The 100,995-nt window shown below is 36.7% G+C and overlaps 7 protein-coding genes across 8 annotated transcripts; 5 read left to right on the top strand and 2 right to left on the bottom strand.

Moving 5' to 3' along the window:
* Positions 1-685: 685 nt before the first annotated feature.
* LOC140138651 (uncharacterized) lies at positions 686-29,306 on the top strand. The gene is made up of 20 exons (XM_072160391.1): positions 686-992; positions 2,508-2,538; positions 7,288-7,458; positions 7,716-7,886; positions 8,424-8,585; positions 9,763-9,930; positions 10,425-10,595; positions 11,888-12,051; positions 13,542-13,598; positions 14,921-15,034; positions 16,699-17,148; positions 17,830-19,191; positions 20,470-20,623; positions 21,208-21,318; positions 21,855-22,018; positions 22,638-22,745; positions 25,432-25,543; positions 27,135-27,231; positions 27,472-27,571; positions 28,151-29,306. The coding sequence occupies exons 1-20, from the start codon at positions 954-956 to the stop codon at positions 28,202-28,204; spliced, it is 3,960 nt and encodes a 1,319-aa protein (XP_072016492.1). The 5' UTR covers positions 686-953; the 3' UTR covers positions 28,205-29,306.
* A 2,139-nt stretch (positions 29,307-31,445) lies between these two features.
* Positions 31,446-46,823, top strand: LOC140138652 (lysyl oxidase homolog 2-like). Its single transcript, XM_072160392.1, has 6 exons — positions 31,446-31,785; positions 33,250-33,486; positions 42,077-42,157; positions 44,349-44,609; positions 46,237-46,449; positions 46,720-46,823. Exons 1-5 carry the CDS (start codon positions 31,713-31,715, stop codon positions 46,260-46,262), a joined length of 678 nt encoding a protein of 225 aa, XP_072016493.1. The 5' UTR covers positions 31,446-31,712; the 3' UTR covers positions 46,263-46,449; positions 46,720-46,823.
* Positions 46,824-47,932: 1,109 nt separating this feature from the next.
* On the top strand, positions 47,933-50,458 carry LOC140139457 (uncharacterized). The gene is made up of 2 exons (XM_072161205.1): positions 47,933-48,018; positions 48,396-50,458. Exons 1-2 carry the CDS (start codon positions 47,999-48,001, stop codon positions 49,438-49,440), a joined length of 1,065 nt encoding a protein of 354 aa, XP_072017306.1. The 5' UTR covers positions 47,933-47,998; the 3' UTR covers positions 49,441-50,458.
* A 12,715-nt stretch (positions 50,459-63,173) lies between these two features.
* On the top strand, positions 63,174-68,212 carry LOC140138645 (uncharacterized). 2 transcript variants are annotated; one of them, XM_072160387.1, is made up of 4 exons: positions 63,174-63,414; positions 63,915-64,134; positions 64,750-64,974; positions 65,967-68,212. In XM_072160387.1, exons 1-4 carry the CDS (start codon positions 63,358-63,360, stop codon positions 66,341-66,343), a joined length of 879 nt encoding a protein of 292 aa, XP_072016488.1. In that variant the 5' UTR covers positions 63,174-63,357; the 3' UTR covers positions 66,344-68,212. The 2 variants fall into 2 exon arrangements, with proteins under 2 accessions (XP_072016488.1, XP_072016487.1); XM_072160386.1 differs by having other exon boundaries at positions 63,871-64,134.
* A 2,341-nt stretch (positions 68,213-70,553) lies between these two features.
* Positions 70,554-80,172, top strand: LOC140138644 (uncharacterized). Its single transcript, XM_072160385.1, has 8 exons — positions 70,554-70,815; positions 70,990-71,211; positions 71,741-71,821; positions 72,497-72,775; positions 73,648-73,842; positions 76,503-76,580; positions 78,866-78,944; positions 79,721-80,172. Exons 1-8 carry the CDS (start codon positions 70,710-70,712, stop codon positions 80,067-80,069), a joined length of 1,389 nt encoding a protein of 462 aa, XP_072016486.1. The 5' UTR covers positions 70,554-70,709; the 3' UTR covers positions 80,070-80,172.
* Positions 80,173-82,072: 1,900 nt separating this feature from the next.
* Positions 82,073-82,414, bottom strand: LOC140139123 (uncharacterized). The gene has a single exon (XM_072160905.1). It carries the CDS (start codon positions 82,412-82,414, stop codon positions 82,073-82,075), a length of 342 nt encoding a protein of 113 aa, XP_072017006.1.
* Positions 82,415-84,005: 1,591 nt separating this feature from the next.
* On the bottom strand, positions 84,006-85,810 carry LOC140139122 (craniofacial development protein 2-like). The gene is made up of 2 exons (XM_072160903.1): positions 85,654-85,810; positions 84,006-84,424 (listed from the first exon to the last, which is right to left on the bottom strand). Exons 1-2 carry the CDS (start codon positions 85,808-85,810, stop codon positions 84,006-84,008), a joined length of 576 nt encoding a protein of 191 aa, XP_072017004.1.
* Between the last annotated feature and the right edge of the window lie 15,185 nt (positions 85,811-100,995).

Below are 100,995 nucleotides of genomic sequence, written 5' to 3'. Positions count from 1 at the left end.
TGTTTGCTGGGCAGTAGATTATCAACAAATGTTTTTCAATTTTATGAAAACGTTTTATACCCTTAATATAGCCTTTATATAACCCGACATTTAAACGTTTTCTGACAACATTTTATAACCTTTTGCGAATGTCGAAAACGTTTTGTGTTTGTTGGCGTTGCACACTTCAACTTGAAGACATTTCATAATTACCCTGACATTAAAACGTTTTCTGATCTTCACTTGTTTTTCTCGAAGAAGTCTGAGAGTGAAGTAAATATATATTTAAAATTGTTATACATGTAGTTGGCACAGAACTTCCCATCTGAAGATCCTGGAGTCATGCAGACAATAGAGGTAGGGGTAAACATAAAATATCGATATTCGAATACACCCTACCCCAAAATGGAAACTATTGATCACAAAATATAGAATTGCAATATTTTTAATTTGCATAATTTATTGAATATTTCATCTCCCTGTCTACAGCGGCAAAGTTCAATACCCAGTCAATTAATCGATTCCGTTGTACAGGTTTGGTTACCAATAGTTGAACCCAGATATCAAAGTTCGATATCCCCATTATACGGTATTGATACTATATAGTTGAACTGTGACTGAGGAGGTGAAAGTATTCTTATTATGTTGTTATGACGCAAGATGAGACAAGTATTGTCTTGAAGTCTTCAGAAGCGAATTGGTTCGTAACCGCCTCGCCTGCCATGTTCTGCCACAACCACAGACTTTTTAGCGACTTTATGGATAATTGTCCATGTTTTAAAATGTGAAACGTCATTATTTTAAGTTAAGGAATGACAGTGAGATGTAAAATCAGGTAACCATGAGTGTTATGGTTAATGTGCTGTGACTCCAACACTTTAAGGGATGTAAGAGTGCCAACCTGAAGATTGAAACATCATTATATATTTTTACTCATAATAATATAAGGAACAACTCATATAATCAGCACCATAATGGCGAACTCTGTTGTACTGAAAGTTTTCATCGTATTGGTAAGTACTAATAGTCGTAAAATGCAATATCAAGAGTTCGACTTTTAAGTAAACGAAATGTCAAAGATGCTAAAACTTAAAATATCTTAGAACACTTACTAGCTCTTCAAGTAATGTATTCGTTGCAGATCCACTTACACTACTTTTGATGCTTCACCGTGCATTCTTATTTTTCACAAAATTTGATTGCTTACCGGGTATTAATACTGTTGTTTTTTATTATTATTTCATGTCTAAAATATCGATACATGTGCATTCAGTCACATGTTGCCACTTTTCCCCGCCTCCATTTTTTTTTTTTTTTTTTTTTTTTTACGACATGGCATAACTGGGCATTAACAGCAGAGACAAATAAATCATTTAGAAGCTACTGACGAGGATGCACCCAGAAAGCGATTAACCTCCCTGCTAAAGCTGGCCCTCGATCTAATGGCTGGAATTTGGGCAGGTAGAGAATTCCATAATTGGGCTGTAGATGGTAGAAATGATCTTTCATGGCTGACAAATTTCAAATTTCATTTGAAATAAGTTTGGAATCTTTTGGGCGTGGTCCTTAAAGATACATTATATATTTTACAAAATACCGCCAACGCGTCCATAATTTTGCATTTTGTGTTTTAAGAAATATTCTAAAATATATAGGCCTACTAGTAGTTCTTTCTTGTTTTAACCGTATTCCATATCACCAAAACCAGAAAAAAAACGCAAACAAAAAAAATAAATAAAAAACTTTCACTATTCCAAAATTTAAATAAAAATCCAATACCACCATTTGAATTTTTCAATAACTATATAACAATATCGGACACCTCTTTATTCGTGTAATTATGTGTCAGAGGTATTAACAGTTGCCTTCTTGAACACAATTTTAAAATTTGAACACCTGGGACAATAAAAACTGATAAAAAGACTACAGTGTTCAGGTGTTTGGAGACTGGCAAGGTGTTTATAACTGTTCAAAAACTTCTAAACTAAAACATTCCTGTCAAATTGTTGTTATAATGTTTTCAACTGGAGAATGATGCCCCGTGTTCCTTATTTCACTATTTTGGGGATAAAGCGAAATATGTAGATCAAATTATTAACCTATAAATATTGAGATATACCATTTTCTTTTCAATGAACGTGGCCGTGTTTAAAACATTATTGTTACACTGATGAACACATGTGATGAAATTGTCAAGTTTAATGGACCTCTGAAACAAAACGCTGAAGGTGCAGTTATTATCTTATTAACGATTTTTGGTAATTTATTGCAAAATGTGTTGTTGAAAATGTTATTATAAAAGGGATTATAAACATATTTTTTTGCTTTGACTGAACCATTTCATGTTAATAAACCGATATGCTTATTTGGTCAAATATTACTCGAAACCAATCAAAGGATTTGCCAGGTTTATTAAGCTAGAAGTAATTTAGTTCCAAATAAAATATTATTTTAGATTTAAATGAATATTCTTTATTTCCATAAAGGGTGATATTTAAACTATATGTTTTTTTCATTTTTTTTTCAAGGGAACATGTGTTATATCTAGTCTGGCGCAAGGTAAGAAACATGTTATCAACTTTAAAATATCGTATAGTTTACAAATATTCAACTTTCATTGAGGGAAATACTAAACACGTCGAGATACTAAAACACGGGAAATCATAAATAAAAATTGTAGACACGTACCAGACACCAGAAAGAACGGACTGACCAAATGCTTTAAATCGATTTGAATTTAAGCTCTGAGCTATTTTTTGTGTTTTTATTAATGTTGATGTTGAATAAGCAACGTAGCATCTAGAATAATAATAATAACAAAAAAAAATTAACAAATTTAAAAAACAAAATGGTTCCAGGCTCGGCCGCGAATCTTATTTGAGACGTATTTTTCTTTTTTTAATAAAACCATTGTTGCTAAAAATAATTTCAGTTTATTATAGTTAAGGCCGGTTCAAAGTGTATATTCGAAGGCGAATATTCGGCTTCGAATACTTTTTGGTCGTCAAGATATATGCGGCTTCGAATATAAAACTATGAACCGGAGAAAGATATATTTCTACAGTTCACAGCGTTGCCCGACTGTTAACAAGTATTGCCCGTTGACCAAGGTAAGCAAAATTTAGAAAATTTCTTTAACGAAGTTAATAAAATCATAATACTAAAACTCAATTGAACTATTGTCATGATTTAATGTCTGTAATGGGTCTAAATAGGAGTCAAAAAGATTTGCTTTTCGGGGCATTTACGACGACCTGCCTGTAACCGGCGCGGAGGTTGACCCATACCTTCTTGCAGGTTTCAACTACAAAGCAAATCAAGAAATGAATGCGTCAATAGATAAATAAGTAAATAAAAAATAAATAAATAAGTCAATAAATGAGTCAATAAATAAGTCAATAAATACATAAATAATTAATTAAATAAATAAATAAATAAATAAATAAATAAATAAATGAATAAATAAATAACATAAGACATGATTGAAGCGACGACAAATATGACAGCCCTCACAAGTGTTATATATGAGACCACCCACGGTGACCCACCAAATATATATTTATCGAGTTCAACAAAATTGAACTGAAGCAAATATATTTCTGGCGAATACTTTTTTCATTGGCTGATACCCACTTGAGATCGGTATCATCAAAGTAGTATTGCTCTCATTTCATGATTCATTGAGCAATCAATCTTGGCATTCGACCGGAATACGCGTCAAAAGATAAAAAGTCTCGTTCCGAACTTGTGTAGGCCTACATTGCTATAGGGCCTAAGTGTGTTTTAATGCCTGATTCACAAATTAGGCCTATAGAAATAAACAATAATTTTTTTTAAAAAGAACACACAATAGGGTACCAACGTTCGTGGTTTTGGTTGTTCTGCATAATTTATGAAGAGATTTATTACAAAGCGCTATATTTCCATTCCTAGGCCTACATGTTACTTATATTTGCATCCTTAATTATTAATCATAATTATGAATTTGACTGATAACAACGCATTTCATCTTTATTCTGGCCAAAATAACATCATTTATAGGTGCCAAAACGTCAAGAATTCCGCTATTGCGGAAAAGATGACAAAATGGGTGAACCTCCGTGGCAAACGCTTTTTTATATCAATAACCAATAATTTACCCCCCCGACCCTCCCACATCCTCTGCCAGGGGCAGATGCATGGGGATCTGGATCTGGGGCCAAACATTCTTTATGTCCGACAAACCGGGGTGGAGGCATAAATCTGAATTTTGAGTTCTGCATCAGTCGATTTACATAGAGCTACGTTAATATGGAAACATTCACTTGTACATTTTGTAGGTTATGTTTGTAAGCCTAAATATCATATTATTTGCATTACTTACCATCACTACAGCATTGGAATGCTATTGCCTGCCAGACATTTTCCTTTTTCTGGACGTCTTTATATAGTGCCTTACTTTTATGTCACGCTTGTACCGCACTAATAACATTTTATCAGCCATTTTGGAACTATCCAGGCGTATTTTGACAACTGTGTAGGTTAATTTTCATTGGGGATTTTCAGTCCAAGAGAACGCCAAATATGGATCAGGAGTATTACATAATAATACCCTGCTATGACAATAGCTGCACTAGGTTAATCGTATAATCTTCTTATGTGGTTAGCATGGCTGGGCCAGGAAATCCACAAGGTCAGCCAATGTATGTACATGTATTCGGTACATGTGCCAGATCTTTTACAATGGGTGATACATTTCTGGTTTGTTTTATTTCAAAACGCAACAGTCGATATTCTAAAGCTTGGTCCAAATCCAAGAGAAGAACCAACTCTAGACTAGTAATTTATGTGGTTTCAAATTATATCGGCCGTTGCCTTTTTGATAGAAATGGTGTTTGTTGATGTGCACAGTTTCCCATTAGATCATAACATGCTGTTGTACATCCAAGGTCAAAGGTCTTGTAATCCATATTTGGCGTTGTTCTGGGACTGATTTTTGAAATCATCGTTCGTCGAACGATATTCAGGTGACCACGAGCCTTTCATATGAATCAATAGTATCTCGCTATCAGTTGCGCGATATTTAATCCGATTCAACTCGGCGTGTCATCATATTTTATTCGTTGCCGTATATATTTTGACGTCACAAAAAGTATTCGAAGCCGAATATTCGCCTTCGAATATTCACTATGAACCGACCCTTAGGCCTATTTTGTAATCAATAATTTTGAAGATCGTGATCGACGTCATGCACACACATACGTACAACCCAACATTCAATATCGATCAATTCATAAGGATGTTCTTGTTTGCAATTTATATCATTTTTTTCGATATAATTGATTAGTATTTTCTAAAATTGATTACTTTACTGCATATTTACCATTATGAACGGACATCATTGACGATGTATTCTTTGTGAACATCCAATCAGAATTTTCTTAATTTTGTTGAATATTTTCGAATGGACCAACTTCGTATTTCGCATTAAAAATAAGATAAATCATCTATTCGTACGGAATGGCAAGCTATTATTTTATAACTCATTGGAAGGTCTTCGTTGAATTTTGTCTAGAGTAATTCAATCTTTTCACAATTTAAAGTGTATGTTAAAACTTTAATGAGGATAACTGCAAAACCCCATTATATTAAGGGATCTAAAATGAGGGTTTATTGCGTTTCGACAGTATTTTTTATGGGACATGAGAGCACCTCAGACCTATCGAATTGCATTCTGAATACGAAGCAGGTCTTTCTGATATCAAATAATTTTCATTTTTTGAAAATCACAATATAATACAAATTATAAAAATTTGATATTTTTCAAATTTTTGATATATAACAGTCCTCGAAGTAAATTATATAAATCTAATGATATATTCTTAAAGTGTATGTAGCAGGGAGGAAAAGCCGACGGTCAATTGAAAATGTTGACCTTTCATATTGAAGATATGAATTTTTTTCCCCAAAAGACCTATTTTTTTTGGTGTTTTGGAAAAAATCCATATCTTCAATACGAAAGGTCAACATTTTCAATTGATCGTCGGCTTTTCATCCCACCTACATACACTTTAAGTATAAATCATCAGATTTATAAAGTTTACTTCGAGTACTGTTAAATATCAAAAATATCAATTTGTAATGATTTGCCATAAAATGTGTATTGAATTGCGAATTTCAAAAAATCAAAATTATTTGATATCAGAATGACATTCTTCGTATTCAGAATGCGATTCGATATGTCTGATGTGCTCTAATGTCCCAAAATAAATAAACGTTCATACCCCAGCCCTTAAGGCATACAAATATGTCATTTAGTGATGCAGCAGACAGTAAAATAAAACTGGTGGCATAACACACTGTTGATTTTGCTCCACAATTAGTGACCGGGACAGAATTGGAAAGTTAGAATAAATTAACCCCCTACTCTTTGTGAAACTAAATGTGAGATACAATACAATACAAGGACAAACAGTTTTTGGCTCATAGTACACGGGACCGACAATTGACATCCCATCCGATGGAAGGACCGATTAAGTACCCTTGTAGTTCATTAATACCTGATTCCCCCAGTTCTAAATGCACCATGGGGGAGAGTAGATCGGGTGGGGGGGGGGGCTATTCAAAATGGTTGATGGGGATGTGCGTTCACATTGACCCCCATTTTAAACTCCCTCTCACCCAATGACCCACTTTTTGTTTTACTGAATTCCTTCTCACTCAATGACCCCCTTTTTGTTTTCCTGTCACCAAAAGACCCCCCCCCTATTTTCTGAAATGTTTAATTAGGAAAATTTCTTGTAATCTCTCGCTGAATTCCCCGTTATATCATTATTTTTCTTCAAATGTTTCAAATATTTTGTCAAACAATTTCAAATGTTGATAACTTTTATATTTTGACCTAAAATGTATCCCAGTCTCACTGAATGACCTCATTTTGGGTAAGATGCTCCCCAGTCTCACGGAAAGACCCCCTTTTCGGCCTTCTCACTGAAAGACCCCTCTTCTCGGTGTCTAGGCTCTCACCCAAAGACCCGCGAACTGCTGTAGGCTTACGCACATCCCCGTGACTTCCAATGTCGAGTGACGTGACCCCCCCCCACCCCCTGGTATAGTAGAAGTCTGAATTTAATATGATATTGCCAATTCAACTCACTTTTTTCCCCAAGTCACTGGACCCGGAACACCTTTGCATCAAATTAGCACATAATTGCTGTGTAGGTCTAGATCATGCATGTTTGTTTCAGAATGACATGTTTCAAAATCTGTTAATAATTATTCTCATCAGTCTGATCATATTTTATTAATTTCATCGTACATTTTTCACAGTTGACGGTAACTGGGGTACATGGAATAATTGGCAGGACTGTACAGCCTCATGTGCCGGAGGTGTGCGAATCCGTCTTCGTGAATGCAACGATCCTCCTCCATCAAGCGGTGGCGATGACTGCTCAGGCTACGGGAGCCAGACGGGCGCTTGCAATACTCAGGGATGCCCGGGTAAATATTACGGTCATTATAAGATATTAAAGGTGTGTGACAAGTCTGACAGCCCATCCCCCATTTTCCTTATAAAAACAAGAAAAAATGTTTAAAGACTGCGCATATTTTTTCTCATTACCCTGATTACCCGTAATATCTAACGTCACTGAACATAGACTGGACCACAGTCTCGAGTCCCTGTCTGGAGTTATACATGGGCCTACTTCAAAACTTAAAACAACCCTTAAACATACCTAAATATATTTTCTATCCAGTCGACGGGAGTTGGACGGAGTTCAGTGATTGGAGTGATTGTACAGTGACGTGTGGAGGTGGTACCCAGACGAGAACAAGGTCTTGTTCGAATCCTACACCAGCAAATGGTGGAACCATGTGTACCGGAGAGGACACAGAAACGCTTAACTGCGGAGACGTTGTTTGTCCAAGTGAGTCATTGTAATCGTATAAGCAAAATGATGGTTTGAAATCCATACATCCTAAGACACCCCCCGGAGGGGGGGGGTGTTACTCGCATACCAAAGTGGTACGCATGCTCGTCCAAAAAAATGTCGAAAAAGGGTTGATTTTTGGCCTTGTGGCGGCGTCGACGTTTTTAGAAAAAAGAGTGCTTTTCAGGTTAAGTTTCGACGTTTAGCATGTTTAGGGTACATTTTTCAGTGGGTGGGTTTGTTTTAGAATTTATGCCATTTAGGAGTCCATTTCAGTTTCTTACGCCGAATTACGCCATTTTTTAGGGGTAAGATTTACAGAGCCTTACGCCAATAAGGGGTGAAATTGCGATTGCGATTGCGCAGTTTGATCGGGACGCACGTGACCGGTCCATAGTTCATTTCCATGAACCGGTCCATAGTTCATTTTGAGGGCATAGTTAATTCAATGCCTGTACATTTAACCAATCAGATGACAGGAATCTATATATGAGGTATATAATGGATATTATGTTATTTTTCATGTTGTTTTAGCTGACGGTAAATGGACTAGTTGGGGTTCCTGGACGAACTGTAATAATGAATGCGACTCATTCCGTTATCGGACATGTACAAATCCAGCCCCAGCCAATGGAGGACGACAATGCGGAGGCAGAAGTAGAGAAGTCTATGAATGCAGTATCGAAGATTGCCCAGGTAATGGTTTATACTTTTAGCAATCCACCTCCAATTTATTTTTTTCCCAGATAATTAATCTACGCTCGTAAGTATAGCGACATAGGTTTCCGTCCTGGAGAAAACGAACTGATTCTGACATCAACATGATTATCACGCCAGCGAAGTGGTTACATTACTCCCTCGTAAACTGGAGCACATGATGCAGTCATGTCTACAGTAGAATTCATCTCGACCTTTGCAGGACTTAACCCCATTAAAAGCTATTAAACCAAGATAACACTCATTGAAACAGCTCAACTGATTAAATCGGATCTTCTCTGGTTGTGCACAAGTGACTGTTTTCATGTGCGATATCGCAATAAATCTGGTATTCATAGCTTCAGTTGGGTAACCGATTATAAAGGAAACGAAAGGAAACAATGTTATGTGTGGCTTTGTTCACGAAATCAGACAATGTCGTGCTTTTTGTAAACCAGCATTCTTGAAAATGAGCAACATAATGATTTTTGACTTAACACGGTTTAGAAATAATTTCTTCATATTTTTGGTGTTATCTGTCGTTTACATATCCTTCCTAAAACACCAAAGTACGAGTATTTCCAAACATCTAAATTTGCTAAAAATTTAGGACATGTTACAAAACTATATTGTCTAGAATTTTAGAAGAGTACTTTTAATATTGGCCGGTTATTTTTCACACAGCGACGTTAACTAGGCAATGTACTATTACCTATAACATTAACTAAAACACCAAAGTACGAATATTTTCAAACATCTAAATTAGCTAAAAATTTAGGACATGTTAAAAAACTATATTTTCTAGAACTTTAGAAGAGTACTTTTAATATTGGCCGGTTATTTTTCACACAGCGACGTTAACTAGTCATATCCCCATACTGTTAACGTAGGGCTATTTGTAAAGGTCACGCGTCAATGGGAAAGAGCACTGTGTATTGTGTATAGGAAAACGGACAGTAACTGCAGTATGATACACTTTTTGGAATTGGTTGTAAATGCCATAGACTTTGTGTTGCGATCATTTCGATCGCGGTACAGAACTCAAAAGCGTGATCAAGTTGACATAGTGATAATCGGATTACACGTAACACTTCGCTGTTGAATATTGCTGGATCTTGATGAAACGACCCTATACAAAAGCGTAACATGTAGCCTATGTATTACCTATTATTTTCAGTGGATGGGCAGTGGGGTGCATGGACATTCCATAGCTGTGATAGGACATGCCGAGGCTTCAAGACAAGAAGATGTGACGACCCTCCTCCGATACGAGGTGGTAAAGTTTGCGTTGGGACAGACAGGGAACAGTATGGCGAATGCACTGGTCATGAATGCGTAGAGAATGGTAAGATTGGTCAAATTGGTAAATTTGAAAGGAAAGCACGTTCATCATCAGCTTAATGTTGTCCCTGATATTCAACATAATTGGTCAAGATTGCCTTATAGGTGCATCAGTGTACGTAGTTTTGTAACTAGATTAGAGTTATGTGACACTCTAGTCTTTGTATAGAACAATGGACTGACATATTATGCTGTTGACATTGTCATTGATGGAAGCAACGAACACTGGAGGAGGCAACAAGTATCCTTGCCTTACACCAAAAACAATTTGAACTTAGTATTTCTTTCCTTAAGTATGCATGCATGTAAATGAGAGTTCCAGCAGCATTGTAACCTGAAATTCTTCAAAATCTGCACCACCATGTATCAGGTAACATTTTCAGACACAACTCGCACCTATGGTTTATCATGTAACTTTATACATGTTTTATGTTGATCACATATTTTGGACTGGTGGCTTCGTGACATATTTCTCTGTGCCGGTTTTCCTTCTCGTAGGTAATTGGGGTTTATGGAGTCCCTGGAGCAAATGCAGCAAAACATGTATGCATGGAACACAGACGAGAACACGGAGATGTAATCATCCGGCACCGAGGAATGGAGGAAAAGAGTGCCCTGTGGAAGATGAATCTGAACAACATAAGCCATGTTATTTACAAACATGCCCAGGTAAGGCGTCATACCCACCGGTCCGTGCAGTGTGTGTTTTGTAATTCATGTTCATCGCAAGTAGGCAATATTTCCGTTTAAACTTTTAATTGAATTAATGGTGCACGCAGGGTAAATCCAAGTGGGAAATTTAGACATTGTTTTGTGTTGCATCTTTAAAAGTAATGAAGAGAATTGCTTAAACACAAACACAAAATGTACCAATGCAAAACAAGGACAGGTGGAATGGATAAATAAAAGGCGACCAAACGAAATGGATGAAATACAATACCGTAAAATTCCGTCTACAAGCATATATATGCCTCTAAACGAGGTTTTTTTGACACAAGAGACAAGAGGCAGACACTCTCAACAAAAACGTTATTTGGAGTTTGAACAACTATATTTCTGATAAAGGCGGCTGTACAAACATGTATATTTGTAAGACCAATCTATTGCAATGTTTTTGAGAAGGGTATTGGCCTTTCATATCTTTCGTTAAAAACAAACCTCGTTTAGAGGCATATATGCTTCTAGACAGAATTCTACGGTACTCTTGTTACACTAGGGGAGAGATTTGCTTACACATTCATTCTCCAATCCTGGATGGTATCTCATGCATACCTTCACGGTAAATGTAATGAGCCTGGTCTTGCTAGTATTGGCAGTGAGAGGGATTTCCGAGAACCAATGGTGGATAGTGTCAATATCAGCTTGAAAGCTAGTGATGTCACTTTTATTCCTGATAGTTTTGTAGCTTGGGATCGCTTTCAAATTAACGATTCTTACAGCAAGCTTTTATAGCAATATTTTCAAAAGGTTATTGGATGAAATTGAATGCAAACGACGTTTGGGATGAACTTTTATTCACATTTTTTGTTAGTAATTAAGTTTGTTATAGTAATACATTTTTATAGTAGCTACAACATCGATACACAAACTTTGCACACACCTGCAGATACATAACGGCGTTTACCTTAAACTACTCTACCCCTATTAAAAATATCGCATGCAGAGAATACGAATGCTTATAGAGGCCCTGCATGAAATTATCGATTGGCTCCAAACAAAGGATTTGAGCCGGTGTCCTTCACCGTCCATTCAATCAAATGTTGTCATCAACCTATTTGATCGTAGTGCAGGGTTATGTGTGTGAGACGAACTGTCACGGTAGTTTGTAATCATGCTTTTGTTGAATGCATTTGAGTAATCCGCCATATTTACGGGATGATACGTCACATGCAAGGCCTCTATACAGATGACATGTTAACTGAAACATCAAGACAATTATGCGAATACTTCTATTTTAACAGTGCCACCAGATTACGTGAGAAAAGTCAAGAAGAAAAAGAATGATATCAACTTCGGATTAATTCTCGGTACTATCTTCGGCAGCATGGCAGCCATCACGATACTATTAGTCCTCTTTTTATCTATTAGAAAACATCAACTAAAGAAGCAAAGAGATCAAATTGTGGTATGTATACGGACCCAAATTGGCTATTCCAGTTGAAATACATACAGCCGATGGAAGACATTGCCTTAATCTCCCACACACGGAGTGTGAATTTCAAATGGGGTTAAGTAATGGATGATATAATTTGAAATCTACACCCCCTGTGAGATTTAGGTCATGTCTTTCATATGGGTGTAGGGATTTAAGCTGGAATGGGCTATTCCAGAAACTTTCCACACACCCCCCAAAGGTGACAAAGTTCAATTTAAAACAAAATGTGGGATTTCCCATGAATGATTTTGCAAAATTATATGCGATTTCCCGAGCCACCCATGAGATAACAATGGGATTTCCCAGCCAAATATTTAGAGTGTACATTTGGGACTTGGGATTTACATGCATTTACACCAAAAAGTGATCGGAATTCCTAATTTTTCACATACCAATGTGCATCTGGACGGGAAATGGGATGTTCTTTTGACATTTCATGATAGGAATTCCCAAGCAATATTGAGGGGGAAAGCTGTGGGAAATCCCAATGTCACCTTTGGGGGGTGTGTGGAAAATTTCTGGAATAGCCCAATAACGCAATAAGGGACAAGCTGTTCTCTTCACTCAATACTATTAAAAATTAAGCCTACTCTCTCCGATTGCATATTCAATCAAAACGAATTGAATTATTAGATTTCAATCTTTTCTAGAAGAGTGATTTTCAATTTTTCAGGACTTGAACATTCTTGAAGTAAGGGACTATAAATCGTTTAGTAATTAAACATTGCTGAAGTAAGGGACACATTGGCTTTAAATCTTTTACCGACTAAAGTTAGGGACAAAACCTTTCTAAGTGAATCAAATATTGAATATGTTAACTTTAAAATTGAACACGTGTCATTTGGCTGTTTGATGTATATAGAATTGGCTTCATTATTAACTAAATGCAAACTATAGATGGCGCTATTTATCCTAAATCATATTTTTTTATTTGCTAGGGTTAGGTGATTAATACCGCCATTAAAACAGCTGGAATAGGCGAAACAAGCAACAAGGAAATTTTATAAACATATTTTATCAAACAATAAAAGGAATTGTTTGTATTAAAAGCTTGAAAGAGTAATTTCCAGTAACTAAATAGCGCCACCAATTTTGTTATTTTGATACATTTTATATCAGAAAAAACTTTAAAAAATACTATAAAAGTGAATAATTTTGTAAAAGAGGGGAAATTAAAGTTGAGAACGACTCAAAAGCATCTGTATAACATTAGCACGATATCACTTTCAGCTGTTTAAGCCTAAAATTGGGTTGTACATGATGTTTTGTTTGAAAAACTAATAAATGATCCCATCAAACAACCGTGGGCAGTAGGCTACACATGATTGGTTGGTGATATCAGTCTACAAAAAGAGTAAGAGTCAATGCAAACATATATTTCAACCAACATTCACATTTGAAAAACAATGAGATTTGTCCAAACCTGTATTTACAAACTGCTTAAATTATCACATTTACAGGAGGAGCGCGAGAACTCGAAGCTCTACAAGGACGCCGCGGAGATGAGTATCATTCCGGTACGTATTAGTAGCCATTGGTAGCATTAAGGTTTGGCACTATCTTAAAGTGTTGCGATATGGTAGTTCACAGCATCTTGCGAGTGTGTAGAAGAATTCAAATATCACAGATATACTTTTGTAGGTCCTGTGGTTCTTGAGTTATGTTGTAGGAGGGCTGAAACATCTGCAACACTTACATATACGTACATAACTCATTGACAACGATAAATCAAGCAAGGGTTGAAAGTATATGGTTTGAAGAATGAACTTTTGCAAAACATCAAAGTGTTATTTTTCAATAATATATTGATTTACATATTAAATGAAAATCGATATTTTTTGGCTGCTTCGACCAACAGAAGCATAATAAATAAATAAATAAATACCTTATCTACCCTTAAAGTAGTAGTTTTTAGTAAACAAAGTTAAAAATACAGTTCAGATTATGTTATGATGTTTACAGATCTTTTAATGGAATTTAATTTCATTTCTCATTTTGTTCTGCGTTGTTTTACTTGTTTATCACTCCATTTAAATTATGATTGGCAATCTCTGTACACGATCTCGTGATAAAAGTATTTTTTAAATTCTGACCTTAGAAGCAAAAAGGAGAAGAAAATAAAGAAGTTGAAGGAAAAAGAGAATGAAGCACACTCCCTATAATTAATATATACTACCCGGTATATACCACCTGTAATACCGTTCCAAATTGATGCCTATCTCATCTACCCCCACGTGTAAAAATTGTGTCGAACGTCCCCCTCCTTCCATCAAGAAAGCTGGTTACTCCAATACAATGGTATAGGAATCCGCCAGCGTACGTATGCCTAAGTTTTAAAATAAATGCGTAGGCCTAAACAGTGCTGATTATAAACAATATTGCACAGAATAAAGACGTTTTGATTTGAGTGTTACAAGTCGTCGGTCGCAACACATAGTGGCGTATAGCCATTTTCCAAATTTTCCGTTTCACATAGTGACGTATAGGTTTAGAGCTAGCTAATATCTATAATAGTTATTCCTTGCTAGCTATTTAAGATACAGTTTAATAGTTTGAACCTTAAACTTCAATTACAAATGGAATCGGGCCACTGAGAGATAACAGTGGAGGAGTATCGACTCCGTTACTAGTAGCATATCCTTCAAAAACGTTTTGCTCAGAGACGTATTTTGTCCTTCACATACGCCACTATGTGTTGCGACCGACGAAGTAATACAATTCATTGAACATTTCCACTTAATAATGGGTGATGGTGGACTGGTTTGTGAACCAAATTCTCTGTATTATTGTCATAACCTACATGAGTTAACGTTTCATTCTAACCGTGTTTATTTTGTAGGAAGGCAAAAGGAGTGCAGAGGCAAGACTAAGGAGAAAACAACTGAAATCCAAACTGAAGAGAAATGGCAAGCTGAACGAAGAGACGCCATTGATGCTGATGGGCGAAGAAGGGGTACGTCATCGGCGTCAACCAAGATCACCAGATACTTTCTTACAACATTATTTAGAAACTGAAGACAAAGATCTTTATATCGATGATGATGATGGTGATAATATTAGGAAAAGTTCATTTGAAAGCTCTCATGACAGTTTCAGTAGCGAGGCTGTTTCAGAGAATGAAAATGTCGTTTATATGGGCAGTTTTAGCGAAAGTATTAGTGGGACTGATTCAAATACAATTGCGGATCAATCGGACTCATCAATGTCTGATTCGACGTTTTCGTGATGCAACAAATCCATAGAGTGTACGAGGGTTGAGAACCATGAAGCCTTACCTCGCAGTGATATACTCCAACAAAATGAGCATTAAGTCGCTAGTGCACCATGACAAAGCAAGGAGCTATGTTTGATATGATTTTTAAAAGTATAAAATAAAGATTTCAAATTTGAAATAACTCAGAAAGTGTTGTTGCATCATGTCCATTTCACTCAACTTTAAAAGCGTTGTAAGTCTCGAAATCGTTCGTAACTTATGACGAGTCGTAAATTCCATTCACTAAACTTACTTACGAACGGTACCCTAAGTAATAAGGATTTACTGCAGGGACCCTTCGTTAAGTTACGTCTAGTATTGGGTATTTGTAGCTTTACGAACGGTTATTTGAGTTACGAAGGGTTGATGTTCAGTGAAATGGACCCCAGGTCATTGTGAGTTAAGGCTTTTTGGTTCTCAACGCTCGATTCGTAATAATTATAATAGAGATTTTTAATGGTTAATGAAGTGTGTTAGTGTACTGAGGTCTTGTAGCCACTTATAGTGTGTACTTCTACGCTTCTGTGTGCGTTTGACAAGTCCCGTACTTGACGATCGAAGTACATTCGTATTTTGATATATTATTTAGATATTTGATTTTTTTTGCTTAGCTTATTAGTTTAATAATTATGCTGCATCTTGTTGATTTTTTGACAACAAAAACATCAGGTACTAAAACGGCTGTGACTTTTGACTTAATGTCTCTATTGTTATATTACCATTTGATTTTTTTTTATTCTCATCGCTCGATTCGTAATAATTATAATGGAGACTAGATTCTTAAGTGTTTTTAATGGTTAATGAAGTGCGTTAGTGTACTGAGGTCTTCTAGCCACTTCACTTCTACGCTTCTATGAGTTTGACAAGTCCCGTACTTGACGATCGAAGTACATTCGTATTTTGGTATATTTAGATAGTTGATTGTTTTTTCTTAGCTTATTGTTTTAATGATTATGCTGCATTTTGTTGATTTTTTGACAACAAAAACATCAGGTACTTAAACGGCTGTAATATTCTTATTCTGTGACTTTTGACTTAATGTGTTTATTATTATGTTACCATTCGATTATGTGTTGTGTTGTTGATGTTTTTTTGTTTAGATAATTGATATTGATCAAAACCTGATTATTAAAAGAAAGAAATGCAAAAATAAAAACAGCATACTTTTGTGTGTCTATTTATACAATATATGCAAGAAACAAGAACGCTGCACTTCCATGGTCATAAGAGGTCATTGTACTTAAATTATATTTCAATATCTAAAATAATCCCAAAATAATAAAGCTGTTTTATCCAATCTTTCATGAGAAAAAAATTCAGAAATACGTTTTAACTTATATCTTACATTCCTTTCATTTCAACAGTTTGATATGGACGAATTTGATGAGGATGATCGACCATGGTCCTCGATGTCCTCAAGACCCGGAAGTGCAGTGTCCAGACCAGGAACCGCGCGTTTGCGTCCCAGTGCATACGGACGTGAAGGGAGTACACTATCGCGAGAGGACAGTGAGTTAGATCGAGAGGTGACACTTATGGATATATTCCAAGATGCTGATTACCTGAAGAGAAAAAATACAGACGATCCATTGGCGCGAGAGGAAACGTCATTTTTTGACACAGATGGGGTTGATGGAACAGATACTGGTTTATATCGATCAGACACGCAGATGTCCTTCCAGACAGGTCTGGCTCCTGATTCAAAGAAAGCTCAAAGATCGTTGTTGGAGACTCCACGACCAGAGAGCACAAGACCTGATGAAGAGTACGTGGAAAGAGTCCCAACACCAATGATGATGAAAGGATTGGAAGAGGTATGTTGCATTTTATTTCTCTGCCATTTTACATAATATGGGCTAGGGGTACGAAAATGAGCCATTTAGAGTTTGACAACATTGGAATATCACAAAAAATGTGTGTATAAAAACAATAGTGTTTATTACGCTATCCAAAAAGTATTTAAAATCTTTAGATATCAGAAAATATTATTCCTGTCTGGAAACCTATAAGAATAAAATAATTTTGAATCCAAGGCACATATAATGAACATTATGATACAATAGTACAGGGCCCTTGATGGTATAACACACATCACTTGTTGAATAGACTTTGTATCAGCAGAACTTTAATAACAACGAGACCTAATATAGGATCCATTAACATGACTAGCGTGATCAGTGATTTAAAATACATTTTTAGAATCCATCACATGAGAAACCCGCTATCAACTAAATTGATATTAGGAGCATGACTCTAACGTTGTTCCTTGTTATGCAAATGAGCAGTCTACGCTTCCGTAGCTTCTATCAGAGATTTCGGAGCTATCTTTTTCTTATTTCACGTGGCCGTTTCTATACAGCTGGATAAACATAAAAATAATCTTCCGCACGACTATACAGTGCGAAGTAAATATCGTATTTGTATACTCTTGATATGCAATTACAAGATCAGTATGATCATAAATTTTTTATACATTTTTTCATTCTAATTTTCAGCTTGACCAACAGCTGCGAAATATTGCAGGTTATGCTACAGATGGTCAAGATACATCAATACCAGGTGGAATAGGTAACCTTGCAGAACTCCTCGGTAGCAATGAAGGTGGTAAAGATAATCCAGTAGACACACTTGGTTTACCGATGAACCTACAGAACCAAGAAGCGCCCAGAGGCCCTGGAGTAGCAGTGCCTTCAAAGGGTGGTGCTGTGGGTGGTGCTGCGGTTGCTGCTGGTGGAATGTCACTCAATAATGCTATGAATAAGAAAGTTGTTATTGCACAGATAAACCATATACCTAGTGACGAGACTCCAGGTGCAGGTGGTGGTGGGTTGCCTAATCTGCAATCTGCAATGTCTAAGAAGGCTGGAGCAAAGGGTGACATATCTGCTCCTCCACCAACGCTTCCGAATCAAGATGTATTTTCCCGCCATTCGTCATTGCCAAATATTACTCCAATCCCAGCAGCACCAAGTGTTACTAAAGGTGACAGTTCGTTTGATGAAATACTTGCTGAACAACAAGAAGCAGCGAGAATTAAAAAACATCGAGCTGCTAATCCGCTTAATTTCGAAGAACTTATGGAGGAAAAGCAAAAGGCAGCTTTGAAACTTGAACAACAGCAGCAGTTACAGGCGCAGCAACAGCAACAACAGCAACCGCAAGCTACCGCAGCTAATGTAGGCATATCCTTACAACAAGCAATGTCTGGTAAAGGACTCTCGCCTCAACAAGCGATGGGTGGCAGAGAGCTGGCACCTGTAACACCACCGCCAAATCGAAGACCAGGAATGGGAATGACGTTGGATCAAGCAATGACAAAACAAGGAGTGTCTGTTACAAACAAAATAGGTAAATCAGCATCTGTTGACGAGGGTCTGAGTAGTCTAGCCACCCCCTCTGTTGGTAACGCACCACCATCACCTGGATTTTCACCACGAAGAGCCAGCATGGCAGCCGTAAGCATAAGTGTTGTGGATGAAACAGTAAAGCCTGGTGACAAAACTTCAAAAGGTATGAGCTTGCAAGAAGCAATGGCTTCCAAGACAGGGCAACACAAGGCTTCTGGAGGAATGAGTCTGGATCAAGCCATGGCATCTAAAACTGGACAAACACAAATGACTAACCCATCTGGCGGGGTAAGCCTGCAACAAGCCATGGCATCGAAGACCGGACAGCCACAAAGGAGAGGTCCAGGTGGTGCGATGAATCTAAGGGAAGCAATGGCATCAAAGACAGGGCAGAACCAAGACAGAAAGCGAGGACATGATTCTGTGGGAGATGCTATGGCGGCTAAACTTGGTCATCAACAACAAGAAGCTCCTAGGAAATTGATGAAGGCACTACCAACACTTCCACCGGTAAGAGTTATAAAAGCTTTATTCTTAAATCTAGTTTGGTTCTATGTTCTTGTATCTCTAGGCAACAGTGATATAACTATAACATTCATTTGGGCAAGCATCCTTCGGGGTCAGGTTTCTGCCTTTATTTTTTTTAAATGATCGAAGACTCAAGGATTAATTATGACAAATCCAACGTGGATGCAGTGCGGAGTGGTAGGATATACATGGCTGCCAAGCGTAGGGCATGACTGCAATATTCAGCCATATGAGCAAGTGTGTTGGACGTCAATTCAGTATGGAAAGGATCCGTATATCATATGGCTTTCGTAGTTTTACATAATAGGATGTTTGTTTTGGAAAGAAAATCAAATTAATACATATTAATAAACTATATTTTTTCCAAAGCTGTCACTCATATTTTGGTTAGTCAAAGGAAAATGTTTTAATTACTTTGGAAGCAAAGGATTTTCAGATACACCATTTGATTGCAGCTCGTCTTCGGCCGCATCACATACTGACGTATTTGCAAAATACGCATTTCGAGAAAATCAAAGTTGAAAATTTAGAGATTTTCATTTGCTTCATAATCTTGATTAAAACATTATTGTCGATTAAAACCAGGTTAGCAGTAACGCGAATATACTATATTTTCAATATAATTCACTTATTACTATCAGAGCATAACTTATTCTGCAAAAAAACAGTATTAAATAAAATACGTCACTATGTGAAAAGAACTAATGACAATTTCGCTGTTCAAATGACAAATACGTCGCGCAAATACGTCAGTATGTGAAACAGTTGCGCAAATACGTCAGTATGTGAAAAGGACAAAACAGCGATTTTATCGTGTAATGACAAAGTCGCGCAAATACGTCGCGCAAATACGTCAGTATGTGAAACGGCAAATCCTTCAAATTGCAGATACGACATACCGGGCTTGCGCAGTATAGGTGATCGGCAAATACGTCGTTATGTGATACAGACATTTCAAGGTTTTGCAAATACGTCAAAATAAATAAATTAATATCTTACTAATTAAGCCACTTTGAGGCATGGTTTTTGGTGAATATATATAGTAGAACATAACAAACAAATATACCAATTTTCTCAAAAATGTTAAAAATGTCGAATACGTCAGTATGTGATACGGCCGACGAATTGTACTGATCAACGCATTGTAAACTCTTCGCCTTTGTTGGTGTTTGCTTCTCGCGGAAATCAAAAGTAGTTGTGGATATCTATCGTCGGATTACAGATTAACATTTATTTTAACAAAATAATGTTTTATTTCAGCCGGACAAAACTAAAGACTGGGAAGTACCACGTGACAGTATCGAGTTGGTCACCAACATCGGCTATGGTACAATGGGGCCTGTGTGGAAGGCTAAGGCATGGGATATCACGGAGAGTGAGGACGCCACGTCTGTGGCGATTAAAACTCTCAATGGTATGCATAGATAAGTCTTTATACTTAAAAATAATTTTTTCTGTATAATGTTTTCGTTTTTTGTTTGTTTGTTGTTATTTTTTGTTTGTTTTTAGAGATAACGTAGAGTCTTAATTTGTTAACATTTCGTTACTTTAAAAAAAATAATTGGTTACTTATTTTCAAGAATACGAGTCGAAGGTTTTAACTAAATTGAATACATATGTGATATATCATATTAAAGTTAAATGGCATGGTTCAAAATACGATCGTTTGCATCCTTCTGGCCTAATCGTGCATACTGTGCTTTTAAATCGGGCATTTCCGCCATGATTCGGTTGTTAATGATAATGCTATATTTTGGTATGTGAATCTTTAAGGTATAATATAACGAATCTTGCATAGTTGCATCTCGACTTGTATATTACATGTACAAGTAAACATTATACTTGGTAGGCCTACATGTATATCCATGAATTATTGTCGCATAATGAATACTTGTCTTTATAAGTTAGCACGCGTTTTAATAATTGTAATGTCTTGCAAATGGTTTGCTTTTGCATGAACATTAAGATTTTACTATTTTTCCTTCTTATTTGTTCTAGATGGTAGTACAACAAAGGAGCGTGAGGAGTTCCTGAGGGAAATGCAGCTAATGAAGAAGCTTGACCCACATCCGTATGTCATCGGCCTACTTGGTTGCTGCACATATTTAGGTTTGTTTGTTTGTCTGTTTAAGCGACCACTCCGTGTGGAGAACTCATAGCTCGACCAATAAATATGGGCTCAATCGATCCAATTTTATATCACACTCGGGTCCTGTTAAACGGCCACTCAGTGTGGAGACATTATTATGTTTTGTTGAATCCAAGTGTGTAAAAATATTATAACATAATAATGATAAAATTGGATGCTTTACGCCCAATATTTATTGGTCTCGCTATGAGTTTTAAAATATTAGACAGGATGGGCTACGTCTCGTCCATTATTTTAAAACTCATAGCTCGACCAATAAATATGGGCTCAATCGATCTAATGTTATATCACACTTGGGTCCTGTTGAGACCAGGTTCAAACAAAATTCTCAAGCCATGCTAAAAAACATACATGCTTGGAAAGAAACAAGAAAGAAACAGAACAAGTAAAGTGGACAAGAAATAATAATATCTATCATGTAAGCTCAAGTTTGGTATGGTTAGTTACACCCCAAATATCTTGGTCGCCTAATATTACTTTCCCGTTACATCCATAGATCCATTGTACATGATTTTGGAATACGCACGGCATGATGCGTTATTGGATTATCTACGTCGTAATAGACCAGGCAAAGAGAATGCCCGGACGCCTACTTCACGGATCATGGTCAACTTTGCCTTACAGATTACAAGAGGCATGCAATACTTATCTAAAATACAGGTAGGTTTTGTAATACAGCTTATTTAAAGGAGTGGGGTCGTGAGATTGTGATTTGCGTTGGTGGGGCGCGTGCCCGCGCGTGTGTAGTGTAGGGGTGTGAGTTGGTGTACACATGTTGTTGGTGGGGTGGGTGAATATGTTGTATCAAGATTTGGGTATATAAACTAGAAAGATTCGAGCCAGGTATACCAACTTGGTGTGGGGAACAAGACAAATACACGATAAAGACTAATGTCTTGTTTTATGTCTTGTTCCCCACACCAAGTTGGTATACCTGGCTCGAATCTTTCTATTTTGATATATTCTAGGTATCCTCTTGTATCATCCTTTGATCCTTGGTGTGTTTTGTACCTTGTCCGTTGGAGGCACTATTACCTACTTTGTATATAAACTAGATTAATTGAGTGCGGGATATGTTGTTGGGATGAGTCTGAAGTATCCGGATGTGTAAATGAATCATGTTGGTGTATTTTAACGTATCAATTTATACTTGGCTTACGTTACCAATAGGCCTAAGCATTATCATACAATTGACGCTTGCCAGTATCAGCGACAACTTTTAAGATCCTATACGAAGTAGATGATTCTGTACCTTGACATTATCATTTTTATCCAACAGCTCCCGCATGGCGATCTTACGACAAGAAATGTGCTTTTAGGAGAGAGAATGGTCTGCAAAATTTCAAACTTTTCTCGTGAGAGAGACATTGCTGGCATTGTTGGAGAGGTGAGTTAAAGGAAGGTGACCTGATATATTTGGAAAATCAAATTCTTTAAAACTTACATATAACATAAAATGTCATCCCTTTCAAACACTCATGCAAAAAGATTTCAAATGTAAATGTTTTTTTTTTTTTGTAAATGTGACTTATTCCTAATGGAATTACCGACATTTATACAGTGTGATATTGGTAGTCTACAGTGTTTTCATTAATGATAATCATCATGATCATGTAATATATTGATTTCAAGTGAAATGTTCTATTTTTCTCATAAACATATTATTGAAATTAGAAGTTCCAACTCAGTGTATTTCCCAAGATATCATCAAAAAACTGCCTAATTAGTCTCAACTATGGTATACCATTTTGAGACTAATTCGGCAGTTTTTTGATGATAAAAATATGAGCTTTCATCTGATACCAAAATCAGCATTTTGATGACGTAAAATGGAGGATGAGATTTTCAATCAGGTTACCCACCTTTAAATCGCGACAATTGCGACAAGTTCTTAAAAGTAAAAAAAAATGAAGAACGATATTGTTTGTTTGTTTAACCTGGTGTATTTCCAGTGTTTTTATGATGTGCCCTGAGTATTTAAATTAGATCATTTAACCTTGTCTATCAAGAAAGCTATTTAATGAACGATGTGAATTCCCTCTCATGTAACCACAATAATAGAAAAAAAGTCAGTTAGACCTATTTAGGCATTGGGGTAGCTCATGATTTCACAGAATGACGATTGCAATCAATGTGGAAAAACCCTCTAGCTAAAATAAGGTGAATGTGCTAGACAGAATAATCTTTTAATAGAACGAGGGGCACTTGTTTCTATATAACCAAAATGTAAACATGATTTCGGAGCAATTTTATTTGAAGTATTGAGTTGTGCAGTAATGTGAATACTGATATGTGCCTTCAAAGAAAAGTACATGTGAGTCGGTCAGTTTGCATAGCCAATGATGTGCTATTAATCCAGAAAAATCGAACAAGACTGGAGTACGCCAAAGAGCGATCATTTCCAAAAAGGAAATATTCTTCTGTCGAAATGCTGAAGTCTGGTTTATGAAACAACGTTATCCGTCAATGTTACTGGAACAGTGTGGAACAAGGCCCGTTTCCTAATGAAAGTGAGTGAATGGTGAAAGTAGCACCAGTTTGGTAGCAGGTTTTTGTGCGAAAATTATATTATGCAAGCTAACAGCCTCACAAGTTTGTATCAGGATAATGGCACATTCTCCGATAAAGCGTTCAAAAAGCCAAATTTGTGTCGCCCATAGTTTCAAGTCGTATTCAGACTTGTTTCGTCTGAAAGAAATGACTTTTTTTAATATAACAAATACTTAGGAGTTGCTTTCTAAAATGTGTGAGGCTAGAGGTTCTAACATGCCTAGAAAGTATAAAACAATAAAGCTGATTATGCATATCCATTGTTTTCCTCCATGTCGCCAGCCAAGGTGCGTTCCGTATAATGTGTCCCTGTTCGCTATACATGCGCGCATTATAATGGATTATGGGTACTTTTCATTAGCTGGTATCATGCCCTAATTATAAAGTATAAAACATCACAACGCAGGTTATTAAATTTTTCCAACAGGTCTTTGAGACTATGTCGCCAATATTGTTCACAGATACGTTACCATATTTCTAATGGATAGCAATCTGTCAAAATAACTAGCTATATGAATGTTCTCATATGTGATGGGTCAAGCAGGCTCCATGGTTATATTATATATGTGGTACATAACACAATGGTTTCAAAGTAAAAAAAAATCAGGTCTATTAACGGCAAAAAATCCTGACGTTACGTTCATGTCGTCACAGATACGTTACCTAAATTCTACTCCCCTCGGAAAAAACGCTGTGATAAATGAAACCAAATGCCATACCAGACTTTAGTACTTTGGGTGATGACTGATCAAGTATGAGTATTAAGTCGGTAAGTTTTTACACTTGCACGATTAAGACAAAAGTGTGAAAAGGCTTCACAGATACGTTACCACTGATACGTTACCACCAATGCGTACAAGTAATATTGCTCAAAAATTAAGTATTGTTAAAAAATCACCCATGCATTGTTTTGTACTCTGAAACTATTAAAGTTTACGATTCTGAATGATTTTCATGAATTCTTCGTGGTTGGAATTTTGCAATTTGCGAGACCAAACTTGGACGCTTTATCGGAGAATGGGCCTAATACACCAGTCGTTCGGAACATTGGGTGCACCAGAACTTTATAATCAATAACAAGAAGGAGACTGCCGGATAAGTGAACATTGTAAAATGTTGTATAGTAAATTCATTGATTGCATGCATTCATGTATATACAAAAACATTCTCCAATCATTTCATACTTTTCTTTAAAGATTCAAACTTTGTTAGCTTATTACAAACAGTGTGTTTTGTTGTTCATTCTGAACATGCTGAAACGAATTTTAAAAAGGTATTTTTGACCATGGGTCATTGCGATCTATACCAGTATTCTTTCTGTATAAATAAGTTATGAGATGGTTTACGATTGATACACCATTAATTTTGTGTAGGACATGTTCGTATAACCCCAAGGCGTGCGAAAGGTTAGTATACTTTCACCTCACGATGTTACTTACAACAAGATGGCTTGAAAGTTTGGAGAACTTCAATCGGGGGTTGAGTGTATTTTTTTGACATTATGTCTTACACTTTATTTTCAGCCCCGTCATGCAATTCGTTGGATGGGTGTTGAAACCATTGCTACAAACGAGTACTCGACAATGACGGACATCTGGTCATTTGGTGTCCTGCTCTGGGAAATTGTTACTTACGGTATGTTTCCTTATAGTTATATTTTAAAATAAATGAAATGAAATATATCAAAAGTACCTGACACATGCAGACATTACGAATTAGTATAGAGGCCTTGCATGTGACGTATCATCCCGTAAATATGGCGGACTACTCAAATGCATTCAACAAAAGCATGCAATCTACCGTGACAGTTCGTGTCACACACATAACCCTGCACTTCGATCAAATAGGTTGATGACAACATTTGATTGAATGGACTGCACTCCGCCATAACTACGGTGAAGGACGCCGGTTCAAATCCTTTGTTTGGAGCCAATCGATAATTTCATGCAGGGCCTCTATATGAGCCGATACGCATACTCAGTTACCCATCAAACACAAATGTGTTTTTATAACGTTTTAAACGTGTTATAAACGTATTTTGGTTTTGGACAAATTGTTTTAGTATGATTTAAATGTCATGTTATATATTATGAAGGTCTCGGAAACATGTTTGAAACATTTTATATGAAAAAAACCCACCACAACAACATTTTTCAAATGTTTTCAAAATATTATTGTACAATATTTTTGACAAACATTTTAGAAAATATTTTGTCAATACTTGCTAACATTTATATGTTAGACTGTTTACATTAAGTTTAAAAAAAATGTTTTCTGAATATTATTTAAACGTTTTATACTCTTTATATAACCAGACATTTAAACGTTTTCTGTCAAAAGTTTTCTGTTTGCTGCGTAATTTGTATCGAAATCGGTAATTAGATAGCCTACTTTACTACTTCCCCTTTTCCCTACCTGATTTTTGCTGAACCATGAAATGCTATCAGCCTATAACAGTGTATGTTACTAGGTTACTAGGTTTCTAGGTTACTAGGTTCCTAGGTTACTAACTAACCTTTTGGTCTGAAATGGACATATCTTTAAATGCTACAAAGGTATGAACCCCCGAGTGATGTCAAATGAAAGAGGAAGGAGTAAAGAATATAATACAAATATTTCCTAACGTCAGAGGTCATCCAAGGGGTCACAGGGTAAAAAAAAAGGTAATTTTAACCGAAAATGCTCCAATTGAGCTGAAATTTAAATCAAATGATCCTTTTTTTTCTCTGACAGTCGTCGTAAAACGGCTCCACGTAATTGTACGACCATTGTTCATGTTGTTTGGGCTTATTTTAGCGAATTTATTTTAACCCACAACCTTAGCCGTTGTATGATGGACCGTCCAGCTTTGATGGTTAGGAATGGTTAGGAATATGTTAATATTATGGGGATTTATACTTTTCCTATACTTCTCAGTGTCAAGTACTTTAAAAATCCCAAGTTTCTATGATTTGGCCATTGTTAAGCAATTTTGACCGAATTTCAAAGTTTTGGTCAATTATCGTGAATATTTTGACGTCGATTTGTAAAATGTTTGTTCTTCTTTTGATATCAATGATAGCAGAACCACATAGGTCTACTATACTTATGCACAGGCACCAAATTCAGAGGGTGTTTCAACTACTTTCCCCCTCTCTTTGTTTAGACGTGTTAAACTGCCCCAGTTACACTTATCTTTACCTGCATAGTGCAATGCAAACAATGATTATATTTTGAATACTAACAGGTGCAACACCATATCCCAAGATGCATGGCAAGGAGGTCAAATCAAAGGTGCCGTCTGGATACAGAATGGAAATACCTTCACATTGTGGAAAAGAATTGTAAGTGATTGTTTGAAGATCTAACTATTCCGCTCCGAATATCTCAAATAGCAGTATTAAACTATGGCTGGGGATTTATATGCCCTTTAGGCCTATCAGTCGTTGGTATGATAAAGACTATCAAAATAATTTTGAATTTCTGTAGAAAATGAGAACATAATGTATGAATTGGTTTATTCATAATTGTTTCAACAAAAAGAACAAAAGCAACAATTGTTTGATGTCTTTTCTTTTGTTTAGATATGGTATAATGCTAGAATGTTGGAACAACGAACCAAAGAAACGTCCTAGTTTCAAGAGTATAGGTATTGTAATGCAGAAGCTGCTTGATGACAACAAGGTTCGTATTCTGAATATGCTGAAGTGTGTGCACTTGTAAACAGTGTTTACCAAGGTTTGCTGTAAAGTGTAAACATCCAAAAACCTTCTTTTCACCAGAAGGTCTTTAATATGTTGTTTACAATTATTCACCAACCCATCCCATTTCATCACAGATTGTTCCACCCTACAAACACTATTAATACATGTTTTGTTAACACGTATCATAGTAATGACCCCATTTGGTCTGACTCAACATTTCACTCCAAGACCCCCCCCCCTTTTTTTTCTAACTTTTTAATGAGCTACATATAGATCCGACATCACTTGGACCTGGTTACTAAACTATTATTTTACCAATGTTTAACCAGTCACAGAAAGACCAAAAACAGAAGGTGTTCGAGAATCTCGTACGCCAGTTTCATACTCAGGTGCCACCCTCAAGAAATAATAAGCCAAAGAGCGAAATACGCCACTTTTTATTATAAAAAAGAATACGTTTGCCGTCGCTATTCCATGCATGTGCTTAATTTTGATAAAATGTTAAGGATTGTGTATTGATGATGCAAGTTTAATCTATACTTTCTTTTTTATTTTGCAGGAATACGTGAAAGCCAAGAAGTACGAGAGAAGCAAATATGAATCCCCGTATTAATGGTGTAACATGCAACGACTTGCTAGCCTTAGGGATAGTGCTTTGCAATGCTTATTTTTTAATTGTTTTACATTTATGTTAGTACATGTGGAAATTAAAATAATTATCTAAACAAAACATACTTTTCGAATAGAAATCATAATACAGGCTGTATCAAAATAACTGGAAACCATCAGTGTCTAAGTTTGCAGCATCAATCCACCTGCAATAACCATATTTTGTATACCTTATTACACATTCTATTACCTCCACGACCCATTATTCAAAATCGCGCACTGTGATTGGTTGAAACGCGTCACGTGAAAGACCATTAATTAGCAATAAAGTGGTCAGTGCAACGAACTTTATGTTCTTCTCGCATCACAGCGCACAGCAAAGCGCGATGCAGTATATTAGCGTCGTTACGCTTTCTACGCAAAGCATTACGCTTGGTTACGCGTTCTGCAATACTCGCTATCACTTATACGCTTTGGCTACACGTAGGCGCTCCACCTTGAGGTAAATAGCTTGAAATATTTAGAAAAAAAGTGATATTTTCTCTTTAAATCGCACTATTTTGTGGTAATAGAATAGAAATAAAGGTGCAGCATTATCCTTTACACGCAAATAATGTGTCCTCGGCAGTAAAAACGTTTAAATAATGGGTTCGGCTGCGCCTCACGCATAATTTACGTTTTTACTGCCTCGGACACATTATTTGCGTGTAAAGGATAATGCATTATACCCATTATTTCTTAATTGATAGGGCGAATCATATGATGCATTTTGATGTGGCACTATAACCATTATCACTAAAAACTGACGGGAAGGATACCAATCACTTTGATACAGGCAGTAGCTGATTGTCCATAGCTTATTCAACGAATGTGTAAATACGCATGATATAAACGGAGAACAAACAGAATATAGTTACAAAACAAAACATAAGTTACAAAAAACAAACTTGAATGTACAAAACAAAATCCAATTATGTACACTATATACAAATGATATAATAATCATTTTATTTTATAAACGACCTTTCAAAATGTCTTGAAAGATAATGCAAATAAACAATGCGAAGAAAAATAAAATTTTACGTTTACAAATCTTTTGGTCTACTATTCATTTATTTGTTATTAAATATAATGCAAGATTTCTCAACAGCTGTATGTCAATTAAGACCTCTATAGGCCATATCTATTATGTCACATGACACACCCCTCTGTTTAAAGCATTGAGAACAAAACGCTCGTTTTTAACTCAATACAGTGTTCACTCGATCTCTTCATAGACTTGCGTGTAAACCCTGATGTTAACACCATGTAAACGCCTACACTTAAAGGAGATCTCCGGCATTCACAACAGTATGCCTTTATATATATAAGGGAAATAATTATCAAGCACGAATCTCGTGGCTTTATATTTAAAACAAACTCATAGTGGCCATAAAAACGAATAAAAACATTCGGTACTCAACACGCGATATTCAAAATTCCCGGGCGCCAATATTGTCGAGTGCAATGACGTCCCAGTAATGCAATGAAGGTTGACGACAATTGAGCACAAATATCACTTACGTCATTGTACTTGACAATTTCGGCGCGGGTATTTTGAATATCGCGTGTTGAGAGCCGACTTTTTTTTTATGGTCAATATGAGTTTTTTTTATTTTTTAATACAACCATGTGATTTGTGCTTGATAATTATTCTTCTAACATAAGGCATACTGTTATTGCCGGAGATACCCTTTAAAACAAGCGTCTGGTTTTCACATAAACTGCACATTGTGTTAAGTCATGCAATAGTTAACCAATACGACTTTGTCCTTTAATTTATAGAATTTGTACTTTGTATTCTAAAATATACGATTTGACTAAGCTTGAACAAAACGACAGCCTCTCAATTAGATTACAAGCAGAACATAGCAGAATAAAGTACCATGAATATCATGCCCATTTGTTATTTATTTATTTATTTATTTATTTATTTATTTATTTATTTATTTATTTATTTATTTATTTATTTATTTATTTATTTATTTATTTATTTATTTATTTATTCAAATTTTTGCCCAGTCATGATATTAGTTGTTTTGTTAATGTTAACATATCTTTGACCATGTTGACAATGCCTCTCTTACAACTCCTTCCGATTTAAAACCCGTCACCGTGGTGAAATTTCCACCATTGAAGGTTTCGAAATCTTTGTTTAAATGTCCTCTAAATCTTCAAAAGAACAGTGGCCTCAAAAATGACGTCGCCAAAGTTCTAGACTACCCCGTAGTCCACTTGCCCATTGTACATACACTGGATATTGTATCTAAGCTTAAAACTCTGATTTAATTAATGTGTGCACAATTGATAGATTTTCACATCTGTTCTTTTCAGTCACCCTACTCCCTCTGTTTGTTAGCTTCTAACCTGGAATTTCGCGATTAATAAACTGGCAGATTCTAAAATCAGAATTGTTCAGTATTGAAGTGCCAATACAGTTATGACATTATGATATGTTGCATTCAATAATATAAGCCTACGTACACTTTACTTTTACTGTCACTAATATAATTATATACACTTTTTCATAACAATTTTATACTAGTATTTTGATGTAATTAATATCAGTATAATTTCGAGTTCAACTGAATGTTTTCATCATGATTAACATCAAAAATAGACTATGGCATAGTCTACCAAAGTTCGTGAAGAATGTATGTGTACTTTTCAACAGGCTATAAACTGAAATATTTTGAGGTACATGATGTAGTGCACAATATACATACCCTAGAGATACATGTACCTTAAGATGGTAAGTATTATGTGCAGCATCAGATGCAGTTATTTTTTTTAAATGCCCAAAATAGGCAAAATTTGGCAATTTTTGAACACTGAAATTCAGTTAAAAAACAGTCAGCTTTGAAAACAAAAACCATATAAGATGGTCATTTAAAATAAAATCTGAAAGGCCTGAAATACACTATTATAAAAGATATTTACTTACAAATCAGTTCATACAACGAGCTACTTGGCGAATATCCATGAACTATCATCTTCTCGTTTTATTAAAACTAAATTAACCTGTAGTGTACATATTCGTTGATTAATGCACCAGACACAACGACAACTAATAATTGGTTTTCAAGATTTAGAGGTGTTTTTTCTAGAAACACTATGTGTAATGTTCCGTTACCATAATAATGATACACCACACAGTGTGTCAAACTTCAAGGGGATGAATTTCAAAACATAACAGTGATATTTCGATTATGTACGTCATATTAAATTGTAGTAAGTTTATAATTAAGTCAGATGGTGGTTACAACTTCCGAAATGCAATGTGACGTTTGTCTTCAATGTGACTTTATCAGCGTCATTGTCCTTGTACATCATCCGGTCTACCGATATTGTCCGGCAGATACAGTCAATGTTGTTGGTCAACTACGATATACCAAGCAGTTCTGTGTAAGATTTTGAGAGGAAAATATATTATTGTGTACATAGATCTATGAGCCTACACCCTTTATATTCAAATGTCTATGCTTGTAGTATGCCTATATGTGGGAGCAGTTCTGGTGCCAGTATCATCGTCTGCGGATTTAATAGGTGAGATTTGATTTGTCAGATTCCTAATAATTTGTATTCATTTAATTTTAGCAATGACCTTTCTAAAGCTGGTGATACTGACACGACAACAACAAATATCAACTTGTGTTTTTGTCTCCCCATCTCTGAATCTTGAGTGGCCGCCGAAATAAACTAAAAAAGAAAACAAATTATATATAATACAATATACCGTAGAATTCCATCTGCAAGCATATACTGCCTCTATTAAGGATACGATACATGATTTACCGACAAGTGACTCATTTCGGAATGCGATCAATGCGCTCGGCCAAGGTGGCAGTTGAGTGGAGGAGTGTAATGATAAATCTCATAATGCCATCTTTAGCCTTTTGTTTAATAAAAAAAGACACGTTTTGTAAAGATAGATTAGCCGTTTTATGCATAAAGAGCACGAACGGTTTCAAACAAATAATAAAGACACTGATGTGATGATGAAATTGCGTAAGTCGGGAAATATCTGCGTCGCAATGTTTTGTTTCGGTTTTTTGGAATTTGACCTTAAAATTTACGACTTCATGACATTATCATTCGAAATCAACAAAAGATATTTCAACAGTATATGGCCTCATTCTTTCCCTAGAATGTTTTGTACATGTATGTGAAATAGCTTCAACAATGGTTCGCTGCATAATGGTAAAAACAGCCTTGACCTAAAAAAAGGGCGAGAGGTACCATATTTACCGATTCAGGCTCAATTTAAAATTGATATAAAACGTTTGTTTTTGATCGATTACAAAAATTAATTTTGTCATATAAAGAAATTGTGTCTGGCGTGAATTACACTACAGTTTTTTTATTCTTAGGGCTCTTTAACTTCTTCAAATAATTTTTTTAATGATAGCGTGAGTCCCCTGGCCCTCTATTATTACGCACAAAAGATCGAGTCCCCTTAATGGGTGTTGGGGTGTGTGTGGTGGTGTGTGTTTTGACGAAAGAAAAACAGAGTACACGCCCTCCATACAAACGTTATTTGGAGATCAAATTGAACTGATAAAGGCAGCGGCCGCTGAACAAACATATGTGACCCCTCGGCACAACTGAGCCCGGATGTCGCCAGTGCCACTATTGAGATATGCTCCATCGAACCTAACAATAAACAATAGGAAACAAAGGATTTATTGACTGTTTAATTGATTTTTCACTACTTAAATGTCAAGTACTATAAACATGATATACATCATTTTAAAGCTAATTTCAAGCAAACTATTTTGGTTAAATATCTCAAAAATGATGATTGGCGACTTCAGGGCTCAGTTGTGCCGAGGGGTCACATATATTATTTTTAGACCAATCTATTGTACTAATGTTGTTTTGTGGAAGGTGTCTGCATTTTGTCTCTTTCAAAATTAAAAACAAAAGGAAATTGTAAATGGAATTCTGTGGTATATTATTAATTTGTACAGTCGAGATTTGACACAGTGTTAACATTTTCTTGATGTAAAGATGTAGGTGTACGTGTGATAGGCGGTGATAAACCCAACACAGGCCGGGTCGAGATACACGGCCCTGGAGGCTGGGGTACCATATGTAGCGACGATAGAAAATGGAATCTACTGAGTGCTGGTGTAGTATGCAGACAGTTGGGGTACACGGATGTAGTCTTGGCGCAGCAAGATCACATGGGTCTTTATGGGCATAGTATGGGAACTCCTTATGTCACCAATGTAGAATGCGACGGAGGTTAGTGTACTGCTTTTTGATTATACCCAGTAGTGCTGCAGAATGGTGAAACCATCTTTAAAGTTTTGTGAAAAGTGTGAAATTTGGCTCAGATGTAGTATTCACTCTGGTGAACAATTCTAGGGTGAGGGCCAAAAATATTTTTTCCAATATGGCCGCCATTTTTACAATGGCGGCCAAATTGCCAAAAAAATAAAAAATCACCATGAAATTGGGTAAAGTAGCCATTTCTCGTCTGATGTGTGAGATATTTATTGAAAATGTAGTATGTAACACGTTTTCAATTTAATGCACAGATTAACTAATTTAAAATGGCTGTCATTATTCAAAATGGCCGCCATATCGACTAATTTTCAACATGAAATATACATTAAAATCAGATATCAGGAATTTGCACAAGTAGCATGTTAATTTGTATGCCAACACATATGCAGCCCATGCATAAACCACATGCACATACACAACCCCTACACCCACCATACACATACCCCATATACCCCACATCACACATCCATATCAAAATTCTAATCTATTATTTATCACTTTAAAATGAATTGACTTCAGTTAATATTCTAAAATAGTCAATGAAACTTAAACAGCAACAAATAACATATCATTTAATTAAGTTCTCATATAAAATCATGTCAACAATAATTTGTATGGCCCTTATGGGTATCCATGATCATTTGAAGAACTGTTGGTGGTGCTATTTTGGGGTACAGGCTGTATTTACAACACCCTCAAGCACATGGTATTGGCAAAGGCGCCAAGGCCAAACTTTCTAAATGGCAGTGCACTGGCATGGACTATTGATAGAATGGTGAGTTACAAGAATATTAAATTCATACAATGACATGTTGTAGGTAATCATACTCAAGTTGTATTGTATTTTTAATTTTGTTAGATGTTAGGCCTAGCTTATTAGTAAGTGTAGACTTAGTACATACACTTATTATTTATGCCTGCATATCATGGACTTTACAAGACTACAGGCCTTTAAATAACATTGAAACGCTTACTAAAACGTGAAAGAAGAAACAGGATTAAGAAAGGAGACATTAAGTTGAAAATTAATAGGTACTAGGGAGACCAGCCAGGAACTTTCGGTGAAGACAAGATGGTTATCATGTTTGGAGGCCTTCACATAGAGATGGCTGCATTTAAAACCATTAGTGACTGGTTAGATGAAAGTGGATGGACAAGCGCACTAGTAGAATCTGATATAACATCACCAGGAACAACAGACTCCTTCCTCAAAGCATCGCATTTGACAAGAACAAGACATGCTCACCAGGTCACAGCTTGTAGTTTGTATATGCTAATGCAGAGATTATATGATTATAATTTGATACATGGCGTAGCAGACGTATGCAAGAAAGCCCACAATTCCATTACTGGTGGATCACATTGGAATTGGAGTTAGTTATCTTCAGCTTTGTGAGGTCACTTCGGGAAGCCAACTTCCAGCTCTACATTGAAGCTCTTGATCGGCTTATGTCTTGGTTTTTCGCCCTTGACCACCCGCACTATTAATAGCCGTTGGTTGCCCGTACACCTGCGAGATATGAAGACACTTCAGAATGTCCATCCTTCCGTTGCAGAACAATTTGAAAGTGGCAAATTTGTCATGAAAAAGACCCATCGTTATTTTTCTTCCATAGCTCTGGATCATGCTCATGAGCAAAATAACAGTATTGTAAAGGGTGACGGTGGAGCTATCGGACTCACAGAAAACACATCACAGCCAATGCGGTGGATGGTTGCAGGACCAGAACTTGCCCGTGAGTTTGAAGAGTCAGTTGAGAGTATTGTGCAGAAGAAGATCAAGGGACCTGATGTCAAACACCATGAGCAAGTGAATTCAGTGCAGGTCACATTTGCCAAACAAGTGAAGTCTCTCTGCCATACCATAGAAGAGATGGGTAACCCCTTTGAAGAGCATTCAAATGATCTGTTGGTTCTTGACAACAGGGATATTGCTGGAGAGGAAGTAGTCTCCACAGTTCGCAACATCCAAAAGCTTATAGAGGAACGGTATACCTACTTTGTAGAAGAGCGCCTTAACAAGAGAACAAAGCCTCTGTTTCACACATTGAAACGTAACAAGTTGCCACTGTTAAGCTGCCTTGCATCTGTAGTGAAGTCGAATGAGAAGCTGTAGATAGCATCCCTGAAGAAGACATGCACCCTGTTCTCCAGGTTGTACATGTCTTTTAAAGCTCGTGATGGAAACATTCAGGAGTTTTTCTGTCTTGAGAATGTTTCAAGGATACATAATGCCACTCCTCCCACAAGATGTCCCAGAGGTTGATGCTATTCTCCTTGGTTGTGCTGCTGTTATTAACATACTGAAGCCTGTTGCCGCCAAAACTTTTAGCGAGTACTCAGAGCTCATATTCTTGCCCTATATTCGGTCCCAGCTCATGAAAGCCAGTAGAGTCGATATTGTATGGGACGAATACATTCCAGATAGTCTTAAAGCAACAACAAGAAAGAAGCGTGGAAAGGGAACGTGTACAGCCAAACACCAAGATACCCGGTAACTGGCAGGCTTTCCTAAGAATCGATGAGAATATGGTGGAACTCTTTGCTTTTCTGGCACAAGAGTCTATCACATTTCACACAGAAGGGAAGGTCATCTCTACATTTGGCAAATCAGTTTTGCTGAATTCCCAAGCAGAGAATATCAGTCGCCTATCACCGTGTACACACGAGGAAGCTGATACTAGGCTGCTATTACATGCAGTGGATGCTGCTGCTTCTGGATACCAGCGAGTCATGGTTCGTACCGTAGACACAGATGTGATAGTCTTGTGCATAGCCTTATTTGCCCAAATGAACCTCACCGAAATGTGGGTATTATTTGGCACCGGTAAACATCGCAGGCTCATACCAGCTCATACCATAGCCCAGACATTGGAACCAGGGAATGCTATGTCTCTGCTGATGTTCCATGCCTTTACTGGGCGTGATCAGACATCATATTATCTAAACAGAGGAAAGGAAACAGCATGGGAAGCAAGCAAAGTCTTCACAGATGCAGTAGATGCATTTGCAGCACTTAGTAGAGTGCCTCCTACAGAGCAGAAGTTGAAGCAGTATATGGCAACAATTGAACAATTCGTTGTTGTCATGTACGACAGAACAAGCTGCTGTGATAGTGTTGACGATTGTCGTAGAGAACTTTTCACTGAGAAGGGAAGGTCAATGGAATTAATTCCACCCACCTCAACAGCACTCTTCCAGCATGCATCATATCAGGCTGGATATGTCTGGGGACAAGCGTTACTGCAAGCTCCAGAATTGGCAGAACCGGCTGATTGGGGATGGACAGAAGAATTCATCTGTGTGGCAACCTTTTAGGACAACGCTGCCCGAAGCTTGCAAATCTTGCCAAGAACTTCTCAAGTGTGGTTGCAACATGCAATAAACAGAGAGTGCCTTGGTCGCTGCAAATGTGTAAAAGCTAGACTAGCATATACAACATACTTCGCATGCCATAGGGACTGCGAGCGCCAATAAATTGATGATCAGGCAACTGTCTGGATTCTGGAACTTCTGTTCAATTGGAAGGTATTTGTGATGCCTCGTGCCAAAAGGAGGGACTTTGTTGATGATTTTAATTTTTGATTGTTATCATTTTATCTGTTATAAGCTTTAAAATGGCATCTTATTTGTTGAAATTGGTCGAGGCAATCAGGTTTTATAATAGAAAACCTGTTGGAAATTCTTATATTTGTTTTACTTTTTTTGCTGCTTATTTTCACTAGTTTCTTGAAAAGTGTTCTGTCACAAAGCCCCCCTTTCGACATGCAACATCACATGTATAACATGGACAATAAACAAAGAATCAACAATGAACAATTTAAAAGTAATGATGCATATACTTGCAGAATTAAGTGTAATTTAAGATTGTAAACGTAAAATTAAGCATTGTTTCTCTGAAATGGCGGCCATTTTGAATTTAGCGGCCATTTTGGATTCTTTTTGAGTTGAATAATTAATAACCAACCAGACATGGGCTATTTACCCATTTTCAGCTACATACATGCAGAAAAGAAAATACCACTACAGGTTGTTAACATGAACTTTATGTAGTATTTCTATGGTTGTAGCGGCCATTTTGAATTTTGGCGGCCATCTTGGATTCTAAGCCGAAATAATTTTGGCCCTCTATCAAGATATGTTTAGTATATGATCACCAACATCTGTGCCAATTTTTACACTTTTCACAAAAATTTAACAATTTTTTTGTATTGGGCACCATTCTGCAGCACTACAGCAAACACAAAACGTTTTAAAAATGTTTTAACAGGTTTTATTTTTGATTTTTGGGTTTGGTAAAAACGTTATAATAACATTCAATGTCGGGTTTTAATGTTTTCTGCCAATTAAACCTTTTCTAACCTTTTGCGAATGATGTTGAAAATGTTATGTGCTTGCTTGGTAGTTAACATTTATTAATGTCAATAGACTTTGCCATAGTCGAGTTTTGATAAATGAAAAAGTGTTATTAATCATGATGAACGCATTCAGCTGATCTCGAAATTATACGGATATTTACCACAAGTAAAGTATTCAACAATAGGTCATAAATATTTATATAATTAGTGATAGTAAAGTGAAGTATATGTATGTTATCAAATGAAACATATTTTGGCATAAATTTTATTTGGTACCAATGTATAGCTATGGGTCTCCACTGTCCAGTGATCCCAAAATAAGAATAAACATTCCCCACATGCAAACAATATAACGCTATGCCGTCATAATGTGAGGGTGCCCATGCAAATTTGAGAAGTTCTGGCTATGTACAAAAGTATAGGCAAAACTGATTCCAAGACTGGTCTGAAAGGGGTCTACATAAACCGCGCGGCTAAACATAAATTAAATATGACAATAGACAGTTTGTGTTCCTTATAATTGGAGGAACTGGTCAAGCTAGTAACTATCAGGCGGCTGACACTGACAAATTTGCATGGAAAAATGACCCGTCTCCTCCGCAGCCAATTTGGTTCCGCTCCATCGAAATCAAGCCGGTCACGGAGGAGACTACCCTCCTTTGTGTTTGTTCATTTGTGTATGGAGAGCCCTTATTGGAGTCCGGAATGACTTAGGCTACGCTCTCAGCTAGAGTCCGACGCTGCATTGCACTAGAAATACCTTTTCTGTGAAATCGCTATAGAGCCAACCGGGAGCACGTATTCGTTTTGAAAATATAGCATTAAAATTAGTATCACCCTTGTGGCCACCGTGCAGTGGAAAACCTTAATTCTTTCATTAAAAGGAAATGAAAATATAAAAAAACACGGATCTACTTGTGCACCAATAAAATTGGCACAGCAATTTGTCTCAAATATGAATGAATTTTAAGAAACATACGGGGTATGATGAACATTGACCTGACGCCATGATAGTAGGATCTATTAGTCGTTTTATATACAATGTATATACGGTATTGTCATAATACCAATATTTGTCATTATATATAATGAGTAATATCTAGCAACGTAAATGTGCAGTTCATATGCACAAACGAATACTGATCTTTATGATATTCAGGTTTTTGTACATCACATATAACATGTCACATAGGAGGTCATACGTGTTGACCTTCATCTATTGTATTTGTTCATCTGTGTATGGAGAGGATTAGCGCCATTAAACGCCATTAAAACGCCATCAGTATTAGGGCGTAGTTCAGTGAACTCACCGGATTGCTATTCCAAGTACTTTGATAATACAGATAATATGTATTAATGGGTTGAGGCGATTGCATTGAAAAACCTAATAAATTATTCATAACAGTTACGTAATCAATCGATAGTGCGGACACTTTTTATTTGCAAACCATCAAAATTCGTGATCTTTTAGCGTTGGAAAAGAAACCACGTGAATAGAGTGCCCTCTCAAGAATATCAACTCTCTGTAACTATCTTCACGGCCTTACTCCTTGACAGGTTTTGTTTTGTATGTGCTTATTTAAGCATGAAGCAAATAAAATAGACTGAATGAAATGCGATTTTTCCAAAATAGAACCAGTCTATCCAGGCTTATGAAAATGGGAATGTAATTAAGGTTGTCTTAATATTTTCATGCTGAGTGCATCATTGATAATATGTATGCCAGATGATATCATAATGAGAAAACATTACTTTGTTACCACAAATACTCATCGACAGGTGCAATATAAAAATATACAATTATTGGTGGATACACCAATGAATCCAGTCCGAATCCAAAGCATATTATACAGGGTGTATCAAAATAAAGTATACAGTTCGAAAAATTCCACTAAATTATAAAGTATGCAGTATTTTGGTCGAAATACGTTAGTGATAGCTGAATCAACATCTTATCCTCACACAGCTGTAACATTACTGGCATGTGACCATTAAAGGCCCATTCAGTGATTTGCTCATCCGGACGATCGTAAAAATCATCCAAATTCAGATTTTGGTACCTTTGTAATTGGCATAGATGTGCTAACATAGCCTGCTAGTGGTTCGGTCGAAAGCCGTGTATTTTAGACAAAATAAAGCATTTACATGAATCTGGACTTTTGATACTGACAGTACAAAAAGTCCGACTCGAGATCGAAAGAAGCTCACTCTCCACCACCGTACGCGTTGCGTATTGTTTCTACTACTTATTACATCAGTAGCTACTATTTTAAACAAAATACACAATTTTAACTGTTTTTCATATTTGAATTGACCGTTAGTTTGCCTCGGTGACCTTTAATTGCTTATTTTGTTTTCTACTACAAAAATTAAGCGTCTGTTTTAAATCAATTTAGACTCTACTTCCCCGTGTTAGAAACACTGGACTAGGAAGTTTTTCCAGTCGATTGGTGGCGCACTGTACGAAAATCTCGATTTTCTCGAGTCGATCTGAGTTGAAGTAGAAAACCTTTCTAAAACTTCTGTTTTTGACTAATTTGTCGATGTATTCAGGGAAAAGTGGTTTAATGAAATTCTGTAGACTTATTCTTTATTTCTAAGCAACTCTGACAAATTTCCATTTTTTTAATGTTCCTGTGAAATCACTGAAAGGGCCTTTAATATAACACGTATCAGAACAATATCAGTTTTTACAGTAATTGACAGAACGCATTGCCTAATTGTTTTGCAATCGTGTGATCGATTTCGAGCGCCAAGTGGAATAGTCCATAAGACATCCTGATCTTACACCTCTGGATTAAAATCTCTGAAATCAAAAGTTTTCACCTGTCCTCTTTGATAGACTACAGAGATGCATAATTGCACAAATGGACACCCACCTCTTATAATACTAGGTGAATGCCATGTTGGGGAGAGCTGGTATCTGCATACATAGGAATGGTGGCCAAGCCCTGCATGGAAGACTTTACTTTACTTACTTACTTTGGTCCTCCGCTTGTTCCTCTCATAGTCGCGGGGAACTGATGGGACGTCTGTCTTGGGCTGCATGGGTAGCATCTGTCAGGTTGGTGTTGTGCCTTGTCAGGATTTTCTTGACCCCCTCAATCCATCTTCTTATTGGTCTTCCTACAGGCGTACCGGACAGTTTGCTGTTGTACGTCCGCAGGGCTGGTTGATTTGTGGGCATGCGCATAAGATGACCAAACCATTTGATGCGATGGCTTTCAATCTGGTCTATCATAGGCTTGGTGCCAACCATGTCTCTGATGACTTCATTCCTGATTTTGTCCCGTCGTGTCTTGTTTACAGCTTTTCGTAGGCATTTCATTTAACAGGTGGTGATCTTCCGTTCAGTCATTTTGTTCATAGCCCATGTTTGTGCCTGGTAGCATGGAAGACTATCAATGTTAATTACTGTAAAGAAAGTGGTTAAATATGTCCGCACGACTGTATTTTTACGCGGCTCACAAAAAAATTAAAAAAAAACCAAACAGCCACCGAGTCCTGATTGATTATCACACGCCAAGGATTTATTCAGCTATCAACTAAAGTATTTTGGCACAATATCTCATACTTTTTAATCTAGTGGTACTTTTGAACTGTATACTTAGATTGCATTTAGAGTTCCGAATTACAAGATGAATGGTTCACCTTCTTCAAAATATTCACGCATACAAAATTACAAATGGTGTGTAGGCATATTACCCTTGTTTTGCAACTTTAGTTTTCTCTGTGAAATGTTTTGTTTATGGTCAGGGTTATAAAACATACATTTTGCTCCACGTTTTGAATATAAACGCGAAATAAAAAAATATTACCCAATGTTGAGTAAAAAGAGAACAGAACAACAGAATCAGTCAAATGGTACTCAATAGTGATTAAATTTAATCTCAATACAAGTATAACTTAATCAATATTGAGTTGAATTTATTCATTTTTGTTGCTCTGTTCACTTTTTACTCAACAATTGAGTAATATACAGTGTAGATAATATTAGAGTATATTATAGGATATTAAATATATTACGGATTTCTGCGTTATTAAATACATATAAAACATAAAGCGGTGTGGTACAAAGCACACCATTACTTTACAATTCGCTAAACATAACTAATGTTTATTACATGTTATGATGTTATTAATATTCACTCGAGAAACATTTTCATTATGTTCAATTTCTTCAATAGACGAGGAGGTTTTATTTGATTGCAACTATGACATCTACACCGGAAGAGAGTGTTCGTCTGTTGCTGCTGTTTTCTGCAAAAGTGAGTATCTGCGTGTTTCTGTAGACAAGAGGCAGTCTTCAGTGAACGGCTCTATTCAGAGCCACCAAACCTTTAAAATCAGCAGATAGGCGAGGTCTGCTTGTTCTCTGTTGACAAGGGGCAGTCTTCAGTGAGCGGCTCTTTTCAGAGTCATCAGTAGGCAAGGGGCGGTCTACATGTTTCATTCTTAGGTACTTTGTCCTGAAAAAGTCAGAGCTACTTCTGACGAAAGCGTGACAGTTCTAAACTTGTCCGACGGCGAACCCGCTAAAAACCCACTAATTGTTATGAATTCCGTCGTAAAAGCCTATCCCACAATGATTATCAGTGGTCCATTTTAAAACCATTAATGTTGAACTACTAAATCCTCCCTTTGAAAAAATGCTAATCAACATCATAATTCTGACACATAGTAACATGGTTTCATACACCTATATACAGTAAGCAAAAGAATAAGGTACCAGTTGTGTTCACCCCTGTATATCCTAAATATAAAAAAAAGGAAGGTTTTATTTCAAACTCTAATGGTGACCCGCAGGTCAAATTGCTAGAATTGAACATTAAACACACCTAAACAGACACAATGCAATTTGCAGGCAGCAGCTTAATCAGCGCCAATATTGCAACATTGAAACAAACAACTATACAAACATCCAATCCAACCCAACCACATCCCCCAGTAGGCAATGAGGATAAAGTGCCTTGCCCAAGGACACAACACGTTGGCACGAGCGGGGCTCGAACTCACAACATATGTATTATGAGTCGGGCGCCTTATCCACTCGGCCACACGTGCTCCATAAAGACAACTATGTCAAAATTAAAATAAGCAGCTAATACCGCTACTCTTTAGCTCCTTATTTCTTTTAAGTCCTTATTTGTTGAAATTGGTTGAGAATGAAAGAAACAGTGATGTAAAACCTATTGAAGAAACGAAATCAAAAGTTGCACCTTTGTGTTCTAATCAATGAAAGCACGACGCTAGTTTAACGTGCTGATCAATGGAAGCACGGCGCTAGTTTTCTTGTTCGCGAACGCTTTGTCTACAAATCAATAGGGCTTGCAATGGAGCAAACTGCAACTTTTGAATTGGCATCTTCCTCAGGTATTTGGATCGTCGTGTTTTAATTTCATGAACAATTTCCACAAAATGAGGTCTTTCAGCTAAAAGATGCAGCTATTGGCTGCTTGTTCCAATTATGACATATCCGTCTTTATACGATATACAGGTGGTGATTTGCAAAGACTAAAGACTTATAAATCAAAATACATTGGTCATAGTCAAATTAATACTTCATGGAATGGTGATATTGATGGATGACTGTATGATCGTCAGATATGGTCCTGCAAGTAATAAATGTGCGTTTCATTATCAATCATAAAGATATTGGCGTGTTTACGTAAGGCTTATGGGTGTCAAATATCAAGCAGCGTCATTTCATCCTGTATAAAATTTATATTTTGAAATATGATACCTTAGGTACAAACATATCATGGTACTGGCCAGTCACCTAATGTTAATGTTGATGTTGTTGTGAAAAATCTGTAAGCCAACACGGATTTTTCAGCCAATCACAGATTTTTCACAGAAAAATTTCTCCTAGCTAGCGCTGCTGTTGTTTTTGTTTGTTTTTAGTGGGTATCTGATCTTACAAGTATTTAGTTTAACACCTGAGGCAGCATTCATGTTCATAATGAATATACCAGGTGTAGTTAGATTATACGATGGGCGTTATTGCTTATTGCACGGCAAGCCATTCATTTATTTGCTCTCTGATTTCTTATTATGACTACTAATGACAGTATTGCAAGTCCCATATAAAACCCTCTATCATGGAGGTGACAGACAGACCAGTCAAGGCTGACTTTTTATTTAGTTTTTTTTTTTTGCTTGTTGAATACGGTTTTTTCTTTTGATTGGTCTAATATGGTATAAACATAAATACACATAAATTAATAATATTACAATATTATTCATCTATTCATGAATCGCGCGCGGCGAAAATTATGCATCGGCAGGTCCGTGATATGTGACCCTTTGCACAAATCCTGCACACATGGTCCTAGATGTTTTACTTACTTGAATATGTATGTCGCTTGTTCAATAATAAAATGTGTTAACATTTGTTATGTCCAGCGACAAAACTGAATTCAAATCTTCAATTTGCATTTGTTTTTCTGTTCCATCTAGTACCAGGTTATGTTGGCTGTTACGATGAAGACCGACTTCTCTCAAATGAGGATACCGATAACGAGCTCATGACTATTGACTTCTGCATAGGACACTGCTATTCTAAAAACTACCAGTATGCTGCACTTCACCATAGATATTGTCATTGTAGCAACAGTGGTGGTGGTATTAGTGAGGCTATGAGTACTTCTTGCAATTTTCCATGTCCAGGGAATATGCATGATATATGTGGAGGGCTTCAGTTTTATTCGGTTTATGACAGTAAGTCAGCTGCAGACAGAAAGACATATACCATAAAACCTCATCTACAAGCATAAAAAGTGCTTTTGAAAAAATCTAAATAATCCAGGCACCATCAATCGACAAAATCATAACATTTTTAGCAGATAAATTACAGATACAAGTATATACAAACAAGTAATATTGTAAGACCAATCTATTGTTTTGGAATATTACGGTTGTTTCATATTAATTTATCTTTTACCAAAACACTCTATATGCTTGTAGTATAGACGAAGTTTAAAGGTATGTCATAATTAGAACCAGCATCCAATAACTGGATCTTTTAGATCTGATTTTGCAGATCAATACTCGACCGGCGGTTGACCTCCGGTTCCGTCCGGTCCCATCCGGTTGCTATTGTTCCAAACAATGGGAACAGGATTTCATCCCTTAAATAATAATGATTGGAAAACACAGGATATTGTGTACAATGGCGTATTCAATGTGGTTAAAATCCGGCAAATTCAAAATATTTGACAGACTTCAAGCAGCGCCATCCTATTGTGTTCGCAATTAAAAGGCTAACTATCAATAAGAGCAAACAGCTCATGGTACAACAGAAAGCAATGTTCACTTCAGGTGTTTATCTTTTAAGCACAAGGTCCATTTTAACCTAAATTCAGCTTTATCCTTTGCAGAAAAGAGCACGGATTTATCCAATAGCACATAATTCATTCGTACCTGACTCAAGGTCAAAATCACCTTTTACCCGAACTCACACGAATGTACAACACAAATACACTGTTTGATTAAAGTAACAAAATCTAAGTCTTTAATTGAAAGCAAAATTATGATTGATACAATACGTATATGACAACAAATGCATATACAAAAATTATCACACAATCACAATAAATATTTTAACTACTCAGTACTTAACCAGCATTCTTCTTCTTGAAGATAACACAGTTCTTGCAATGTTCTGGACGGCTGATGTAAATATCCTCAATCACTTGTCATGCGAAAATCAGCAAAGTCCTTTGAACACTTGCACTTATAAATATCCTTGCGTATAAAATCCTCACACAAAAATGGTGCTGCTTACTCCAAACAATGATCTCCTTGCGCTGCTTTCTCCAAACATTGCTATCATAGGGGTTTTCCAGAAAAGTCTTAATACACAAACTATTGCATGATTATAATGGTTCATTCCCGTATTTCATGAAACATAATTATACAGGGTACATCACATTATTTAATCTTGTTGCATAACCTTTTCTGCACTGTTAAAATACACTTAATTTGGTATTTTCCTTTTACAGAACAAAGCAACAGATAACAGTGTAAAACGTTTTGTGTCCATGACTTAAATAATTTATAACCCAACATTCAAAATGTTATTAAAACGTTCAGACCAAACCCAAAAGGCGTTTATAACACGTTTATAGCGTTTTAAAATGAGTTTATGTGTTTCTGAGAAGTGGATTGAAAAACCCCAGGTTTCCATTCCACATTATTCCGTCACAATTTGTTTTTAAACTTTTAACGTAACCTATTTAGTACCTATTTTACCAATAATATCCGATTCAAATCATGCAAAATTACAAATGCATAAAATGCACATTTTTTGTTAACTTTTAACGCATGGTGAATATTATAATTGCAGCAAGGACTGGCTACTGCGATGACTGAGGTACACCAAGGAATGGCTTGCGAGACGCCAACACCTACAGAACAGATGACACGTATCATTTCGGTGCCTATGTATCCTATTCCTGTCGAGATAATTTGTGGTTGATAGGACCGGAAGTAATTCAATGCACTATAGGTGACCTACCTGACTACGTCACATGGAGTGACGTATTACCACAATGCAGCGGTAAGTGAACACCGGATGTTATGTAAGAATCATACAGACCACCTAGGTGATTCCTAAATGTCTTTGCCAAGTAGCCTCAGATAGTTATATATCGTCCGTTTGTACTATTCGCAGAGGGCGACATCACTGATTGTTTTGGGTTACTCGACGCGCTTGATGGTCGCGTGAGACACGGTTTATACTAAGCCAGTATCCTTCAGTATTATAATACTATTTTGGGGTATTTTCTTCAAATAAATTACATCTGAACTTGCTTTGTTTTAAATATAGATGTTCCACCACCAACTACAACTGAGATGCCGTGGTCTACGCCTGACACAGAGTTATTAACTTTATCAACAGAAGAATATTCTAGCATTCCTAATAATACGTCTGACAACCAAAATGGTACGTCACTTTGTTATCTAATATTTTGATAAATAGTCTACAATACAAAGAGACTGCGTCTCAATTGTCAGCCTTGCCCCCCCCCCCGGGTGGGGACACTCCCACTTTGGAGGTGACGCGTATGTATAGTCTCCTCCGCAGCCAGTTTGGTTACGCTCCCTCCACACAAACAGTCTGCCAATGGCCACTTATAACGCCGTTTCTGATTGGCTACACGTAAGTAGCCGTAGAGCTGTACATACGGGAACTTGATTGACCTCAGTCTATATGGCGAGATGGCGGGTCAAACTTGCTCATGAATAATAAAGTAGCCGTATAGCCGATCGACCAATTGAAAGCTTTGTTTGACGTCAAGCTGGATGACGTCGGCAGAAAACCGTTAGCGAATCAAAAGGACCAGTTCGTGACCATTGGCAGACTGTTTGTGTGGAGGGAGCGGAACCAAACTGGCTGCTGTGGAGACTAGCGTATGTAGGGCTGTTATGCATTAGACTCATCAACATCAGCGCGCGAGTGCATTATTTTGTCTAATTTCTCGAGCAACATGTAATAAGCGTTCATTAATCATTCATTTCATACAGTGTGAAAGCACTGTGCGTAGTACGCGGAGTGCACAATATACACAATCAATGCATGGTTTGGATTTTTCTAACGCTTGCTCTGTTTTGTTCTTGCTATCTAAGAGTGTATGAAAAGTAATTGTTGTCCTATTCACACACAATATATCAGATTATCATTAAAAAGACAAAATTGTATTAGGATTTTATTTAGTAGCTTCACATAAAAAGTGTAAATGGACTCAGATGGCAGCACATCTCAATTATTGTCTCCCATGATGTATCAAACGTTGGCAAGCATGTGGCACAGTGTGTGTGTGTTTTTATATTTATTTTTGTTTGTTTGAGTTTTGTTTTGTTTTTATATTATTATTATTATTACATTTATTATTATTATTATTATTATCATTATTATTATTATTATTATTATTATTATTATTATTATTATTATTATTATTATTATTATTATTATTATTATTATTATTATTATTATTTCATTAATATTATTGGGTTACTACTGTTGTATCTTCACAGAAAGCCTGCTTGGTTTGATAGCGCTTGTATTGCTACCAATAGTAGTATTACTCGTTGTTATAATTGTGGTTATGTTCAAACGACGAAACAGGTGAGTTTATACCGTATGTGATTATGGGAGTGTCCGCTAAAAATGGTCGGATTCCCCTCGTTTCTCTCTTCTTCTCTATTTAAAATGCACCGTTCCCCTCTCGTGGGGTCAAGTCGTTAAGTTAGAAATTCAGATTCACCCTCAAGAACCCCAACAAATTCAGATTCCCTACTCAACGGTCCCTTATCAACAAAGTTGTAATTCATTGTTGTTAGTGTTAGATGCATGCATGTGAAATCACACATTTTGGGACCAAAATTGATTTCGAAAGAAGCGAAGCGACCACACAACCTCTGATTCTAGTGATTTTAAAGGTGTTTTAAGGATCACTTGTAAACAAAAAACAATAATAATAATTCCTCTCTCATTTTTTTCAGACTACATCAAGATGTCAATGGTAATTCTCGATCGACTGGGAACCAAGATGCCACGGAAATGAAACCAATAGCCAAAGTGTCTCCAACAAGCAAAGTGTCAACGTTATCCTATGCTGAGATTGAAGACATGCCCCAAGCTCCGGCGGCCATATCTAAGAATGGGATAAGTCAACATGAATCAACGTATAATGCTAATGAAGTTGTAAAATCATCTCAAGGTCCGTCAGGAGTAGTCAAACACGGATTAACCCAACATGAGTTAACCTACAATAATGATCAAGTGATACCATCGTCTTCAATGGATAAAGGTGGGTCGTCGACATCTTACGCCGAGATAGACGAGTCACAAATGCTTTCTGCGGTTGATAAAGGACGCTCTAATATAAGCCATAAAGAACCAACACCATCAAATATGGTTAGCTCGTTATCTTACGCTGAGATCGGCGACTCACAAATGCCTCCATCTGGAGGCTCTAACACCAGCCATAAAAAACCAACATCATCGTCATCTTACGCTGAGATCGGTGACTCACAAATACCTCCATCAGTTAATAAAGGCCGTTATAATTTAGTTTTGCCAAATCCGAGTAATCATGACCAAGGAACGGCATCAAATATGATTAGTTCGGGATCTTATGCTGAAATCGAAGACTCTAAAAACACAAATATATTAAGCTCAGCATCCTATGCTGAAATTCAAGATCCACACACTACTAACCCTCCGAAAGATTCCGTAGCATCTTACATGAGTTTTGAGGCTGAGTCTCGGACTACTAACCCTCAGAAAGATTCCGTAGCATCTTACATAACTTTTCAAGTTGAGCCGCAAACATCTCCAAAGAGTGATACGTCAGGAGAAGGTGATGTATTTTATGAAGAATTCAATAGAGATCAAAAACGTCCAGTTTCGGAGCAATGCAGCATAAAGAGGCCTAAATCTGAGCTACCTACTATCAGAGAGTTTGAAGAAACGGCGGCAGATTCCAGGAGGACATCTTTAGTCGGCACTGTAGAAAACACCATTTACGAAAGTGCTGATTCATAATGTTCTGTCATTACATCAATATCAGTACAATACATATCGTTATGCTAAATGAAAAATATCTATGAAATAAAAATTATAAATAAATGTCCGCGCACATTTTTATGACAATTTATTGAGTTCATAACAACTTTCACGTGCTTCTCTTTGCTTTCATTGCCAAATAATGCTGCTCATATGGCGCCTTAAACACAATTTTGTTCGGTATTTGTTCGGACATGGAGAATAAAAGCATTAGAATGGGTGAGCCTGGTAGGTTGAGAGGAGCCACGAGAGGAAGATGCAAAACTACACTGCTGCATTATGTAGATGACATCATGGGCTACACAAAAATGAATGATAACATAGTCATAAGGATTGAGAAAAGTCATAGTTTGACTTTTTAGATTTTCAGAATTGGCCCTTCATTATTGAAATTGCACAAAAGTTTATGTTTGCCCAGTTTGACCCAGACAGTCTCTGTTTTGAAAATCTGTGAAACATGTTCGACGTTATGTTGGAATTTGACCCATGTTGTCGGTGTTTTTTTAACTAAGAATGTCGATACATTTATTATTGTAATGTTTACACAGCAATGCGTACAACATTTGCCCCGGTTTAGTAAGCTAATGCTAATCCTTTCTTTAGCGATAGTTTTGAATTATAATGATGGTGGTGTGAGGTTCATAATTTGAAATGCACTTTCAATAACAAATATGTTTACCAATCACTTATGCTTTTTAGGATCCAGCTCGGGCGGTCTTCAGTAATGCCATGCAGTGGCGGAATTAAGCTGTCAGCAAGTCAGCAGTTGCTGACAAGACCCCCGTACTCTTTTGTCTTCGCCCCCCCCTACTTAAAACAAATAAATAATTAACCACAAGTCAAAACCAGATATTGATATGATGCTGTTTAACAAGTTTAATGCATGTAAATGTATTTCCATACTACGCTGCACCAAGCCCAAACAAGCCCGTGACGTCATGACGCCATTTCATGATTCTTGGATAATTTAAAATTTTATGGTAAAGTACACAAAATATCCGACTAAATGTTTTCCATTAAAGTTAAAGGAGTATTTTGTGATCATAAATCCTCTTTTTATGCCATTTTCAGTAGATATCCACGAAAAAAGCTTATTCCCAAAATTTCAGTTGATTCCGATTTTGCGTTTGCGAGTTATGCATGATTATGTGTATTACACTGCTCCATAGACAATGTGTTGTAATTTCGTTCTGGTATACCAGAACGAAATTCAAATTTCACGATATCTTTGCTAAACGAATTAATCTGCAAGACATTTTTTGTACATAAACATTATGTAGCCAGAGGTTTCCAGTGATATAAAAATCTCATTTTTTGGGATAAAAGTAGGGGGGGTGAGGCCGTGGATCACGAAATGCCCTTTTAATAAACCACGCATCTAAATGTCTTGATAATATTATATTATATTATATTATATTATATTATATTATATTATATTATATTATATTATATTATATTATATTATAATTTTAATTACATTTTGTGTCCATTTGTATGTGGATTTACATTATGTTGAAATTAAACTGGTGTAAACGTGGAGCTACTAGGCGGAGCTATTTTTCACACAAAAAATTGACACCATTGTGTTTTCGGAACTCTCTTCTGTGATTGCTACAAAAATATGTGACTCTTGATATAAATCAATAAATTATCCATGGCTTTATTCGGAACAGAGCACTATATAGGGCTATATGGGCTCCTATCATTACATATCGTAGTACAGATCGTATTAATGCCTGACCGGAGACGACATTTACGAACTACATGTATGTTCTCAACATCGGTATAGGCCGATAGTACGAAGTGTCTCATCTCATAGTCCATTATCTCTGGCTGTACTTGCGTTGCGGTACTCTGCGTTCCCGATATATCGATTACGATTTGCCGCAACTCAACGCAACTCGTCGCATTTCCAAGTTAAAATGTATTGAACTTTATTGCGTTGCGATATCGCAATGCAGTGTTCTGCAGTACAACGCACAGCACCGCAAAGCATAGTATTAACGGGCCTTTAGCCGCCCTTTGGGTGTTTTTTGCGCTATCCAGGGTCATTGTCCGGCAAATACTATAGTAATCAAGCAAACAAAATCATGAAAATAGCGAACTGTTGGATAACCAAATATATATAAAAAGGCCGTTTTTAAATGGCTTGGCTTTTATTTCAAGTCAACAAAGGGATAATCGGCTTAATATGTTATTGTATATTTGATATTTAGCGTTATCTTTCACTTTATCTGTTGCTTGATATTTCAAATATTTTACGATTTCTCGGTAATGATTAAATGACTGATCGTGCCATTAAGAGAGTTGTGCTTTGGAAAACACTTTAAGTAACACCTATCTGATTGTAAATTAATCCAAGCGACAAAATCCACATATTAAAAAACAAAAAGTTGTCAAGTGATTAATTGAGTGATTTCATTAATTGATTGTACTAGTGCGTACAGGTCAATTGTCATGATATTGATAACAAGTTGCTAGCACCTGACGATATTTGTACGGATTCCCAGAACAACGAAAGCCAATGTCCAATGGCCGGTGCTTGAGAAAAGTTTTGTCATTACGATGCTTGAGAAAAGTTTTGTCATATAATTATATGTTCCTCTTCCTTCCTTTCTAATGATTAATTTTCCAAGGAACTGAAGGTTAGCAACTATTTTAAACTGTTTCAATGTTTCTTGCGAATGGAAGTGAGCTTTGGCAAAAAATGCATTGATCAAATCATAGCGAGTGTATGTGTAGAAGAATTCTAATATCACATATATACTTTTGTAGGTCATATGGTTCTTAAGTTATACAACAACACTTTTGTAAAACGTACATAACTCAATAACAACAATAAATCAAGCAAGTTTTCAAAGTATGTGATTTGAAGACTGAACTTTTGCAAGACATCAAATTGTTATTTTTCAATAATATACTGATTCAGATAATAGAACTCGATATTTTGGTTGCTTTGATCAACAATACATCGTATACCCTTCAAGCTATGGATTTTCCTCGGAAAATGCCAAAATATCACCTATAACTTTACATTACCCGCTACTTGTTTGAAGCACTGGAAAGTATTTGCTACAGGGCCCTTTCCCCTAATCCGCCTCTGAATGCCCACATAGATCAATATTAAAAATTCTCGTCACAACACCCACCCCATCAAACACTGAGGGTGGTCTGTTTTGCTTTACAGGATGGACAATATTATCTTCGAGGAAGAGGATAAGTAGGAGAGAGAAAACAAAATACGATCAACGCTTGCGCAGTGTGGCTACCCGAAATTTGTCTATTGACAAAGATAAACATTTTAATAGCAACATAAACAACTAGAGGTAAAAAATAAAGACATGAGATACAACAGGGCAAAAAGAAAATAATCCGTCTTAGAACAGCACAAGTCGGCCATCACTATTATGTGACGTATCATGTCAAAAGGAGACACGTTTGGGCAGGTTATCAATTTTGAGGTTTTTATATATCTTAAATATAGATATATTTTGCTCTACAACGCCGTTTTTGCTCTACAACGCTACTCAAATTTCACTCACCGACGCGCTTTTACCGGGTCAACCGGCGTCTTCAGCCGATGTCATCTACATCTATGGCGTCATCGGATGTGTTCCAACAACATCACTAGCAACAACAAATCTTCAGAGCAATAACATCCCTTGAAGACGCCGGTTGACCCGGTGAAAGCACTCCGGTGAGTGAAATGTAAGTAGCGTAGAAGTCTATAATTGCTCCCTATTTCCTAGATTTGAATACTTTGTCAAATTCTCATTATGCATTTTATTAATACAACATTGGGTCAACACATCAATAGTTTTGGTTTTGATCTTGCTTTTCATTTCCAGATTCTCAAATTAGATTATTGCATTTACACTATTTGTTAACAATTTTAAGAAATCATAACCGTGGAATCAATTTATAGATAATATAATTATGTACATAATTAATTTAAGAGTCACGGCATTGCAATTATTTTATTCAACTGACGATAAAAATTGTACACAGACAAGAAATACTATAGCATTAATTCAGTTACAAACTCAGTTGCTTATAATTCCGTATGTAAATTGATAGTAATTACATGTTACAACACACAATAATTTGTTTCTATCAATATGTATATAATCATTTAGAAAATATTTCAATTGATATTAATGCTCAGCGTATAATTATCCATGGATTTCAACATAGAAAAGTTCCAAGTTTTGAGATATTATTTTACTCTCAAGAGCTATCTGAAATATTTCAATTTCGAACCTTTTTTTAGAAACCTGCGGTCTGCAGTTGACATCCTCGCGGATATTAAGTTAAGTACCTGTTCAATGCCATCAACTGGGGAGATAATAATCTGTCATTTCGTATTGTACTATAATGTTATGATTTGTTGACGTGAACTCTTCTTGGAAGAAAGCCGCTGATAAACAATTCTAAACTTCTGCAGTATGATTTTAAAGAGCAGTCCGATAGCTGTACTAAAGTGGATTTTATGGCTTGGCTGTGCATATTAGTATTCTTACAACCCAATAACAATTCGAGATGTACAAAGACACTTGCCTGCCCAAAATAATTGTAGGATAATGATGGTATAGCAACTCTACATGTTGTGAGTTTGGAAATAAAGGTGATTTGATTTGAATGGTCTTGTTCTCATTCATTGTGTAATATGCCTATTAGTGAAAATAACGTCATAATAATTTGAAGGGTTAAACCACCTGTTGACCTAGTGACAAAAAGTGTTTTAGGGGGACGCGTTAGCTTTCGTTTGATATAAATTCTGATTGGATGAAGGGAACACTTGAGGTTTCGACAAAAAACAGTAATAGAGGCCCATTTTTTCAGCTAGAAGTTCCACATATCTTACATTGCTATGCACTCAACCGTGTAGTGTAATCAAAGGCTGTTTGGAGACATTCACTGTTTGCTTGAGACCTCTTGGACGAAAATGTGTGCTCAGGTGTATCGAGGTGGAAAATGTGTGCATGATGGTTTATAAGAGAATCATTTTTGTTTAGAATCCTTTCAAACAATATGTTTAGTGGTTAGTGGTTCTTTTTTGATGAAAATACAGAACTCGAGCAGCGAAAGAATGATCGACTTAACCAGACATTGTGTTGCTTTATCAGACAAGTAAAGTCGAATACTGTGCATCTGTCTAAACCAATAGACGAGCTCGTGAGCACCAGCCACGCATGTTTTTAAAAAGAATAACCCACAGTGTGAACATCGTCATGTCTTTTCGAATACCCACCTACGGAAGCGTCTAAGTGCCAGGATAAGATAATTATCTTGCCATGTCGACTTATTATCAACATTTAATATGTCAACATGACGATATAAATTATCTCGCCAAGACAACTTATCAAAATATGTAAATCAACATGTCAAGATAAATTATCATGACAAGTCGACATGTTTTTGGTAAGTTGGCTTGGCGCATTAATTCATATTGTCATGTTGACATAATGCTGATAATAAGTCGACATGGCAAGATAATTATCATGCCAAGTCGTGGCACGAAGACGCTTCCGTACCCACCATTGTGTCTATGCATAATCTTGGTCGCAGCCGGATTGTGCTTCCTCCTCACTAAATCAACTGTTCAGCCATTATAGGCAAGAATGTGATTTTTCCAAGAAACAGATTATGTGTAGTAATGAGACTTGGACTTTATCATTAGTTACAATCGGGGCCTATGTGGTCTTCCCAAGTTTGGGTTCAAAGGTCTCCAAGGAGGTATTTCCGGTACACATCAAAATAGCTTCACATTACTTCTTTTTTCTATACATAGCATGGTATAAAGGTATCTCCACATATGTTATGTTTAATGACACGCAAGGATCAAACAGGGCTGATTACTGAAAGTTCAGGTTTGCTGCATATGATGTGGTTGAACCATCAGAATAATGCCACATCAATGCTCTAGCATTAGGTTCGTAAAGAATTGTAATCAGATATGGTTTAATCATGTTTATCATGGGGAGGAGTATGTTTTGGGGTCAAATGAGGTAAAATTCGTTTAAAAAAAACTTCGGTTGATTTGATTTCAATTCTTCTCGGTCTTGCATTGTTACGTGCACGTTTGTTTCCAAGAATAGCGACGTCATAATAATGCGAAAACATGCCATGGGGTGCCCTTAACTCTTGAAGTGCCTAAATTGAATTGCGATAATGTCAATTTTGAAAACACAAAATAGAAAGCATTTGACAATACGGTTAGTACAATCGTACCAATGCTGTCATAAGCTACTGCTACTAATCGGTGGTTACTATATATCAGGATGTGAGTATCTGTCTTTCATTATTTTGTAATTGAATACAATTTTGCTCGAATTGAACTTTTTCTTTATTTTTTTAATCAACTTGTTAGAATAACAATGATGGCAACAAGTATACGCATTTGCAACGTCGGCGTATTAAAAAGTAAGTGCGCATGTTTACAGTGGTCACCGTATATATTAAAATTTTTAACTTTGCTTTTCTATGAGCGATGATGTCAGAAGTATCGGAGATTACATATATCGACTGATATAAGAGAAAACTGCCGAAACCGACGGAGTTTTATCAGAAGTCTCCGTATGTTACGTCTATGCCGAGTGTCTATGTTGCTTTTTGCTCCTGCCAGCTTAACAAAATATTCAATACCATAACGCTTTTGCTAGCATTTATGACTTATAATATCCAAAATGGACATCAATTCATCGAATTTCCCAACGACGACTGCTTCATCGTCGGATGTGATTACCAAGCTTTATGAGTATATTTTATATTACACTACGCTACGCTATCAGTACATTTCTTCATCTTCGTTTTTGGTATTTTAAGTAACTCACTTTATTGTACTGTGATAATTCGTTTTCCTCGGCTTCGCACCTCATTCAACGTTTTAGCGTTTGCTTTATCCGTGGCAGACTTTATAGGGTCTTCGGTCTCGATACCGCTAGCGAACATATTAGTGAGACACCATCACATGACGAAGACGTTCGACACACCTGTTTGTGAAATGAACATTTTCACTATGAACCTTTTCAAATGGTTTGCCATCTTCATTATGACAGAATTAGCAATTATACGCGCTAAATCTGTTTTTTCAAAGCGTGTATGGCATATGTCCATATCAAAAATAAAGCTACTCGTTGGCTTTAATATTTTAGTAGTTGTGCCGTTTTCAATCTATCGGACTTTTTTCTCGAAAAACAATGTGTGTAACCAAAATATCAGCAGCGAAGATAACCATAATACGTTGGTAAATACGGTCGTTTTTATGGGACTATTTTTCTTTATCTTCTTCGGCTATGTAGTGTTATCGGTTGTAACTAAAAAACGATCCGCAGCGTTGTCGCGCAGAGATCGTGGTAGTAAGCGGTACGAAATAGCTACGCTTCGAGCAAGTGCTATTATAGTTGGTTCTTACATCATTTGTCATTTACCATACGCCACTTACACGGTGCTGATCTACTTTGGAGTTCTTACTCGATCATACTACACGAATGGTTTTGTCACCTCGATATTCTTGTTAACTTGTGTGATCGATTCACTAATTCTTTCTGTGTCTTCGTTGGAATATCGTAAACACGTCCGGTTATTACTGAAAATTAAAATTCCCAAACCACAGGTTGTTAACATATAAGGTGGCAGCTTTTGAAAATATTTTCATCAGCAGTCAGCCGTACCCCATACTGATATACCAGAACAGAACACAGTCGGTGACACACCTGTGGAATCACATATTTTGACTATGAAATGTCCAATCATTATGACATACTTAGCAGTTGGTTCTTACACCACTTCACATTCTCCAAATGACATACACGTTGGTGACGTACTCTGGACTTCTTAATAATCAAATACACTACACGAATGATTTTGTTACCACGATATCCTATTTAACTTATGTGGTCGATTCACTTATTCTTTCTGTGTCTTCGTCGGAATATCGTACGTGTTAGTTACGTGGTCCTCTCGTCGAAATATTGGTTAAGGGCCCTTAATTTTCTTGTTGTTTAAGGCTCAAATCAATAGTTGGTTAAAACTTTTAACCAATAAATGCATATAGCACTTTAACCAGCTTCAAGTTTAAGTGCTTAACCAACTAGGTTGTTTAATGTCTTTTAATCAATATTTGCTTAATAACTCTAAACAGATAATGATTTATATGTTCTATTTTATCTAAGGATTGTTTAAGAAATACAACTGCTTAATCAATGGTTGTATTGGATTTAATTATGATTGGGACTTTCTTTCTTTCTTTCTTTCTTTTAAAAATTTTATACTGAAACATAATTCATGATAGATTTGAAGTCATCAGATCTTGGTCAACTGTGAGATTCGTTCAAAAATACAATTTCATGCATAAAGTTTTTTTTTTTTTTTTTATCAGTTCAACCCGCTATGTATCCGGGCAATGTATCCGAGTAAAAAATTAAAATCTAGTAAGCCTTTCTCTCTCGCATGCATTACGATACAATGCTAAAATACAATACATCAACGCTAATAAATTCACACACTCGATACGGTATCCAGCATACCGATACTTCAATGCATCTCGTCTACATTGTACATGTAAGCTATTGTGCGTATGCCCAAAACTGAACATCGCGGTACACACATTGGTGATATACATGTACCGTGTACGTAGAACAGTACAGTACAGTATCGCTAGAATGTCAATCCCAATGACGTTGTTAAATCTAGCAAATGAACGCATCAATATCCATCCTTTATGTCTCAACGATGTCTATGCATAACTTATCAAACGAATCTCGAGTTTGGTGCAACCTGATTGACTCAAACCTACCTATTTGAACGAAGTTTCAGAAGACCATAAGCAGCACGACGAGCATTCACTCGTGGCCGCCATTTGCTTTTGTCATTTTAAACAATAATTGGTTAAAATTCCGTGGCGCGAGATGTATCGTTAAACAGGTAAAGTACAATTCCACTAAACATTACACAGTTTAACGCCTTTTAACGTAACACAAAATAACCACCTTTATACGCTCGAGTTTAACAGTCTTTTAACATACGTTAAACTTGGCAGATTAAGCGCAAAATCACGCCTTTGAACATTAATTGTTTAAAAATCTTAAACTTTTCTTCTTATACTTGGCGACTGTTAACTGCCGGAACAAGAGTGTAAGCACGCCCGGTTTATGTTGCTGGACAGCATGCTACCATATGGTGACAAATTTGTAAAATATTTTAATCAGCATTCAGCGATACCCTTTTTGATGCACCAGAACAGAACCCAACCGGCATTTTCCCTATGAAACTTTCCAATCATGATGACAGACATAGCAATTATATGACATCATCTGTCATTCTCCAAACGCCTTTTACACGTTGCTGATCTATATACTCGGAAATTCTTACGTGATAAATCTACATGAATGCTTTTGCCATTGTGTGATCGATGCACATATGGTTCTTGCTGAAATGTTATATATAAGTCCTTATTATTGCTGAGGCATTCAATTACAATTACGTAATTGATTTGGACGCTTACCATAATGTCATTCTCCTAGACATTGTGTCATCTCGAGTAGGGCTATGGCGGTGACGGTAGTTGCGCATTGTGTTGGTCGCAGCATCAAATTGCGAGCGTTAGCCTAATTCCAAAGAGTGCACGCAGAAAGACGTTCTGTTGGCACGATTGCGAAGCAATGACGTTAAATCACTTATGTCACTGGCGAAGTCAAGGTGACACAAAATATTACATTCCTACCAACGAATGCCATCAACTAGCAAGATATTTCATTTCATATTTTAATATATTGTAATGCTGTGAATTGTTTACCTGGACCATTCTTGGAAAAAAGTAGACCCTCCCTCGGGTCCGTGGAGAACGACTGGTAATGTAGATTACATAGCATTAAAAATCAACCCAATACACGGACCCTCCCAGTCTGTAGGCAATTTGACTTCCAGCTCCCACAAACTGCTGGAAGTTCACTTTTTACGGATTTGGAGTCACGCAATCTTTCTATATACCACGTCCATGTTTTCACTACATTAACGTTTGTGTAAGCGACTAAACAACGATATTGTATCCGACCAATCAACGCAGCTTGGCAGCGCGGGGATATTTGAAAAGGCTTCCCTAGCTAAATAATGTGCAAACATTTGCAAACCGCACGCGATAATGTACGCAATATGGACAATAGGCCTAAGTCCGAGTCGAGTGGTTGCCTTTTATTATTGCGCGTACCATGGGTCTATCAGACGCGTGCCACTTGAGCTCAATACCTCTCAGTTGTTGACAAGTGTCCCATCCGATCTTGCGTCACATCCCGCGGCATAGCTTTGTGCTACCATATTTGAATTGAAACTGGGGCGGGGCTTTCGTAATTGACATCGGAATCACCGTGCTTCGTTGAACGAATATTTGGAAGTGAGATCTCTAACAGATTGGACCAGTCTCGGAATCAGCGCTCAATGGACTTTCGCGTTCACTTATAATACGAGTATATTTCTATATTGCTGCATGGTTGACTGTGGTGGGTGTAATTAGTGGCGTCGATTTGTGGATGAAGAGGAATGGGTTTTGGCATTGAAGAAAATAAGGGGGGGGGGGAGTTGGCATTTTTTTTCATAAGGCATTACGTAATTATTTATTGTTACATTATCCAGAGATGGAACCGAACCGAGACTGGGGGCCAGTCTAGGAAAAAAGCTGCTGACCAATATGCTAACAAACAAGTGTCTGAACTTTTGCTGTATAATTAGACAATAATAACTACACACCATCTATTTTGAGGTCATTGTGTGAAATTGTCGGTATTTTTCCTCGGGAGCGGTTATTATTGTCATTCATTACCGTCGTATCTAATATTTTGAAAAAATCAAAATGGCATTTTATGCTATTTAATGCCATAAAACGCTGTTAAATATAACCAGTTTTAATCATTGGTGTAACCTACCCTACAAAAAAATCAACCAGGCGAATATAACATTCGCGCCGACAACAAGAGCTACTAATCACAGAAGCGCGACGGCATCGCGTTGGCTTGTGCGTTGCCATAACGTAGCTTATACACGTACGCGCGCGCAGAAGTCATTGTTGCGCGTCCGGAGTCAGTGTGCGTTATTAATGACCGCGCAATTAGTGCGCGGTCAGGCAATCAATTTCTTTTGATTGGATTACAGGCTTCGCGTATATTAATGAGGTTATCAATATGTAAGAGTAATCTGATACTTGTATTAAAGTTGATTTGTGGCTCTACATGATTCTTACAACTCAATATTAATCCAACAATTCGAGGTGTACTAAGATACCCCCCCTCCTGAAAAACTGATGATACAGTTCTTTCAGGAACACCCTGTACATGTATGTGAGAGTATTCTGATACTTGTATTAAAGTTGGTTTGTGGCTCTACATGATTCTTACAACTCAATATTAATCCAACAATTCGAGGTGTACTAAGATACCCCCCCCTGAAAAACTGATGATACAGTTCTTTCAGGAACACCCTGTACATGTATGTGAGAGTATTCTGATACTTGTATTAAAGTTGGTTTGTGGTTCTACATGATTCTTACAACTCAATATTAATCCAACAATACAAGGTGTAGGTGTACAAAGATAATCCCCCCTGATAAACTGTAGCATAATTAATGATGATAATGATGATAATAAAAAAACCTCTCTGTGTTGTGAATTTGAAAATAAAGGTGATTTTATTTGAACGGTGTGTTCTTGTTCTTTCCCTCGTTTCAAGTCATAAGTTTTCATTTCTCTATTGCTCACAAACCAAAAATCAGCGAATTAAAAAGAGGACAGAACTTGTCTGCAATCATAACATCTAAAGCTAAATCTATACTACATAGCTGAGCGACAGCGATTGGTTTCTATCCAATGAGGTTGAACGCTTTTTGTGTTGGCAAAGGCGTCACTACCTCATTGGTCACCAACCGCTTTAGATAGAGTGACAGAGTATTAGATTGAACTGCAAAAAGCAAATCACTTTTGTAATCTTGATGGAAATATTCGATGGTCTCTATTTTAAATTAAAAGTAAATAAGCCTATAATTATTTCGAAAACGAATTCACTCTTTCAAATGTGGATTGAGTTGTTCGACTGCTCTGCTCTTGAATATTGCACTGCGAAATTTGAAAACTTCTTTTGTATACTTTGATCAAGGTAACTTCAAACCTGATTTCCTCCGGTCACACGATTATGTAAGAAACTGAAATGAAAACCGAAACTTCTTTCTACAAGTTTTAAGTTTCTAAGGAAGGGTACAGACAAAGGTATTGGTAATGATGTCAGTCAAGGGCGTAGGCATGATAATAAGAAACCATGATCAAAGCCAAAACCTATACCAAAACTTATCATTTGAAACGAGCGAATGTTTAATACACGGACCTTTAGTTACTAGGAATGCAACGTCGAAATAATTCGAAGGATTGATCACTATCATGACTGTGGGGTGCCCTTAACCTGTCAAGTGTCGTGTCAAAGTACGATAACGTCAATCTTAGCGTCACATACAATACAACGAACGGTCTGTACTTGTATTAAGCTGTGATTCCTTACTACGATAAAACTACACAGAGATAGTTTGCCGATTGCTCTGCCATCAAATGTAGCATTTCCTAACCAAAAGACAAGCATACTGTATGTTTCAAAAATAAGTGTGAAAATAATCCACTTCTTTTCGAATGGGCTATTTAAAAAAAATAGATGCACACCCCAGAGGAGTTCAGATTTCCAGAATTTTTATCCAGTTGTGATTGTTGGAAATCCAGACTTTTCAAGTGTCTAAAGCCAACAAAATAACCCAGCAGAAAAAATAGTTTAAACGCTCTATTGGACATTTCTGTGATTTTTCAATCATTTAATCAAGTAACAGTGGCTACTGGAATTCCAGTTGTTTCCAGAAAGCTAACTTGGAAATCCCGGCATTTCATTTATTGAAATGTTACTCCTCTATTGGGGTTGTGCACTTATTTCTGGAATAGTCCAATGCCCAGTGTACTTCGGATATATGAGCTTTTATAAATACACACGTGACCACCTCCGCGCTGCCATTACAGGTAGTAGACAGTAAGTCTCGAATTGACCTTCTACATAGCGGTTGGTATTTCTATACATTTGGATGCAAAGGCGGAATAACGTGACACGATTGTGCAGCAAAATTGTCTATTTTGTTCAAATTTGTGATTATATTGTTATCGTTTCCGTCGTTGAATATTTCACAATAGCCAGTGAGCGCCAGCGACCCGAGTGGTAAAGACGCTCTACAGTGAACTATAAACATTTTTTTTTATAATTCATTATTAGACCTTTTAATGTGGTAAATGATTATCGGCTTTGCTGGATGAAAACTCACATTTCCACCATTTTGCCTTAAAATAGTGGATTACATTCAAATTTACAAACACATCCGGAAATACATAGTCGCAGAAGTACCGGCGTATGGATCTTGTCTCCAAAAACGGGCATGTGAATGATCACATAATAATATACCTTAAACTGAAGTACGTTTTAATTGACTCTTCTATTGGAAATCCATACACCCTCTGTTGAAGACCTGAATCTCACAGGGTGACAATGGAGTCACCTTTTTAGGTAATCCCTTTTGAAATTCACACTCCCTTTGTGGGAGATTAAGGTCAAATCCTCCATAGGGTGTGTGTGGAATAAATTGAATGGCCCTAATTTGTTACCAAATGATAACCAAGACTAGATAATCTGATCAATTCCGGAACCAGGACACATCCTGAACAAGCTACTCATCAATACCCTCTTAGAATTATTCACCACGTATCCGGAGTGTTCTACCATTATAATACTACTGTGAGAATCTAGAGCATCTGTTTAAAGTGTGTTGCTTAAAGAAGAAGAATATTGGTAAACAAACTCGAGGAGCAGAATGTTGTCAACTTTGAAAAAATGTTATGGCTTATATCGTCAGCTGTTGGGTTGCGAGTACTTGGGGCCAAACCGGAGGTATGTATTATAGACGGCACCCAGTATTGTGCCTGTTTTTCATATAACTATAATACATTATCGAGGTGCATAATTAATTGAAATCTCGCTTAATTGGTCTTTTGCGATAAACATTTTCTTAAGGAGGTATATGACGACGAGAAAATATGAAATACAGAAAATATGACGATAATACTGCTTCCTTTCTTTCTTCCTGTCTTTCTTCCTTTCTCTGTTTCTTTCTTTCTTTCTTTCTTTCTTTCTTTCTTTCTTTCTTTCTTTCTTTCTTTCTTTCTTTCTTTCTTTCTTTCTTTCTTTCTTTCTTTCTTTCTTTCTTTCTTTCTTTCTTTCTTTCTTTCTTTCTTTCTTTCTTTCTTTCTTTCTTTCTTTCTTTCTTTCTTTCTTTCTTTCTTTCTTTCCTTCTTTAGTTCTTTTTTTAACTAGCATATAAACTGTTTTAAAATGTCAATTTTACAGAATACCTCGGCTGTTACAGTGCAGTATCATTATCATTCATACAGTTCTCCACCACTCTCACCCCTTCGTCCTGCATATCGTCCTGTTGGTCCAGCAACTATTCCTATGCTGGTGTTTCATACAGGTACTATCTTCCAGCATGCACCTGCACAAACTCATTGGAATTGGCTTCACTAATCTCTGATGAATACTGCAGAGTATCGTGTCCGCAGGAAAAGCATCTGGCGTGTGGTGGTTATGGGGTCAATCGGATATTCAGTATTGGTAAGCTTCATTATGACTCTTATTATGAGAAATGCCTTGATCTTGAACTACATGACCGGGTTGTTTTACTCCCAATATTCGTGTTTACTTTTTTACTAATTCCTAAAAATATCAATTCAGTTAATTTTTATAGTACCAATTTGGTCTGAATGATAAACGCACGTCGCTTTAATTATAGTCACAGTCAAATTTCATTTAAGTCATTTTCAAACAAATACTATACTTTATTAAGTTTAAAATGCCATATGATTCGATATAGTGATATTAGTCGTTGATGGGCGGGAAAAATCTGAAATATAATTCCTAATGTCAAATACAAGACCGACACTATAAAAAAAGGTGGTCCCTATTGACATAAACCTCATTATGTGCAATTACTGTCAAATTAGTGTCTGTGTTAATCGTCTATAAACTCATTTAAGGTCACTGCGTTGTTTAAGAAATATAATCTACCTCGAAATCAATGTATTGAATTTACATATTGTAAAGAACACCAACCTACAAAGTCTAAAAAATAACCACACTTGACAGAAACCACAGAATCTTGGACTCAAAATGTCAAAATAAAGATCCCTTTAAAAAACAGATCGCTGTTCTCGTTTTTTATTCGTATAGTACCACCAACGACCGTTGAACCCACAAGAACAACTCCTACCAAAGTATTTCAGGATTCTTCGACAGCTGAAATGACAACACTTGTTCCGGAAATAACTACCATGGTAACGACTCAAATTATCGTGACGGAACAGGACGTGACTTTTACGGAAGATACTTCGTCCGAGGGTAGAGATCTATCGACGTTGTTTGTTGACGGAACTGAATTCCCTAAAAGGCAAACAGGTAATGAATTTGAATTAATATAAATCAATGGAGTGGTTACCACAGTTTATACTTTATACCCATCCAATAATGACCAGGAAACATACCCAGAACAGGTGGATAAAGTGGGTGAAATGAGAATAGGGATTCTATCATGTTTCACCGTTGTTCATCACCGTTTAACAATGATGCGTCCGCATCATCTGCGTGGTTTACCTTGCGAGGGCAGATGAATGAACCCGTTTTTATAAAATATGATTGAATCCTGGGCCTCAAGGAAGAACAGATGATTAATTGGATTTTCAACTGATTGAGTGTCCCAGGTTAAAGAAGAAATAAAACAAACAAACAAACAGACAAACAACGAAAACAAGCTAAAGATCGTCCAATTCACATGAATATTTCATGATGAATGCCCGGTTTACAATAAGATTGATGAAGTCTCTGTTAATCATGGTTACATCAACAATAGAAACTACATATTCAAACGAACATGTTTGCTGCTTCCTCCAAAATCATGAATTCAACGTGTATGTTTTGGGCGAATTTTACGCGATTACACGTAATTCGTATGCGCGCTTCCGTTAACTTGCGTCTGCGTATACGCTACTGTAAAACTGTGTATTCATCAAGGCTTAACAACGGTTCGGTACTGTTCAAAGGTTGTTAAATCATGAAAGACGGATTTTAGGTTTTTCATACATTACGCTTCAGACACCTTACACAGTTTATCATGTGTCACCAAAGAATATTAAGCCAAGAAGAGTGTAATGACTCACTTATGGCTCACTCTGGAACAATGCTTCCAGGATGACACAAGTTTACCACCTATATCAAGATTTTGACAACTAACAACCTGAGATGAAACTGGACAAAACAAGATCGTCTGAGGTAGCTGATTCATTATCTGGGTCATAAAAATATTATGATAATATAAATGGCGTGCGTCCTAATTACAGATTAAAGAGGTATTTCAATCAATTGTTTGATCACTTATCATCTTTTAATTACAGATCTGGAATTATGGTATATTTGCGGAGCAATTTCGCTCGTATTTATCGTCAGCCTTGTTATCGTTGCCTTTAATATCAGAAACAATGGACGCAAGTGGTCTCACCCTAAATCTTTTGATCCAGAAATTGCGCGACCACGTGCCAGTGATAACATCTATGATGAAGGAGATATGCCGAAGTCACCAATTTATCAAGAGGTTGATACTGACGATGAGCGTGCCGCTTACACAGAGGTACCGGAAACAGCCGGTCCAGAACCAAATGCGTTTTACCATACGGTACATCGGCCACAAAGTACAACTGCAGATGACGAAGTGAAGTATGGGAATACAGGCGTAATGCTCGCTGGGGGCGCTATATATGAAGACGCCACATAGCAGTTCTGTTGGTTCGGTGGAAAACGCATTGTATTCAAAGTCAACAAAGGTGTCTCAGAGCTCGGTTGGATCTGTTGAAAACGTTATTTATGATAACAGTAAGTACGATTACTCCAAAAAAGTTTCAAAAGACAGACAATCAACGTCTTACAAACAATCATGCAGTTCGATTGGATCGGTGGCCAATGTCATATACCAAAGCGGGAGCACTTATCGTCGCGAGAGTAGGAATAGTGATGTATTTTCTCCATCGCCTTCTGTGACGTCATTTGAGGGTAATGCTGCTAATGTACTTTATGAAGCTGCTCGGTAGGATAGACATCTATCGTAATCAAATGTTACGTTCACCCCTGTATATCCTTAACAAAGACACATGTATTATGTCAATACCTGTATTCGTTAGTTCTGATTAAGACCTTATTTTGTTGATATTGGTTGAGAATTAAAGAAACGGTCGATGGCTTAGAGCCAGAACTGGCTATGTCCATTTGTTTTCTCAATTACATGTTACTCATTTCGGCAACAAATGTACGGTTATTTATGCCCTCCATAATAAATGCAAGTAACTTTGGGGTATATGCATGGTCACTTTAACAGTTAGTTTGACGCAAATGACCATGCATATACCCCCAAAGTCTTATGGAGGGCAGAATTAACCGTCCATTTGTTACTGAAATGAGTAACATGTAATTGAGAAAACAAATGGACATAGGTGGTTTTGGCTTTATGCCCTCGTGGTGATCCAAAAACCTATTAAAGTAAGAAACGAAATCAAAAGTTGCACTTTTGTGATGTAATCAATGAAAACACGACGCTAGTTTTAAATTTAATTTTGAATTGGTATTTGCTTTAGTTTTTGGATAGTCGTGTTTCTATTTCAATAAATGAGATCTAAAGTTTAAGTTAAAAGATGCAGCTGGTATTGGCTGCTGGTATTTATATTTACTTATCTTTGAATCTATTTCAAATGGAAAAAGAGAATTATTATACCTGTATCATGATAAAAAACAGTAAACACTCAGAACGCTAGTCAATCGATGGCTATTGTGGTACCAGACCCACTCAGTCACTTAATTAGGCACGATCGAAACGATGGAATTCGGTGTTGAAATTAGCTAAAATTTTAGTTACATCTTGTCACTTCATAATTAATTTCTTGGTCAAAGGAAAATTTACAATTTTGATTTCTTCGGTAAATTGTCAGAAAAAAAAACCTATAATGCTTGGTACTTTGGTTTTTTTTAAAACCCTGGCGTTAAACTTACGTGAAAAAAATAGGCTTCTAGTGTAAGATTTTCGATTTTTACAAGCTTCAACTGTTGAAGATTGAAGACACAATTGAAGACACAATTTCGTGCCTAATTTTAACACCAGGATTTTTTTAAGTATATCCAAGCACCATACTATTTTAATCCGACATTACTGAAAAAATAAAATTATTGTTTTTTATTCGGCCATTTTGGACGCCATCTTGGGACCACTTTCCGGTAGCCTGATTTTTTATAACTTTTTTTTGTGTCATTTTAGGTCCCATAGTACCAAAATTAGTTAAAAAACCTTTTGTTGAAATTTACTGTATATCACCTCATCAGTATCGGATTGACGCCCTTTCCCAAACGGATCAGAAGAATCCTTATTACAGGCGTGCACCCACTGCAGTTGCTTAGCAGTGTAATTTTAGGTTCTAATTTCTCAGACGCATTGTGTATCATGAATGTTAGCTTCATAAAACCATGTAAAAAGTGAAATTACATAATAATAATCATAAATGCATAATAAAATATAATATAGCTGAATTACAAAGATAATAACTGCATTATGTTGTTTTGTTAAGAAATAAAGCAATCTTTATCCGATACCAATATTGTACCATGTGCGGTTTTCTCTTGACATTATTTTTGAGTCAATATTCGATTTTCCATGTTTTTGTTGTCTGCAGTTTGACCAAAAGGCACCCCCGGGGGGTCACTAAAAAGGGTGACGTGGTTGTGCGGCCACATTGACCCCCATTTTCAACTTCCAATGACCCCCTTTTTTGTTTTACTGAACCCCGTCTCACCCAATGACCCCTTTTTTATTTTACTGAACCCCATCTCACCCTATGATCCTTTTTTGTTTTACTGAACTCCATCTCACCCAATGACCCCCTTTTTTGTTTTACTGAACCCCACCTCACCCAATGACACTTTTTTTGTTTTAATAAACCCCATCTCACCCAATGACCTCCTTTTTGTTTTACTGAACCCCATCTCACCCAATGACCCCCTTTTTGTTTTCCTGTCACCTAAACACACAATTTTTTTTCCAAATTTTTGTGCAAAACCCCATTTGATCATTATTTTTCTTCACTTTTTTTCAAAAAGTTTTACACATTGAAAATCATCGACTTCACTGTAGAAACCAATGGTGGGCCTCATCACCCTTTCCTCTAGGGTCATCTTTGATGGCCCGTCCTACCCTCGGGTAAGGTGCTGGGGTTAAAATGTTAGCACTAAAATGATCGCAAATATTGGATCTACGATTAGCTTAAGTCGTTTGGGCGTAAACGCGTGCGTTTTTTTAATGACCGATAAAAAATCTTAAGGGGTGGTAACTAAGCCCTTCGTAGTTTTAGGGTGAAGTTTATTTTCACAATAATAATCCTTTGATCTCAGCAGAACATACGTGACATTATCTAATCCTCTCTGACCAAAGTCGAAAGTTTTGAAATTTAGTTATTACAACTCATGAACTACCAACTTGCTCTGTACCTATAAGATGTACCTAAAGCTGCTAGCTATAAGCTGTACCTCTGTACCTAAAATCCGATTTCCCTGGTGAAGTTTTATATTCATTTTCTGGTAACTTTAGGCTTAATGTGTATTTGAACCTTATTTTTGCCTATATTTCAATTTCATTATTGCCTACTTAAGTTTGATTGGATCATGTCATATTATGGTCATAAGTGTTTGCAATAGAGGAAGTAATTTAAAATCATATAGAAATACTGTCCTGTTGTCCTCCAACAAACACAGAGTTGTGTCCGTATTATCTTTAAACGGGCGCACAAAGTTTGCCAGAAAATGTTGAGTTAGGCTATTATTAATCTTTTTTTTTCAAGAGTTTTTAAAACATTTTGCCAATTACGTTTGCAACTATTACTTTTTAAATTAAAACTTGCAAACGGAAGTGGCATAATTTGTTTAAAACATTTACAAAATCTTTTCTTTCATTTTTTTTGCAAGTTTACAGTTTCATTTGGTGAACATGGTGAACATTATAAAATACCTTTTGGTAGTATTAATTTAAAACTTTTTATAATCATGATCTTTAACCCAAAATAAAAAAAAAATGCTTTCAAAACGCTCTTGAAACATTTATGTGTTTTCTGGGCTAACAAAGCTCCAAAGATAATATTCGTATTTTGTTTCAAAATCAGAATACCGAGACTTTTTCAGTTATACTTCGACAAAAATGAATGTCTAGTCAATATAAATTTGACTATAGAAAACATATTATTCGAACTATAATCTGAGATTCTACACATACTTTTATTTTATGAAACTAAAACGCCCGAAAGTCAGTAGGGCTGATGAAGGATCCAAGTGTGGTTAAAAAAATGTATCACCCATAAAACAGTAAAAGTAAGTCCAGTTGAATATATATAACTATAATTATATTAATATTGACCAGAGGATGTTTAAAGACATTCCCACAACCCAATGGGGTTTCTGACCTTGTATGTCTGGCTTTTGTACATATGTGGTACAGTTGATCATGCCTTGCATTGGAATTGTGTGCAAATATCTGGTGTTTTCATCCTATTATTTAACATTCATAACATCGAGACTTAGGAATAAAATTAATGCAGTGGGACAATATGAATGTTTCCTGTAAGAAAATCAAATATCAGTCCTAAGTCTCAACTATTAGCTTGTTGGCTGCAGTTTTAAAATTACCATTTTGTGTGTGTGGCAATTGGGGACTTTGCCTTTAAAATTAGGTTATATTGATCAAATTTCCCAATCATAGTGCATTGTAGGAATGCCTTTAAGCCTCCTCTGAATATTGACCATAGAAACTAATTTAATCTCGTGACACAAGGAGGTGACAGGGTTGTGCATTTGTTTTTCTACTATAAAATTTAAAGTTTTGGTATCTACTTCCTGTGCAGAGCTGGTGGTTGACAAACAAAAGGAACAGGATCTTCCGGTGTTTAGGCTTGAGCCTTGTTTAATACTGCCTACGCGTAGTCTGTGTGTTAAAGCTGAATCATTTTATTCGGGTATCTTCATAGAAAACGATGTTTTATATTATACATGTCACACTCTGTCTGTAATTTGTATATGCTAAAAAGATTGGATTTACCAATTGGAATTATACCAAAATGGCGTTATTAGATTTTAGTGTTTTTACGTCGGTGGAGAGATTTTGCGGTTTTCTTTTCATAAGTGTTTTAATAGGGACGGAATACACGGCTGCGAAGTATAGAGGTATGTTATTAAACATTTGCAAAATGTATATAGGTTTAGCCGGATGTTTATTGCTTTCGTGTAATACAAAATGACGACGGTGATACAGCTCCCACCGAAATTCGGTCGGAATCTTTTATCAGCATATAATTAATTTTGCATAAGTATAAGTATTAAAATATTTTACTCCAACAGATATACGTCTTATCGGTGACGAAAGTCTTCACAAAGGGGCTTTGAACATATTAAATGATATTAACTGGGGAACAATATGCGGGAACAAATGGAGTAAAACCAACAGCGATGTTGCTTGCCACCATCTTGGATTCCCTAATGCGTCATCAATAACCGTAGAGGGCGGTAGATTTCGAACTATAGGTGACGATATGTGGCTTGGTGATGTCCAATGCAATGGAGGTAAGGAGCCTTTTTAACAACATGTTCGATAAGAATTATTATAACGGCTATAATAATGAGAACAAAAAAAACTCAAAAAACCCAAAAAAAAAACACCGAAAACTGATACCGTTCTTAAATTTATAAACAGTGGATGACTGGATGGTCACCAGATTCATCCTTCCTTTAATAACAACGGTATGGATACCTTATCTTTATAACACTTTCATTGGTTTCATACTAAAAAAAAAACACCTTCCGACAAAATCTGTATTTAACCCTATATTTTTATACTGTGTTCTACCTTTACATGTGTCACCAAAACAATCTGATAACAAATTGTGAGTGCCCTACTTGAGTGCATCCACTTTTTGACAATACAGGTCAAATGTCACCCCATCCCCCGTCCCCACATACATTTCAAGCGGGATTACCGCTAATGCCCAGTGGTTTAGACATTACAATCAAACATAATGTATATGGAGGGAAGCAATCGCATTTTGTTATACATTTATTTATGTTTGTTAATTGTAACCATGTTTGTTTTCAGATGAAACCCATATCTGGGATTGCTCACATACGGAGAATCCTAAATGCGAGAACACCCAAGAGATTGGACTAATATGTAACGGTAAGACTAGTGAATACAAATTAAATACACATTGTTCAGTAAGGCATCAAGTCTAGTTTTTGCAAGAGATGCTTGGAAGCTATTAAAAGACATGTAATTAATTCGCTGAATCAAAAAAGTCGGGGTTATCTTAACTTTTATCTTAACAGTTATTAGAGTTTATTTTTGATTAAATTACTCATTTATGAAAAATAGTTGTCAAACAGAATTTAGAACATAAAATGCATTTTAAAATACGATAAAAGCATGTAGAAATATGTAGCTCCTTTTTGGCCGAATTTCATAAATGGTTATTATATTTCTCTCAATGAAGGGGATAAAGGTGGCAACAAAACCTACTTACTTGATGCATAACTAAATCAGTCTATATGTTCCAAACTTTAAAACAAGATAATTGATCGAATAGTTTTAGGGATTATACCCAAATTTCTTAGGGGACTTGCATATTTGGATACATGTATGTATGCAGTGGAATGGAATCAGCCATGGTGACCATTACCAACTTGCCACTGTCAGGACTGTGACGGTATGACCCCAAAGAATAGTACACAACGTTCGCGGCTAGTAACCACCAGACAAGCATGTGTTTGCTCAAACCACGTGAACTCTAATTTCATGGTTTATATAAATTAAAACTTTGGACACAAGCTAAACAATCAAATTTTTTTTTTTCAGTTCCTGGATACCTTGGTTGTTATGGCAACAATGCAACAGATTGGGTTCTCAACGCCGGCCATATTCGCTCCAAGGCATTGACGATTCAAACGTGTCTTGAGTTCTGTAAAAAGCAAAATTTTGAAATAGCTGGTTTACAAAAAAGTGACTGCTACTGTGGGTATGACCATGATATCTACTACAGGCTTGGGCAATACGATGATAGTGAGTGCAATATTGTGTGTACCGGAAGCAGAGACGACGCATGTGGAGGGGACAACAAACTTTCTATTTATAACGGTAAGTTGTTATTTAGATGACAACCGTTTTTGTTTTGTTGTTGTTGATGTTATTGATAAATGCTTACTATAATACTATTTTTATCTATTTATCTATTTCCATTTTATTAAAACTATCGGGAAGAAATGATGTATATAAGATAGTCTTACCGTATTATCAGTTATGATCAGAAGTGAGGTTCTTGATCGAATAATAATCACAAACGACAATTTGGCCAAGCCACGTGGGGAAATCTCATCAATGTAAGCACTATTTTTCAGGGGTGCCCAGGGGGTCAAAACAAAATACATCAAAGTCTTTTTAAAACACGTACATTACAATAATAATATGAGAAATACCGATATTAACATATAATTACACATACAATATACTTTATAAAAAAACAATATGTAAAAATTCATTTAAATACCCATGCCAGCAGGGATTACATTAGATGCACATATATTATGTAGGAGCATTTTCAATATCAAAATTGCACGAGGAAAAGTAATGAACTAAAAATGGTGTTATGAACATAAAATTTGCTTGAGTGCTCTGAGACTTCCTGGAAGGGATTTTTTTCTTATTAAAGGTAATTCATTTAAAGACACCCCCCCCCCTTAATATATAGTAGCGGTAGTCAGAATTATTTTTGCATGATGGTAAAGTGCCAGTTCAACTATTTCATGTAGTAAAATGATTTAAAAAAAGATATTTATAATAGTAAACTAATGATTCGTTTCCCCGACATTGAAGCCCTAAATACCAGTTGATTTAAACAAATCAAATTTAAATTATTACTAATGACCATTTACCACCTAAGAATTGAGTACTTTGATTATATAAATACTATGTCTTGATTGCCTACCAATGAACTGTCTGATTCTTTATAGTTTCCGCAAGTTTCTGTAACGACCTTGACGCTCCAGTTGGCGGTTGGTATAAAGGCGAGTCCACGTTTTTTGGAGAGTCATTGACATTTGGATGTAATAATGGGGTTGAACTGATCGGAAATGACGACATACGATGTATCATTGGTAGTGAACAACATGAGGTCAGATGGAGTGCTCCATTACCTTACTGCTTTGGTAAGTAGTATCTATGAAATTGTAGGCCTACTTGGTTAATAAACGCGTATCACTTGTTGGGAGTGAAATTTTACAAAATAATGCACTTGTACTGAGATGTTGATGCGTCTAATGCACGAGCCCCGACGTTGATCCACAACCTAGACGTTGATCCACAACCCTTTAGCACACTTTACAGGTTGTTGCTGACCGGGTTGTTGCTTACCACTAAGGCCCTACATCATTCCATGAACCATTTTTACAACAATTCAGGGACTTTGCAGCTTCAAGAGCGCACAACCTAGACATTCCACAAATAATCTTCACAACCGGGATCAGCTCCCCGAGTTTCATACGGGTTACAACGAGACAATTAGCAGTAAGTTCCTTGTCCAGGGGAATTTCAAGCTAATTTCCACGAGAGCGTACTAGGCGCCGCCAGGGTTCGAAACCGCAACCTCTCGCCAGCTAGAGGTGTTTGTGCTCAAAAATTGATAAACAATAAAGCCAACACACATAGGGAACGGTATGGTTTCAATACCTGGTATCCCAAGGCTCATAGGGTTTACGTTTTCCACCATGTGTACTATTTTCATACCTGTTACTTACTATTTCTCACAACTCACTAACTGCACTTCATATTGAAATGTAAATGCGACTTCCTTAACTCAGTTCCAATAAGATCAACGTATTACTCTGCAGAAACTGTATTATTTAAGCAAACTGATCAAAACTGAAGGAATATGACAATGAGGCCCCGACTCGCCTTAAATGGTGTGAATCGCAATCTTTTTCTGAAAATACATAATTAAATATATAGGCTGTATGTTTTTGTTTGATTCCATAAGGGATGTCTAAAAGGCATTGCGAAATAATTCGAAAGCTTCACACTTACTACGGTACGGTACTTAATGTAACAGTTTGAAACATAAACATCTCAAAAAAAGTAATTACCCCCCCCTCCTCTCCTTAAATAATGACTGTTATTCAAAAACGGGCTGTTGTATTACAAATCTGTAAAATGCGTTGGAAGCAAAATTTATTTCTGCGCATTTGGACACCTTATTTGACATGATAGCTCAAAACACCGGTCAATTTAATGTAGTGAGATCCAGATTTGAATGGTCCTCTTCCAAAACTACAAAAACACTCAGATAACATTACACAGATTTCCTTTGACTATACTGAATACAAATCAATAGAATTTACTGCAACTTTCATATCTTGGGTTCCATTGATTTAAATGTACGTTGCGACGTCAATATGCCCGGAATTGAATTCCTGGTATACGTGTTCAAATGCCTCCATTCACAATCTCCATCATATCTTCAAGAACTGATTTCGGTTAAAACATCATCTGTATATGACACACGTTCGTCAAAGGACAAAACACTGCTATCTCAACCAAAAACCAAAACACATACTGGTGATCATTCATTTCAATCATGTCCACTCCGGATATGCATACTGCAGTTACTGTCCGTTTTTCTATACACAATACACAGTGCTCTTACAAATAGCCTACGTTAAAAGTATGGGGATATGCCTAGTTAACGTCGCTGTGTGAAAAATAACCGGCCAATATCAAAAGTACTCTTCTAAAGTTCTAGAAAATATAGTTTTGTAACATGTTCTAAATTTTGAGCTAATTTAGATGTTTGGAAATATGCGTACTTTGGTGTTTTAGTTAATGTTATAGGTAATAGTACATTGCCTAGTTAACGTCGCTGTGTGAAAAATGACCGGCCAATATTAAAAGTACTCTTCTAAAATTCTAGACAATATAGCTTTGTAACATGTCCTAAATTTTTAGCTAATTTAGATGTTTGTAAATATGCGTACTTTGGTGTTTTAGGAAGGATATGTAAACGACAGATAACACCAACAAATATGAAGAAATTATTTCCAAACCGTGTTAAGTCTGCAAACCACCATGTTTCTCATTTTCAAGAACGCTGGTTAACAATAAGCACGTATTGTCTCATTTCGTAAACAAAGACCACACACAATAATTATTGTTCTCTAGCGCTCGCTTTATAATCGTTTACTCAACTGAAAGTATAATACCAGCTGATTGCTCCATTGTACGTGTAAAGCAGACACATATGTTGTGTGTATTTAACCAGAGAAGATATGATTTAATCAGTTGAGCTGTTTTCAATGAGTGTTATCTTGGTTTAATAGCTTTTAATGGGGTTTAAGTCCTGCAAAGGTCGAGTTGAATTCTACTGTAGACATGACTGCATCATGGGAAGTCTCTACCTCGTGACATCAGGGAAGCTGGTAACTCCAGCTCTTCAAAACAAACCTGAAAACATACCTGTTCAGGTTTTTTTTTTCATGCTCTTATCCAACTGTCATGACATATACTATACTTTGTATTGTGTGTATTAGTTTATGTCTCTGGTTCATGTACCTGTATATATTTTCTTGTAAAGCGCTCCGTTCTTTGTGGGCGCTTAATAAATGTATATTATGTTATGTTATGTTATTTGTAATACAATAACTAGCCCGTTTTTGAATAATGACCATTATTTAAGGGACAGGTGGGAAATTACTTTTTTGAGATGTTATAGACGTTAGTTGAGAGGAGGATAATTATAGGCTGGTAACTATAGAAACACTAAGTACCGAAAACTTTTACGGCGTTATCATTCCTATGATTTCTTCATGTTTTTCAGGCGTTACAGCAGCACCGACACCCGCGAAAAACAGGAACCATATTAAGTCTCCGGATAATCCCTTGCTACAAGAAAATGGTAAGCAAGATATACTCATTACGTTTTGTTACCTGAGAGATTTGATCATGTCTCACCTCCTTTTTCAACCAAATCGACGGTAATAACTCTTTTAGTGAGGGATCGACATTTAACCACAAATTGCCTCAGGCAAAACTCACGTCCTGGGAACCAAATACCACACAAGGTCATTTTATGTAACTCATTGACCCATTTGTGTTATATACTACCTCTAGCTATAATGGCATCCTTGTGATCTGGTCATCTCATTGACCTCAGGAGGGAATTCAATTTTTGATAAATTCTCTCCAGGTAGTAAAATGTAATGTCAAGGTAAAGGTTAAGTCATGGAATAGTAAATTCTCACAGGCCTTAGTGTTCATGGCGTTTAGGCTACAGTCCCTTAAATCTAGTTGTTGTAGCGGTTCGGCGCACCTCCCGCACAGCTATTCTGTTTATACCTTCGAAGCTAAATTGCATGCCGGTACTTATTTTATACACCACTGCAGTGTAGATAGAGAAAATGAAGACCTGAGCGCAAGAAGACCGTAAGTCCACTTGGCCACTCAACATGTATACACTAAAGTTACGTATAGTTTCTTAGGGTTTTATAATGTTTTATACATGTCCCAGGGTGAAACATCATGAAAGGTTGTGAAAGATTTGTTTTGGCCCCTGAACATGTATAAAACATTATCCAACTATATGAAACTATACGCAATTTTAGTGTATACATGTTGAGGGCCAATGGTCTTCTTGCGCCCAGGTCTTCAAAATATAGGTTATGGGTCTTTCTAAAGCTAGGGCATTAACCCGACAGAACCCCTGCTGGGGTTCAAACTCACAACATTGTGATAATAAAACTGAGCCCGTACAGCTAGGCTACCGTACCCTCTTCCAAACTCCAAGGCAAGTTGCTCTGATCTTAAAGTTGTATCCATATCACACATCAAGCAAAGTAATCAAACCGTTAAACTGAAGTTTGGAATTAAATTAAAATACTGTACTTACTATTTTTAGCAAAGCTACGTTGCGTGTGATACCTTCACACTTCATCAGGCAACTGACCCGCTGGATTGGTCATGTGACAGACGTTAAACTGTAACAAACACATTTCCCAGGGGTTAAGGGCTGTGGTATGAACGTTTGGACAGTACTTATTGTGGGACATTAGAGCACATCAGACATATCGAATTGCATTCTGAATACGAAGAATCTCATTCTGATATCAAATAATGTTGATTCTTTGAAATTCGCAATTCAATACACATTTTATGGCAAATCATTAAAATTGATATTTTTGATATTTAACAGTACTTGAAGTAAACTTTATAAATCTGATGATTTATACTTAAAGTGTATGTAGGTGGGATGAAAAGCCGACGATCAATTGAAAATTTTGACCTTTCGTATTGAAGATATGGATTTTTTTCCCCAAAACACAAAAAAAAATTAGGTCTTTTTTGGGAAAAAAATCCATATCTTCAATATGAAAGGTCAAAATTTTCAATTGATCGTCGGCTTTTCCTCCCTGCTACATACACTTTAAGAATATGTCATTAGATTTATATAATTTACTTCGAGGACTGTTATATATCAAAATTTGAAAAATATCAAATTTTTATAATTTGTCATAAAATTTGTATTATATTGTGATTTTCAAAAATGAAAATTATTTGATTTCAGAAAGACATGCTTCGTATTCAGAATGCAATTCGATAGGTATGAGGTGCTCTCATGTCCACAAAAATACTGTCGAAACGCAATAAACGCTCATTTTAGATCCCTTAACATGGTTAAAATGTTCATTTCAAGTATTGATAACTACTTCTTCGTTGGATCATCCAATAAGCATTGATTTTCAGTATGCATTAGTATTGAATCACCATACACCCTTAAGGGGTACTACACCCCTGACCAATTTTATGCCTATTTTTGCATTTTTCTCAAAATTTATAGCGCATTGGTGACAAGTAAGATATGTATATTATAAGGGTAAGGACTACAACTACTGCACTAAAAAATCAGCAACTTAAGGCAAGTAGTTATTGATTTATTGATCAAAAATTGGGTTTCCCTCATTTTTGACTGTAACTCCACCACTGTTGTCTGTGTTGAAATACAATTTCCAGTGCAGTAGTTGTAGTCCTTGCCCCTATAATATATATACATATCTTACTTGTCCCCAATGCGCTATACTTTTTGAGAATAATGCAAAGAAAGGAACAAAAACCTTAACATCAGCCAAACAGTTATTTAACTAAACAGCGGAACTTTATTTCTTATGCTACTGTTTTTATTTCTAGGTGTGCTCGTATGGAGTATAGCCGGTGTGGCAGGATTTTTACTCATTGTTACTCTTCTGACGGTTATCTTCAGTGTCAGGTAATGTATTCGTATAATCATCTGTATAATATAGAAAGTGGCTATCAAATGATGACATGTGGGAAAGAAGGCTAGCCACATACCTTAAAAAAGCGCAGTGATTTATAGTGTGCTACGCACAGGCACAACGCCTAGACGTTGATCCACAAGCCTCAGCACACTTTACAGGTTGTCGCTGACCACTACGGCCCCACATCATTCAATAAACCATTTAACAACAAATCAGGGACTTTGCTGCTTCAAGAGCGCGCACCCTAGACATTCCACAAATAACCATCGCAACCAGGATCAGCTCCCCGAGTTTCGTACGGGTTACAACGAGACAATTAGCAGTAAGTTCCTTGTCCAGGGAATTTCAAGCTAACTCAATTTTCCACGAGAGCATACTATAGGCACCGCCAGGGTTCGAACCCGCAACCTCTCGCACCATAGTCGAACGCCTTAACGATTGAGCTAACTTGACTTGACTGCTAAAATCACTGCGCTTTTTTAAAAGTTGGTTTCATTTGCTGCGGTGGGTAACACCTTGTACCTACTGTGGCACGGGAGAAAGTGTTATTTGGAATGCTGATTAGCAAACATTAATATTTATAGTTTTATAGTTTTTCTTAGATGAGGGCAATATGTGGTCTTGAAATGGGGCCCAGTGACCAATCATATCAAGCAAACAAGCATTTTCCCTTTGTTTACTTTTTAAATAATGTGGCAATGACTAAGCGGACACCCTTATTAAATAAAAACCAAATATGTTCTTATTTCTTTGATTCCAATACTAGGTCGAAGAATAGGCGAAATTCAGGTGAAGCGGAAGAACATTCTGTTGATTTTGACCTCGAACCTGCAGGTCCTACCGGAACTTATCGACACTCTATGAATAGTCTCCATCTTCTTGATACTATACAAGACAATAAAGAAAACGTGACACAGGAGAAACAAGCGAAGACTGTTATGTATTTGAGAGAAGAAATGAAAGAGGGCGTCGGCATGCAAACTAATGCATTAGCAGTAATCCCATTAAGAGATGAGGAAGATATGGAATGGGACGAAGATATTGAACTTGATTCCGATCTTGAAATTGATCCAAGGACTTCGTCTATCGAGCATGTTGGACGAACTGCACTGTAGAATTGATACATTATGTACCTAATATGGATAGTTGTTTATTTTGCCACACATTATTGTTGTACACTCTAAGAAATAAAGTTTCTAAATAGAACCTTTTTGTCCTCTCAAAAAGGTTCTTTAAATTTGGAGAGCCCTCTAAAGAAGCGAAAACAGTTCTGTATTACATTTTGGGGGCCATTTCGACGGTTTTGGAACCATTTATGGTTCGTTAGAGAAGCTCTATGAGAGGACAACTTTAGAATCTTTATTTCTTAGAGTGTATAAAGAAACTATTATCGTCACCCTCATAACAAAACTGCCTAAGTCATTCTTACATGTTTCTCATTTGCAATTTTGATTTTCTAAGTAATATACCCAAATGAATCAAATTTCTGGCCGCATTCTTCATTAACTGGAAAACATCTCTGTGATGATTTAGGCAGTTTGTTATGAGGGTGACGTTATGATAAACCCCAGGTAGCACATATAGAGGAGGCGTTGACGAACAAGATGATGACAATAATAATGTCATTTTTCAAGTTCAATGTACGATGTAAAATCTCAAAAGAATTGTGTAAAATTTTCCTAACCTATTTCGATGTTCGTATAAAATCTCATAACATTTGCGTAAAATTTTACCTAACCTGTGTTTTGTAAAAAAAGGAACCCTAGCCTGAAATATTACTCAGTAATTTTTTTTTACACAATTGCAATGGTTTTTTTTCGAATTGTTAGTTAATGTCTTACATAATTGCTCTGTAATGTTTTACGTGATTCGTCTGTACTTTTCTAATTTGGGCCAAGAAAGAAAATAACCAGACTTAAGGGGTGGGATATGAACGTTTGGACAGTATTTATTGTGGGACATTAGAGCACATCAGACATATCGAATTGCATTCTGAATACGAAGAATGTTCTTCTGATATCAAATAATTTTGATTTTTTGAAATTCGCAATGTAATACACATGTTATGGCAAATGATTAAAAATTGATATTTTTTGATATTTAACAGTACTCGAAGTAAATTTTATAAATCTGATGATTTATACTTAAAGTGTATGTAGGTGGGATGAAAAGCCGATGATCAATTGAAAATTTTGACCTTTCGTATTGAAGATATGGATTTTTTCCACAAAACACCAAAACAAATTAAGAATGTATGAAGTTTGTGCAACCAGCACAGGTATGGGGGTCAGGGCTGCAAATAATGTAAGTTTCTTACTAGTCCGGGAGACTGTGGTCAGCCGTGGGATTCCTTATATAGGTCCCAAAGAGCAAGAAAATCTTTGGTGGACAAATCTGAGTTGTGGCAGAGGGTGGCCATCTTGATTTTCAAAATGGCCGCCGTTTTGATATTTATTTTTACTATAACCTGAGTTGCAACGATCCTATCAGGCTAATTTTGGTGGCAATACCCACATTTCTAATACCAACGAATCCAAACAACATGATCCCAGATTGCTAGGGGGTCGATAAGACTGGCAGCCATCTTGATTTTCAAAATGGCCGCCGTTTAAACATTTTTTACCATAACTTGAGTTGTGAATATTTTATGAGTGTAATTTTAGTAGCAATACCCACATTGTCAACACCAACAAACAAAAAACAAAAACATGGTGCCAGATTTCTAGGGTAACAATGAGAGAATTAGCCATCTGGAATTTCAAAATGGCGGCCATTTATGGTCTATATTCAACAATGTCTGGCTTTGAATGTCTTATAAAGCTCTTCACCTTTCATGAGAAATGCTCAGATGCTTGCAAATTATTTTCTACTTCACTTCACCGAGAAACCCATTATTACTGACATAACTTCTCCTATTACAATAAAATGTTTTCACCCATTGAATGAAATCTGAGCCAGAATTAAAGGCCTCCAAGACCTGAAACAAATAATCATGCTCAACCGAGTCGAATGTTGTTCAATATCTAGCAACACTATAGAGCCAGAAATGTCATTAGAATCACAATAATCAATCAAATCAATAATAGTTCTAACCTTGACCTACCTTGACCTATGCCGTTCACTCCAACTGGGGGTTGAGTGGCGGCATCCGCATCACAATGTCCCGCCAAACTGTTCTGTCAACTGTTGTACGGCTGGCATTTACTATGGAGTTTAGGTTAGTTCTTTTGCAGTCAGCTAGCAGGCAGTCTCTCCACCTCTTTGGTGGTCTTCCTCTAGGTCTGACTCCCTGGATGTGACATTCAAAGGCCATCTTTGGAAGGCGTGAGGGAGGCATTCTCTGGACATGGCCAAAATAATGCAGTCTCTTCCGGGTTATTCTGTCCAAGATGGAAAATTCAACACCCAGGGTTTTGCGGATGATGGTGTTTCGGATCCTGTCTCTCCGTGTTACTCCCATTATCTTCCTAAGGCACATCATCTCAAAAGTGAGCAGTCGATTCTCATCCTCTCTTTTCAATGTCCAGGTTTCTGCTCCGTATAGCAATATTGACAAAACAAGGACCTTGTAAAGCTCAATCTTGGTGTTGGTTTGGATGTCCTTAGCACTCCAGATACTCTGTAGTCTCTGCACAGCTCATAGGGCTTTGCCTATTCGAAGTTTAATATCTTCTGATCAGGATCCTTTTTGGGTGATCTTTCCTCCCAGGTATGTGAACTCCTCCACCTGCAGAAGCTGGGTATTGTCAATTGTGATGTTCAGATGGGTGTCCTCTTTGCATATGGCCTGGACTTCTGTTTTAGCGATATTTATTTTGAGTCCAAAAGCTGAGCTGCTTTGATGAATGAGGCTAACTAGTGTCTGGAGGTCTTCTTCACTGTTAGCAATTAGTGCAATGTCATCTGCAAATCGTAAGTTGTTCACCACTTTCCTTGGATGTTTACTCCCATGTTGGTATCGTGCAGGGCATACAACATAGTCATCTCCAGTAGGATGTTAAAAAGTTGAGGTGAGTTTACACATCCTTGGCGAACTCCAACCAGGGTTGTAAACCAGTCTGTTAGTTTCCTCATTTACTCTGACAGTACTTGCAGATTTATTGTAGAGAGCTTTCAGGAGACAGGTGATTTTGTTTGGGAAACCAAAGAAGCCAAGTGCCTTCCAAAGTCCTTCCTGCCACACTGAGTCGAAGGCTTTTTCGAAGTCGATGTAGCAACAGAAAAGGGCCTTCCTCATTTCAAGATGCTTCTCAACTATTTGCCTGAGGGTGAAGAGTTGGCCTATGGTTTAACGTCCTGGTCTAAATCCTGCTTGGGACTCTCATAGAATTTCTTCAGTTCTTGTCATGATTCGGCGTTGTAGAATAAGTGTAATTACTTTGCATGCATGGCTAAGCAAGCTGATCCCTCGGTAGTTGCCGCAATCAATCTTGTCTTTCTTCTTGTAAATTGGTGTGATGATATCCCTCCCCCAGTCATCTGGGAAAATGTCGCTGTCCCATATTTTGGTGCATAGTATATGTAGGATTTCGATCCATGCGCTCCCAGCTGCTTTAAGTTCCTCTCTTCAGCTGTGATGTTGTCATATCCCGGGGCTTTGCCATCTGACATCATTTTAACGGCACTTTCAATTTCCTCTCGTAGGATGGCTGGTTCTTTCTTGCAGCTGGGCATCTGGGGAACACTTTGCGTTAGCTCCTCATCTGTTGGGTTCTTTTTATTGTATAGTTCTTGAAAGCTTTCTTTCCACCTATCCTTTACTTCCTCTGATTCAGTAAGAATCTGTCCATCTTTACTTTTGACTGTTTGCATTCTGATAGAGGCTTTTCTTGTAATTTTCTTTATGGTTGAGTGCACTTCTTTTGACTTTGCAGCCTGATGTGCATTGTCAACTTTTTTGCACAGGTCTTTGAGCCACTGATCTCGGCATTCCTTGACTTTTTTTTTTTATTTCACGACTTAAGAAGTTGTACCTACTTCTCTTGGTTGGGTCCTTTATTTTTTCTTGCTTTGCTCTACTTCGTTCATTTGCCAGTTGGATGACTTCCTCGCTAATCCATGGCTTTTCTTTGTGACCTTTTTTTGTATCCAAGGACTTTCTTGGATGTTTCGTTGAATGCTGTCTTGATTCCTTCCCACATAGTTTCAGTATCTGTGTCTGGTTGCTCCAGCAGTTGGGCAACTCTACCCCCTATTTCCACCTCATAGTTTTTCCTGTGTTCTGGGCTTTTTAGCCTGAAGATATCATATTGTTTCGGGTAGTTTGGTTTCTTTTTGGCATGGAATTTCAAGCGTATATTTGTTATCACGAGTTGATGATCTGATCCTACATCTGCGCTAGGGAAGCTTCTCGCATTGCTTACAGAGGTTTTCCATCGGTTACTGATAATAATGTAGTCTACTTTGTTGTGGGTCTTTTGGTCTGGTGACTCCCTTGTCCACTGTCGGCTGTCCTTCTTCTGTTTGAACACTGTGTTGGTTATAAAAAGGTTGTTTACTGCACAAAAGTTAACGCGGCTGTGTACTCTAGCCATTGTTTCTTTCTCAAAATTGAGTTTTTATGATATGTTTGTACCTTGTTATGTTTTTTATAAATACAAGGAATGAAAATCCAGATTTGTAAACTCCAACTGCAATATTTTAAGGATTTTATTTCACTATTCCACTCGTGTTTGAAATTGAAAAGGAAAGAAAATCTTTGTTGTACCAGCAAGGTACACGCGCGCAACAACTCATCGCGTTGCGTATCGCGCAATTTGTTAACGCACAAATACGCGACGCATACGCGACGCTTATCTGCATGCGCGGCGCATCTTATGGAAACACCACGGAAGCACTGATTTCACAAAAACCTAGTGGTCAAATGGCTCCGTTTTAGCTGATAAAATGTGGGTTTTTTCAAGTTCTTTCCCCGATTTAAATATCAAGTTATGAATGGATTTCGCTCAAACTTCTCAAGGGGCTGTGGATTTACCCGATGTTTACGTAATATAAGTTACAAAAACGAAAACTGTCGCATTCTCCTGTGAGATTCGATGAAAGTGCAAAATGTGACCACTTTAAACTTCAACGGCCATTATTTCAATGTTCATTTTCTCGGTAAAATGACGATTTAGGTACACGATAACTCAATAAATACAGCATCTATAGGTAAGCAAATATGATCATCGTAAAAGCATGATCGACTCAAGAAACGGTTTTCTCATTGTTTTATATTTTGGTCTATTTCCGATTTTGGGCATCATTTTGTGCAAATAGGCGTTTTTGAATTTTAAAAGTTCATTTTGATGCCTTATATGGTCAATATCTCAAAAAATAAGGCCAATATCAAAAAAAATAAAAAAACGTTTTTGGAATGGAGCCTCAAGATTGAGCTAAAAAACAAAATAAAATATTTTGGAAAGAGTGTTTTTTGTTATGATGTACCTAAAAAATATTGCCAAAAACTCACTTTTTTGTGATTTTCTTCAAAATTGTTGTTTTTACCCCAAATCTGTATTTATATTAAGATTTATTGATGTCTTGCCTTCATAAAAATGTATACTTTTATATGTTTTGCGCGAATAATTACAAAGTTATTGCACTTTTACTACATGCATGTCTGAGAGTACACAGCCACCTTAAGCAGCTTTTCTCCTCTGTCATTCCTTTGCCCGTAACCATGGTTTCCTATAACGTTCTCCCATTGTGTGCAATCACATCCAACTTTTGCGTTTAGGTCTCCCATAACAAGTAGGATGTCATTTTTTTTAGTCTTTTTGATCGTAGTTTGTAGAAGGTCGTAGAATTCTTCTACCATCTCTTCTGAGTCGGCTGTATTGGGTGCATAAACCTTGTAATTCAGCCATGGCGCCATTTTGGGTCTGGAATCTAGCTGATAAGAGTCTTGCAGAAATTGGGTTGTACCCTAAGAGGGCATTCTTGTTAAATAGAATTGCAACTTCGGCACGATGTATGGAGTCGTTTCCGGAGCACAACATTTTGTATCCTTTTGAAATGAATTCTCCAGAATCAATCCAGTGAGTTTCGGCGATTACAAGTATTTCCCATTTGTACTTCTCTATCTGATTCAATAGCATTTCAAAGTTGCCAGTCTGGTACAAAGTTCGAACATTCCATGTTCCAATACCTATAGTTTCTTTGGCAGATAGTAGTGCCGCCGTTCCCAATGGTTTATCAACACCAGTCCGGCTAATTGGGGGGTCAACTTGGTGCTAGTCCCGCTTTGGTCTTAACTTTGGGAAGACCATCAAATCTTCCAATTGGATTTAGGGTTGCTGCGTCATTCTGTTCTGCATGTTGTAGATCCATTGGTAGAAGTGGCTGGTTAGTAGCAGGGGCTTTAACCCTGGTGCTGTAAAGGCTCTTCATTGTGATGCAGTTTTGCTCAACATTATTGCCTATATTCCTCCCCTTCATGAAACCAGTTAATCATCATGGATAATTTCATGCAAAAAAGTTTAAGACGGTTAGCCATAAGTTTAGCGATGATTTTATAGTCTGTATTAAGAAGCGAAATAGGGCGATGGTTTTTAACAAAGAGAGGATCCTTATCATTTTTGGAAGTAAGGTAATCACACCATTGCGTTGTGAACTAGACATGAAGCCTTGATCAAAAGAGTAGTGATAACAATTTAAGAGCATGTCGCAAATAACAAAAAAAAACACTGTAAAACTCAGCTGGCAGACCATCATAGCCTGGGCTACGATTCATATTCAAAGACTTCAAAGAAGTTAAAATTTCGGCTTTGGAATTAGGCCTATTCAGCTTATTTTTACTTTCATCCATAAACTGGGGAATATCAAGTTTATCTAAATAAGAAATTATATTATCCTTATTGCTAGGAGAAGATTTGGAGGTGTATAATGTTTCATAAAAAGAATGCAGTTCATCGAGAATATCTTTCTGAATATTTTCTTCTCGCTAGAACGTTTCTCAAGATTGCAAAATATCTGAAACTTTTTTCGCCATGCTCTGCCCACTTAATCCTTGATCTAATTATCAAACCAGCCATTTCGTGATCAACAATTTTGTTTAAATCCTCTTTCAATGAATCCAATTGTTCAAGCAAATCAGAAAGCTGTTGTGGGGCATCAGGGCTAACATTGAGAAATTTCATTATTAATTTGGTCAATTTTTATTTGAATCTCCTGCTTGTTTTTGATCTTTTCTTTTTTCTTTCTGCTACAATACTGAATGCAATGGCCGGTAACAGTAAATTTAAAAGCATCCAAAACATCCGCGTAAAAAGTTGATTTTTACGTGCTTGTCATTTAATATTTGGTGGTGTGCGCCCTGAACGCTCATCTGACCCAAGTTCAATATTTCTAGGTCATGTTTACGTAGCCGGGTATAGTATTGTATATACTGCACAGCCATAAACTCACTCTGCTGCAGCCAGTGCAGCTACAGCTACAGCCACAGACAGTAGAGAGAATGCTACAGCCAACAGCGTATACGCGTGCCCGAGATACAAACAAGAAAAATATAGGAGGGCCTATGCCCGGGGGCCTACTGTGTCATATGATAGGCCTATAATTGTGACTGGGGTATATCGAGAGATGCTAAAAATGGTGAGTCGCCTGTCGGTTAAATGGTTTTAACTTTTAATAGGGTTCCGGTTATAATAGAGGGGTAAAAAAGGGTGATGTTTCAGATTCCTTAGGGCTCCAGTTTATTTGATGCAGGATTATCTCCTGAGCATTCAAATCAGCCAAAAACTTATTCGGACAGAGGGTCTGAGGGGGTCTGAAAATGTCATTTTGCATCAAAAATATTATTATATGCATTTATTCTATTGATATTGGTGTTGTTTTATATGCTATTGCTGCCAAAGAAGTTGCATAAACTTTGGCGAATCCATGTTCTTGGAAACGGCCATTTTATGTCAAAATTAGGATACGAGGGCGCTTTGCATTAAATTCGAATTCGCTCTTCCAATTAAAAATGAAGATAATCATAGGTGGAACCTCCACAAGAAATTTGGGCGTTTAACTTTTTTTTTCGTTTGATAAGGAACAGTTTAAAAGTCAATCAATAAATAATTAGTGGGTTTTTAGCGGGTTCGCCGTCGGACAAGTTTAGAACTTGTCCGACGGTGCACCCGCTAAAAAACCACTAATTGTTATGAATTCCCGTCGTAAAAACCTATCACACAATTCAATCAATAAATGTTAAAAATCACGTGGTTTTTGGATATTTAAAGCGGGTTGTTAATGCTTTGAAATGGTACGTAGAGTGTGCACCCTAAAAGTACTTTGAAAACGGTGATCTACAGAACCCATAATATAGAATAGTTCTGGAAACTGTGACGATGAGATGTGCGCCACCTTAGAATGCGAAGAAAAGAAATTATTGTTGATGAAATGTATCTTGTTTAGTAATTTGACAAATATGCAAGGTCACATATTTAAAAGTTTTCATAGAAAAATTCTAAGAATTTTTCTTCTTCAAAATATGCCATGACCAACGGTGCACACCGTCGACGTCCTATACGATAAATATAAATTTAATACTCCGTTGGTGAGCGACGGGCGAGTGGTAGTGAGCGACAGGCGAGTGGTATTTCACTGAACGCAAGAAAAGGAGTTCTATCTGATTGGCTAGCAATCGATCGCTTAGGTCGCTCAGTAGTCAACTACAAACTCATGCATTCAATTCGATTGAAATCGATTATTCTATTATTGACGAAGACAAAGAGCGTGATAGTGTGTCAATAATGTACATTGTATTGCACCTGGCTTTACCAGCATTCCTTTATAAAATAATTTTCTCAAAGAGTTGAATATTATCAAAATTTTTACCCAGGATTTCAAATTTTTACCCGCAAATTGCAGTTAAACATATCCACAGCAAAATACCGGTCCTCACTAATTAGTACATTTAATTTCCAGTTAGTACATTTAAACGAAACCTGTGATTTACGTGACAACAAATAAAATTTTCTTACAATAGAAATATCATATGGGATACTGATATAGTAGGCCGCAACCGCCACAACGTGGAGCTGCTACGCGTAGCTGACTTTTTGTTCCGTGGAGCCAAATTGACCAATCATGTTAGAGTTTTTCATTACTCGGAGGTAAAACTGACCAATCAAGTACGACTTACTCATTACGTGAAGCGAATTTAGTCATTAAGAATTTGCCAGACGAGCTTCACGTAGTTGCAAGATATCCTCGGTCACGATAGTTATGATTCAAAAAGTAATTTATGAAAAGTACGAACCGACTTATTATTAAGATGGACATGCACTCACAAGAAACTCATACAGTATTGTACACAACTATATAGCTAGGCAGAGTGGTGGTAAACCATGCACACAATTCAGGCTGATTTGTACATCTTGCGCGGCGTGGCCTGCGGAATTCGACCTTCAGCAAACCAGTTCGGATTTACTTTATATACTAGTAGTAGGCCATACATACTGTAGTTACGGTACTGCCCGTTTTCCTATACACAATACTCAGTGCGCTCACCATTGACGCGTGACCTAGTGTATGTTAGAAGTATTATGCCATTGCCTATATGACGTCACTGTGTAAAAAATAACCAGTCAATATTTAAAGTATTCTCTGAAATTCTAGAAAATATAGTTTTGTAACATTTCCTAAATTTTTAGCTAATTTAGGTGTTTGGAAATATTGGTACTTTTGTGTTTTAGGAAGGATATGTAAACGACAGATAACACCAAAAAATATGAACAAATTATTTCTAAACCGTGTTAAGTCTGCAAACCATTATGCTTCTCATTTTCAAGAACGCTGGTTAACAATAAGCAGACTATTGTCTCATTTCGTAAACAAAAGCCCAGACAGTATTGTTACCTTGCGTTCGCTTTATAATCATTCACCCAACTGAAACTATAATACCAGCTCATTGTTCATTGCACAGGTAAAACAGACACAAGTGCAGTGTGTATTTAACCAGAGAAGATCTGATGTAACATAGTTGAGCTGTTTTCATTGAGTGTTATCTTGGTTTAATAGCTTTTAATGGGGTTTAAGTCCTTCAAAGGTCGTGGTGAATTCTACTGTAGACATGACTGCATCATGATTATTTTAAAGTCAACAACATTCAACAATATGATCACCGTGATAGTATGACAGTATCAGTACCGTGGGTGTCAGTGATCCTGGCCTGACACAGTAGACAAACAAACAAACACGCCACACACATGGCACATGCATGCAAGGTAACATTGACTATACACTAATCAAACAATGGTATTGATCCTGTACAACTGTTTGTGGTTTATTTACATTCGATTCATTTAAAATCCACATAGTAAACATTAATTTTGGCAAGAGTTTTCTCTCTCTGGAACGATGATGCATCAACTGGCTCCGCGTAATGAAAAGATCTAACATGATTGGTCAATTTAGCTCCGCGAAGCGAAAAGTAAGCTACGCGTAGCAGCTCCACGTTGTGGCGGTTACGGCCAGCCATATACTGATCATGCGAAAATCGTAAAACATAGAATAGAAACAGTGTGGCCGGCTCTCAAAATCTCAAATTGTATGCATAGCCTGAGTCGCACGGCCTATCTCAAACAAAATAGCTCAAAATCACCATGCGTAGTTGTTGAAAAACGTGATGATTTATCGTACTACCACGGCAATTTTAACACGAAGATATAGGGATGTCGACGGTGTGCGGTGAACTCTAGGCCTACTATGTAAGGAATCTCCAGCTGTCACAGCATGTCCTTTGTCTACCCACAGATATTGGAACAATAGCCCGCTAGAAGATGCCTATTCAGCATCAAAGTGGTTACGTAATTCTCTTGGTTACCGGATCACGCTATTTTGGTATGCCTTCGAGTGCCATATACTTTGTGTGGTGATCGTTTCGATCGTGGTTCATTACTCAAGAGCGTGATCCCGTTGACATAGCAACATTACGTAACTTCGATACTGAATTACATGGAAAAGGAGACATGTACGTCCACACACCTCCTATTGCATCCAACGTGTTCTAGGGCACAATGGTTCTAGGGTATGATCAGTATGATCAATGATTCAAGCAGAACATATAACCCCACTTGATCGCTATTCATGGTTACATCTTGTGATCATACAAACGAGGGTGGGGCAAAATGGGAATACCCACTGGAGGCAACTGCCCCCGGCTAAAAGCCACTGCTACCGTGGTATTTAATGGCCGGAAAAAATAATGTTCGATACATTGGACTGGTCATTGCGCCAAACAATTTTACCTCTTTTTGTGAAATAGCCTAGTATTAGGGACGCACCATTTGATATCAAGGGGGGGGGGCTGGGTAGTTGGGGTCGTGACTTTTTTTTTTCAACACCTCGGAGAGGCAAATATTTTTTTTTTTCAATCGTAAAGTCCTATAATTTTCAACAATTTGTTTGTCGAGTTGTAAAAATTTGTCCATATTTTTAATCATTTTTACGTTTTGTAGCAACTAAATTTCGAGTGTCACAAAAAAAACATCATTATTTTTATGTGTAAAATTTTCTTGAAGTATAATGAACCTCTTCTGGCGCGAAATATTTTGGCATATTAAAGCTTAACTGGTGAAATATGGAATAAATGCAGTCATGTGGCACAGATTTCTATCATAATTTTGACAATGGGGTGGAATTTGGTGAAAAACTGTGAAGTAGAGTGAATCAAGTGTTTTCACTCACAGACCCGGCTCACATAATAACTTTTCATAAACAAATGCGCACAAAATACGTACCAGTTTGAAGCTAAAATATATTGTTGATGAAAAAAGGGTCAAATTTGCGCGAAGCGCGAAAAAATTTGGCAATATAAAAGCTATATGAGGTTAATTTGTCTTCACTATTCTGTGACAAATTTTTTTTCACCCTTGACATCAAATCTTTTTTTTTTCTGGTCCGAGGTGGATCAAATTTTTTTTTTTTTTAGTCTGAAGTGGAGCAATTTTTTTTTTGCTCAGATGGCGCGACAAATTGTTTTTTCTTCAAAAACTACCCAGCCCCCCCCCCCTTTGGTATCTAATGGTGCGTCCCTTATTGTATGGGACTCTATCAAGATTTCTACTAACCGCTACCTTGAATAATATGAGAAAGTGTCATGACATATTAAAGTTTTTATTTTTCAGGTTGGTTGTTCGATATCTCAGGAAGTTTCACGGCATTATTTACAATATTAGGTGCTATTTCCCTAATAACAGTTGTATCGTTTGGATTGGAGGATGTTTGGAATGGAATCAAAAGGAAACACCCTCCGATTTGAAGATAAATAAGTTGAATTTAAGAAAAACAAAGTCATGGTATTCAAAATTATGAACTGCGTTGTTTATTATTGCTTTGGAAGGTAGAATCCATTTCATTGGTCAAATATTGTATAAATATTGACTGCCCAAGAGGTGAATGGTAAAAACTATTGCTCCGAGTGATCTCAAAACCGTACTATTTTCCCGATGCGAAGTTGAGGGAAAATAGTACGGTTTTGAGATCACGAGGAGCAATACTTTTGACCATTCATCGACTAAATGGCAATCAATATACCTCATACAAAAGTTTAGACAACGAACCACTTTTTTCAAGCCACAGCTGAGTCGGCGTGTCTATCTCGCGCGTCATCTCTGCGTAAAGCAGTGCGTACAACGAGACAGTTAGGTTATTGCAATGACAGCGGGAAATCAGTACTAATATTGCCCGGGGAATAGTACTACTATTTCCCGCTGCCATGGGAACAACCTATCAACTCAAGAATCGTTAAACTTTTTCATGTCACGTGACGCGGTTTGAACCAACCAAACAAAAACCAAATCTATGTATAATGAAAGACAGAGATAAAAAGAATTTATCGCGTCTGACGTCATCTGTCAATCAAACTCGAGCACGGTTTGTATACAAGTGTCGTGATGATGACTTGCTGAAGGCGGCGGTATAACCGGGCGCCTTATTGTTAATGTTGCACCTTCAAACATACAAACCATCTCAAAAGTTAGGTCTTTATAGTAGGAAACTTTCTTTCGCTAAGGCACCATGTCAACAATGCCTAGAAAAGTTGCTTTTTGCCTTGTAAAAGTACGCACTTTTTCACCATTTTCCGCAATTCCTTTTCTCCGATCGGCACCAGATAAATCGGCCTTCCTTTTACGCGCTATTTAACCTGTGTAAACCAATCAAGGATCGTAATTGACAGTTTTCATCAGACTCTTTCATTATAGGCCTGTGTGGTATATAATACTCGTTCGCGACTTGGTCATGTTGATAGAAGTATAGTAGAGTATAGCGCTCGTAATATGTTGATAGATTCAAAGATTATACTCAATGTTAGTTAATGCTATTTATTTGTTGAAAAGTTGAAAATAATAAAGTTAAAAAGGTTTGATACTTTGATACTATTACGTAGTGAAAATTAGTCGCGTTGCATGCAATCGCAACATACACTCTGTATATATGAACCGCGCATACGAATGAAGTCAATTTTCACACCTCACTATTGCTTCATTATCATGATTTCTTAGAGGTATGTGTTGGTCGAAGCAACCTAAAAATCGATTTGCATTATCTAGATCGATATATTATTGAAAATTAACACCTTGATGTTTTGCAAAAGTTCATCCTACAAATCGTATCATTTGCAAACTTGCTTAATTTATTGTTGTTAATGAGTTATGTACGTTTTACAAAAGTGTTGTTGTTTCAGCCCTCTTAACAACGTAACTCAAGAACCACAGCACCTATAAAAGTACATCTGTGATATTTTAATTCTTCTACACGCTCGCTATGAATTGAGCAATACGGTTTTTGCCAAAGCTCACAACCATTCGTAAGATGTTGTGAACTACCAAATCACAACAGTTTAAAATAATTAATAACCTTAATAATTAGACCTTCCTATTTATGTTCAATATCCTTAACTGTCTTGAATATATTGTAATATGGAACAATTATGTGCATACGTTATCCGCATGTTCATTACATACGTGCAAAATCTTCAATACTGACTGTATAAGCGATCTCGCTCCGTTAGGCTGCGATCACATAGAAGTATACTATTCGGGTATACGGTGCACGTTTTGCAGGTGCACGCGTATAGCTTAAATCGAGCAAGGTAATTTCATAGTACCTGGTCACACAAGATGGCACTATTCGAAAAGGCCGTATACCTGCGTATAGTATAGTATAGTATAGTATAGTATAGTATAGTATAGTATAGTATAGTGGGAATCGTGCGTGTTCGATTTTAGTGCAGCGTATACAGTCCTAATTCTGCACACTATGAATCCTCATTGAATGCAATGTGACCTCAAGAAGTATAGTTACAAGCATTTGATTAGACGAAGAAAATTGGTAAACTGACCTATACTCGCTATTCGCTATACGAAATACGCTCATTCGATCAGGCTGAGTTCATATAGTATACTCCTATATGAACTCAGCCTATTCGAATGAGCGTATTTCGTATAGCGAATACCGTATACTTCTATGTGATCGCAGCCTTACAGGAGAGTGATAGTGAATAGATAGACGGGCGTACTATCACGGCGTTTGGAAATCGCAACCTCTCTAGTGATTGCGCAAATCCGGCCACATCTCTACCAATTTATTTGAAGAACTTCCTCAATCAGTAATCCTAGTTTTGTTTGTTATTGAATTATCTCGGGTTTTGCTAATGTTTTTGTATGAGTCAGTATATCACCTATAGTCTCGGCCCGGACCACAATTATTTTACATTCTTAATCACTTGACAACGTACCTGCAATCTCATTGGTTCATACCCGTGTGATATGACACGATATAACACGGTTCAGTATCTGTGCATCGATGCAATACGCGTACTCGCTATTTGAACCAAACGGAGGCGCATAGCAACAACGAGACTGATCGATATTAAGGGGACTCGATCTTTTGTGCGTAATTATAGAGGACCAGGGGATTTACTCTATCATTAAAAAATTATTTGAAGAAGTCAAAGAGCCCTAGGAATAAAAACTGTAGTGTAATTCACGCCAGATACAATTTCTTTATACGACAAAAATTAATTTTTGTAATCGATCAAAAAACAAACGTTTTATATCAATTTTAAATTTAGCCTGAATCCGTAAATATGGTACCTCTCGCCCTTTTTTAGGTCAAGGCTGTTTTTACCATTATGCAGCGAACCATTGTTGAAGCTATTTCACATACATGTACAAAATATTCTAGAGAAAGAATGAGGACATAATAGTGTTGAAATATCTTTTGTTGATTTTGAATGATAATGTCATGAAGTCGTAAATTTTATGGTCAAAATCCTAAAACCAAAACAAAACATTGCGACGCAGATCATTCCCGACTTACGCAATTTCATCATCACATCAGTGTCTTTATTATTTGTTTGAAACCTTTCCCAAACGTTCGTGCTATTTATGCATAAAACGGCTAATCTATCTTTACAAAACGCGTCTTTTTTTAGTAAACAAAAGGCTAAAGATGATGGCATTATGAGACTTATCTTTTATCATTACACTCATCCGTTCAACTGCCACGGTGCCCGAGCGGTAAAGCGCTAGACGCGTAATCGAAGGAATTTAGAATCGCTGGTTCTAGTCCCAACGAAGATTGTGGAAACTTTTTCTTCAAAATTCATGATCGCATTCCGAAATGAGTCACTTGTCGGTAAATCATGTATCGTATCCTTAGATAATTCCTTGTAAAATGTAGATTTGAATTTGGTTAAAATTGGTAATAAACGTATTGGTAATAACACATTCAAAGTATAGACCTCTGGCAAGGCAACCGTTACTTAAAGTTTCACGGTTGCCTTGCCAAAGGTCTATACTTTTACTTTGTTTCTATAGCTCACCTGTAATGGGTTTGAGCATTCTAAATTCCAAAGTTATAGTCACTTGTAAAGTATACTTGTTATTCATTGGTAATATGTATAGTAATATTAATCAGCAAGGATGATGATCAGCAGACGCCCATCTGGCAGAACGACTCGTAGCACAGTGGTATAGTCTCTGGACTAATGGATCCATAGGTTGTTGTTTTGAACCCTGGTAGAACCCTGGTAGACTTTTAATTCTAATAAATTCCATTTCTAATTCTAATTCTATTCTAATAAATTCCATAAACTTGTGTTATAAAACTGAACACCGTGAAATCTAACCTCATATACTTACGTACATGATGCGATGCAAATGTTAACTACGGGGTAAAATCTGCTGTAACACTAACAGTCAAGAATTCTTCCACAAAAAGAGTATTAGCAGCAAAACTTGGCGGGGGGTGTTCAAGAAACATGAAAAAAGTGGGGTCTTTTGAGCAAAAACAGCAGGGGGTCTTACAGACTGCACACAATACATTACGTTGTTGGGCAGGAAAAACCTCCTATGTGTCATTGGCCTCTGAACATGGTTAGAGCAAAACCTCCTATGTAATCTGTTTGCAGTTTTGTTTTAAACTTGTTCAGGGGCCACAAACACATAGGAGGTTTTTCCCTGCCAAACAACGATTATCTTAGTATTGAGTGCCACGTGAAGCGAAGGGAACAGGTAGTAGCTGTCTATTTAGAAGCGTCCGTTATATCTGCAGCATGTTCAGTAACATTCATGCCTGAGATTAAAGGATTAAATCTTCAAAATAATGTAATTGTCTTCACATAACTCCTTGTAAACACCAGTTGTAGAAAACTGATCCTAAAATAAAAACGCCCTTTACAGATTTGCCAATAGTTTGCATATTACTATTATATTTCAGGTATATTTATTCGGAACAATCAAATAGAAATCAAATGGTTATATTACATTGTGATTTACATTAAAATTCTTAACATTTCACACATATTTAAAAATGTAAAAAATATAATTACTACAGGTATTTTGAAAAATACGGACACATGCTTGTAGGCAGCCGTATTGCAAATTGCGTATTCAGTGTTATATAATATGAAAATATCAACAACAAATTAATAAGTATACACAGGCTCGCCCTCATCATCACGAGCAATCACCCTACACACCCCATCACACCCAAGCACAGATAACCCCTGAATACACAACCACAGAAATCTTTGCACAAAAACTCAACATGAAATTGCGTATTCTATGTAACATAAAAATAATTATTATAATATCAAAATATCAACAACAAAATAAAATAGAATACACAGACTCACACAACCCATGTATGTACACATACACCCCCACCCCTCTTTGCACACAAACTCAAATTGCGTATATAATATCAAAATATCACGACAAAATAAAAAAAATATACACGGGCTCACACACCTTCAAACCCACATACAAGATCACACCTACTCGCCTTCACCGACAACCGTGGACCCTTTTTGTGTGTGTGGTTGTTAACAGTGAAACCGTGGACCCACACCCACAGACATATCATAATCCAAACGTGGACTTCTTTGACATTTCACCGCTAACCGTGGTCCTGGTATTACACCTACCATAGAGGACCCTACCTCATATGCAAAGTTATGCTGTATAGCACCCTCTGCCGCTATCCTACGACCGTGGACGTCCACGTTTCGCAGTTTCTGGTTTTTCACTACATAAGTGTGGACTCAAAGTCCACGTTTGTAGGTGAAAACAAGCGCATCCATGAATGCCACATCCACGGCAATATTCGCACACAAACAAAGACAAACAAAGAGTCATGAATATGTCGGTGACCGGAGTCAATGTTGTGCATGACACGTGCCCTATCGGGGGCTAAAATATCTTATGACCCCCTATTTCGGGCTGAAAATCTGTATGCCCCTTCCGTCCACACAGACGCAATCAATGGGTTAGAACTAAGGTGCAAAGCATGCAAAAACTTTGATTGTAAAATGTAAAGAAAGGGCGCGGGTATATAAAAGTATACATATTTAGAATAGCAAAGACTTGATAAGTTCATCTGTGAGGTCAAATTTGGGCCAAATGCTCATTTTTCCCCAAAAAACCCGAGGACCGTCTTCAGTCTCAAACTGCTGCAAAATTCTTTAGCCAAATTTTTTTTTTATTAATTTTTAAAAACAAGATAAAAATATCTAGGAGCCGTTTTTTTATCTTTTTGAATTTTGACCAACTTTGGGCGAAAATCGGGCTTTTTGTGATTTTTTGAAAATTCAGCATTTTTGACCATTTTGGTGCCAATTTGATTTCTCAAAGTTGGTCGAAATTCAAAAAAATGAAAAAACGGCTCTTAGATATTTGTATTTATTGTCTGTCCAAATAACTTAGACACCCGGTTATTAGGATATATTTCGAAAAGTTTTCACTTTGGCAAAAAGTAATGAAAGAACAGTTGCTAAACACGGTCAGACCTAACTGAAATTATTAGTAAAGCGATAAAAAAATATTCTTCCATGTCTACTTTTATTCAATTTTGACCAATTTACAGCAAGATATCTGGGTCCAGCCGAATATTCCTAATGACTTGAAACTTTTGATGGGATAATCTATTTACAGTAAGGGGTGTTTGAACATTGTAATCATGCATATTGACCAGTGATTCCACCCGTTTTTCTTTGATCCTTTTTACTAATTCACAATAATGGCGGTCTACTCAAATGCATTCAACAAAAGCATGTTTGCAATCTACTGCGAGAGGTCGTCACACGCATAACAAATACACTACGATCAAATAGGTTGATGACAATTTGATTGAATGGACTTCACTGTGCCATGATTTCGGTGAAGGACACCGGTTCAAATCCTTTGTTTGGAGCCAATCAATAATGTCATGCACAACCTCTATAACTCAAAAGATGTCACAGTTGGTGCATTATAACAAATGATAGAGCAAGTTACTATGCGTCTGGAATGTATTGTGAATTATACTCCTCACCATCGGAACATGCATATGGCATACAATTTGTATTTTCTTAGAATTGTGCCAAGCCAAAAGCATGCACAGAAGAAAATTCAAATACCGCGCCGAATTGTTGTAATTGGTTGAGGGACAGCTGGGATTACTGAGTTAATACACTAAGAATAAATATATGCCAATTAGAAACACTGTCTGCATTTTATGACCTGAATTATATTTTTCATTTTATAAACTATTTTTGGTGAGGAGTATAATTAATTTACTATTCATCCATTCACTATCCAAAATCACCATACCTACAAATCTGTATAATGAGACCTTCCAAAATAATGGTACCCAACTTCTACCGGATTATTTTTAAAGTGTTGAGAAAAACCTTCCAATTTCAATAGAATTTCTGGTAAACCCTCACTCAATGCTTTGGAAACACAAAAATCCCGTTAGGTCTCAGCGAATGTTAACACTTTTCTTTCATGACTTTCTTTGAAAGTGTATATTTTTTCAAATAAGTAACAAAAATTGGGTGTCTAAGTTAATTGGACAGACAATACGTCGGCCGTATTCCATAGTGTCGTATAGTGATTTTGGTCATTTTTTTCAAAATTGGCACATATGTTTTTAATGATGTTCTCTTTCATTTTTTCTAAGTCTCATCAGTCATAATTAGCTAGTTAATTAGTAATTAATTAATTAAATGTGGCGTATAGTTACAAAGTGACATTTTTTTTTTTCTTTTGTGACGTATCGACCATACGCCACTTTTTATACACATTTTATAATTATGAAATATCGGCAAAATGAAAAACATCGTATGTCATAGTGGCGTACACGTATCGGACCTATACGCCACTATGGAATACGAACGACGAAAAGTAACGCCATAGGGATTACACGGCGATCGAGGTGGCGTACGGTTAACGTTAGGTTAGGGTATTGCGTTTTGTTCGTTTTCCATAGTGACGTATAGTTTTATTTTCAGTTTGCCAGCAATAGTATGTATTTATTTCTTTTGAAAAATATATAACAATAAAATCTACTTAGTTTACTACAGAAATTTCACATCATTTACAAAATATAATGAATGTCTGATTTACACAACTCGATTTTAAATTGGCATTTCTTCAAACCCGATTTTCTCGAAAAGTTGTTTATTCGCGGCGCCCCACTATACGCCACTATGGAATACGGACGACGAATAGTTTGCCTAGGTTGCACAAAAAAAGTGGGCCAAAAAACCGTTTTTTGGGACTTTGGACTTTGGACTTTGGGCACTTTGGCCCAAATTTGACCTCACAGATGAACTTATCAAGTCTTTGCCATTCTAAATATGTATACTTTTATATACTTTAGACCAACAATTTAACAGTTATGAGGCCCGAAAGTTTCCATAATTCTAGGGTTCAAATGTTATACTATAGTTTTGGCATGACCACCAGTATGTGCATGACCCCCCCCATATACTCATGACCTCCTATTCAGAAGCAAATGACAGCCGGGCCCTTAAAACATCGGAATAACAGCATACGGTACAGTAACATTATATTTTAATAACAGGAGAGAGAATTGCACTTGATGAATTGATCTGCCAAACCAAACCCTGACCATTCTCATCCATTCATTCATGCATTCCCCAGCAAACACAAAATGTTTTTCAAACGTTTTAAACATATTATATTTTGGGTTTTGTTTTAGATAAAAACGTTTTAATAAAATTAAATGTCGGGTTATATAAAGGTCATGGAAATGTTTTAAAACGTTTTGTGTGAAAACACACTACAACAATATTTTTAAAATGTTTTCAAAATGTTATTGCAAAATATTGTTTGCAAACATTTTTTGCCAAATTTATTTTGTCAGCACTTGAATAACATTATGCTAAAATATTTGCAGTAGGTTATCAACAAATGTTTTTGAATGTTACGAAAACGTTTGTTTTATACCATTATGTCCTTTATATAACCCGACATTTAAACGTTTTCTGGAAAACCTTTTCTAACCTTTTGCGTATGATGTCGAAAACGTTTTGTGTTTGCTGGGTCATTTATAAATGACTTAAATTAAATACATAAATAAATAAACAGGCTTTCTAATGCTGGTTTCATACTTTCCTGCCGCTCTGAAGATGATTTTACTTCACTGCGCAGTCGCACCAGAAACGCTAGAGGTGACCCATGATGCAGTCATGTCTACAGTAGAATTCATCTCGACCTTTGCAGGACTTAACCCCATTAAAAGCTATTAAACCAAGATAACACTCATTGAAACAGCTCA

Source organism: Amphiura filiformis, chromosome 18 (genome assembly GCF_039555335.1).
Source record: "Amphiura filiformis chromosome 18, Afil_fr2py, whole genome shotgun sequence".
Classification (NCBI taxonomy): Eukaryota; Metazoa; Echinodermata; class Ophiuroidea; order Amphilepidida; family Amphiuridae; genus Amphiura; species Amphiura filiformis.
This window is presented reverse-complemented; position numbering and strand designations above follow the sequence as displayed.

What these genes read in the sequence shown, in the direction of transcription:
- LOC140139457 (XM_072161205.1), top strand. Translation starts at nt 47,999, where the DNA reads ATGTTCAAACGACGAAACAG. An exon ending in ATGTTCAAACGACGAAACAG is followed by an intron (nt 48,019 to 48,395) that starts GTGAGTTTATAC and finishes CATTTTTTTCAG; the next exon opens with ACTACATCAAGATGTCAATG.
- LOC140139123 (XM_072160905.1), bottom strand. Translation starts at nt 82,414, where the DNA reads ATGGGAGTAACACGGAGAGACAGGATCCGAAACACCATCATCCGCAAA.
- LOC140139122 (XM_072160903.1), bottom strand. Translation starts at nt 85,810, where the DNA reads ATGGCGCCATGGCTGAATTACAAGGTTTATGCACCCAATACAGCCGAC. An exon ending in CCTAAACGCAAAAGTTGGAT is followed by an intron (nt 84,425 to 85,653) that starts GTGATTGCACAC and finishes TAACCAACACAG; the next exon opens with TGTTCAAACAGAAGAAGGAC.
- LOC140138644 (XM_072160385.1), top strand. Translation starts at nt 70,710, where the DNA reads ATGGCGTTATTAGATTTTAGTGTTTTTACGTCGGTGGAGAGATTTTGC. An exon ending in GATTGGACTAATATGTAACG is followed by an intron (nt 71,822 to 72,496) that starts GTAAGACTAGTG and finishes TTTTTTTTTCAG; the next exon opens with TTCCTGGATACCTTGGTTGT. An exon ending in TCCATTACCTTACTGCTTTG is followed by an intron (nt 73,843 to 76,502) that starts GTAAGTAGTATC and finishes CATGTTTTTCAG; the next exon opens with GCGTTACAGCAGCACCGACA.
- LOC140138645 (XM_072160386.1), top strand. Translation starts at nt 63,363, where the DNA reads ATGGCTTATATCGTCAGCTGTTGGGTTGCGAGTACTTGGGGCCAAACC. An exon ending in TACTTGGGGCCAAACCGGAG is followed by an intron (nt 63,415 to 63,870) that starts GTATGTATTATA and finishes TCAATTTTACAG; the next exon opens with AATACCTCGGCTGTTACAGT. An exon ending in CAATCGGATATTCAGTATTG is followed by an intron (nt 64,135 to 64,749) that starts GTAAGCTTCATT and finishes TTATTCGTATAG; the next exon opens with TACCACCAACGACCGTTGAA.
- LOC140138652 (XM_072160392.1), top strand. Translation starts at nt 31,713, where the DNA reads ATGTCTATGCTTGTAGTATGCCTATATGTGGGAGCAGTTCTGGTGCCA. An exon ending in ATCGTCTGCGGATTTAATAG is followed by an intron (nt 31,786 to 33,249) that starts GTGAGATTTGAT and finishes CTTGATGTAAAG; the next exon opens with ATGTAGGTGTACGTGTGATA. An exon ending in TGCTGCTGTTTTCTGCAAAA is followed by an intron (nt 42,158 to 44,348) that starts GTGAGTATCTGC and finishes TGTTCCATCTAG; the next exon opens with TACCAGGTTATGTTGGCTGT.
- LOC140138651 (XM_072160391.1), top strand. Translation starts at nt 954, where the DNA reads ATGGCGAACTCTGTTGTACTGAAAGTTTTCATCGTATTG. An exon ending in TATATCTAGTCTGGCGCAAG is followed by an intron (nt 2,539 to 7,287) that starts GTAAGAAACATG and finishes CATTTTTCACAG; the next exon opens with TTGACGGTAACTGGGGTACA. An exon ending in AGCAAAGAGATCAAATTGTG is followed by an intron (nt 12,052 to 13,541) that starts GTATGTATACGG and finishes TCACATTTACAG; the next exon opens with GAGGAGCGCGAGAACTCGAA.